Below are 106,136 nucleotides of genomic sequence, written 5' to 3'. Positions count from 1 at the left end.
GAGACACAGGTTCGATCCCTGGGTTGGGAAGATCCCCTGGAGGAGGGCATGGCAACCCACTCCAGGATTCTGGCCTGGAGAATCCCATGGACAGAGGAGCCTGGCAGGATACAGTCCATAGTCACACAGAGTAGACATGACTGAAGTGACTTAGCACGCATGCACACCGTGTGAGTGGAGTTGAAATACTACACTTGCCTTGACAGGTGGTGAAAGGAGGGATAGAAAGGTTCAGGGAAGTGGACAGACTGCAACTGATTCACCATTTCTGCACAGGAGCAGAGCCATCAAATGATTCTCAGGAAGGCTCGGAGGACAAAAGATTTACTGCAGACATAAGGATGCTCTGTTGAGTCAGCAGCAGCATCATGTAAAGTGTTGGATCTCCCCTGCGGGCCAGGGCTCATGCAGAAGAGGCAGTAAGGAGCTTGGCTTGCAGGTGTAGCAATGGGGGTGGCAGGACCCTACACCAACAGAAGCTGGGGGAAGAACTTAACTGCCAGAAACCAGGGGGTTGCAAGTACTATGACTGTCAGGCTGACACACAGGGAACTGTGGAGATGCTTAATTCAACACAGCATCCTTACAGGCAAAGCAGATGAGTAGGGGATGAGGGTAATACTCAGCTGGTACCAGCAGAAGAAATCAAAGATGCGACCACCATCATGGTGCCTGAGAATGAGTAGTTTGTCCTACTGACTTCCTCCTTCTGGTTGCCCCTAAGGATGAGAAGCCTACTGGGATCCTGGAGGATCGATTTCCCCAAACACATATGGAGAAGTGGCTCTGAACAGGGCAAGGAGGGGGCTGAGGAGACATGCAGAGGCAGTGCCCAGGCGCTTTTCCCAGTGAGAACTTGCTGTCAGTTACAGGGAGTATGGTTAGCATACAACCCCGGGATTTGGCACCTGCAGTATTCCCAGGTGGCACCAGTGGTACAGAACCCACCTGCCAGTGCAGGAGACGTAAGAGACCTGGATCAGGAAGATTCCCCTGGAGGAGGGCATGGCAGCCCACTCCAGTATTCTTGTCTGGGAAATCCCATGGACAGAGGAGCCTGGCGGGCTACACTCCATAGGGTAGCAAAGAGTTGGACACGACTGAAGTGATTTAGCACACAATATTTGACTGAGATGTCTCACCTGTGCCTTTCCTGGGACAGGCAGTGACCAAGTTTGAAGGAAACAATCCCATTATTACCAGTCCTTGTGATTCCTCTAAAGCTTCCCCACACCTTCATAGTCCCCTTAAGAAAACCTCCTTGTGTTATCTTAAGCTGAGACTTGACTCTACTTGTCCAGTGATCAGCAACACGGGAACACCCATGGCATGCGTCTGTGCTCAGTTGTGTCTGACTCTTGGCGAACCCATGGACGGTAGCCCACCAGGCTTCTCTGTCCATGGGATCTCCCAGGCGAAAATACTGGAGTGGGGTGCCATTCTTACTCCAGGGGATCTTCCCGACACAGGGATCAAACCTGCATCTCTTGCATTGACAGACAGATTCTTTACCAGTGCACCACCTGGGAAGCCCATACCCCTGGAGACACCCCTAAATAAACAATTTGGGGGCAGCAGGCACATTGGAAGGTTCTGTCCTATTTACAAGTCAGTGTAAAACCAATAATACTCAGATTACCAACACAAACACAGACACGTAACATGGACCCTGCTTGGAGTTTTCTGGGAGATTCTTGCATGTCTTCATCAGCCCATAGATGGGGCATTTTGTTCTCACTCCGAGCTGCTGACTGCCTGTCTTAGATGTCATCCACTGAATGTGACACCAACTGGCCACCATCAGTCAGCCTGGAGTCACTCTCTTTACAACACTGCAGATTCTGCCAGCCCCCAGAAAGCATTTGTTCTCCGGGGGCTTCCAAAAATATTGACAGTTCTTGGAAGAGATTCAACACTAATTTGGGGACTTTCTCTTTTTCTTTTCCATGGTGACAGCTTTCCTGACAGCATGAGGCCAAGCATGTCTGCTGTTAAAATGGTGATTTAAAAAAAAAGATGATCTCATTGTGGTGGTTCTGTCTGGGTGGGTATGAGTGGCAGAGATGTTGCCCATGCCAGGATGTGTAATGAGCTCTCAAGAGGACGATGAGCTCATCAGATTGCTAGCATGACTGGGGTCTTGGGCTTGGGCTGCCTTCTGTGTCTCCATGGCATCTGGGTTCTTGCATATGGACACCTTTGCTTCTGAAAATGGCACAGCTGGCATTTTATTTTCCAGCTGGCCATTGGAAGCTCCTCCCTGCGGTAAGCTATTTGAATAGATGCCTTCGTCTTAAGCTCCACTAGATCTGTCACCCCTCAAATGTGCCCTTCACTCCACTGTCTCTTAGACTTTTAACTCTTCCCTTCACCTGGAATACCCGTTGCTACATATGCAAATTTTGTGTGTGTGCTCAGTCGTGTCCGACTCTTTGCAGCCCCATGGACTGTAGCCCACCAGGTCCTCTGTCCATGGGATTTCCCAATCAAGAATACTCGAGTCAGTTGCTATTTCCTTCTCCAGGGGATCTTCCCAACATAGAGATCGAAACCAGGTCTCATGGGTCTCCTGCATTGTCAGGTGGATTCTTTACCACTGTGCCACCTGGGAAGCCCTAGGTCTAGCTCTAATTACAATTGTTGTTATCCCCATGAAGTCTTCCACCCATCTTCCATGTTGGTGTTAAGTAGTTCCTTTAAATGACATCCGTAACATTAGGCATCTATAGTAACTAAGTAATAATATTTGTGTAGTGTTTCTAAGCACTTTGCTGCTGCTGCTGCTAAGTCACTTCGTCGTGTCCGACTCTGTGTGACCCCATAGACGGAAGCCCACCAGGCTCCCCCATCCCTAGGATTCTCCAGGCACTTTACACACCCATTATTTAATCCTTACAATTTATGACATTATTTTATTAGTTGTTGCAAGACTTATTCACAGTGGCAGTCACGAGAATTATTCATTCAAAACTCCCACTTCTCCTCTTGGCCAATATCACTGGACTTCCCTGCCCTTGCGGTGTTCAGTGCAACCATGTGACTTGCTTTGGCCAAGAAAGCAAAACTGAGACGTGATTTCTGAGCTAAAGCTTGAAAAACGAGGATTCAGCTTGCCACACTCTCTTTTTCTGTTTACCATAACAAATGGTGATATTTGAAGTTGTAGCTATTCTAACAGCCTAGGACTTATTTATTTATTTGGCCACACTGAGTGGCATGCAGGATGTAATGAACTCTTAACCCCTGCAGAGCACAGAGTCTTAATCACTGGACCACCAGGGAAGTCCCATAAAACCTGGATTTCCTGCTAGGTGTTGATGCTATAAGACTGGTAAGAGTTGGTTCAGCCTTCCTGATACTAACGTGTGTTAAGTCGCTTCAGCCGTGTCCGACTCTTTGCGACCCTGTGGACTGTAGCCCACCAGGCTCCTCTGTCCATGGGATTCTCCAGACAAGAAAACTGGAGTGGGTTGCCATGCTCTCCTCCAGGGGATCTTCCAGACCCAGGGATCAAATCCGCATCTCTTATGTCTCCTGAATTGGTAGGTGGGCTCTTTATCGCTAATGCCACCTGGAAAGCCCTCTGAAAAAACTGCAATACTAACCAGTTCAGTTCAGTTCAGTTGCTCAGTCATGTCCAACTCTTTGTGACCCCATGAATCACAGCACGCCAGGCCTCCCTGTCCATCACCAACTCCTGGAGTTCACTCAAACTCATGTCAATTGAGTCAGTGATGCCATCCAGCCATCTCATCCTCTGGCGTCCTCTTTTCCTCCCGTCCCCAATCCCTCCCAGCATCAGAGTCTTTTCCAGTGAGTCACCTTTTCGCATGAGGTGGCCAAAGTATTGGAGCTTCAGCTTTAGCATAAGTCCTTCCAATGAACACCCAGGATCGATCTCCTTTAGAATGGACTGGTTGGATCTCCTTACAGTACAAGGGACTCTCAAGAGTCTTTTCCAGCACCACAGTTCAAAAGCATCAATTCTTCAGCGATCAGCTTTCTTCACAGTCCAACTCTCACATCCATACATGACCACGGGAAAAACCATAGCCTTGACTAGACGGACCTTGGTTGGCAAAGTAATGTCTCTGCTTTTAAATATGCTATCTAGGTTGGTCATAACTTTCCTTCCAAGGAGTAAGTGTCTTTTAATTTTATGGCAGCAATCAGCATCTGCAGTGATTTTGGAGCCCCCAAAAATAAAGTCTGAAACTGTTTCCCCATCTATTTCCCATGAAGTGATGGGACCAGATGCCATGATCTTAGTTTTCTGAATGTTGAGCTTCAAGCCAACTTTTTCACTCTCCTCTTTCACTTTCATGAAGAGGCTTTTTAGTTCCTCTTCACTTTCTGCCATAAGGGTGGTGTCAGGATTAGTGCAAAATTACCAGTGCTGGTGTTAGTGCATTAGGAGGGCTGGGCTAGGGATTACCATGACAAAAATGAGATCATCTTCATCATGAAAATATTTTAAAACTAATGCAAGTAGGTGGGACTAAGACCCTACATTTGTCTGAAAAGTTCATGGGAAAAGTTATATTTAAACTGATACTGGAAGGATGAATAAATATAATCCAGACTACAACATAGGAGTAGACTGGAGGAGCATGCGAAAGGTTAGGAAGCAGGATAAAAGCTTAAAATGACAAAGAGATAGAGTAAACAAATGGCCTCCCCAGGAGATGAGGGTGAAAGATAGCACTGTGATGTCTTATTATAAGTGCTTATTTTTATTATTGATGGCACAAAGCAAATGCAGACAAATGAGTGTTCCCATGTCTCTCTTCCCATGTGCAACTCTGTGTTATTTTTTGAGGTCAAAGATGAGGAATATTTTTATATTCTCTATATACATGCTGTGGAAGGAGACCTGGCTCTCTTTTCCCCACTGTTTATCTCTTACTTTGGAAAGATGTGGCTTCTATAGTCAGTGTCCTGATTTTCAACTGTCAATGGCCCCCACTGTCTTCAGGAGGAAGTTCAAACTCTGAGGATGAATGCAAGGTGATTTCTGATCTGTTCCCAAGCTACTTTCCCAGGATCAAACGCACTACCTCTATACAGGATCAAACGCACTACCTCTATACAAAACAGCATGTCCTAAACTTTCAAGTGCCTGAGCCTTGTTGATCATTCCCACTACCTTGAAGATACTGTCCCTAAAATCATACCATTTTTCAGGGTTCAACTTAAGTATCATCACCTGCTGCTGCTGCTGCTGCTGCTAAGTCACTTCAGTCATGTCTGACTCTGTGTGACCCCATAGACGGAAACCCACCAGGCTCCCCCATCCTGGATTCTCCAGGCAAGAACACTGGAGTGGGTTGCCATTTCCTTCTCCAATGTGTGAAAGTGAAAAGTGAAAGTAAAGTCGCTCAGTCGTGTCCGACCCTTAGCGACCCCACGGACTGCAGCCTACCAGGCTCCTCCATCCATGGGATTTTCTAGGCAAGAGTACTGGAGTGGCTTGCCATTGCCTTCTCCTAGGTGAAATCAAATTCTTCCCTGACTTGTTGCCCTTCCTATCTGTTGTTTCTTCTACTTTTTTTGAAAGATTTTTTTATGTGGATCATTTTTAAGTCTTTATCAAAATTTTAAAAATATCACTTCTATTTTTATGTTTTGATTTTTTGGCCAACAGGTATGTAGGATCTTAGCTCCCTGAACAGGGAAGTCTTAACAGCTGGGCAGCCACAGAATCCCTCCTCTAGTTGTTTTTAAGAGGGTTTTTTTTTTTTTCTTTGGTTTTTGGTAGTTTTATTGTGATATGCTCAGGTGCAATTTTCCTTTTATTTATCCTGCTTGAGGTTTGAAAGGATTCTTAAATCTCTAGCTTAATGTCTTTCATCAGGCTTCCCAGGTGGTGCTAGGGGTAAAGAATCCACCTGCCAATATAGGAGACACAAGAGATTCCGGTTCAAGCCCTGGGTTGGAAGGATCTTCTGGAGCAGGAAATCATAATCCTCTCCAGTATTCTTGCTTGGAAAATCCAATAGACAGAGGAGCCTGCTGAACTATAGTCCATGGGGCTGCCGAGAGCCTGACACGACTGAGCACTTGAGCACTATGGGATTTACTTCCCCAACCAGGGATCGAACTTGGACCCCTTGCATTGGGAGCATGGAGTCATAGTCATTGGACCACCAGGGAAGACCCCATCCATTGCTTTTTAAAAATCACTTCAATATAGATGAAGACTGTACAGTGTTGCATCCTGCCTTTAAACCCTAACATTTAAGCAGAACCATTTTCCATGACTTTTCAAATTCTTTCTAAAACTAAGTTTGACATCTATCATTTATTATCATTTCTCTGTTGGAAATGAGATGCCTTTAAAAAAAATGACAGTGTTATAAATAGGGCTGTGATGGACATCTTTATGTGCTGTCTGAGACGTCTTTATGTGCTTCTGATTATTTCCTAGGGTGATTAAATGGTCAGAATTAGAACCTTGAGGTCATAGGGCAGAAACACATTTATATTCTTGCCACATCTTGAAAATGTCCCCTTCAAACATGTTTATACGGCTGCTGGCAGCAGGGAAGCGGCGCAGTGATGGGTTTTGAAGGGGAAATCAAAGGCGTGCCGGGCTTTCCCTGTCCGGGGAGAATGACATCATTCCTCCGGGTCTCTGCCAAAAACAAGCCACTGTTGGATGGACTGTGAATCGTGACTGCTTTCTAAGCCAACAAAAAGCTCTCCGAAAGTGGGATTTTACATTTTTTCCAAGTGAGTGGGAGGCCAGCTGGCTCTGGATCTGAGCTTAGATGGAGGAAAGCTTGCGCTGAGATACAAAGGTTTTTTTTCTTTTTTTGAAAAACTAAAAAAAAAGCAAAAAACAAAAACGAGAGAGGCACATGAGGGTTTTCTCTTTACATCTAAAATCTTCAGTCAAACCAGGAATGCATTTATTAATAGCACTAAGGGTGGTTTCTGAACTGGATTCGTATCCTGACTCGTTAGCTGGATGATCCAGAATGTTATTTCACTTCTGTGATTGTTTCCTTCTTTGCGTGTGTGTGTGTGTGTGTGTGTGTGTGTGTGTTAGTCACTCGGTCATGTCCGACTCTTTGCAATCCCATGGACTGTAGCCCACCAGGCTCCTCTGTCTATGGAGTTTTCCAGGCAAGAATACTGGAGGGGGTTGCCATGCTCTCCTCTAGGGATCTTCCCAACCCAGGGATCAAACCCGAATGTCTTGTGTCTCCTGCATTAGCAGGCAAATTTTCACCATTGGGCCACCTGGGAAGCCCCTTCCTTCCTTGTACAGTGAGGTAAATATCACCCACCTCGAGGTGTTGCCAAAGCTTTAGCAACAATATCTTCCACCCAATTCTTCTCCCGTCCCTGAGTTCCAGACTCCATCTGCCTATGCCACACCCCCACCTTGGGTATCCAATAGGCTTTTGCAGCTTAACATGTTCAAGGCTGACTCCCGGGTCCTCCACCGCCCCCAGATGAGGACGACTTCCTCCCAGTCTGCCAGGCCTCTGTACAAGTCCACTCGTCCTTGCAATTTCTCAGACACTTCAGAACCACCCTTGACTCCTCTCTCTTTCAAAAAGCACACACTCTTTCTGCAAGCCCTGATATGTCCCTCCTCAACATAAAGGCTGAACCCAGTTTACTTCTCCCAACCTTCACCACCAGCCCCTAATCCCAGCCAGTACTGTCTCTCTCTGCCTTGTCACCACCACTTCTAGCAGGTCCCTGGCTTTACCTGTTGCCCCTACAAGCAGCCAGAGTAGAGCTCTGGAAAATCTAACACATAGCACCCACCGTTCCGGGTTCTTGCCCACCCACCCCGGTCTCACTGGGGATGAAAACAGAGTGGACAGAACCCTGGAGCTGCTGTGTCACCCGGTTCCACTGACCCCTGCCTGCACGTCCATCACTCTCTCCAGACACGTGACCTACAGGTCACCCTTCCAAGGAGCTCAGCTCATTCCCACCGTGGAGCCTCCACGTTTTTTGCTAACTTGACTTGGTACCCTCTTCCACTAAGAAGTCCATTTTGAGAACTCAGTGAGCTATTTGCTTAAATGACCTCACCATTTAACATCACAGTCTGTGTGGTACTCTGTCTCTCTCTGGTTTGTTTTTCTCCATACCTCTTACACCATATTTTTGGCCTCCTCATTTATTTGTCTGTTAACTTTTTTCTATCTCCCTTCAGTGGAATGTAAACTCTATAAGGATGGAGATTTCTGTCCCTTTTGTTTATTACTGTATCCTCGACCTGGAACATAGCAAGTGCTCAACTATTTGCTGCAATAAAACGAAAGGCACACAGATGCTTCAGTAAGGGTATTTATTATTATTCTCATCTTACAGTATCAGATTGGCCCCACTTAGCCAAATATGTCTTGAAAAGGTATGCTGGTGAGCTTAATTTTCTGGTTTATTGTGAATTAAGTCATTTTTGATGAAACAGTACATTTCACATTGCATTTTTAAGAATAAGAAGGATTGGTTAAAATGGCTCTTACTTGCTTACTTAACACTCAAAACTTTACTCATCCATAGAAAAGAATGAAATAATGCTATCTGCAGCAACATGGATGGGCCTAGAGATTAGGTCCATCCTAATCTGTCTGACTAAATAAAGTTCAGTTCAGTTCAGTTCAGTCGCTCAGTTGTGTCTGACTCTTTGCGACCCCATGAATCACAGCACGCCAGGCCTCCCTGTCGTAGACAAAGACAAATATATTCTATCACTTATATGTGGAATCTAAAAAAAGTGATACAGATGAACTTATTTACAAAACAGAAACAGACTCACAGACATAGACAACACATTTATCATTACCGAAGGGGAAAAATTGGGGGGGAGGGAAGGGATAAATTAGGAGGCTGGGGATTGACATATACATACTACTACGTATAAAATAGGTAACCAACCAAAACCTATTGTCCAGCACAGGGAACTCTACTCCATATTCTGTAATGACCTACATGGGAAAATAATTTGAAAAAGAATAAACACATGTATATGTATAACTGAATCACTGCCATATGCCTGAAACTACCACAACATTGTTAATCAACCATATTATAATACAAAATAAAAATATTATGGATACATGTTTATGTAAGGTTGAGTCTCTTTGCTGTTCACCTGAAACTATCACAACACTTGTTTGTTAATCAGCTATACCCCAATACAAAATATAAAAGTTTTTAAAAAATAAAAAAACACTCATAGCTAATGGATGGCCTTCATCAGTTCTGATGAACAAACAGTGGCAACCCTTGTCTGCAAGCATAACTCTGTCTCCTCTCTGGAGTTCCAGCAAAATCTTATGGAGGGACATAATAATGAGGAAGACAAGTTGAGAGAACACTGCTCACTGACCTTCTGAAAAGTCTCATTTCTCCCTTTCGATACAGGCAGGAGCTGGCAGTGTTCCTGTTTGTGCTGTGATGGTTGACCTCCTCTCTAACTGCGTTCATGAGGCAGCCTGTGTACTGAGGGGGTATCCAGGCCCCAGTCTGAATCCCGGTTCTTCTGCTATGGGATCCAAGTTACATAACGTGACTCTCTGCCCAGGCTGTTTATCTGTAGAATAAGGACCTCATAGAATCGATCCACAGGTTAAAGGTGAGGTTTGAATTCTCCTTGCCAATGCTTAGTGGGTAGCTGGCCCTTGGGAGATTGTTAGCCACAAGCTTTTGGGGGGCTTCCCAAGTGGCTCAGTGGTAAAGAACTCACCTGTGAAGCAGGAGATGTGGCTTCTCTCCCTGATCTGGGAAGATCCCCTGGAGAAGCAAATAGCAACCCACTCCTGTATTCTGGCCTGGGAAATTCCATGGACAGAGGAGCCTGGTGGCTTACAGTCCATGGGGGTCACAAAGAGTCGGACATGACTTAGGAATTAAACAACAACTCAAACAGGCTTTTGGACCACCAGAGTCCCTCATTTTTCCCCTGTGCTACAAGGGGTGGATGGCACCATATAGGAGATAAGAATCGGCTCCATCTCTCTCTGCAAATTTCTCGTCTCTCAAAGCAGGACCATCTCGAAAAGGACTGTGCTGGGAATCTAGACTCTGAGACTGGGATATTGGCGGTGTCTGGAGGGATGTGAATGGTCCTGAAGGACAGATTAAGAAACCCTTCACCCATCTGGAGGCAAGGACTCAGATCACAGGCCTGATGCACAGACCTGGCCACAGATGGGACAGACAGAAAGGTTTTCCTGTCCAGACTCATCCAAAACTTTGCTCAGGCCAGTTCCCCTCTGTGACAATAGAAAAGCAGGTTTCTGCTGCATGGATTGAGAGAAATAAGAGAGGAAGAACTAGCTGGTTCACTATTAAAATGTGTCTCAGCCTGATTGATTAATCAGTCAGGAAGTTCCAAGCAAGGTGACATGGTTTTAGAAGACTTTTTATATTACTTTTCACATTTTGATATAAAAATAACCTTAGGTGTTGAGTTTTGTGTGAAGTGGGAGTCAGTTTCACTTTTTCCCATACAGATGTGTGCTTGATCCAGCGTCATTTATTGAAGAAAACATCCTCTTTCTATTGCTCTCTTAGTCTCTCCTTTTGTTGTAGATCAAGTGTCCATACTGGCTGGCCCTGTCCCTGGACTCTATTCAGTTCCAGTACTGCACTGCTTTAATTATTAAATGTTTCACATGCATTGCTCTCCTCTACCATCAGAATAATCACCACCTCCATTATCCCACCACCAACATCACCATCATCATTAACACCATCAGCACAATTACCGTCGCCATCATCATCATTTTCATCTTCTTGATCAGTTACTGGAGTGCTTACTATGCGCCGTAGCTTCACATGCCTTTAATCCTCACACCAGAGCTATGTGATCTGCATGATTATAAACCTTATTTTACAGATGAAGAAATGGAGGTTTGAAGGGGGTGGGGACCATTCCCAACATCTCATGTTTAGTAAGTGGCTGTGATTCATGGGGTCGCAAAGAGTCGGACACGACTGAGCGACTGAACTGAACTGAACTGAACTGAGCAGTAATTGGTCCCATCTTCATGAGAACCCTGGTCTACCAGGGCTCTCTATTTCCCCAGAGTGCTTCCCTCAGCTATTGATACAATCTTTCTATCAATTATAAGCTTCCTCCGTATCCTAGAGATGGCTGTTTCAGGTCGTGGGACAGATAGAACTGACCTGAGTTTGCTCCAATTGATTAACAGCTGAATAAGTCAATTTCATCTCAAATGGGATTTTAAACTCTTATAGGATTTTTGTTGTTCAGTCACTAAGTCATGTCTGACTCTTAGCAGCCCCATGGACTGCAGAATGCCAGACTCCTCTGTCCTCCATTATCCCCTGGAGCTGGCTCAAATTCATGTCCATTGAGTTGGTGACACTATCCATCCATCTCATCCTCTGTCGTCCCCTTCTCCTTTTGCCTTCCATCTTTCCCAGAATCAGGGTATTTTCCAATGAGTCGGCTCTTTGCATTAGATGGCCGAAGTATTGGAGCTTCAACGTCAGGTCTTCCAATGAATATTGAGGGTTTATTTCCTTTAGGATGGACTGGTTGGATCTCCTTGCAGTCCTGGGAATTCTTAAGAGTCTTCTCCAACACCACAATTCAAAAGCATCTGTTTTTCCGTGCTCAGCCTTCTTTATGGTCCACCTCTCACGACTGCACATGACTACTGGAAAAACCATAACTCTGACTCTTCAGACCTTTGTCGGCCAAGTGATGTCTTTGATTTTTAATACACTGTCTATGTTTGTCATAGCTTTCCAAAGACAGATTGGCCTGGGGAAGGAGTTCACAATCCAGGTGAGGATAACCAATGACTGAGCTGTTTGAAGACCTATATAGAAGCTCCATATAGAGATTCTCACTGAGCTTCCCTGTGTTCTGCCCCACCCCCAGTTCCTCTCCCATCCAGCATGGGTGGTGGGGTGGGTTCCTGGCAGGTTAGACCCAGCATTTTACACAGGGCAGTGTTTCCATGGTGCCAGGGAGTTGCCTCGATCCTATCCCATTAGCAGAACTCACAGTTGATCTATTCAGTTCCTGGAGATGCTACATGCTCTGTGTAAGGGGTGACCTGGAGGCAGAGCAATTCCAGTTAGGAACAACTGGCTCCGGAAGCCTGGAGCCCTGAGAGCTGAGAGGCAGTAGGGCCCGACGGATGGTACAGCTGAGGGGAGCAGAGCGATGGAAGGGCACTGGGGACCAGGAGGACTTCACCTTCCCTGACCCCAGGATTCTGCTGATGCCTAATGCAGCCCTGCTGATATTCCTGCTGAGTTCCCATTCTTGTCTGAAGTCAGGAGCCGAGGGGTGCTAACTGCATTCAGGTAACACTTCTGAAGGTAATTTCACGCCCAGCCTGGGCACTGAGGAGGCACTATTAGTTTGGGGGCACTTTCACACCACTTTATTGTGCCAGCTTAGCAACCTGGCTAATTAACAGGGGAAAAAGCATAAGGGGCTGATTTAAAGAGACATGGTAATGAAACAGCGCTCACTGCAAATGTTTTGATACAAGGAGAGGGTTTGGGATTGTTTTTATGACAATGGAGGTAAAGCTATGAGCTTGTCACTACACACACACAGAATTTTGTCTATTTTCATTATAAATCAGTACGGCATAGTATAAAAGGAACATGTACACTGGCAAGTACGTGGATTTGAAATAAGTTAGATCTGAGTTTCAAACTGGACTTAGAGGCAGTGACCATTTTCAAAACACAGGTGGGGACACAAGTTTGGACAAATGATTTGACTGGAAGAGAGTATTTGAAACCTCACGGAATCTGAACGAATGAAAACCTATGAGCACATTCAATCCTTTGAGGAACGAGGAGAGGAACAGAATGCAGTGATTCAAACCTGAGCTATGCTGCTTACTGTCATGTTCTTGAATGCATTCCTTAACCAACCCAGACTCAATTTCCTTCTCTGTAAAATGGGGCCACGAAGTACGTAGAAGTGTGTAGGAACTCCTAAAAACCTACAAGGCTTCTTAAAGACAGCTAACCTGGCAGAGGAAAATTCCACACGTGATGTGCCCCCTGGGCCTGGGCATACCACATCTATACAGCAAGCCTGCCCAAGAATGTGGCTGAACAAAGATGACCCTTTGTGGCTATTAACTCATTTTACCCTCAGGACATCTGAATGAAAAAGATGGAGCTATCTGCATTTTTTAAAGAAGGAAACCAGTGTTCAGAGTCCCTAATAACTGACTGAGTTCAAGCTGTTGGACTACAGCCGTGGAGAAAGTTAGCCAGTTGTGGTTCAGCTTGGTTCCCTAGGGATTGGTATCATCTGCCAGATTTGGTGGAGACTTCTAGTCTTTATTTTATAGAAGGGCTCTGATTTTAGCTGGCAGATTGTCACACAGAACAAAGACTCCATTTCCGGTTTGCCTTGGATCTCAGAGTCACCATTAACTAAATCTTGGCCAGTGAGAAGTAGGTGCAGGTAGGAACTCCAAGAATGTTTCTTAAAAACAGCTAATTATGAAAAAGTATTTTTTTCCTTTGTCCAGCTAGACCATGGATGTGATAGTTGGAGCTCCAGAATCCTTATCAGGTACTGTGTGTGTGCACTTATTTGCTCAGTCTTGTCTGACTCTGCAACGCCATGGACTGTAGCCCACCAGGATCCTCTGTCCGTGGGATTTTTCAGGCAAGAATACTGGAGTGGATTGCTATTTCCTTCTCCAGGGGATCTTCTTGACCCAGAGGCTAAACCCACGTCTACTGTGTCTCTGGCACTGTATGAAGATTCTTGACTCACTGAGCCACTGGGGAAACCCTGTCTGGGCTTGGAGTCAAGCCTAAATCCAGTGGCTGACCAAGCTCACATTAGCTGTGTGGCTTTGTGCAAGCATCCCACCCTCTCTGAGCCTTAGTTCATTCATCTGTAGAATAGAGATTGTACATTATTTCTACCTCATTAAATGCCATTATGAGGAATAAGCAGATGCTCAGTATAAAAAGACTTAGTTTAATTTCACAGGGGCTCAGTCAATATTAGTTGAATTCACCATTGCTGAATTTGAGAGAATTTTATTGTACATATGTAATTTTATTATATTTATATAAAATTAAACAGTATAAGGGCATATGAAGTATAATACAATATAAATATGTAAATGGAGACTTAGATCGTGGGAAAGCACATTATAAAGCAGATGTTGGTGTGTATTTAGGTTTCTATTTAGATGAATGCACTGCAGCTGCATTCGTCTCTGTGGTCCCAACATATCTGGTCATGTTTAGGAAAGTGGTTAGTGGTTAAAAAAGGTCTTATCATGGGGTGGGGAAGAAAGTAGGATAGAGCAGTATGGTGACCATCCCTGTAAGCCACCAAGTTTGGCAACTTGCTTGTGGCTCATACGATAAAGAAATTGCCTGCAATGCAGGGGACCCGGGTTTGATCCCTGAGTTGGGGAAGATCCCCTGGAGACGGGCCTGGCAACCCTCTTCAGTATTCTTGCCTGGAGAATCGCATGGACAGAGGAGCCTGGGAGCTACAGTTCATGGGGTTGCAAAGAGTTGGACAACTGGGCGACTAACACACTTTGGAAGTCTCACAAGACTTGGCATATGGTCACAGTCACGGGTGTGATTTATTACAGCCGAAGGATACAAAGCAAAGTCAGCAAAGGGAAGAGGCACAGGGGCAGAGCCTGGAGGAGACCAGCTGCAGCTTCCAGAACCTCTCTCAGTGGAACCACACAGGATACACTTAATTCCTCCAGCAGCAAGTTGTGACAGGTTGTGCGATGTTGTCCACCAGGGATGCTCATTAGAGACTTAGGACTCAAGGTTTTCTCATCTGCCTCTGCCTGGCATGTACCAAAATTCCAGACTCCCTGAAGGAAAGCAGTGTTCAGTACCCACCACATTGTCTGCATGAACCATTTAACCTCCGGGAGCTCTCTTATCAGTTAGGGGATGGTGGGAACCCTCTCAAAATCCAAGGACCCAGATTCCAGGCAACAGCCAATCTTATAATCTAAGGATAGCAGACTCAGGTCTGCTGTGCTCTTTTCTCACAAGAAGCCTCTTGGGAGGGAACTTGTCCTGATAGTAGGAGGGATTTGCTTGGTGGGCTGTCCCAGAAATAGACTAACCTTTCGAGGAGGGAGGGTGGTTTCAGAGTATAGCATGGCTACTATTGCCAATTCTGTCTTTAGCAGAGCCTAGGGAAACCAGATTAGTTCTAAGGAGAGAAAGGGCTTTGCACAATGCAGCCTACTTAAATAAAAAGCCTAGGAATTCAGGGGAGAAGGAAATGGCAACCCACTCCAGTATTCTTACCTGGAGAATCCCAGGGACAGAGGAGCCTGATGGGCTGCCGTCTATGGGGTCGCACAGAGTTGGACACGACTGAAGCAACTAAGCAGCAGCAGCGGGAATTCAGAAGAGGTTTGGGCAGAGCGTTGCCTGATGAAGGACGGCAGCTCTGTTGGTTACCAGAGGTGAGATTATGGGAACAGTCTTATGAATGAAAAATGTTGCTGCCATATCCGTAAACAAGGATGCTACGGCGGTCAAGTCACTACAGCCGCCCCTGAGACTGCTAAAACCCTCATCACTGCAGCCATGCCAACAGTGCCCCCTGAGGGGACTCAGGATGGAAGAGTAGGGCACTGGCCCCAAATAGCTAAGACACACATCAAAGGGATGATTTCAATGAGCCCAGACTCTTACATATCCCCATTAACTTGAGATTGCTACTTTTCTTTAATGGTAATCTTTTGAAGTTCCGACTACCTGGTTTTTGTGGCAAAAACAGCTTATCTATACCGGCTCCACCCCTACCTTGTCCAAGCAGTCCCTCAGAGCTAAATGAGAAGCTGTCTTCCAGGCTTGAAGTCCTCAGAAAGTCAGCTAAATAAAACAAAACATGATTCTCAACATTTAGGTTGTGCATATTCTTTTCAGTCAACAATCTTTAAACAAAAGAAGACCAGGGTTGTTTACAAGAAATGAGGCCAGAGTTATGTTACTAGAAAGAGTATGATCATCACAAGGAGTCCAAATGAGGGTTTGGGGGAAGACTTATGGTGGATTTCATTTTGCATGTCTGAGTGGAAGTGGAAGTGGAAGACCACCCCCTGCCTTGGCCTGAGAGGTGGAGCTTCCTCTTAGGGATCGCCAATCAAGCCTCACAGAAACATTTTACGGTGATATGGAGCTTACCCTTTCCTCCAAGATTTCCTGGTCAGTGGAGGTGACGCAATTAAGATAGAAGAGGTTTGGAATTTGATCATTTCAATAGAGAGGTCTGGTACTTCCAGGGAAATGGGCAGTTGGCGCCACGCTGGATAAAACGGATCTAGCCAACACTGACACCGTGTGGAGAGGTTTGTTCCCACATGACCAAGCAGTTCTCCGGCACCATGGTATATGTACATGGTATAAGGTGAGTGCAGAGAAAAGAGAGCGAGCCAGGCAGTCAGACAAGAAAAAGGAAATTTATTAGAGGGAAAAGAGAGGGTGACTGGCTCTTAAGGAGAACCAGAGTCCTCCCCTTCTGACAGAGTCCTTCTTATACCCCACCAATGAAAAATTCTCTGAAGGGATGGTCATGTAGCTGGAGGTCTGGAATCTGGTGGTCTCCAGCTTTGAGAAGATAGGCACCAGTGAGATAACAGGATGCCATTTTGGCAATTTGGTCAGTCTCACAGATCACTGTGATTTATTCTTTGTTTGCAAGGTTGACATAACAAGCCATCTTATCAGTGAGACCCCATGTGGGCCCTATCACATGGGATTTCCTGGGCAAGGATACTGGAGTGGGTTATCGTGCCCTCCTCCAGGGGATCTTCCCAACCCAGGGATCGAAACTGAGTCTCTTGTATCTCTTGCACTGGCAGGTGGGTTCTTTACCACTAGCGTCACCTGGGAAGCCCTTTGCCTGAGCAGTGAGTCTCAACATAAAACATTCATTGAACCAAGTTGTAAACAGATGTGCTGCCTTCCAGCTGTGTTGTTCCATTTATAGAGCACAAGCAGAGTAGATTTAGCATAACTCTGAAGGACCCTAGGGTTTCAGAGTGGTAAGTGAGCATTTGCTGCAACTTAAAGTCACCAGCTGCATTAGCCCGTAACAAGAAAGTCAGCTTGTCCTTTGAAGCTTTGAAGTCAGGCATTGACTTCTCCTCTCTAGCTATGGAAGTGCTAGATGACAGTTCCTTCCAATAGAAGGCCCTTTTGTCTACACTGAAAACTCTGTTGTTTGGCATAACCACATTCATTATTTACCTTATACCAGATTTCCTGGATAATTTTCTACAGCTTCTGTGAAAGCACTTGCTGCTTCACCTTGCACTTTTATCTTACGGAAATGGCTTCTTTCCTTCAACCTCGGGAATGAGTCTCTTCTGATTTCAAACGTCTCTTCAGTCCCTTCCTCACCTCTCTCGAGAACTGAAGAGAGTGAAGGGTTTAGACTTTGGCTTAAGGGAATGTTGTGGCTGCTTTGGTGTTCTATCGAGACACTCAAATCTTCTTATCAGCAATAAAGGCTTCCAAGGTGGCGCTAGAGGTCAAGAACCTGCCCATCAATTAAGGAGACTTAGGTTGTATATTGTCACCCTCCTTATTTAACTTATATGCAGAGTACATCATGAGGAACGCTGGGCTGGAAGAAGCACAAGCTGGAATCAAGATTGCCGCAAGAAATATCAATGACATCAGATATGCAGATGACACCACCCTTATGGCAGAAAGTGAAGAGGCTTTCTTGAGTAAGAGCCTCTTGATGAAAGTGAAAGAGGAGAGTGAAAAGTTTGGCTTGAAGCTCAACATTCAGAAAATGAAGATCATGGCATCTGGTCCCATCACTTCATGGGAAATAGATGGGGAAACAGTGGAAACAGTGTCAGACTTTATTTTTGGGGGCTTCAAAATCACTGCAGATGCTGATTGCAGCCATGAAATTAAAAGATGCTTACTCCTTGGAAGGAAAGTTATGACCAACCTAGATAGCATAGTAAAAAGCAGAGACGTTACTTTGCCAGCCAAGGTCCATCTAGTCAAGGCTATGGTTTTTCCCGTGGTCATGTATGGATGTGAGAGTTGGACTGTGAAGAAAGCTGATCGCCAAAGAATTGATGCTTTTGAACTGTGGTGTTGGAGAAGATTCTTGAGAGTCCCTTGGACTGCAAGGAGATCCAACCAGTCCATTCTAAAGGAGATCAATCCTGGGTGTTCATTGGAAGGACTGATGCTGAAACTGAAGCTCCAATACTTTGGCCACCTCATGCGAAAAGGTGACTCACTGGAAAAGACTCTGATGCTGGGAGGGATTGGGGCGGGAGGAGATGGGGACGACAGAGAATGAGATGGCTGGATGGCATCACCAACTTGATGGACATGAGTTTGAGTGAACTCCGGGAGCTGGTGATGGACAGGGAGGCCTGGCGTGCTGTGATTCATGGGGTCGCAAAGAGTCGTCACGACTGAGCGACTGAACTGAACTGAACTGAAGAGACTTGGGTTCAATCCCTGGGTGGGGAAGATCCCCTGGAAGGAGGCATGGCAACCCACTCCAGTATTCTTGCCTGGAGAATCCCCATGGACAGAGGAACCTGGCGGGCTACAGCCCATAAGGTCGCACAGAGTTGGACATGACTGCAGTGACTTAGCACACACAGACCAGCAATAAGGTGGTTTTGCTTTCTTGTCATTCCTGTGTTCACTGGAGCAGCTCTTTGAATGACCTTCATGAACTGTACCTTTGCATTCACAGCTTGGTTGACTGGCTCAAGACACCCGGGCTTCAACCCACTCTGACTTTCAACATGCCTTCCTCACTAAACTTAATCACTTTTAGCTTTTGATTTAAAGAAAGAGATGTAATATGCTCACTTTCACTTAAATACTTAGAGGCCGTTGTAGGGTTATTAACTGGCCTAATTTCAATATTGTTGTGTCTTAAGGAATGGGAAGCCTGAAGAGAGGGAGAGGGCGCAATCGGAACATGCACTATTTACCAATTAAGTTTTTTTACATGGGCGCAGTCCATGGTGCCCCACGACAATTACAACAGCACCATCAAAGATCACTGATCACAGATCACCCTAACAAACGTAAGAGTAATGAAAATGCTTGAAATAGCGCGAGAATCACTACAATGAGACAGGGGGACACTAACTGAGCAAATGCGGTTGGAAAAATGATGCAGAGTTGTCACCAACTGAATTTGTTAAAAAAAACAAAGAAAGAAAGAAAGGCAATATCTGCAAAGTACAATAAAATAAAGTACAATGAGACAGAAAGTGCCTCGAGTTTATTATCTAAAGTCCTGGGGTTCAGCCAAAGCCAGCGCTTTGTGACAACCTGGGGGGGAGATGGGAGGGAGTTTTAGGAAGGAGGGGATCTGTGCATACCTATGGTTGATTCATGTTGATGTAAGGCAGAGACTAACACAACACTGTAAAGTAATTATCCTGCAATGAAAAATAAAATAAAAGACTACAGTCCTGGAGTCCAGTAGGAACAGCTCTGGGTCCCCTTCTAAGTAAAGGGTCACATGCAGCTATTGGGGCTGCTGGTGGAATCAGGGCCCTGGGGCGTGGGTGGTGACTCCAGGAAAGCAGCAGAGATGGGAGCTCAGCAGAGAGGAGGTCCCTAGAAGGTTCTATCTCACTGGGAAAAGGAACCCTGGCACCGTGAATGATTCCCGGAAATGCCTGGAACAAAAGCTGCAGCTCCGTCCTCAGTAGGTGGGAGCGAGAGCCAGCGGTTTCAGCCTGTGAACCCACCTACTGAGACCCAGGGAAATCTGGGCAACATGAGATAGAATGCAGAGATAATACCAGAAAAAACATTAACTCGTGGATAGGCAAACACAGTGTCAGTGCTGGTCTCAAAGAAATATGGCCAAAGGAAATTAAAAAAAAATTCTCTTCTATTTTTATTTGCATAACCTAAGGAACATTAAGTGGAATTCAATTCATAACTCTGAACAGGCCTCTTAGATCACCTCCAGCGATCTTTATTACGCCTTGTATCGATTTGTAAATATTTTTATTTATAGAAACCTCCAAGAAAAGGAGAGGAGGCAAGGCAGGCAGCGGTATATGCTATAAAAATGATCCTGAGGTAAGGTTAAGTACGCCTCCCCACCCCGTGCACCATCGCCCACATTTTTCATTCACACACCGACAGGAGAAGAACCACCTCCTCATCCCTTCATGGGCAGGAAATGTTGCCTAAAAGAACTTGAGTTTCACCGAGGAGGAAGGGCAGGTGGTAGACTGTATTTTCCCAAGGTCTCCTAACAATATCTGTCATTTCACACACTCTTGTAGAAGCCAGCCACTCTTCCAGTGAGATGGAGAGTCCAAATCCTCTCTTCTTGGACTTGGACCAGCCTCTGGGATGGCCCTGATGAGTAGCAGTGGCAGAAGAGAGCTGAGTCACTTCTGAAACTAGGCCACAGAAATACCAGGCACTTTGTCACCCTTCTCCCTGGAGGCTCAGTCTTGGACCCTCACAGTCGCGGTCTAAGGAAGCCCAGACCTCATAGACTAACATGCGGGTGTCCCGGCTTTCAGCCAGCTCAGGTCCTGGCCAAGAGCCAGCCTCAGCTGCCAAAGGTGTGAGTGAAGTCATCTCCGGGGTCATCCAGCCTCTGGATCTCAAGTTGCCCACGGCTTTGGGTCTTAAGTTGAGGCTCCAGACACAAAGGAGAAAAGACACATTGTCTGCAGTGTGATGGTGTGTTTCTGACCTACAGAAATTGTGAGCACGCTAAAATGGCTGTCTTATGGCACCAAGCATGATTGGTTATGTTGTGCAGGGTAACTAGAGCAGGCATTCTTTTCTCCTTTGATGGTGGAAGTCAGCAGACTCAGTAACAGTGTTCTGCCGCCCAGAGTGCTGAGGCGGAGCCTGTGGGTCACCGTGGTCAGCGGTCCCTGCAGGACCATGGACTGATCCACTTTCCCAGCACAGATGATGCAAAATGGTGGCCCTTCATGTTGGATTTAACCTCCCTCTGAAGAGTCTCTGTGCGCTTATACTGATCCCAGCAATTGATGGTCTTAGCCAGGGACAGGGGCCTTGGGCACTTGGTTCTGCTTTCCCCGTCACCAGGAGGGCCTCCACTCTGTCTCTGGGCCTTGGTAACACCACCCTGTTCCCATCCAACTCTGAGAGGGCTCACCTGGACCCAGGGACCCAGCACATCACCCACCTCAGGTCAGTGATGGCACAGACAGAGGGTCAGTGTGCATATAAGCTCCAAGTGACTCTCAGGAGGCTTCCCAGGTGGCGCTAGTGATAGAGAACCTGCCTGCCAATGCAGGAGACCCTGGAGACACAGGTTCGATCCCTGGGTTGGAAAGATCCCTTGGAGGAGGTCATGGCAACCCTTTCCAGTATTCTTGCCTGGAGAATCCCATGGACAGAAGAGCCTGGTGGGCTACAGTTCTGGGGTTGCAAAGAGTTAGACATGACTGAAGGGAATTAGCATGCATGTAACTCTCAGGAATGGTGACCACTTCAGTGTGGAGGGCGGATTGGATGCCTGGGGGGACGTGGTGGGAGATGTGGCCTCATAGCAGGTGGGGGCCTGCATCTGAAGGGCTCAGACGTGTTCTCCAGGCAACAGTCATGGGCTGTGCGGGGGCGGTCACACCAACACAGCAGCTGACGAGAGATGGCATACAGATGCTGACAGTGGTTTTGGAGAAGACTAGAGGAGCTCTTTTTGCAGGAGAATTGATGAGATTGAGTTACCAACTGAAGGCTGAACATCAGTTCACTTCAGTCACTCAGTTGGGTCTGACTCTTTGTGACCACACGGACTGCAGCACTCCAGGCTTCCCTGTCCATCACCAACTCCCAGAGCTTGCTCAAACTCATGTCCATCGAGTTGGTGATGCCATCCAACTGCCTCATCCTCTGTCATCCCCTTCTCCTGCTGCCTTCAATCTTTCCCAGCATCAGGGTCTTTTCCGATGAGTCAGTTCTCCACATCAGGTGGCCAAAGTATTGCAGTATCAGCTTCAGCATCAGTCCTTCCAGCGAAGAATCAGGCCTGATTTCCTTGAGGATGGACTGGTTTGATTTCTTTTCAGTCCAGTGGACTCTCAAGAAGGTTGAACATAGGAAGCAGTGATGGTATTTTCTCAACTGGATGATTGGAAAGTAAATCCATGAAACAAAAGCCAGAATACAAGAAGCAGAATAAGTTAAGTGGAAGGAAAGACGAGAGAAGACATGCGAGAGAAGACTCCGGATAGCCCAGACGAGTCGGTTGAATTTGAGGAATGTACCTGAGGCCTGAGATGGGGATTCCAGGGGCAGAGCAATGGTAGCACAAGCCACAAGGATGTGCCCATGTGTCCCAGAGAGGCAGGGTGTGCTCATGGAGATGACATGCCATAGGGGTCCCGCAGGTACCGGCCTGACGTGATGAGGAGGAGGAGCCATAGGTCACTAGCAGGAGGGGAGTGAGAACCGGGAGACAAGTTTCTCAGGGGAGAACCTTTTCTGGTGCCTGATGTGTTCCTTGCATTTAGTAGGTGCTCAGGAAATGGGCATACATTGAGGAGACCCATGAACATATCCAACTGAGGCTCAAAGAAGTCACCAAAGCCAAGGGAAGGGACAACAGGAAACAGGCGTGTCGCTGAAACGAGGTCTGCTGTGAGAGCGCAGACGCATCAGCCTGACATGCATCAACTGGAGACGGGGTGACACTTTTCCTCCGATGTGTCAGGCAAGCTGCAACAGACCGTGAAAGGTGGCTGGTGCGCGCTGTGCGTGGAGCCCCAGCTGCCAGGCAGAGGGCAGCCTCCTGGGAAGAGGCGAGCACCAGGGCACCACACCTGGGGCTCGCATGGCTCACACACCTCCCATCAGAGTCACGCTTGCTGGCCTCCTCTTGACGTTGGCAGGCTATTCACATGCAGGGGCTCCTGCCACAGCGCTTGTCACGGTAGCTGGGTGCAGGATGCAGAGACATGACCACTTTGCTGGTGCCAGTGGGATGTCACGGCCAGTGATACAGAAGGACCAGTTTGTGCTGCTCAAGAGGAAAAAAAAATGCAGGGACTAGCGTGTTTGGGTCCTGGGGACTGAGGATGACATCACACGCTGTGCAGTGTCCTTTCTCCTGGGGAATGAAGAGGAAAAACGGCCTCCACTGTCCCCGGGGGAGCTGATGCAAGGCTGAAGCAGTGAGCCTTCTCTAAGAGAGAGATGAGCACAGGCAGAGGGCGAGGAGGGTGATGAAAAGAGAATTTGGAAAAACAGCCAGGGCAGTGATTCTGGCATCATGGGTTACTGTTAGTATACACTTTTTTTTTTCTTTTACTGTACGGGGTCTTGGTTGTGGCACTCAGGTTTAGCTACCCTGGGACATGTGGGATCTTAGTTCCCCTGCATTGGAAGGCAGACTCTTGACCACTGGACCACCAGGGAAGTTCCCCGATTAGTGTACACTTAGCTCTGAGTGCTCACCTTGAAGCTGTGACCAACACATGGTTTCCCCTTTCTTCAACGTGGGTGGTCTTTCCCTGCCCCGAAGAAAATTTAAGCAGATCCAGTGGTGACCCTTCAGCCATTTGAATCCTCTCCGCAGTCGCCATTCAGTAATGAGATTGTCCCCATCAAGGTTCAAACCCTGGTATGACATCAACTCCTCCCCCTCCCCTCCCGCCTTCTCAGCCTGATCAGAATGGAAACCAGCAACTGGCAGAACTCCCACCCCCACCCCACCCCCAGACACCAGGCTCTCTAGCCCCATCCCGGATGGGTTGGAGGGACAGGGTGAGGGAAGACAGGCAGAGGGGAGTGTGGCCCCACCACTGCACTGGGTGTCCTGGAGCTTGACCCTGGGGGCCGCACCAGCGGGCTCCCCGGGCCCCAGCCTTCAGTTGAGCTTGGCTGTTGGGGCGATGCAGCCAGGGAGTAAGGAAGGTCCAGAGGTTTCTTCCCTGCTCCCTCCCTGGGAAGGGAGGTGGGGCTCCTGTCACTTGTCTGCTACTCTCTCTGGTCCTGGTGATCATTCCCTCCTCTTCCCACTCGAGCCCCAAACTCTGAGTGGCCAGGACTTGACGGCTGCAGATAAAAGTCCTTACAGCTCGGTCGGGCCTCCTGCTCTGTCGGCCAGCTGGAGGGCTGAAACTGACTTTTCTTCCCCTGGAGGCCTTCGTCCATCCCCTGCATGCCTCAGCCCTGGCCTCGGGGTCCTCCTCCTCAAACCCTTGCATGCAACAGCACGCTCTGAGCCTCTGCCGTGGGGCTTCTCAACCCCTAGGGAGCCCTGATAGACAGCAGTCCGAGCTGCCACCATCTCCCACCTCGAGTCCTTAGGAAAGGCTTGTACAGCACTGCCCCCAGCCTCAGGTTTCTCAGGCATGAGTCAGGTACCAACTGTGTGCCCCCAACTTCGGGAAACCCTCCTTGAAGCTCTCCAGTGAGGTTCCCTGGAGAACTTCTCACTAAGCCTGGACTACAAGGAAAGACCCTAAAGCGGATGTAAAAGGTGACGGCGCTCCCCAAAGACATGGGTTCATCTACCCTCACCTTCAAAGTCCCTTGAAAGCCCCTCATCCAGTAGGACTGAAGTCAGAACACAACACCATCCCAAGAATCTTCCAGCTTTATCCCCAAAGATATAACCCTCCACAAAACTCCTCTTCTCTGAGATCCCTTTTTCACATTCCCAAAGGGAGGGAGCAATTTTAAGACCGGAGAAAGTAGGTTTGTGACTATTTCCTTGGAAAATATTGTTATGTGAATTGTTTCATTCACTCTGGTAGGAAAAAAAAACTCATATTGGAAATTTGGTCAAAAATTATTTTAAAAGAATCCTACTTTAACAACTTGCTACACTATTTTAGGGCCAGTCCCTTGACCTTTGGGAGTCTCAGTTGTTAAAACTGCAGAATGGGGACTTCCCTGGTGGCGCAGTGGATGAGAATCTGCCTGCCAATGCAGGGGACACAGGTTCGATCCCTGGTCTGGGAAGATTCCACATGCTGGGAAGCAACTAAGCTCATGCACCGTAACTACTAAGTCCGAGCTCTATGAGCCGTGACTACTGAAGTCCATGTGCCCAAGAGCCCGTGCTCCACAACAACAGACGCCCCCATGAGAAGTCACCCCCTGGAAGCCCACTCACCACAACTAGGAGCAGCTCCCACCCTCTGCAATTAGAGGACGCCTGCACACAGCAACAAAATCCAGTGCAACCAAAATAAAATAAAACCCTGTGAAACATGCGAGTGAGGGCCAAGGTGTTCATTCGGTCTCCTAGTGCACAGATGTCCCTCGCTTTTACGCCAGTTTGCTTTTATGAAAGACCTGTGGTAGTATGTTTTCTCTAAATGAAAGAAGTCAGGATGATTTTGGCTTTCACGAGAAAAGGCGAAGAGCAACCGCTGTGTTCAGCGTTTCTTTTCCAGTGATCTGCCATATACAGTGGCAGTGAGAGAAGCCCTGCCGCCAAGCTTCTTCCCCAGGAACCACACTCAGCATCTCTGCATCCAGCTGCCAGGGCTGTGAACCATGTCTGTGAGCATCTGTGCTTTATCTCGACATCAGGCCATTGCTTCTTCGCCTTACACCACTTTGGTTTATACCAGGATTCGTTATTTTTGCACGAAGCCCATTTAGTTCCTTCCTATTTCCTCTAAATTCTGCTTGAAAATGGACTTTGTGTGTCTTTAGATTTTGCAGCAAAAAGGCACAAGTTGATGATACTTTTGGCATTCGACTTGGAAATCTCTTTCACTAACCCCAATAAGTCATCAGAGACATTTTTCCATGTTACCCCCAGGCAACAGTTTTGCTAAACTTTCTCTACAGAAGGAAGGTCTCCTTTGTTCGAGCACTAACAAGCATTTTCCTCTTTCCTCTGACAGCCACCTGGAGGTGAGTTTCTGTCATCGGCCACAGAGGGGAGCTGCTCAGCTCCTCCTGGAGGGAACCAGCCACGTGGAGAGCAAAGAGCCCGCAGCCGCCAGCTGCAGCACCTTCAAGACCTCCTCCAGCTCTCCAGCTCTGGCCATCTCCTTCTCCCTGGCTTCCCGGCAACCACTAAACGTGGCAGGGGCTGCGGGGCATAGCATTTCTGTCCAATATGCCTGTCTTCTTTCCATGGGCTGTCTTGCCCTGGAGCTGCCAGCTGGGTTGGCTGAGACCTTCTCAGCACTTCACTGTGGTCTGAGGCTCCGTTTAGCCAATCCTCCTCCATCCTCATCCTTCCTTGTTTTACGGATGTCAAGCCTGTATCTAAAACCTAAAGTCTGAAGCCCTTCCTACTCCAGCTCCCTCTCTTCAGCATTCTAAGCCATTACCCGCAATAAATCTCTCACACTTTTAACTCTCTCTTGGTGTCTGTTTCCTGGAGGGAGCCAACTGTCACAAACCTCCTCAAGGTCCTTCTAGCTTCTGACCGCCCCAAGCAATGACTGTACGTCTTTGGTTTTAGTTATGGTAACGCACTACTTCCAGGTGCCAAATCCGGTTCTGGTAGCTACTGCTGCAGGACAAACTCTCCCTATGTCTACAGGATGACAACCACCATTTTATTTTGCTCATGTTGCTGTGGGTCAGAGTTTAGGAAGGCGTATCCGGGCCGTTCTTACTTTGGCTTGTCTCACGCAGTTGCAGCCAGATGGGGGCCAGGACTGGACGTCAAAGATGGCGCACTCACAGGTCTGGTAGGTGACGCCATCAGCTGAGTGTGCTTTGGGGGCTGTGGGCAGGAAGGCCTACTGTGGCATCTCCAGCATGGCAACTCCAGGGAAGCTGGACTTTTTACATGGCATCTGGATTCCCCCAGAGGGAATGTACCAAGACACTCAAATGACAGTGATATCGCCTTTTCTGATTTAGCCCTGACAACCACGTTTTTATTATTTAGCCTGTAAGTCATGTCCAACTCTTTGTGACCCCATGGACTGTAGCCCATCAGAATCCTCTGTCCACGGGATTTCCCAGGCAAGAACACTGGAGTGGGTTGCCCTCTCCTTCTCCAGGGGATCTTGCCAACCCAGGGATCAAATCTATGTCTCCTGCACTGCAGGTGGATTCTTTACCACTGAGACATCTAGGAAACCCTTGACAACCATGTAACATTATTTTATCATTATGCTACAGGTCGCAAGCAAGTCACTAAGGTTGGCCCATATTCAAGATGAGAGATCAGAGAATCCACCTCTTGATGGGAACGTTGTATAATTTGCAGACATCCGCAGTGACCGATTCGACAGTAGCAGAAACCAACAGCGAACTCTGTATATGGCACTATACCCCAGAGGACCGTCCATCACCTGCTGGCTGGCAGGTTGATTACACTGGAACATTTCCATCCATCGTGGAAGAAGTGGTACCTTGTTCTCACTGGAATATACACTTACTCTGAATAGGAATCTGCCTTCCTTCCCTATAGTGCTCCTGCCAAAACCACCATCTGTGGGTTTACGTGATGGCAGCCATATTCACTGCCGCAGCACTTCATGGAGCACCACCTCTGACCAGGGGACTCGTTACAACAAATGAAGCATGCCCACAGAGCTGTATCTATGGAATTGACTGGTCTCACCGTGTTCACCATCACTCTGGAGCAGCTGGCCTGCGACAACACTGAAGTGGCCTTTTGCGGACTCACCTACAGTGCCAACTGGGTGAAAATACTTTGTGTGGGTGAGATAATGTTCCCAAGGATGAAGTATAGACTCTGAATTCCTATCCAACATGTGGTGCTGTTTCTCCCAGGGCCAAGGAGCATGGATCTGGGATCAAGGGATCAAAATGCGAGAGGCTCCTCTCACTAACACCCCTAATGATTAATGGCCAGTTTTACACCTGTTTCTGCAACTCTGGGCTCTGTGGGTTTAGAAGCATTGGTTCTGGAGGCAAGAGCACTTCCACTGGAGAACAAACAGAACTGCCTTCTGACTGCGGGCTCTGTCACCACCTGACGTGGTACATGTGTGCATATTTCACTGCCTTGTTACCACCAACTCCGTGAGGAATAGAGCAGGTCCCAGGACTCAGTAGCTGCTTATGTTTTTGTTGATCTGTGTGTGTGTATGTGTAGGGGAAGGGGGGAGAGGGGTTGGGGGAAGAGTCTGGTTTAAATGCTAGTAAGTCATGATCAGAGAAATGACAGTTTTCCTGTATTGTATCTGGAATACTGAGTTAATAATGTTCTAGATAAAGCAGAGGTACCAGTTTAATGATCAGTGCTTTCTTTAACCCATGACTTCATCTATCTGCCTAGGTCCATGGTTCTGGGACTTAAAATCAGCATGTTTCTGTAATCGTTCTACGATTTACTAAACATTTTAACTAACCAATGCTCTATTACAAAAACATTATACAGCATTTTGAAGGTACATTTTTTAATTGTAAACTGGTTTGAGAATATTAATGCACTAAGTAGAAGCTAACGCATTGGAGTAGTAATACTGAAAATAATTGTGTCTACCCTGTAAATAACACAAACACACTCTCAGTCTGGAGAAAACCTGGGTCTGGCAGGTCACAGGCAGTGTGGCCTGAGATTTCAAATCAAAGGAGGCACTTCAGGATTATCTTCAAAGTCGAGATCTTCCTCACTTGGCATAATTTTGGGTTCAGTGCGAATTCTTCTGGTCATGTGTTTTTTCTCCTGAACTATGTTGGCCACATCAGGGAAGGAACGCTTGCTGGGGTCTACTTCTAGTCTCTCCATTTGCTGGCTTCTAGAACAACAAAAAGGGCAAAGGAAACAGAGATATCATTTTGAAATAAATTTCAAGTAGATTGCAAGCATTCATTCATTTGGCAAACATCGGCAAGTACTCTCCCTGGAGTATAGGAGACTGTTCCTGGATTCAAGTGGCTTAAAGCCTTGTAGAAGCAGGAGTCAACTCTTTCGCTGCAGGGCCATGCTAACACATAGGCAGGTGGAGGACAAGACAGTTGGCAGACTCTGCTTACCTAAGACTTTTGAAAACTGAAATGATACAGCAGGCGAAGTCCCACAGCCAGGAGCAATAATAGAATCACACCCAGCAGGTTTCACTCCTGAATGGAGCTAATCAGGCTCCTAAGACCCTGCTGCTTCAGACAATCCAGCCTGCTGCGGTTGGTGTGCTCAGTCGCTCAGCACTGTGTTTGACTCTTTGCAACACTTTGGACGGTAGCCCACCAAGCTCCTCTGTCCATGGGATTTTCCAGGCAAGAATTCTGGAGGAGATTGCCATTTCCTCCTCCAGGGGATCTTCCTGACCCAGGGATTGAACCCGCGTCTCCCTCATCTCCTATATTTCAGGCGGTTCTTTTTTTAAATTTATTTTAATTGAGGGCTAATTACAATATTGTAGTGGTTTTGTTATACATTGACATGAATCAGCCATGAGTGTACACGTGTCCCCCATCCTGAACCCCCCTCCCACCTCCCTCCCCATCCCATCCCTCAGGGTTGTCCCAGTGCGCTGGCTTTGAGTGTCAGGCGGGTTCTTTACTGCTGAGCCGTCGGGGAAGCCCACGGTTTGGCAGGGACATTCATACTACAAGTTCAGGTGCATGCCAAGCTTAGCCCACAGTTCTTTCCCTCCTGTGGGAACCTGCACCCAGTCCTCACGGCGATAGCTGAAGTAAAAGGGAACCAGGAAGCCCCTCTGCTGGCCAAGGAATCCCGTGATCACTGTCATATAGAAAACTAAATGATACAGTCCCAGGGCTGTTTTTCTGGTCATTTCCATTCCATAGGCTTGGAGTTGGACCCAGTAAGCTACAGCTATGTCAAGTTCCCCCCACGATGTGGATGATTTTGAGATAATTTTGGAATCACGGTACCAATCATTCATTTACCCAGTTACTTGACAGATATACATTAAGAGCCTACTGCACTCAAGTAGCTGTGCTGGACATTAGCAATACCATGGTCTGTGCAGACAGACAAGGGTCCTGGGAACATCTTGGGGCGCAGAGTAGTGCTCAATAGAAAAGTTATCTCGCCGTCATGTAACTGTCTCGCTGTCCATCTGTTCCCCCTGTCAGACTGGCATCTTTGAAGCAAAGATTTTGTCTCTTTCACCTTATATCTTTGGCATACAGCTTCACTGAATAAATAGCTGTTGAATAAGTAGAAAAAATTCACTACTGTGGAATACTGAAGTGAAATAGGCAATTAGATCTGACCTATGTGGTTCAGACCGTAAAGAATCTGCTTGCAGTGTAGGAGACTGCAGGTTCGATCCCTGGGTCAGGAAGGTCCCCGACCAGGGGAGTCAGGGAGGAGGGAATAGCTACCCACTCCAGTATTCTTGCCTGGAAAATTCCATGGACAGAGAAGCCTGGCAGATATAGTCCATGAGGTTGCAAAGAGTCAGACGTGACTGAGCAACTAACCCTTTTGGTTAAGGAAAGTCACGGTCTACTCCAGGAGTTCCAAACGCACATCCTCTGGCCAAATTTCCACAGCAGACACAGTCTGGTGGGGAAGGGAGGTTCGATTTTCTTTGGAAAGTGTAAATTCTTTTGCTCTTGCAACCCTTCCCCCTCATGACTGTAGTCTGTTCAGCCCTTGAAAGGATCTGACTTTTTGATTCCTTTGTATTTTGACTGGGCTTCCTTGGTAGCTCAGATGGTAAAGAATCTGCCTGCAATGCGGGAGAACCAGATTCAATCCCTGGGTCGGAAGTATTTTGACTAATATACTTGGACCTAATGAATAAAAACACAAGTTGGATTTAAAAACGGCATTTTCTGAAGTCCCAGATTATATACTATAAACTATGCAGGGAGTTTCAGTTTTCAAAGACTTACATTACAGTCGTTATTAACTATAGCTCTACTTCTTAATTATTCTGTTCTTACTTAACAGGCTGTGATATCTATGGCTTAATTAAGTAAATATCTAAATTCATCTATGATAATTATGTTGTCCTTGACTTTGAAGAAAAGCAGCCCATCTCTATTCTGGGCATATCTCTTGGGCTACAGTTTCTGGATCTCAGTAATAAACAGTGAACTCAGTATTCGGTCATCTGCAGCACCCCAACTTCAGATGTTCTGAGGAACGGTGTGTGTGCAGGGTTTTAATTACTCATGAATCCCTTGGGGGTACTAAGCAGTGAACAGCAAGGCCTGGGGCACTGAAGGACCACATTCATCCCCAAAATAAAGAGGAGAGGGAATTTTTCCCCCCTGCTGCTTTCTGCCTCACATCTGAGGCCTGAAAAGACAGATGCCCGCTGCAGGTTTTACCCGTCACCTGGCTGTCAGACCAGAACCTCTGGCACCTAGTAAGAACAGGTGGAAGACAGCATGAATAAATTTATTATTATGGAAGAATGCAAGAAAAAAAAGAAAATGCCTAAAATCAGTAGGCGTAAACTACATCAAAGATCGCTTCCTCTATTAAAGAGCACAAAGGCTTTTCAGGACAGTGAAACTACTCTGCATGACACTATAGTAGTGGATGCATGTCATCATTTACTCTTGTTGTTTAGTTGCTCAGTCATGTCTGACTCTTTGTGTCCCTCTAGACTGTAGCCCGCCAGGCTCCTCTGTCCATGGGATTTCCCAGGCAGGAAAATTGGGGTGTGTTGCTACTTCCTCCTCCAGGGGATCTTCTCAACCCACGGGATGAACCACGTCTCCTGCGTCTCTTGCATTGGCAGGTGGATTCTTTACTGCTGAGCCACCTGGGAATCTGTTACATATTTGTTGAGATCCAAAGAACACACAGCACCAAGACTGAGCTCTTATGCAAATTCTGGATGTGGGTGATAATGATGCAGAAAGGCAGCGTCATCAGTTGTAACAAACCTTCTCCTCTGGTAGAGGGTGTGGATAACGAAGGAGGCTATGCACCTGTAGGGGAAGCGGGTATTTGGGAAATCTCTGTGCCTTTTACTCAATTTTGCTGTGAAACTCTAAGACTAGGCTAAAAGTCCATTAAAAAATAAAAAAAGACACCATGAGGAGAGTAAGAAGGCAAGCCCAAGAAGGGGCCACATTTTATAATCCTGGATCCACGACTCACTTACCAATTTTGCGACCTTGGGCAAATGACCCCATCTCTATGAACCTGGCTATGCTAGGAACAGGAGGAGGATTTATTTGCAGTTATTTTGAAGATGAAAGATAACACACAGCATCATATAGCACAGTGCAGGCGCTTAGTACTCAATAAACCCATCTTTAAGGAAGTCGTCACAGGACCACAAGGGTTCATTGGGTCTGTGACCTTCTCTCCAGACATGATCCCATCTGGTCCAATGAACAAAACCGTCTTCCCCTCGATCTACTCCCTCCACTAACTCTGTCTCCATTGCATGAGGAAGGGACCACCCAGGCTGAGAGGGTGTTGAGGGGCCTGTTCTGACCCCCAGCCTCCAGTGTCCTGCCCTGTGTACGCCTTTCCCCCAAACCAGCAAGCTGTCTGACCTGATGCCCATGTGCAGCCTTTATAGGTGGCTGTTTGGGTCATGGCTTGCCCAATCAGAGGCTGATATACTGGGAATAATGAATTCTGTCAATGATTCAAGAGCACCACAAACAACTTTCCCATAGATGTATCCTGAGCAGACATGAGGTGATCCTTTCTCAGTAACAAAAGTGAAAAAGAAAGGCTTTGTGAAAATGCTGCAGGAGTTCCTTCTATAAACAATTGTGCTAAGACGTCTCTAATCATCAAGTATAATCATGGCAATGACAGTTAGCCTGGAGTTTTGAAAACCAGCTCCAAACCGTTGACAATGACTTGGTTTCCAATCTCTGTGATTCCTCACAAATTAGATTCAGATTTTTCACAAGTATGGATGCTGCTGGGGCTTAATTATGACCATGAAGATTCACAGGAGTCCTAACACCCTTGAATCTCTTCAAGTGATGAGATGGTTAGAGAGCATCACTGATTCGAAATGAATTTGAGCACACTCCGGGAAATGGCGGACGACAGTGGAACCTGGACTGTTGCAGTCCATGGGGTCACAAAGAGTCAGACACGACTTAGCAACTGAACAACAATGATCTGAAATGGAAATTAATAAGCTGGGAAACATGAGAGTGGCTTCCCAAGGTTAAAAACAGCAACCCACTTTTCAGAAGGAATTCAGCTCCATACCTGTTGTTTAAACAAACCGCATGTTTGAAAACCTCTACAAAACTTTGACAGTTGTCTTTGAATATAAGAATGCCTGACTGCTTGTATTATGCAAGACATAAATACAGCTCCTGCTCAGGTATTTTTATAGTGATAATTCTGGCATATACATTTGTATCACAAAGATAGTTTGCCTGGGTCCAAAATAGACTTTGCCATCTGGATGGTACGAGTCTGGAAATCTTGAAAAGGAGAAGGAAAGTTGAAAAAGCTGAGATGTTCATTCCAAGGCTGAATTGAGAAGGAATGAGAACTTTGTCTGAAATGCTCTAAGGATTGACACCGCTTGTGGGGGGTGGGTGTTGTTCTGAGGGTCTCTAGGGGCAGAACTAGAACCTTCAGTTGGGAATCTTTAGGCTTCCTGACATCGGGGAACACTGTTGTTGTTCAGTCACTCAATCGTGTCTGACTCTTCATGACTCCATGGACTGCAGCACGCCAGGCTTCCCTGTTCTTCACCATCTCTTGGAGCTTGCTCAAACTCATGTCCATTGAGCTAACAGTGCCATCCAACCATTTCATCCTTGTCGCCCCCCTCTCCTCCTGTTTTTAATCTTTTCCAGCACCAGGGTCTTTTCCAATGAGTTGGCTCTTCTCATCAGGTGGCCCAAGTCTTGGAGTTTCAGCTTCAGTATCAGTCCTTCCAATGAATATTCAGGGTTGATTTCCTTTAGGATTGCCTGGTTTGATCTCCTGGCTCTCCAAGGGACTCTCAAGAGTCTTCTCCAGCACCACAGTTTGAAAGCATCAGTTTTTGGGCACTCAGCCTTCTTTACGGTCCAACTCTCACATGACTACTAGAAATTCTCCTGAGAGGGTGAGGGTCCTGTAGGGAAGAAAGCTTAAGCCAAGGCAGGAAGATGACCTATGATTGACAGGAGGGCACACACGGGGTCTCTCAGTCTTGGCAGCCCTGAGAGTTCTTGACGCTGTGACAGGATAGGGGAGTCCTAAAAGAGAGGCAACATGAGCAGAGCGCTCAGCAGCGCTCAGCAGAGTCCTCGCAACGAATCACAGCTGCATGGCCTCCGGACAATCCAAATGCCTCCCTCCCTCATATTCCTTGTCTGCAAACTAAGGATAAAACTTGTGAGGATTAAATGTGTTGCTATGGGTAAAGCACAGAGAGTGGCCTGATAGGAAGCAAGTGCCTGGTCAGTGTAGCTGTCAGTGGTGTAGATGTTGCCACTTCTATTAGTATCATGGGAAATGGGGACCTAGACATGCACAGATCTGTGTCTGAGCCTTACAAATCAAGAGCTGAAGTTTGGGGAATAAACATTCAGGGTATGAATCCTTTCTAAATGTTCAGTCACTGTACCTGGTAGGCAGGTGCATTCTAGCCACCAAACAACAATGGAGAGAACTCTAAACAAAGCTAAAGATGGGCGGTGGGGGTGGGTGGGGATGGTACCTCTTGCTTGTCTGCTCTCTGCTGCTGTCCGGCGTGCTTTTCACGGGCTTTGATGTTCGTTGACAGCCTATGATTACTTCGCCTACCTAAAAATGAAAGCACAGCACAGTCCGGGATACATTCTGTCCGATATATCTTCAAAAGTATACACTGTATATTTCCCAAATGCTAAAACACTTTAACTTTCACTATATATTCCATGAAAGACTCTGACTTTAAGCCCCTACATGCGGATGAGAAAGGTACAGTAGTTCCCCCTACCCCTTGGGGTACATTACAAGACTCCCAGGGCATGCCCGAGACCACAGATAGTAAGATCCCCTGCAGGAGGAAACAGCAACGCACTTTAGCACACTCTAGTATTCTTGCCTGGAGAATTCCACGGACGGAGGAGCCTGGTGGGCTACAGTCCACAAAAAGTCAGACACAACTGAGCATGCACGCACACACACAGACACACCAGACCCTACAGAGAGTATGGTTGTTTTTTCCTGTATGGATATACCTGTGGTGAAGTTTAATTTATAAATTAGGCACAGTGAGATACTAAAAACAATAACTAGTAATAAAACTGAACAATTATAACATGTATGTTACACAATTGTAGAAATTTAACACCTTTTCCATCTTAACTAAGCACCCCTCATGCAAGGTGGCCACAGTTTTTGCAGTTTGAGGCACAACAGCAAAACTAGCACAGAGTTCTTCTTACTTCTTCATAATTTCACGGATAGAAGATTCGTTCTTACCCTGGATCTTAGCAATCTCAGCATATGGTGTTTTCTCCTTTCCTGATTAAGTTGGGAGCTTTTACCTTTCACTTAAAGGAAGCACCTGCAAGCTTCTTTTTGGCAATCTGAGCTGCCAGGATCCCTAGTCTTGCACTCTGAGACCGCTATTATGGGAAATAGCAGGGTGGCCGGAACCCAAGCATAGCTGACCTGATAACCAAGGCAGATACTGACTCAGGAATGAGTGGATTATTTTTGACATCCTGGGTGGGATGGAGCGGAATGGTGCAAGATTTCATCACGCTGCTCAGAATGGCCCACAATTTTAAACTTATGAATTATTTCTGGAATTTTCCATTTAATATTTTTGGACGGTTGACCGCGCATAACTGAAACCAAGGACAGGGAAAACCCTGGATAAGGGGGGAACTCCTTAGACCACAAATTGTAACTGTTCACGTTAGTCCTGCGAAGCTACAGGCTACACTTCATTTGCCCAAGGCCAAGCAGGCGGACAGAGTGAATTCATTCAACAAATATTTTCTGAGAGCCAACCCCATGCATGCCAGACACTTTTGGGGGTGTTGCGGACATGGGGGTGACAGAGACATTGCCTTTGAGGAGCTCCCAGTGAATGTGCTGTGGATGAAAACGGTCTGAGCTGGAAGCTCACTGGACCCCGCCTCCTTCCACTATAAAGTGAGGGAATTAGATATAATCAGTCGCAAGGGCCTCTTCTCCGTCTGAAAAATTCTGTAGTTCCATTATCTTTTAAACTGAATAAGCTGAGGGCTAAGCATGTTAAGGTCTCAATAAATATGACTGAGTGACTTAATTCAACAAACTTCCAGCAGAGAGCATTCAGACCCAGCACCTTCCCTCAGGAAGCTCAGAGACAGAAGAATGTTGTCCGGGAGGGTGGGAAGAAGGGAAAGACACCTGCTGGGCACATGCCCACCTGAGCTGGGTGTGTATGTGCTTTATTTAGCCCCCACCTGCCAATCTTCCTACGAGGCAGGGATTACTGGTAGGCAGAGAGGGAAAAAAGAAACAAGTCAAAACTCTCCTTGGTCCACTGACCAAGGTGGGGGACTTCCTCCCTTCCTTTTCAAGGAGGAGAGAGATCTGGAGTGGGTGTACATTCCTCTCTCCTCCACCCTCACCAGCTCCTTCTCTCGGACGATGGGATGCTTCATTTACTGGCCACATCTCACTGGCGGGCAGGGTCACTCTGAAAGGTGAGCGCCAGCGGCCACACTTTCTCCATCCTGCCTGAGACTTCCTGCCACACAGCAGTGATCAGATCCATGAAACTGATGATGAAGGAAAAACACTAGGCTTGGACTCTTACTGAGACCTTAACATGCTTAGCCCTGAGCTTATTCAGTTTAAAATCCAGATCCGCTCCCATCTGTTGGCCAGGCAGGCATGCTGGACTAATTATCTGTATTTGGGGAGGGAGTTAGGGAACCCGGGTTAGCCTCAACCCTCAACCAGATTCCCCAATCCAATCCTCACTAGACCTTTGCACTGGTGTGCTGAGCACTGAATCGAACTGATAGATAGGGTCGTGTGTTTCCCATCTGACTAGTGATTCTTGGCTTCATGAGCCATTGGTTAGAACCCCAGAAAGCCCAGCCCATTGTTCATCATATGCATGCTTCAATACATGGATGATGAGTGAACAAATGAAGCAATGCATCCTGGTCTTGGGGCTGCAGCATCAAACTCGTGGAGGTGAGTGTTCTTATTGTTCTTGATGGCAATCCATCTCCTTGTGGTGGTATAACGGTTCAGTTCAGTTCAATCTCTCAGTCGTGTCCGACTCTTGGTGACTGCATGGACTGCAGCATGTCAGGCTTCCCTGTCCATCACTAACTCCCAGAGCTTGCTCAAACTCATGTCCGCTGAGTTGGTGATGCCATCCAACCATCTCATCCTCTGCTGTCCCCTTCTCCTCCTGCCTGGCACCAGGGTCTTTTCCAATGAGTTGGCTCTTCGCATCAGGTGGCCACAGTATTGGAGCTTCAGCTTCAGTATCAGTCCTTCCAATGAATATTCAGGACTTATTTCCTTTAGGATTGACTAGTTTGATCTCCTTGCAGTCCAAGGCACTCTCAAGAGTATTCTCCAACACCATAGCTCAAAAGCATCAATTCTTCGGTGCTCAGCTTATGGTCCAGCTCTCACATCCATGCATGACTACTGTATGGATAAAACCATAGCTTTGACTAGACGGACCTTTGCTGGCAAAGTGATGTTTCTGCTTTTTAATATGCTGTCTAGGTTGGTCATAGTTTTTCTTACAAAGAGCAAGTGTCTTTTAATTTCATGGTGGTATATAGACCAGTTTTTTTTTTTTTGATAGTGCGGTTGTATATTTTTCTATCACATTTTATAAAAATTCAAATTGTGTATGTGTGATTTAGTTCAGCCCCCTTCCCATAGACCTCTTGGGAGGGCCTATGTGCAACGCAGAAATAAAAGATCTGCTTAAACTCCACCCTTTCATTATATGTATTGAAAATCCCGCTAGGGAAAATATACCTTCAAGCATCACCGATGGTCTGTGAGATGGGCAGACTTTTGCTGAGACTTCAAAAGGGAGGAAAATAACAACAACAACGAGAGCTGCATGTTCCAAACACAGGAAATTACAAGGCTGGAAGAGTTTGTTCTGAAACGTTTTTTTAAAAAGGTATATTCTGCATAGCAAAAACTTGTAGAAGAAAACCATAGAAGAACCAGCAACAAAAGCCACCAATGCAATATTCACTAAATAATTAGAGAAGGTGACTCATGCAAAGGTTTGCCCAATGCAGCAGGTTTTTATTATCATGAGATTTGTTTTGGAGGAAGCTAATCTTAAAATGGTATATTTGTTATGTTTTAAAGTCTATTTCATGCCAATTTCATTGATTTCCATTCATTTCTTACTGGCCTATGATATATTTTCAGACGTTCATGTGGCAGAGTAGACATGTTTACACTATTTTTATGTGAAAAGTTTTCTTTTCTTTTCTCTAATTGAATTAGTGTAATTGATACAAACATTTCCCCTGTGTTCCTGGCCAATCCTTAAAGAAATGGAAATACTTTTCAGTTTCTATTGATGCCAATTCTGGTTTATTAAGGGGCTTCCCAGGTGGCCCAGTGGTAAGGAATCCACCTGCCAATGCAGGAGACTTGCAGTTCAACTCCTGGGTCAGGAAGATCCCCCGGAAAAGGAAATGGCAACCCACTCCAGTATTCTCGCCTGGGAAAATCCCATGGACAGAGGAGCCTGGCGGGCTATAGTCCACGGGGTCATAAAGGGTCGGACATGACTGAAGCAACTGAGCATACACACACTGGTTTATTAAGCCACATTAATATCAAATAAGAGGGCAAAGAAAGAGTTGCGGAGACTAAACAGAGATGCTTCCCAGTTGAGGGGAACAGAAGAGGTTGTAGGTGTTGGGGTAATGAGAACTGGCACCTTCTTCCTGGGATGGGGGGCAGCGGACCCTCCCTCTGAGAGGCAGGGTGGCAGTGTGTGGAGGGGCAGTGCTACCCAGGAGAACGTCCTGTAATGATGGGGATGTTCCAGGCTGACCCTGGAGTGCTTGAGTACTTGAGATATGATTAGTGTAACCGAGACATTAAAGTGTTCACTTTATTTCATCTTTAGAGTAATGTTAATTTCTACTGACCAATCCAGAGTGAGCCCCAAACCCAACTGTGGGCTGCTCGACTCTTCCATAGGAGTGAAGGTCATCTAACCATACCAGTTACCCCTCATTTCTCTGTGGGCCTTGACCACATGGCCTTTTCAGTTCTGGAACTCTCTACTCCTTGCTTGACATGCCTGGGGCCTGGCACTGAGTGTGAGAACCCAGAGCCTGTGTTTCAGTCTCTCTGGACAACATGGGATATAAGGTTGCTCCCTTAGCCTGACTCGGGACGACTCCAAAGGACCACGTGAGCCCCAGACCTCACTGTGGCATCAGCTGGGGCCTCTGGCAGGCCAGCATCACCCCTCAGTTTCTCCCTCTTCCCAATCCTGGATCCTCCCCTCCCATAGGAGTGGATCCCTAGGCTGCTCCCTAACAAACATTTTGCATGAGAATCTCTCAGAGTCTGCTTCCTGCGGAGCAGTGGCATCTGAGCACTTAAAAAAACTTTTTCTTTTTTCAATTACATCAAATGAAACCAGTGTTAGTTAAAATTCATGAAAATGTCAACTTCAAGAATAAAAGCTTTGGAGCCAAAAGCACAGGTTTTGTATAGCTTTGTACTATAAACGCACTAATCGAATGGGAGCATACGCATAATTAGAGTCTTAAAGTACCCCCATTTCTAACACTGTTATTTGTCCCATAATAATAAGCTCAGACAGAGAGATTCTCTGTGTTTATGGAAATGCAAATAGCATCACAAAGTTGGAACTTTTCTTCATGGGAGTTTGCTGTGTACAGGAATCTCAATGTGTTGCTTATTTTTAAAAGATATTTTCAGCTCATTTAGTTTCACAGGTTCTTTTAAGTTTAAAAGTTAGGGGGAATTAAGAAATCAGCAGTGAGAAAAATATCAACACCAACACTTGTATTAATACCAACATTCATCTTAACATCAATACTCATATGAATAGCAGGAAAAACTCTTCTGATAAGAGATCTAGTTTTTCCAAGCAGAGGACCGTAGGTTCAGAGGTCCAAGGTACTGAAATAGTACCGTGTGGTTTCTCTGCAGCCCTAGTGCTGCTTCTTCTCCAGAAAATGATGCTCATTAACTTCAAGCTTCTTACTCATTTGTACAAAGTGTGTTTAGGGATGACTAATGGAAAAGCTGTAAGAACCAAAATATGTCTAATAAATTACATAATGTGGGCCAACTGGCTTCCTGAATCCACAGAGGGAAATGTAATCAACAGCTTGAAAATCCAATTGTGGGACATGCACAAAGGTACAGATTAACATTTTAATAGTGTTACATATTTTTTTAAAAAAACGATTTTTGATATGGACCATTTTTTAAAGTCTTTATGAATTTGTTACAGTACTTCTTCTGTTTTACGTCTTGGTTTTTTGACTGCCAGGCATGTGGGATCGTAGCTTCCCGACCAAGGATCAAACTTTCACCCCCTGCATTGGAAGCAAAGTCTTAACCACTGGGCCAACAGGAAAGTCCCAATAGTGTTATACTATTTTAACTCACGTGTGCGTGCTAAGTCATTTCAGTCATGTCCGACTCTTTGTGACCCCATGGACTATAGCCCGCCAGGGTCCTCTGTCCATGGGATTTCCCAGGCAAGAATACTGGAGTGGATTTCCATTTTCTTCTCCAGGGGATCTTCCCCACCCAGGGATCAAAACTGCGTCTCCTGCATTGCAGGTGAATTCTTTACCACTGAGCCACCAGGGAGAATTTGTATTTTATATAATGCACAGTCTAATAAATATAGTTAAATCTTTATTTTATACTATTTTTGTTACCACAGAATAATCTTTGTTCCATTAAATGCTTTTGTGCTTAAAATTTTATCATATCCAATATTAATTTTATTATAATTACTCTAATTTTGCTAGCATTCAGCTAATATAGCTCTATTCATTCTTTTCTTTATATATGTCCTGTCTTTTAGAATCTTATGAACAAGATAGAAGAACCAATTTTATAACCATTAACTTCCCTACAGATTTTCTGCATTTAATGATTCCTTCCTCATGCTTTCTGATTCCATGTAACTGTATTGACTTTTGTTGCACTTAATTTCTGCAGTGCTTTGTAATTTACATATTTTTAATTCTACTCAACTTCCCTAAAAACATTTTCTATTAAATATCAACATGAATAAACTAATATATATATTTGGGGGTTGTGAAATAAAAAGTATATATTAGTAGGCTCTCCCCATTCATACTTTTCCTCTTTTCATGTTTTAATCTAATCTTTATAAATCAAATAATTGTCCTTTTTGTATCACCTACACCACTTCTTTCAAGGCAATAATGACTTTTTGAATCCTTCTGAAACATTACTCAAAATAAAAGCTGTTTCTATCAGATTTTGGACTTTGAGAATAACACTTTGGAGAGATGACTGTGTCTCAGGACTGACCCGTGGGTGAGGGAAGGTGATGGGTACAGAGGAATGGGTCCCACTGTGCCGTCATTATGTCCTCAGCTCAGCGTGACACAGCAGGAAGATACCACAGCCTCGGTCCTCACTCTGCCAGATATCCCTGAGGTACCTAACTCAGTACACGTCTCCCTTCTTCTTTGCATTTCCAAGACTCTACCCTAGGTGCCTAGCGCACAGTGCATGCATGCTCAGTCGTGTCTGACTCTTTGAGACTCCATGGGCTGTAGCCCGCCAGGCTCCTCTGTCCATGGGATTCTCCAGGCAAGAGTACTGGAGTGGGTTGCCATCTCCTCCTCCAAGGGATCCTCCCAACCCAGGAGTCAAACTTGCGTGCCCTGCAGGTTAGAACTAAGAGCAAAGACCCCTGGAGCTGCTTCTTCCTGCCTATTCCGTCTACAAATGAGGAAGAGGCAGGGGTGTCACGGGCTGCAGCTTCTTGCATGCTGGCCCTGTTGCACTGGGTCCAACAGTGAAGGAGAGATTTAGGGAAGCACAGAAGACCCCCATAGTTATGACTATGACAGCCGTCTCTGAGTTAGTAACATCATTTCAAGTTTAAGCAGAAGAGTGAGAAGCTAAGTTACTTAACAAGTGTCTGAGCGTGTTTGCAACTGGGACTTAGAAACTGAGGCAAAGGGCTGGTCTGGGTCAGTGGCTTCAACAAGGAGGAGACTGGAAGAAGGACCTCTCATTTACTTTTCACTCCACAGCAATTTGCACTGTACTTTATTCATCTTGCTGTTGTTTAGTCACTAAGTTATGTCCGACTCGATCCCTGGGTTGGGAAGATTCCTTGGAGAAGGAAATGGCAACCCACTGCAGTATCCTTGCCTGGGAAATCCTATGGACAGAGGAGCCTGGTGGCCTGGCTTCATACTAAGTGCTTAATAAATCTTTTATAAATTGAATAAATATTTTAATTGATTCATTAAAAATTCATTGTCTAAAGTTTTTCAGAATTTTGCAGAATGTTTTCCATTTCTGAGTTCTAGCACCTTATTTCCACATTGTGGCAAGCCAAACATGCTAAATAATTCCCTCATCTGATATTAATAACTTCCATATAATTTATTTATGGGTGCAGTATGTTTTTCCTCTGCTTCATTTTGCTTCAGTACACACATTTAACATCTTCACCCATGCCTTATAAGTAGTTTCTAAAAATGTCTCTACTTTTTTTCTTTATAAAACTTCCAAACTGTCTAAGCCCATTAGATACCAACCTACCTTGACATAAGCCAACTGTTTGATTTGGGGGGTTGAGCCAGTTACTGGGTGAGGTCCCTCACAACTGAAACAGATTATTATCTAGCAAAACATATCTCAACTTTAGAAGAAATGGACACTTGTATATTGTTCACTTTCTTATATATTTCTGGCATTCATGTTAATCAATTATCCATAATATTGGCATTGAACATTTAAATATGCAAAATTCAAATTCCTTGCAAGGAATATTCTTAATATAAAACTTCAGGATCAATAAGACTTTTTTATTTTCCTCTGGCATTAGAGGAAGTTAATATAGGTACCCAGATTTATTGTTGACATTTTAACAACTTCATGATTTGTTAACTCTGTTCTGATTGACTTCACTAAGAAAGGCACATAATTCACTGAGCCTGTTAAAAAAAAGATTCCTTTAAAGAATACAAGCTACTTTTTTTCTCTTTAAAAAGGTCATTAATCCTAATTAGAAAACATATAAATTACCATTGGTATGTTATTTAAAAATCTTTGAACAGATAAAAATACCTGTATAAGGCAAATATTTTGAAGTACCTTCTATCTCAAATAAAGACAACTGGCAGCAAAGAAAATTTAGATTTTTGAAAAACTGATCAGAAAAATAGGAAGGATAAGAATATTTTGATTCCAAAGATACCCAAGCTGTCTTAGGAAAAAATTTTAGGGTATAATTACTGATATTTATATGTACAATCAATACTGACAGTTGCACACAGTTTCATGGCTTTTAAATAAAAGGAGAACAAATCTAAATATCAAACAGTTCCTTCAAAACTCTTTCATACTTGAAAAGTGCAATCTTATCTGACAGTTCCCCATGGAGGATCATCCACAAACACAACCTAAAATTGAAAATGATATTTTATTAGGTTAGGACAAACATCAAGAATGATAACGAAGTTTTAAAATAAAAGAAAATATCCTTTTGTAATGTTACTAGACATCGTCTCAGTGGGAAATGTCCTACATTTACTTGGACAAGTTCACGATTATTCTTGTTTGTTCTGGGCCAGTGACAGTTCAGAAGTGCTGGCAAGTTTACATCACCTCCCACAATAGGGAACAGCCATCAGCCAAATATTCTCAGGGGCTGGTTACTGCTGTCCCAGTTCCATCACCCCTTAGGTAGAGCTATTCTGAAGTGTTTTCGGTCTTCCCAGGGGGCTCAGTGGTGAAAGAATCCACCTGCCAACACAGGAGATTCGCGTTTGATCCCTGGGTGGGGAAGATCCCCTGGAGGAGGAAATGGCAACTCACTCCAGCTTTCTTGCCTGGGAAATCCCACGGACAGAGGAGCCTGGTGGGTTACAGTCCATGGCGTCGCATAGAGTCAGACATGACTGAGCAACTAACTCTTACACTTTCACAGAGCAAATGGGCTTCCTTGGTGGCTCAGTGGTAAAGAATGCCCTTGCCAATGCAGGAGATGCAGAAGACAAAGGTTAGATCCCTGGGTTGGGAAGATCTTCTGGAAAAGGAAATGGCAACCCATTCCAGAATTCTTGCCTGGGAAATCCCATGGACAGAGGAGCCTGGTTGGCTACAGTCCACAGGGCTGCAGAGTTGGACACGGCTCAAGAGACTCAACAAGAACGCCGTGTTCTGCACAGTCCCCAGAGCATCCCCACTGGGGTTGCTGGCACTTCTCTGGGTTGCCTCCCTCCCCTACTTCCTGATCAGCACCCTCTTACTTCTCAAATAAACCACACACTGATATCTTTCAGGGAGGCCACAAAGTTTAAAACGTGTTTTACAGGTCAAACGTGAGTCTGGGTCTCACAATTTAAAAGACAGCAATGAGATCCAACCAGTCCATCCTAAAGGAAATCAACCCTGAATATGCACTGGATGAACTAATGCTGAAGCTGAAGCTCCAATACTTTGGCCACCCATTGCGAACAGCTGTCTCATTAGAAAAGACCCTGATGCTGGGGAAGATTGAAGGCAGGAAGAGAAGGGGATAACAGAGGATGAGATGGTAGGAGGGTATCACCGACTCGATGGACAAGAGTTTGAGCAAATTCCGGGAGATGGTGAAGGACAGGGAAGCCTGGGATGCTGTACTCCATAGGGTTGCAAAGAGTTCAACATAACTTAGCAACTGAACAGCAACAACAACAATAACTTTGGGACTCTCAGGTTTCCCTTAAGGAGGAAGAGTAGGAAACTGGTGTAGTCAGATTCCAAAACACCGACTAACTTACTACAGGGATCCCACTCAAGTCTCTGTGAACACCTCATTTAATTTTCAGTGTGGGCTGAATACTTACTTGAAAAAAAAAAAAAACTATCTACCTACTACCTATGTACCTATAATTTGAGTCTACAGATGATATTAATGTCTAGACGCCTGGGTTTTGCCAGGCATGTGTGGATGGTACTCACTACTGTCACTCAAGTTCACGGCCATTTGGGGGCCATTTCAATAGCTGCTTAGACAGGCTGAGACTTTCTCAGGCCTGGCTGGCTTCTTACTCACCTTCCTCTGGGTCACGGTCCTTTGGAGTCACATCTCAAAGTGGGCGTGGCTTCCCTGCTAGGCTCTGGAGTTGGGCTTTTTTCTTCTCACCCCTGTGTGGTCACTGAAAGCATGGTTTATTCTCTCAGTCTTTCCTTGCATCAGTGGGCAGTAACTGCTCATTATCTCATCACTGTCAAGATGTTTTTAAAAAAGTAGTCTATATTCCTAAATTTTCTTTAGTGTGACTGTCGCTCCTGATGACCTACTTGGCAACTAGCAGACAGTGGAGCTCTAGAGATGTTACTGGCAGTCATGAGACTATGCAGAGAGTGAGTGTAGAGAAGAGAAGTGAGGTTCCAGGATTGAATGATGGATATGCCAACTTTCAGAGGCCTGGGCAGGAGAAAGAACCAGCAAAGCAGCATCCAGTGGCAGACACCATCCAGTGAGCAGGACCTAAGCAGAGAACCGAATCAAAGTGGTGTGTCTAATGCCAACGGAACACCTGTTTAAAAATGGAGGGACTGATTAATGGCGTAAAAACCTCTTGAAAGGTCAGAGAAGAAGAGGAAGGGGGCTGACTGCTGGATCTAGTCACGTAGAGAGGACTGGAGACCTCAAAAAGAGATGTTTCATGGATAGGGGCGGGGACCCTGGAGAAGAGATGAATACCTCTCTTATTAGTTAGTTTTAGAAATTGTGAGAAAAGAATTGGAACAGAAAATACAGATGTCTTCTTTCAGAGTTTTGCTGTGAAGCAGGTCAGAGCAGTTAAGTAGAGGGGAATGTTTTTATTTTGTACTGTTTTATTTTGGAGCAGGGAGACGTTTTAGCATGCTTTCTAATATAAGTTGTGTGTGGAGAAAATTCAGTGAAGATGCAGAAGAGAGAACTGTCAGAGGGGAAAAATAGCGTTTCATAGGCAAGTGGAGACAGGAGCTAACACATATCTGGAGAGTTCAGATAGAGCACAGACAGTTCATTCATAGGATAATGATGGCCAAGGAGGCCAAGCAGGGAAATATATGATGTTTGGGGTATGTGGAAATCATCCTTTGATGCTTCTACTTTTTCAGCACTGCAAGTTTTTAGGAATGAGCTAAGGAAGAGAGAGAATGTTCCACAAGAGCAGAAGTATGAATGAAACAGAAAAACCCAGCAAGATGACCAGGTGGCCCTCACTCTAGACCACCTTGAAATTAACATTCGGAGAGTAAAACTGAGTTTGTGTTGGGCATAGACACTTGAGAATCCCTTGGACTTCAAGGAGATCCAACCAGTCCATTCTAAAGGAGATCAATCCTGGGTGTTCATTGGAAGGTGTGATGCTAAAGCTGAAACTCCAATACTTTGGCCACCTCATGCGATGAGTTGACTCACTGGAAAAGACTCTTATGCTGTGAAGGATTGGGGGCGGGAGGAGAAGGGGATGACAGAGAATGAGATGGCTGGATGGCATCACCGACTCAATGGACATGAGTTTGAGTGAACTCCGGGAGTTGGTGATGGACAGGGAGGCCTGGCATGCTGTGATTCATGGGGTCGCAGAGAGTCGGACACGACTGAGCGACTGAACTGAACTGAACTGAAAGTACTGAGAAAAGTGTTCAAATAATAAGGGAAAGGGCATCTGAGACTGTTTTCTAGAATCATGGTCTGTAATATTGACCTTTAATATGTGACCTTCATCTCCAGTGCTCAATAAAACAGAATCAAGCAGGATGTTCATCGAGTGAAGCTGTAAACATATTTTGCTGTTCAGTTCAGATGGCACCTTCTTTAATCTCAGTTAATTATTCTGAAAGAACACCCAAAGGAAATCAGGAAGCATATTCTTGGAGTGCTCCTGGAACTTGTCAGTTGAGAATCTAGATGGGAGTTTAATTGAATGACGATGCAAGTTTCCCTGTGAATGCAAAGTCTCACTTAAATCTTGTTAAGTTGGACTGTGATGAGATCATGTGCCAGATACTCCCAGGCTGATGATGATAAGACTGTTCATGGATATACCAGTGAGTCTGACCACACATTTAAGAAAATATATTGAAGGACAAGCATAAACTCTCAGAAAATCTGACAGGGAATAATTCTACTCAGAATAGGAACTAAAATCATACACACGGTGAAAGTGAAAGTTGCTTAGTCATGTTCGACTCTTTGCCACCCCATGGACTATACAGTCCGTGGGATTCTCCAGGCTGGAATACTGGAGTACGTTCCCTTCTCCAGGAGATCTTCCCAACCCAGGGATTAAACCCAGGTCTCCCACACTGCAGGCAGATTCTTTACCAGGTGAACCACTAGGGAAGCCCAAGAGTACTGGAGTGGGTAACCTATCCCTTCTCCAGCACATCTTCCCGATCCAGGAATCGAATGGCATCTCTTGCATTGCAGCAGATTCTTTACCAGCTGAGCTATCAGGGTAATGGATAATATTAATTAACGGTAACATGAGCGCAGGGGGTATTATGCCCCAAGTGGTCACCTAGCTGCTTTACATATTCATTTATATAATCCTCAATACAACCTTTTGAGGTGTGACTGATCATTAATATCATTGTATGGACAAGGAATCTAAGGCACAGAGGGATAAATAATTTGCTCAAGGTCATGCAGCTGTTGAGTAGAAGAGTCAAGATTTAACCCAGGTTCTCTGGCTCCAGAGACCCATCTCTTCACTGTCTCTAAATGGTAACAACAATAAAAATTCAAATGGCATTCCTGGAGGCAGACTTGGATGAAATCATTTGCAAGTTAACCTGGAATAACACGCATGGAAAAATAATGAGAAAATGATTGAGGAGGGAGAAGAGTAATTAGGGGAGATTCTTGTTGTAAATATTAAAAGGTATTTTAAAGTTGCATTTAATGTATTTACTTGCTCAACAAAAATCTATTGACCACCTACTCTTTGTCTGGCTCAGTTCTAGGCACCAGTGACACAGTTGTAATAAGAGCAGACAAAAGTCCCTACTCTCATGAAGCTTAAATTTTTGTTGATGGAGACAAAGAAAAACAATTAAACACATGACTGTCCAGTGGTGACACATTCTTATGAAGAAAAATACAGCAGAAGCAGGGGATAGAGAACACTGAGGCAGGGAAGGGGAAGCTTGCTAAATATTGGGATCAGGAAAGAACTCATGGTGAAATAACACTTGAAAAAAAAAAAACACCCAAAAGAAGGGAGAGAGCAGACCATGAGGATACCTGGGAGATTGGCATTCTAGCAGAGGGAACAGCAAGTACTAAGGACCAGGGTAGGAGGATGCTTGTCATATTTGTGAAATGGCAAGGAGGCCAAGGTGGCTGGAATGATGAGAGGGCAAAGCAACAGAAGATAATGTTAGAGGGATCGTGGCAGGAGAAGATTCTTGGGGGGATCTTGCTTTTAACTCTGACTAGAAAACATGACTTGGTCTGATTTATACATACTGTAAAATGATCATTTGGCTGCTGTGTTGAGAAAAGGATTAACGACTCTTCCCCAAAGAAGAATAGCGAATTTCTGGTAGACGGTGACACCGAGGGTCCACGTTTCTTGAATGGATATACCTAACGGAATAAATGGCGACAGGCACTGGAGATCGAGACTCTCTACACAGATCCCCAAAGCTAAGACTAAGGAATAAAACAGTGCTGGAAACAAGCGGGAAATGCCACTGACCCGCGGAGCAGGACTGAGAAAAACCTCATGAGACGCAGAATGCTTCCTCCTCCTCTATTACCTGGGCAGTTGACCTCCTATTCCCTAATGTCACTTTCTTTCTTTCTTTTTAAATTTTATTTATCTTTGGCTGTGCTGGGTCTTCACTGCCGCTTGGGCTTTCTCTAGTTGCAGCGAGCGGGGTCTACTCTTCGTTGCAGTATGTGGGCCTCTCATCGCGGTGGCTTCTTCTGTTTTGGAGCACGGGCTCTAGGTACTCAGGCTTCAGCAGTTGTAGCTCTCGGGCTCGAGAGTACAGACTCAGCTGTGGCCCACGAGTTTAGCTGCCCCGCAGCATATGGAATCTTCCTAGACCAGGGATCGGACCCATGTCCCCTGTACTGGCAGGCAGATTCCTAACCACTGGACCACCAGGGAAGTCCCCTAATGCCACTTTCTGAGAAAGCCAGAGTACTTTTCCATCCACAACCCCAGCCAACTCTTCCAGCTAAGGTATCAACCCTTGAAATCATAGTGGAGGAGATGGCCTTCTGGGAGACACGGGACCCACAAGTTAAGTTATAATGATGGCCAATGGAGATGGGAATTCTGCAGGGAATGGTAGGGATTGTGATGTTTGGGTATTATACCAACCCACAGATACAGACTCGGTACCAGATGTTGGGAAGTATCTGGTATCGTGGTACTAGCATGAGATAAGAGCCTTTGGGTGTGGAGCTGAGTTGGGAGAATCCACCAGAGGTCAACAAGGGAATATTCAGCCATGACCCCTGTGACAAAGAACAGACATGAAACTTGCCTGCTTATCAGCACCTAGTCTGTACAGACCCAGCCTCATTCAGGGGCAGGAAAGGGAAAAAGATCCATTTGACATCTCTGACAAAATGCTGAGTGAAGTGGCTAATAAGAAATAGTTGAGCAGTTTGTGAGTTCCATTACAAATTTTGCGTCCTTGAAAAAATGCATGCAAAGTTCATTGCTGAATTTCCACAAACACAGTTGTAGTCGTCCCATCACAGACATCATCAAATAGATTAGCTCTTCACAAATAATCTTTACAAATACTATCACAAAGAAGGAATAACTAAACAGCAAATTTGATCTTTTCATTAATTTACAGTATCCAAGTATTATAAACTACCAAGGACAGTTTTAGAAATTTCCTGAAGTACTGAGTTATCACTTAACATATTTACAACACTGCTTCCTATGAATGAATCAAAAGTATACCTAAGTGTCTACTTGATTTTTATGCTTTAAAACTCTAAGAATATGCCTCAGTCATTGTAATGAGGATCAGACCGACAAATCCTATACACACAAGATGGTTCAGTGAGTCAAACTTCAGTACTTCAATTGTTTAAATCAACAGCAACTATGAAGATGCTAATTTTTAGTAATACTTATTTTCAATAGTAACCATAAGTGAAGCTAGAATTTTTATTTTTAACTTTTGATGATTTTTTGAGAAAAAAGCTTTTATTCTTTGAGTTTTATAGTCTTTGCAAATACCTAACTCATAAATGAAAAACAACTAATTCTGGGCAAGTAAGTATTCTCCAAAGGTTGATTTTATCAACTTTTAGGAGGAATAATGACAGAGGTATATAGAAGAAATTATAAAAGGTAATAATTATTAGTTAATAATTTAACAACAATTTCAAAGGACTAATGAAAGGGATAGCTTGACATCTATGTTACTTTAACAGAGTATTCTAAATCTTTTTTTAAAAGTCTTTATTGAATTTGTTACAATACTGCTTCTGATTTTTGTTTATTTTTTCTTTTTTTGTTCTGGATTTTTGGCCAAGAGGTGTGTGAGATCTCAGCTCCCCAACCAGAGATCATATCCACACTCCTTGCATTGGAAGGCCAAATTTCAACAACTAGACGTCTCACTGGGGAAGTCCCTAAAATCTTAAAAAGTATATATCTCAAAGGAAAAAATGCTGCTCAGTTTATTACTGGGAAAAAAGAAGCCTTCTGATTCTTTCTGTGTAAATTATCCATCTTCAATTAAGCACTTCTAGAATGCTTTTTCTCTAATAAGCCACTTTTTATGCTTTGCATATATACTTAACATGAAAATTTTAAACCAATATAAAAACAGAAAGGATAATGGAAATAGAATGCTGCATTTATTTAAAAGATTCAGGGGAAAAGAGAGCAGAGGTCTGATAAATGGCCTGGCACCCTGTAAAAGGTACACAGATTGCACATCTTGATTTTCTTTTAGGAAACCAGCGATTACCTTTTAATCTGTGGCTTCTCACAATGGAAATTTCCAAAAAAATAAACAAAAAAGAAAGAACAGTGCTGATCACAGTGTCATTCAAATGTCTCTGTCGAAACACCAAAGTAATTGAGTTATCTCTTAGATTTCCCTATGGGATATTCTAATCAGCACAGAAGCACGTCCTTCATTTGTTGTTGTCAACGAGGACAATGAGACTCTTATAGCGTGTTGTTCTCTTATTGCTTGACAACAAATTGTATTTGCTGTTTTATGGCCTCAGAGTAAAAATACATAATTGATTACTCAGAATCAATCTGTTACAAAACTGGCTTTGGGATAATGAAGGATTAGTAAATCATTATAGAAACCTCATTGGTTAATCAAGTTTATAATCTCTGTGCCTCCCAGGTCCCTTTTCTTCTTCAAAAGAACCTCCTCTTCCACCTTTGAAACCTGAGTGACTGGGGCAAAGCTGAACCCACCCTCATCTCAAGGCATGAGACTGTTGTTTAGTAGCTAAGTTGTGTCCAACTCTTTTGTGACCCCATGGACTGTAGACTGCCAGGCTCCTCTGTCCATGGGGTTTCCCAAGCAAGAATACTGGAGTGGGTTGCCATTTTCTTTTCCAGGGGATCTTCCCGATCCAGGGATCGAACCCATGTCTCCTAAGTTGCCAGGCGGATTATTTACCACTGAGCCACCAGAAAAGCCCAAGGCATGAAATAATAGTACCCAAACATAAAATAATAGGAATTAAGAAAAGATGACTGTCTCTTTGACCAGAGATGTTCCATTGTCCACAGTCAAGCTCATCAAGATTTGCTGGACTCTTCAGCTAAATTGACCAAATCAGTGAAGTGGAATTTTTATTCCATGGTGATAGGAGAGGGCCTTTCTCTGTATCTTTCTCTGATTCTCTATCTTCATGCAAGGTAAGAACAAGAAATCAAGTCACCTTAGTTACTAATAGTGCTCAGGTCAGGAAGGAAGCTGGCTTAAGGACAAAGCTACCTCAGAAAGGGTCTTAACCTTCCCTTGCCTGAATCCTCTCTACCTTCCATATATAGGAATGCTTCTTTATGGCGAAAGCCAGTTTTGTGTGGGGTTTCCTGCAGCTTGCAGCATGAAACATCCTAACTCATTCAGAGTCTGTATTGAGGAATCCCAAGTTTCTGTACAGACAAATGATTTTTTTTTTTAAGTTTAATTTCCTTAAGTTCTTTCAGGGTTGTCATTTGTCCCTGTTAAGCATGCTCTGGCTTCTAAAGAGCTTCTGTCTCAGACATTCAGCTCTGAGATCGAGGTTAAGGAGTCTGAAAGCCAGGTAAGGGGAAGCTGTCAGTCTTCCGAAGTCAGCCACATCTAAAGGACACGCACTTCTGTCCTATATGTCTGTGAGTCTCTTCCTGTTTTGTATATAGATTCCTTTACAGTTTTTTCAAGATTCTATATGTTAGTGATATTGTATAGTATTTGTTTTTCCTCTACTGACATTTAGCAGAAGAGGGAGGAGGAAGGACAAATTAGGAGGATATCATTAAGAGATACAAACTACTATCCATAAAATAGACAAGCAACAGGGATTTACCATAAAGCACAGAGCTATATTCAGCATTTTGTAAAACCTATAATGGAAAGTAATTTGCAAAAAAAAAAAACACCTGAATCAATGCTGTACACCTGAAACTAGTGCAATATTATAAATCAACCAGACTTCAATTAAAAAAACTGGGAAAAAATACATATACAACACTTCTCCTCTCAAATAAAAGACAAAAAAGAGTTTCAGTTAAATTACTATCTAGTCTGTTTCATAAAAATAACACAAACAATAATAATGATGACATCAACATCCACCGGGTGCTCACAGTGCAATGCATTTCATGTGTCTTGTCTGTCTTTGCTGCGGTTATTCAGTCACGTCTGGCTCTCTGGGATACTATGGACTGTACCCCGCCAGGCTCCTCCATCCCCCACTGTCTCCCAGAGTTTGCTCAAACTCATGTCCGTTGAGTCGGTGATGCTATCTAACCACCTCATCTTCTGCTGGCCCCTTCTCCTTTTGCCTTCAATCTTTCCTAGCGTCATTATCTTTCTTAAGAGCAATGTTAGGAAATTGAGGACCAGAGTTATGTTAATAAGTGGCCCAAAGTCACAAAACCAGTAAGTTCAACATTTGGAATTCAATCACATTTTTTTTTTTAATTTTTAGGGACCCAAGGCCTATGTTAGGTAGGCCAATACATATCCTCTCAAAGTTATTTGTAAGGAAAGTACTGATCACCATGTGACAGACATGCTCAGTGGTTCCTGTGATTTACACATCGCAGCTCTATCCCCATTCTAGTCTGAGAGGCAGAAGAAGGCTGCAGAGACAAGAACTGCTGGCAGGAGGAGTCAGCTGACCTTTGTTCTCCTACCTGACCTGGAATGAGAAGATTTTCTGGCTCTCTCAGCCAAAAGGACCTTGATCAGGAGTCATTAGGAGCCCTAGTAGGTCAGGTTCCCTTAGGAACAAACATACCCAGACTTGAGATGGATCAAAATGATGCTGCCTACCTTGGGCATGCAGACGACCAGGTGCCCTGTGGTCTGAGATCTTTTAGCAGAACTGCTGTCAGGTTTGACTTCTGCAGGGAGGACGAGCTGGAATGGCTGGGAGTAAACGGGAAGTGCGGACAGTGAGTGCATATCACACGAGGGAGCTCCTTCAAGAGGTACTTCTGTTACACGTTTAAAATTCACCAATGGTTAAAAAAACTGATTAGACTTATTAGGAAAAAAATAATATATGTGGCTATACTCCATAGGCACAAACTATTTTACCAATTTTAATGAGTGGTCTAAAGAACAATTATCAGTCATAAATCATGATTGGTCCAATTATGATAACATGGCTGATAAATCACTTATAGATAAAATGTCTTTTCATAAAATATCAACATATTTCCATTTTTAAAGTCTTTACGCTATCTCACACAAATACTTAGAGTCGGCAAAACATACTATTTCAAAAATTATAAAATTACAGTAGGAAAGGCTACCCACTTCAGTATTCTGGCCTGGAGAATTCCATGGACTGTGTAGTCCATGAGGTCACAAAGAGTTGGGCATGACTGAGTGACTTTCACTTTCATGAATGAAATCATTAACAATTTTAAATGTGTATAATATTGAAATAAAATTTCAAGCACAGGCTACCCATATAGACCATCTTATCAGGTCTGGGAAAACTCTAATAGATACACGTTAAAAATACTAATTTTATCAAGGTACACCATGGTCAGCTACCGTTTCTGCTAAATACCCCTCTTTTAAAATCATGTGTCTAAAAAAAAAATAGCACTGAATTTCTCTTTTTCTATTTTAAAATGGCTTAAAATTTTTCTTGAGGCAAGTTAGTTTGGTGTGAGGCTGAGTTCTGCAATAGTAACAGCCTACAGGGTCACACTTACCTTTCCCTTGACCATCACTCTCACGTAAGTTGGCTGTACATCAACATCGATTAAAGAGGTGTCCAAATACCTTCAAAATTCAACAATCGAGTCTTGTAATTTTTCAAAGACATTAAGTTTAAAGAAGAACAAATACAAAGTCGCACTTATGGGGCCATTTTAACTGAAGAAAGTTCACAGTTTCCATGATACACAGGTCTTAGAATATCCATCTTAAATTAATCCCCAGATTTCACAGGAAATCCAATAAATCAGCAATTTCATTTTTAGACCCACAAGTACACTTGGCATTGATTGCCCCTCACCCCAAAATATCTACGGCCTGAAATACCAGAGGTTCGCAGAAAATGGCTTGCCATGCTCTTTCATGAATATTTTATTTTAAGCCCCTAAGACCGATGTGAATAGCCAGGAATGCTGAATCCACTAAGCTCCTGCTTCCTTGGGGCTCTGTTCTGTTCTATTTCCACAGTAGTCGTGCAGCTGTCCTTATACGACCATCCAGGAAGGCTGGTTCAGCTTCTCCCCCACTAGGCGTGTCCTGCCCAGAAAGCCCAGCACCCCCCCTCCCGCCAACCACGACAGTGACCCCAGGACCGAGGGCCACCGCTTGCAACTCCACAAGAGGGGAAAGGTTTAGATTGCATGCTGCTCATTCAAATGAGAAGTCTGGCCAAATGATTATTTTTATACATGTCAAAATACTGATTGTGAATGTTTGGAAACGTGGCAATGACTCAAAGATCACAAACATTAAGTAAGGCAGGTAGGACAAATACAGGGTGACAGGCTCAGACTCTGACCACACAGACTTGTGAGGACTGATTCCCCTTCACCCGCCCGCTTGATGACCTTGGAGCACATGCCTTAACCTTTCTCAGCCTCTGTAGTCTCACCTGTAAGATGAGGATGCAAATAGCAACTGTTTCCTAAGACTGCTGTGTGGATTTTATCACAGTTAAACGTGGGCCTGGGCCTAAAGGGTCACATTCTGACTTCTGCAATTACTGTGTCTACATTCACAAGACTCACCCCCAACCCACCTTGGGTAATTCCAGGATAACAATCCCTCCCAGGTCACTGGGTTACTGAGAGGTTAAAGAAGACAGAGCATGGAGCAAAATCCCTCAGAAAGAGAAGCGCCTTTATTGCAGTGTAAACGCCCACGGACCACAACATCAGAGATCATTCATTCCTTCAGTCCTGTTGCTGTTGAGCGCCTAACAGGGGTCAGGCGCTGTTTTAGGTGCTGAAGATACAAACAGGGAGGAACAAACAGAAGTTTCTGCCTCAACTACACAGTTTTCAAAACACAAGGAAATTTAGAATTCGTCAGGTGGAAATCAAGAAGCAGGGCGAGGTGGAAGGAAGTGCTGGAGCAGGGCAGGTACTGGTCTAGACTGGATGGTTGGGGTATGCAGAGAGGCCTCACTGATAAAGCAACATCTGAATGGAGGCCTGAAGGTCATGAGGACACCTAAGGTGACAGTGACACAAGCAGTGGAAGAGAGGCACCTGAACAAACGTCTTGGGGCATCAGACTGAGGGTGAGAGTGACACAGGCAGAGGGAGGTGCCTGATAAAGGTCCTGGGGAATCAGACCTAGGGTGGGAGTGACACAGGCAGAGGGAGGTGCCTGATAAAGGTCCTGGGGAATCAGACCTAGGGTGGGAGTGATACAGGCAGAGGAAGGCGCCCAGACAGAGGTCCTGGGGAGTCAGACCTAGGGTGGGAGTGACACAGGCAGAGGGAGGTGCCTGATAAAGGTCCTGGGGAGTCAGACCTAGGGTGGGAGTGACACAGGCAGAGGGAGGTGCCTGGACAGAGGTTCTGGGACGTCAGACCTAGGGTGGGAGTGACAAAGTCAGAGGGAGGCGCCTGGACAGAGGTCCTGGGGCATCAGACCTAGGGTGGGAGTGACACAGGCAGAGGGAGGCGCCTGGACAGAGGTCCTGGGACATCAGACCTAGGGTGGGAGTGACACAGGCAGAGGGAGGCGCCTGGACAGAGGTCCTGGGACATCAGACCTAGGGTGGGAGTGACAAAGGCAGAGGGAGGCGCCTGGACAGAGGTCCTGGGACATCAGACCTAGGGTGGGAGTGACACAGGCAGAGGGAGGCGCCTGGACAGAGGTCCTGGGACATCAGACCTAGGGTGGGAGTGACACAGGCAGAGGGAGGCGCCTGGACAGAGGTCCTGGGGAGTCAGACCTAGGGTGGGAGTGACAGAGGCAGAGGGAGGCGCCTGATAAAGGTCCTGGGGAATCAGACCTAGGGTGGGAGTGACACAGGCAGAGGGAGGCGCCTGGACAGAGGTCCTGGGGAGTCAGACCTACAGTGAGAGTGACACAGGCAGAGGGAGGTGCCTGGACCAAGGTCCTGGGCCATCAGTGTGTCTGAAAGGGCTGGAGAAGCAGAATCACCATGTATGTGGATCCCGAAATAAGCAGCTGGATAGAGGGAGTGAGCCAGAACCTGGTATCTTCGAGGATTGAGGCAGATGGCCGGGTGTCATTAAGTGACTTTAGCAAGGAAGGGTAGAAGGTGGCCTGGGCTGGTGGAGCGAGTGTCACAGCCAGGGAGAGCTGGGGTGGGGTGGGCGGGAGGGGAGCAGGTGTCAGGATGCAGGGCCGAGGGGCAGGAAGGGAGTTGGGTGGGTGAGATCAGCCAGGACTCAGGATGCGATAAAGAGGCTGCTGTTCACGTTTCCGAACTCAAGAGACTGTGACTGAGAAGGAAAACAGAAACAAATGGCACCCTATAAATACATGATAAAATGTCTTTACCTATACACGGCCAAGTCCAGGACGATCCGGTTACGTTTTTCATCATCTTTCAAAGTGAAGTCAAGTCTAAGGAACAATGCATTTAGGGGGGAAAAAAAAGGCTGTCTTTAGCAATACTTGATAGATAACCCCATCCCAATATTAAAAGGAAATTTACTCGTAACGACATCCTCCTTTTCAACGGCACACTTATTTTGGAGGCTGGTCAATAAAACGTCTGACAGTTTAACAATTTCAACAGAAGCCTACACCATATTTATAAATTATTTCTGTTTACATGGTTTCCATATGAGAATCTTAAACTAGATACAAAATACCAGCATCAGTGCAGAGACAGAGACATCTGGTGGTTAAAGTTTTCTTTTCCCCTCGTCATTCCGGTTTGCTACAAGCAAACTGAAACGGGGAATTGTTGCCGGAGGACCACATGTTGCATTTGCTTGCCCTTATCCAGCACACGATTCCTCCATTTTTAAACAGTCTTGTCTTCTTTTTTCTTCTTTCCTCGGTGACCTTTCCACTTCCCCAGAAACGCTGCCTGTGACCCATCACCTCCATTTTATAGAGGAAGAAACAGAGGCTCAGAGAGGGCTGACATAGCCGGGAAAGAGGCCGCCTGAATCTGGGAGGCGGGACCTCAAAGCCCCAGGCCATTTAGCTGGACTGTGAGGCTGAGTCCTAGGTACCAAGGTATGAGTCCTTCCATACCGCCGATGCACCGCTCAGAACTACCCGGTCAGTTTCACTCTGAGTGTCTCAGTTACCGGCGTATTCTGTAAAGTGCATGACCCAACGATGGTAAGGAGCGTAGGCTGAATTGTTTGGGAAGATGTACCACTAGCCCTAGATTTGCTGCCGGCTGGGGGTCTGCTCGTGGCGGTCACTCTCGCTACTTCCACCAGCCCCGATGCGGGGGACTCCTTCAGGTTCACAGATGACCCATGCGTCTTTGATCTCATCTCTGGGACTTTTATTATAGGTGTTTTCCCGTCTGCCTTGATTGCTTATTGCCCCATTTTCCAGCCACCAACTTAAACTCTCCCTTCACAAATCTCTCAGAAGGTAATTTCAGAGAGGTTTTCCATATAGCCCATAGGGTCAATCACAAAGAGTCAGACACGGCTGAGTGACTTTCACTTTTTCTATGGCAGACACTGATACTCACTCCCCACTGTCTGCTCTTGCTTTACCCGTGGTAACAGGACCCCTGATTTGAGTGACGAATACGGCTCTGCAGGGTGAAGACCACATTCTCCAGCTTCCCTGGCTGCTGGATGAGATCATGTGCTTCAGTTCTGAAGGAAAACGTTCATCTTTCTAGGAGCTTTCCTTAAGAGGGGAACTGAGTACCCCTTCCCCCTTTCCCCCTCCCTCTTCTGCTAAGTAGAAGAGGTGGCAGGCGGCTGAGAAATGACCACAGAGAGCACTCACCACCCCACTGCAACTGTCCAGGGAAGGGGAGGCTGACCTCCTAAGCAGGTGGTGAGGGGGTGAATGAGAAGGGGTGGGATTCTGGCACTTCTGGAGGAAGAGCTTGTGGGCTCACTGGTAACACGAGGGAGAGAAGGATGGAGGATGAATCTGCGGTATTGCTCTTGACACCCAGTGGATGCTCACTCCCAAGCCAGAGGACACTGATGGGCACGCAGGCTCTGATGGGAAGTGGTCTTGGGCATGGAAGCGAGGACCTCTGCTTTAGTCAAGATGAGCCCACCACACCTAGCTTACGTCCACACAGGCTCTCAAACAGCTAACTGAATACACAAGTCCTGAGCTCAGGGAAGAGATCAGGTCTGCTTGTGAGGAATGAAAACGTCTTTCAAGCCATGGGATTTGGTGAGATCTTGAGAGAGTGGATGTGGAAAGAGAGGACAGCTGAGGAGTTGGTCCCAGAGCATTTAGGAGGCAAGACAGAAAGAAGCCGGCAAAGCAGAGGATGATAAGGTAGGAGGGTCAAAGAATCAGGAGCAAGGGGAAGACAGTGCTTCGAGAAGGAAAGTAATGATCAGTTTGGTTAAATTTGTTACATTGAGCACATGGCTGAGATTTGAAAAGATGTGACCGAAAATAGAAATGTTGTGAATGCAGAATATAAAAATGATGGGACTGAAGAAGCTTCAGAGGGGTCTTACTAGGAGTCCTGAGAGTTTCCTTCAAGCCCTGCTGTAGGCTGAAGAGGGACTGTCTCCCCACTAGATTTTTAAGTTCCTTGAAGGCAGAAATCTGTCATATTCACTTCTGCATCCCCAGGGCTTAGCATCATGCATTCATGCCTGCTGGATAAAGATGTGTATGTGTGTGTGTGTGTGTGTGTGTGTGTGTGTGCTGGATAAAGATGTGTGTGTGTGTGTGTGTGTGTGTGTGTGTGTGTGTGGTGGGGTTGGGGTGAGATTACAGACTTGATCATGGACACCACTAGAATTAGGCAAGCACAGGCAAGTCAGCCACACCACCAATGAGCTATGTGACCTTGTGTGAGTCATCCACCTCTCAGTTCAGGTGTTGGACCTGTGAAGAAGAAGTACCGCCTGTCACACACGACTGCTGTGAAGATGAGTCAGCGACACCCAAGAGTGATCAGGACTGTACCATCTGTATCGTGGTAAAGGCAGAACAAATGAGATGGTCAAAGGAGACATTCTGAGTAATGAAATGAAGCCAACATGATCGAGTTCACAGGCTTGTTGATCTGTATTTTGACTACAAAAGGCCTTCTCTGCCTGCTTTCTAGTTTTAATTTTAAAATAGCTAGATACTACTATGGGCTTCTCCAATATTTTGGCCACCTGATGTGAAGAGCCCACTCATTAGGAAAGACCCTAATTGTGGGAAAGATTGAAGGCAAAATTGAAGGGGGCAGCAGAGGATGAGATGGTCAGACAGCATCACCAGCTCAATGGACATGAATTTCAGCAAACTCTGGGAGACAGTGGAGGACAGAGGAGCCTGGCGGGCTATAGTCTACAGGGTCACAAGGAACTGGACTTGACTTAGTGACTGAACAACAAAAGATACTATTATACATGAGGATTTCTAGTTGGAATATTGTTTCCTCTCATCAACTCCATTGAGGAATTTATATCAATTTCTTGTCTTAGCTCTCGAAAGTCCTGCAGATGCATTCCAGAGTATAAAGTAGGTGGACAGGTGATCAATATTCTCAGCTAGCTTGTTCATAGCAGAGTTTTAAAAATTAAAAACACAACAATGGGGCACTTGAAATTTTGGGGGAAAAAGCTGTGCATGGTCCAAAGTTTCAGGGGATACAGAAATAACTAAGATTTCTTTATGTCTAGATCACTTTTTGTATGCTGAGAGAATGAAACATAACATTATGTACTTGACACTATGGCACTCTGCTTTTAAATATGTACAAAATGACATTCTTGTAGGTTCTTCTGGTTTAGTAAGAGTGGTCAGATATCCGAGCAAACGTGTCCTTGAAGCCTTGGTATGACCAACACCACACGTTTCGCGTGTCAAGTTTCCACTTGATCCCACTTACTTGGGTTCATTCACATTCAGGGCCCTCCCGTCCTCGGTGACCAACATCCTGGGTGGCTTCACTTTCTTCTTCTTTTCACTTAGTATTGGGGGTTGTGGGAACAAGGGGCAGGGGAGAGAAAAAAATACACAAAGATAATATGAAAGCAGTTAATGTGTGAGACAGTTTCAGAAAAATTAATGGCGTATTTGTGAATACATCAATTCACTGTGATGAGGTCCCTGGCTGGGAACTGACAATTGAGCCAGATTTCTGTGTGATTATACCCATATCTGTAAAGCCAAAATGTGACCAAAACAATTTGCCAGATCATTCAAATGGGGGAGAAAACTCCTTTTCACGAAATAGCCATGAATGTTTAAATGAGTCTATTTTATGCATGATTTACTCAGCTAACTGTCAATTCTCCATTTGTGTATACAGCTTCTACTTTAGCTAAAATTATAGTTTTTAAAATCCCAAACAGAACCTATTTTATAGAAATAAAAATACCAATACATAAGGATCTATGTGAAAGGATGCCTATCACAGCATCATCTGCAAAGGCAAGACGCTGGAACCATCATAAATGTCCATCAGTGGAGGAATAATTGGACGGACTGGTACATTCGTGAGATATTGTGCATCTATTAAAAAAAGTGTTCACTCTTTACTAAAAAGTTGTAGAAAAGTGTTGATGATTTAGTGAGAACAAACATATAAAATATAAGTCCATTTTTTGTTCTTAAAAAAGATCCCCAATCCCACATTTGCAGAAATCATTCATATGATTGTAGAGGTGGACTGGGTCCAAGCCTGCTAACTAACTCTCATTACCATGAAGGGTAGAGACAGGAGGAAGAAGAATGGAGTAAAGAGGAAAAATTCATGGAATAACATGAAAGAAAATGTAGGATGCAAATTATATTTATTTAAAACACTTTAAAAAAATACATAAAAACTTTAAAAAGGCATATATGGACAAGTTCTAGAAGATCAGATGGACAGATGTGTTAAAATGACAGAACTACAGGCGATTCTTTGTCTTAGACTTCTATTGTTCTTTTAATTGAGATTTTGTGTCAGTTAACTTTATTTTGTAATAGAAATTTATTCACATTTTTCTGCATTGTAACTGGGTTGCCAGGTCCAATTAAGTTCACGTTTCCATGAACTACATTGTTCTCCATAGTGAAGTGAAAGTCACTCAGTCGTGTCTGACTCCTTGTGACCCCATGGACAAGAATTCTCCATGGAATTCTCCAGGCCAGAATACTGGAGTGGGTAGCCTTTCCCTTCTCCAGGAGATCTTCCAAACCCAGGGATCGAATCCAGGTCTCCTGCATTGCAGGCAGATTCTTTACCAGCTGAGCCACCAGGGAAGCCCTTGTTCTCCATGACCCCGGACAATTAAGGGCAAACATCGCAGAAACTCATGAGATGGGGTAGACACAGCACCTGAACAGAATGACTTGGAGGACTGGTATCTCTAAACCAGGCCATACTATTTGACATGTTTAAAGTTGTTAAAAAGCTCAGGACATACAAACAAAACTATACCTAAAACGCCATGATTCACAACAACCTAAAGAAGGTAGTCTGATATTAACAAATGCTAGCAGATACACGTCAACAAAAAGCTGAAATTAGGAAAAGCAAAGTCTCTATGTGATAGCTAGCACAGATTTGACACAGATGATGGATAAAACAATGTGCAATCATGAAAATATATCCTCTCACTCTTGATGATAGGAAAAAGTGGAATACCTTAATCTTTCTTGGTCTCTCCGTTGTTTTTCCATATGTCTAAGTGTTTCCAATCTAGATTCAGGAGTGTACAAAGAGGGCTTATTCCAGAATTCCAGGTCACCTTCTCTGTCATCTGATTCCTTTTCCTTACAGTGCCCTTCTTGTACTTCTGGTGCCTGGATGTAGTCTTTGCTCTCTTCAGAAGATGGGCTAGAACAAACACAGAACACATCAAGACCAATAATGGACATCCGAGTTTTATCCTGAACACTTCCCCTGAAATACCTTATATGTTTTATATATATATATATATATATTATATTCTTAGCTTTGAATAACAAAATGTGTCTGAAAGAAAGCCTATCTGAGCCAAGTTGGAGAAATTAGTGCCACAGTACTGGGACAGGCCCACCTTACCCACCACCAGGAATGCCGCATAATCAGATTCAAGGGTTCATAGATTGGGCTGATATGAGACATCTGGGGAGCTTTATACACAGTCTGGATCTCTAGGCTCCCATCAGAGTCTATCCAGTCAGTTTGGAGGGGTGCCTAGGACTCTTGCTTTACAATATGTCACGGGAGGTTCTGATGGTGAGACAAACTCAGGGACCACTGGGCCTTGGTGATCAATCTTTCAGTCTTGCACCCTTCAGTTTCATCTTTCACACTGCTCCCAGAGGAATCTTTCTAAAAAATTTGATCACATCTTCCAGGTTCTTTAGGGGCTTCCCTGGTGGCTCAGACAGTAAAGAATCTGCCTGCAGTGTGGGTCCCTGGGTTGGGAAGATCTCCTGGAGGAGGGCATGGCAACCCACTCCAGTATTCTTGCCTGCAGAATCCCATAGACGAAGAAGCCTGGTTCAAAGAGTCAGACACGACTCAGCAACTAAGCACATTCCAGGTTCTTTAATGATTCTCTGTCTCTAAAATTCTTCAGTGGGCTATATGACATTGCCCATGGTATGGCCTCTATCTACTTCATTTTTCATGGATGACTTTGGGTTTTGTAACTTCACATGGTATGGGCTTCCTTGGGGTCTCAGTGGTAGAGAATCCGCCTGCCAATGCAGGAGACACAAGTTTGATTCCTGGGTCAGGAGGACCCCCTGGAGAAAGAAATGGAAACCCACTCCAGTATTCTTGCCTGGGAAATCGCATGGACAGAGAAGCCTGGTGGGCTACAGCCCATGGGGTCACATAGAGTCAGATGCAACTGAGAGACTATGGGAATGCTCTCTTTTTCATTCATGTCTGTGGACTATCAGAGAACTAAACGATGTCTCCATAAGGCATCAGATAATTATTCTATGGCAGTCAACATTTATTCAGCAAGGATTCAGCTAACATTTATTGAATGTCTTTCTGTGTGTCAGGCGCCAGAGAGACAGAGGACTGTTCTAGCAGAGAGAAAAGGACATCATTCGAGCAGTACACAACAGGTATAGGCTCTCCCCCCTCACCTCTCCCTAGAATTTGCACTGTCACAAAATGATATTAAATGAAAACAAATACAAGAAGCCTTTAGTACCAGGACGGCAAATGGTAAGGACTCATTAAATGTTAGATTTTGTTATTATTCTTGTTATTGAAATGAGATAACACAAAATGTTCAGTTGACCTTTAAATAAAATGCTTTTTAAAAGGACAGACCAAAATATTAAATTTAAAGAGTACAAACAGAATATACAATAAAATTCTCCTTAAACACCTTATATATTATAAAATGCAACTAGACAGTTTAATAAACAATATAGTGCAAATTACTGAAAATAAATGCTTTGTCATATAGCCATGGTTCTTTATGGTACTGAAAAAAAAGGGGGGGATCTAAAATATTCTATAAGATTTTAGTTAACCATCACTGAAATCACTAGTTTCATTCTCATTAAAAAATTTTGTTTGGCAAACAGATTCACAGACACAGAAAACAAACTTATGGTAACCAGAGGGGAAAGGTGGCGTGGGGGATAAATTAGGAGTTCATGATTAGCATCATATGCATACTATTATACATAAAATAGATAAACAAGGACCTACTGTGTATCACAGGGAACTCTGTTCAATATCTTGTAATAACCTATAATAATCTGAAAAAGAATATACACACATACACACACACACACATATATATATATTACTGAATCACTCTGCTGTATGCCTAAAACTACACAAGGTTGTCAATCAGCTATACTTCAATAAAAGACTGAAAATAAAATATGGACAAGGTGAGTTTATTCTAGAAATTCAAGGATGGTTTAATTTTGAAAAATTTATCAATGTTAATTCAACACATCAACAGAAAAACATGCTTATCTCAATAGATACAGAAAAAGCATTTAACAAAAATCTAATATCGATATGATAAAAGCTTTCCATTAACTTGGAATAAAAGGAAACTAACTCAACTCTTCAAAAGCCGCACAGGAATCACTATACTTAATGATAATGAATTGGAAACATTCTTTTAAAAGTTGGGAACAAGATACAGATACTCATTCTTACTGTTGCTATTCCACCGCATACTGGAGGCTTAGCATAAAAAAATAAAAAGCAGAGGTAGCAGGATTGGAAAATTTTTCAAGTTACTATTTACTTTTTAAAAATGTGTTTTTTCTACATAGAAAATACAGGATAATCTACAGACCAGACTAACTACTGCATCTTTTTAAAAAGTTCAGCAAGATTACATGCATGCTAAGTTGCTTCAGTTGTGTCCAACTCTGTGCGACCCTGAGGACTGTAGCCCTTCAGACTCCTCTGTCCCTGGGATTCTCCAGGCAAGAATACTGGAGCGGGTAGCCGTTCCCTTCTCCAGGGGATCTTTTGACCCAGGGATTGAACTTGTGCCTCTTATGCCTCCTGCATTGGCAGACAGATTCTTTACCACTAGCGCCACCAAGATTTCTTAATACTATTTGCCTCTATATACATCAGAAAGACCCAATAACAAATCAGTCTTTAAAATCCCACTCTACAAGATACTCGGGGCTGGTGCACGGGGATGACCCAGAGGGAAGATAAGGTGGGAGGGGGATTCAAGAAGGGGAACACATGTACACCCAGGGCGGATTCATGTCATTGTATGGCAAAACCAACCAATATAATATTATAAAGTAATTAGCCTCCAATAAAAAAAAGATACTTAGAAATAAGTCTAATAAGAAATAGTGTAAAATCTTTATAGAGAAAATTATAAAAACTTACTGAAGGACTCTGAAGGTCTAAATAAATAGAGCTATCTCAAAGTTCAGCAGGGAAAGAATCCATGTCCTGAAGGTAGCAACTTTCCCCTTATGAACATATAAACTCAATGCAATCTCAATCAAAATTCCACTAGGGATTTGGGGGGAGTTTGAATGCCCGACTCTAAAATTCTCACAAAAGAGTAAAAAAGAGATGAGAAGTATCAAGATGATTTTGAAACAGGAGAATATCTCCTAGCAAAAATCAAGATTTATAGAAATGAAAACCATGTGGCAGTACTCCCACGGAATAATCTAGGGAGCCCAGAAATGGGCCCATGAATCACAAGAGTAGGGAATATAATATGGGAGAAGAATGGCACTTTAATAAATGGGGCTGAAACAGACAATCCTATGGGGGAAATGACTAGCACCCTACCCCACACTGTTGTCAAAAGTTAACCCCAGAAAGATAGATATGACACTGGGGTATTGAAAAATTTCATAAATAAGATCAAAATGTATAAAATAAGTTTAGCTACATTAATATGTCTAAATTCTAGAAAACAAAAGCACTTATTGAAATTAAAGACAAGTCACAGACAGACTGCAAGAATGTATTTGCAAACCTCATAACCACTAAAGAATTTGCATCTAGAATATAAAAGAGCCATAAATTAGTAAGAAAAACCCTTACAACTTATTTAAGATAGGTGGAAGTCCTAAACAGAAAAAATCTAAATAGCTAATAAACATAAAAAAAGACATTTAAGATACTGAAATTCACTTTTAATTCTAGAAATGCAAATTAAAATATGAAATGCTATTTAACAACCAATGTGATTGGCCAATGTTTTAAAAACCACATTATCTACTATTGACAAAAGATTAGGAACTCTCCAACACTGCTGATATGAGTTTAAATTAGTACGCTTTAAAGCATAAGTTATGACAAACCTAGATAATATATTAAAAAGCAGAGACATTACTTTGCCAACCAAGGTCCGTCTAGTCAAGGCTATGGTTTTTCCAGTGGTCATGTATGGATGTGAGAGTTGGACTATAAAGAGAGCTAAGCGCTGAGCAATTGATGCTTTTGAACTGTCGTGTTGGAGAAGACTCTTGAGAGTCCCTTGGACTGCAAGGAGATCCAACCAGTCCATTCTAAAGGAGATCAATCCTGGGTGTTCATTGGAAGGACTGATGCTAAAGCTGAAGCTCCAATACTTTAGCCACCTCATGCAACGAGTTGACTCACTGGAAAAGACTCTGATGCTGGGAGGGATTGGGCTCAGGAGGAGAAGGGGACGACAGAGAATGAGATGGCTGGATGGCATCACCGACTCGATGGACGTGAGTCTGAGTGAACTCCGGGAGTTGGTGATAGACAGGGAGGCCTGGAGTGCTGTGATTCATGGGGTCGCGGAGAGTCGGACACGACTGAGCGACTGAACTGAACTGAACTGAAAAAACAATTGGGCAATGCATATAAAGCTGAAAAGATGTTTACAATTAATATGCAGCAACGTCACTGCTGAATACATACTACAGGAAGTTCCGTACTTGCACGAGGAGGCGTGGGCACCATTGTGCGACAAAAATGAGAAGCGGAAAACCACTCACACAGCCACCCAAAGAGGCACGGCTGCACCAGGGCTGATCTTCAGCTGACCCTCCTCCCACCCCACTCCTTTCCTCCGCTTCCTCCCTCCTTCCTTCCTATGTTCTCAAACTCGGGTCACACAGATTGCTGGAGCTGGTGCTTATTCTCATCTGTCCAGGCCAAAGAGTTACTCACTGTCAAATATTGTGAATGCCCACTCTGGGATAAATGGTGATTCATTCAGTCGATGGAATTTTATTCCACAGCTAGAATGAAAGAACTCGTCTTACGTGTCTTCATATGTGTAAAGAGCAAAAACGTAATACTGAATGAAAAACAAAGCTGTAGAAAGATATCACTCATGCTAAATTAAAAACGCAACATAAAACCACTCCTGGTTAAGCAGTATTAAGTACCACATAATTATGTGGTAAATATACGACAATGCAGTGGGATCAACATTATACCAAACACCACTAAAGTACTGACTTTAGAATGGTGGACGCCACGCGATGAAAGGAGGAGAGGGATGGGGGATAAATACTGAAGGAGCTTCTCCATCGATATTCTATTTATTAAAAAAAAAAATGGCAAACATGCCAACTATTAACATTCAATAAGTATGGCTGGTGGCGCACACAATAGCTATAGCTGCCTATTTATTTTTTTAACATTTATGTTTATCTGAAATACATTATAATTATTATTTTCCCAAGTTTAAGAGATTCTGTTATCAAAATATTGAAAGATTTCATTGTATGGAATCAAATCAACTGACTACAGTTGCAATTTCCTTAAAATAAGAAAGCATGAAAAATTCATGTTTGTAAAAACGACCAATTAGGGGCATATTAATCACATTAAAAATGCATTCATTATATAATTCACAAAACAGAACATCTTATGCAATCAAAATTGCTCAATTTATAATAACATGATTTGCATTTAACTTTTCTAAAATATTCCTACTTTATAAATCAAAGTACACCTGCTAATTCAGCTTTCCTGTGCATCTTTCAGAGAGATTTTTCTGAGGATAATTTTAGATGAGAATTAAAGCCGCTAGTTTATAAAGGCTCTGCCCGCAACCTCCTCAAGGGAAGAAAACCTCACGGAATGGTCACAAACAATGGGATGATCATACATGGTCTTCCCCAAAATTCACATCATAATTTATTCTTCAAATCAATCATCTGGACTCTAAGTGGCACTGTAAACACCTTGAGAACTTTTCAACAAAAGTTTTGCTTTTAACATAAGTTAACCAGAAAGCACACTCCATTTACCCACAGGGTAGCGCTGATGTCCATGTGCCAGTGTCCAGCAGAGCCTGTGTGACTTCTCTGCATCTTGCCTTTGTCTTCCTCCTCCTTCAGTTTCCGCTGAGCCTCTTCCTTGTCCTTGGCTCGCTTAAGACAGTAAGCTGTCTCCTGCTCTCTGATTTGTTGTTCAACTAATGGGAAGTTCTGTAATGCCTGAATCCTTTCTGAACGCTCGATTTCTTTACCATCCAACCACTGGAACAACAACAAAAAAAGTCAGCCAACACAGTGCATTTATCCCGAAGTTGCAATCTGAATGAGCCCAAGAGAACCTTACCTGCAAGACTAGAAATAATAAATAATACACACGGATACGGAGTTGAAAGCAAAGTAATGAATGGGAAATGTCAGGAACTTTGATCTAAATCAGTGTTTTACTTCACACAATTAATACAGTTTACAAAGCATCTTTACTGGTAATAACAATAAGTAGGTCTTCTGTGGAAACTGATTATTAATGACAAGCTCTCAAAATATATCAATTTTATAACTGCTCATTGTGTTAAGAATTTCAAAATCTCAGGTGAAGTCCCAAATGCTCTCTATGAGAAAGGGCCTTGTATATTACACAAAACTGAGCTCTAATGCAAATGGGCCCAGGAACCAACCCACGCCTTGATCTACAACTTGTAGCCTTCAGAACAACGAGATAAATTCCTGATGTTCAAGCTACCCTGTTTGCAGAATTTTGTTATCATAGCCCTAGGAAATAAGACATCTGTTAGGATAACTCTTGTCAAAGTAGATAACAAGCTTTCAATGAAATGGTATGTACTGATGAATCTATTTGCAGCAAAGGAAGGGAGACACAGATGTACAGAATGTACTTGTGGACACGCTGGGGGAAGGGAGGGTGGGATGGACTGGGAGAGCAGCATTGACATATACGCTGCTGCTGCTGCTGCTGCTAAGTCGCTTCAGTCGTGTCCGACTCTGTGCGACCCCATAGATGGCAGCCAACCAGTCTCTGCCGTCCCTGGGATTCTCCAGGCAAGAACACTGGAGTGGGTTGCCATTTCCTTCGCTACCATGTGTAAAACAGACAGCCAGTGGGAAGCTGCTGCACAGCACAGGGAGCTCAGGTCAGCGCTCTGTGATGACCTAGAGGGGTGGGGAGGGATGGGCTGGGGAGGCCCACGAGGGTGGGGATATGACTGATTATGACTGACTCATGGTGTTGTATGGAACACATCATTGTAAAGCAATTTTCCCTCGATTAAAACAAAAAAGATTCTGAAGCTCATCAGCCAATTTATAAATACTAGTAAACACATTTATCGGAGAAGGCAATGGCAAGCCACTCCAGTACTCTTGCCTAGAAAATCCCATGGATGGAGGAGCCTGGTAGGCTGCAGTCCATGGGGTCGCTAAGGGTCGGACACGACTGAGCGACTTCACTTTCACTTTTCACTTTCACACATTGGAGAAGGAAATGGCAACCCACTCCAGTGTTCTTGCCTGGAGAATCCCAGGGACGGGGGAGCCTGGTGGGCTTCCGTCTATGGGGTCACACAGAGTCGGACACGACTGAAGTGACTTAGCAGCAAACACATTTATGAGTACCATTTTTTGAAGAGAGGCTGTTGCCTGTTGTAGCAGCTGAATCACAACAGTCTTTCTGAAAGGAAAGACTTGACCTGAGACCTGTACATTAACCCAGAGAGAAGCAGGGAGTGTGGTTACTGTGAGAACGGTAGGCTTGGAGGTTCAGATCCCACTGGGGCCACTTGTCAGGTGTGTCACCTTAAACAAGGAGCCCCAGCTTTCCAAGGCCAGGCTCCCTCATCTCAGGATGCTTCTAATCACCTCCCTGCAAGGGTCCAGGAGCATCAGAGATGCTGTGTCCCGAGCCCCTGGAACAGCCCTGACCCAGGATTCAGTCTCCTGTCTGATGGCTCACACACCCCTAGCCCAACACTGTGGGGCTGACCAGGCCCAGCTGGGATGATGGCCCCACACCCTTCCTGGGAGAGGGCGCGTAGCATCCCTGTCTCTAAAATTCTGCTTCTCATCAGTTCATTTTTTCAGTAAGTGCTTGTAAATGATGACTGACCTGGACGATGTCTGAGCTACTATATCACTCATTCTAAATATATGTTCTAGATTCAATTATCTGAGTCGCTTATTCTTTTAATCAAAGACATTTTACATTAGGAAAAAAAATGTGTTCTATTAATTCAGCAATTTTGCCTACACAGAAGACAGCAGTCTAAACACAAATGTCCTCTGAGAATGAAGGACAAGGCCTGGGAGAAAGCCAGGGCCTCCACACATCTCTCTGTGCAGGGGCAAAATGCTGCTCCCGCTGCTGGGGGCGCAGGTCACCGAGAGAATGCAACTACTGGCCTGCGAGCTGGACCTGGGCGATCACAGGCTCCTCACCCCTCCCCTGTCCTGCAAGGTATGTTCTGCTCATCGTTCCCACACTAGGAGCTGTTCTAGGGGTTCAGCCTTGAGAGCGGAAGCTTCTGTTGAGACCCTCTGGACTGAACCCAGTTAAGGCCTCTCTACAAACCTGTGAGTTCTAGCTGGCGGGTACAGACCCCTACTCGTCTTGTTGCCCAGAACAAGCTTGGTAAGGAAGCTTCCTTGCTTATTAGACCCGCCACCTGCCAGTCTGTCTCCAGAGAGGCTGCCCCTTTCTCTGGTCTCTCCTTGCCCTCTGTGTATGGAGGCCTGTTCCACACTTCACTGGAGAAGTCTCGAGGTTTCAGACCAGCACATGCAGGTCAGGAGCTCTTGGAGTTATAACACATAAACATTAATAGTACTACTTAAATGTTCTCGGGTGTAGGATTTCTCTAGAAACCGTGTGTTGTTTCCTGGTTTGCAAAATTATCAGATATGGGGAGATGCGGCAGCAGAGATTAACACATAGAGTAGCAGTTCTCAAATGAGGTCCCTGGACCAGCGGCATCAGAGTCACCTGAGAGCCCGTTCTGAATGCAGACTCTTGGGTGCCCATCAGACCTACCGAATGGGGTACTTGGGCAGGGGGACGGTGGGGGTGGGAAGCAGTGAACATGAACCCTAAGTATTCCAAACCATATGAGAGCGCGAGAATTAACATAATGAGTGAGTTAATAAAAAGCAATAGTTAAAAAGAAAAAGACACAGGAGTTTTAGAGTATGAACTCACTCAGAAGTGTCCAATTCTATGTGACCACATGGACTGTAGCCCACCCAGGCTCCTCTGTCCATGGGATTCTCCAGGCAAGAATACTGGAGTGGGTTGCCATTTCCTCCTCCAGGGGATCTTCCTGACCCAGGGATGGAGCCCACGTAGCCACCTCAAAAGCCCTGAGATTTTTGGTGAGCTCTTAGTAATAATGCACGCCCTCTGTAACAATGACTTGAACTCATCAAGAAAGTTCAGTTCAACTCTGTGTATTCTGAATGAGAAAGGAGAAAAATATGCCTGTTTATTTTTCCAAACTTTATTAGAGTTATTAAAAATTTTTTTAAAGTTCAGTGAGCCAAAGAATTCATTTTGATTTTTCTGGAATATTCCGTTCTCTAAAACAACACATTCTCTGAAAACACTGGGAATAAATCAGGAATCACCGTGTAGTTGCTTGTTTTCATTTTTTTCTGAGAATTTCGTATCATGGAGATAAAGTGTACCTTAAGCTGCTGAAGAGTTGCCACCACGAACTGTCTGTAGCCGTCAAAGTCAGCACAGGGGTTTCCCATGAGGAAGAGCTCCTTCAGGTGGATGTTGCCTTGAAGCGTTTTAACACTGCTCAGCTCTCCGATGAAATTCACCGTCAAGTCAAGTTTTGTCAGCCCTTCACAGCCTGGTGGGAGAAAGGAAAAGAAAGCAAAGCCCAAAAAATCACCCAGGTACTAAAACGTGTACAGCAGCACATCACAGAAGAAACAGCGGCAGGTATTTGAAGTCTGTTCACTAACTGCACTGCTGACCAAGGATGGGGTGGGGAGGGAGTGGGGGTCAGGAGGGAGGGGTATATGCATGACTGTGGCTGATTCATGTCGATGTATGGCAAAAACTACCACAACGTTGTAAAGTACTTATCCTCCAGTTAAAATAAATAAAAATTTTAATGTTAAAAAAAAGGCTCAGTCCTGATTCACTTTTCTGTGTCTCCCTTTACTTTCAATCCCTGAGTCCCTCAGGTTGCAGGAAATCCTCTTCCTGCCCATATCTGCAGACATTTGGATTCAGTTACTAACTGGGGTGAAGAAAGTCAGGTCCAAGCTGCTGCTGGGGTGGGCGCTGCATCAGAACAAAGGTCTCTTTAGAAGGCACTGGAATCTGTGGGCCTGAGAATTTTACCAGGTACAGTGGTTAGGACTCATCTCAGCGCAAAGGGTGATGGCGGGAATTCCCCCAAAGAGAAGGCATTCCACAAAATCAAGCCTCAGAATTCATCTTTATAAAGTCACCAAAGAGACACAACAGCTCCAAGACCACCGAGCACTGAACCGAAGGCGCTAATAACTAATGAATACGAGTGTGGTCCTCAGAGGGATGACAGAAAAAGAAGGAGTCACTGAGCAGACTCTGGAGTAAATGTGACCCACCCGACCGTATCACAGAGATAGCCAGATGATATAGAAACCTGAATCAATTTCAAGTCTGAATTGACTCATCTGAATTCCACGAGCACTGGGTAGCTGGGAGTGGAGACCTTGGAATTCGACAGACCTGAGTTCAAGTCCTAGCTCTGACACGTCCTTGCTGTGTGATTTTGCAAAAGTCACAAGCCTCAGTCTTCTCAGCTGCAGTTATAATAGTACTGGTACCCGATTCAGAGATGCTTGTGAAGACAATAAAAGACGATTCATGTGAAGTACTTAGCACAGTGCCTGCCACTTAGGAAGCGTTGATAACCATGAGCTCGGATGAGAACCAGCCCAATTATCACCTGCCTGGTTCACGTGTGGCTTCTTAGCACATGTGCCTACAGTTTCCATGAGCAGTGAGTTTACCGTTTCTCACTACCAGCCAGAGAAGACCTGACCTTGTTTCTACGGCGGCCCTGCGGGAGAGATGCACAGAAGGCTGTCTCCCCGTGTGACTGGCTCACGGGTGCTGGATTAATATGGCAGACTTGGTAGGCGTCAATATCTAGAGAACCATCGCCAGTCGACAACCCAGTTCTACCTTGCTCCATGCTCATTTCTTCAAACTTACATACTCCACTTTTCCTACAGGCTTCCTGATGATACACTGCTTTTCTGTCATTGTTCTGTGGCTATAAAACTTAGGGTAAACTTTGGTTCCTGATACCTTGTATTAACTTCACCAATATGAACCAGATTGGTTCTGAATTCAACCTGATTCAGATTGGTTCATAGCTCTGCAATCGTGTCGCCGATGGCAAGGTGCCTCTCGTTTCTAGAGGCTGTATGATGGAGCCAATCCCACTGAATGATAGTGTTCTCACCCGCTTATTGATCCTAGCACCTGTCTCCACCTTGTCTAGAATCCCACCTGTCCCTCCTCTCTAGTCATACCCAAAGCCAGTCTCTTCCAAGTAAGTTAGTTCTAACTTAGCGCTTCCAGATATAGATTCTTACCCTCTATTCATCCATCCATCTATTCAGCAGTTACTGGGTACCTATGTATAAGTTGCTGACCCAGGTCTTCAGGATAAAGTGATAAAAAAGTACCCATGGTTTTTCACTTTAAACTTATGTGCAGTGTGAAGAAAAAGAAGAGAATGGCAGAAAAAGAAATTTTAATGTGCAAAGGCACCAAGAAGCGCATCTCAAGAGGTCGGCAGGACTCAGAGGTAGGCAGGCAACGCCCACTGAGACATCACAAGCCACCTGGACTCTACAGTCACTGGTTCTTCCATCTCAATCCCCGTGGGCTCTGCCCACAGTAGCTGGCTTCCACCCCAACATTCTACCATTCCAGTAGACTTGCTCCTCTAAAGGTGACCAAAGACAGTCCCACTGACAGATCTAATAGACCCTCTTCAATACACTATGTCACTCGAAGAGTCTGTTTGCATATGGCAGGACCGACCATGGACTGTCCCTTGAATCCCCCAACTGTCTTGAAACAGGGATACCACTCTCTCCGTGTTCTCCTTTATAATGTCATCTATTCCTCTTGATCTTTTACAGGCTTTTCCACCCCATCAGTGGTGATATAACCCAGATTTCTATCAATGACCCAATACTCCCCTCTCCTTATGGTCCTGATGACAACAGTCATGTTCACTGGTTTTACTAACCCCAGATTCTGATGACTCCCAAACAAGAAACCCATATCTACCATCCAACTGAACACACTCCTGTTTCTACATGTCTGCAAGACATTCCACATTCCACATGTCCAGACTGAATTCTCCACATTTTCTTTCACTTTCTACTCCTCAAAACAGCTTTTCTGCCTTCTTGATGTCTAGACTTTATTGATGTCAACACCATTCAGTTTGTATCTGACTGTATCACTTTGACTTTTGAAACTGCGTGTGTATTACTAAGGTAAAATATGAATTATTAAAAAGATGAATATCTAAAATACACAAGAACAACTCAACACTTTCATATATTCACGATTCAGCTACATATGTGAAGGAAACTCAATAACTTCTTATCTTCAAAACTGAATTTTTAATATATTTGCAAGGTTATCATATAAAAATTTTTTTTTAGCATTCAACTTATCAATACATAAAATAGACTCTTAGGTGTTTCTTTTTCCTCTTGATCCAGAATTTCATTGGGGAAGAAAAGGTCCTGGTCAAATACATCACCTGGGAACAGGTAATTTGTAAAAAACTGTTCAGAACAGTTCTATTCACAAGAGCAAACATAGTTAAAGACAATAAACAGTTACTTAAAACACATCGATATACTTGATAATTTAGTCATTAAATCATAATAATGTGAACTCAGTCATTATATGAAGAATGAATATGAAACTAGGCAAATATAATTAAGTTTATATCTCTATGCCTGTAAGTTTGCTTATATTAGCAAAATGTTAGATGGATTTTGTGAAGTGTAAAGGATATATCAGTGGTAGTCTGGCTTCAGATACAGGTTGCCTGGTATTTCTTAAGTTTACTTTGGGACACTTGCGAGATATTTTAACAATATTTTCTTCCATATAAGAAAAGACTGACATTTGGAAGACTCCAACAAACTAAAAAATTCAGATAATTTTTGGATTTTGCTGTAATTTTGTAGATGCAGAACCCTCCAAATGTTCATTATGTTTTTCAAAGTGATGAATCTTAATTTTTCTTCTGCTAGGCTTACACATAAGCAATTAAGCCACATCTGCCATTTGAAAGAACAATTCCTGCTGAACTAGCCAGCCAGAGAAAGCCTCCTCTTTGGAGTTAGGGTACCCCTGCCTTCAACTGAGCCCCACCCTTTATCGTCTGTGCTGAGAAGATCCAGCTCAATGACCCACAGGGGTCTGAATGTCACTGAAACCAACATGGTGATTTCCCAGGGGGGAGAGCTGACACTCACAGAAGCCCCTCCCATCTTCCCAGGTTAGGGTAGGTGAGGAGGAGCGGTGGAAAAAATAGGCACTTGATTCTATCCTGGTGAATTCACAATAAGAAAAAAGAAAGAGGGATACAGTTATGGTTTGCCGTCCAGCAAAATGAACAAACAAAAATCCAGCTTACGTTTAAGATTACACTGAGATTGACTCAAGTAGGTGAGCTGAGTATATACACATTCATCTCTACCTCAAACATTTAAATTAAACAAAAAGTAGACATTTGCCTAAAGATAAGGCACCCATCCCTCCCTACTGCCCAACTCCCCAGGCAACCCTGAGCCCAGTGCATCTGTTTTAGAGCTGGAAAGCAGAGCACCAAATGAGGAAGAGTCCACTGCAGACCAAGCGCCCAAAGCTCAAAGACAACAGTGACAATGCTGCCCTCTAGTGGTCCGTGGCCAACACATACCACAAACCCCAGAACTCTCCACCTCCTTTCGGATTCTTTGCTAAGAAAAAGAACAAGCCCTGGACAAGCCAACTGAGAGTGAGAGTTTACTTCTTTCTCCGACATCGTAGACTGACACTTCACTACTACAGAACATAGATATAAGGCAGATTTTGTTATTTCCTGCGTTCACGTGAGACCATGGTAATCAGGCTGGAGGGCGGTATCTGAGAGGAAGCAAAGGCCCCATTCCTAAGGCAGAAAGATGCCAGTAGTGGGAAGAACCATCTCAGCTCCAGCACTGATGATGGTTTGGGGGCTTTCTTAGTGATGACACTGTAGGTTTTGGGGATGAGCATTAAAAATGTATGACGAATATTTATGTCTTTATTGATACACAACCTCGATGGCCATTGAAATACCAATGTCAACACTGTGAGACAAATAGGCTAAAACCCAACATAACCTAAGCAATGTCCTCCTAACTGTAGCTCTTGGCAGACAGGAGGAGAGTCGGGAGAGCAGCTTGTCTGCTCCATGCCCCTGCCCACTTGCACCAAGTCCACGAGGTACTGCCAGCCAGGCAAGAGGCTGGATGCGTAAACACAACCTCACAACTGCAGAGTAAGCCCACACAGGCACCTAATCAACCAAACCCTTTGCAGTTTTAGCAGACACTGAGCGTTAAGAGACACCAAGGGGAAAAAAAATAACAGCACAAAATAGAAGCCTCCAGAGGAACACAGGAAACCTCCCAGAACATAGAACAATAAGACAGTGCCGTTTAAATAAGGAGTACAGGTGAAGCGACATGGAAGATCAATCTAGCAGGAGGTTCTACTAGATGAAAGGAGGTTCCACTAGGTTAAAGGAGGTTCCGCTAGGTTAAAGGAGGTTCTAGTGGAGATGAGAGAAAATAGGTGGGGGACATGCCTGTTATCTTGACTGTGGTGATGGCATCACGTGTGTGTGCATAGGTTCAAACTCAACAAACTGTATACATTAAGCAGGTGCAGTTTTCTGTACATCAATTAAACCTCAATGAAGTTATTTAAGAAGAAAGAACCACTGGGTTCCAAAGAGCACCAATGAGGAAGTCGACAAGAAAACCCACAAAATGGGAGAATATATCAACAAATCATTTATTTGATTGGACTCTAGCATTCAAAACATAAAAATAAGTCTTAAAATTCAACAGTTGAACAACAAATAACTAGGCTAGAAAATGGGCAAAGATTTTTGAATAAAGAAGATTTCTCCAAGGAAGATACACAAATGGCCAATAAGCACATTTTAAAAAATGCCCAAACTCATTCAGTTCAGTTCAGTCATTCAGTTCAGTTCAGTCGCTTAGTTGTGTCCGACTCTTTGCGACCCCATGAATCACAGCACACCAGGCCTCCCTGTCCATCACCAACTCCTGGAGTTAACTCAAACTCATGTCCATCAAGTCGGTGATGCCATCCAGCCATCTCATTCTCTGTCGTCCCCTTCTCCTTCCGCCCCCCAATCCCTCCCAGCATCAGAGTCTTTGCCAGCGAGTCAACTTGTCTCATGAGGTGGCCAAAGTATTGGAGTTTCAGCTTTAGCATCAGTCCTTCCAAAGAACAAGCAGGATTGATCTCCTTTCAGTTCAGTTCAGTTCAGTCGGCTCAGTCGTGTCCGACTCTTTGCGACCCCATGAATCACAGCACGCCAGGCCTCCCTGTCCATCACCAGCTCCCAGAGTTCACTCAAACTCATGTCCATTGAGTTGGTGATGCCATCCATCCATCTCATTCTCTGTCGTCCCCATCTCCTCCCGCCCCCAATCCCTCCCAGCACCAGAGTCTTTTCCAGTGAGTCAACTCGTCGCATGAGGTGGTCAGAGTATTAGAGCTTCAGTTTCAGCATCAGTCCTTCCAATGAACAATGGATCTCCTTGCTGCTGCTGCTGCTGCTGCTAAGTCACTTCAGTCGTGTCCGACTCTGCGTGACCCCACAGACGGAAGCCCACCAGGCTCCCCCGTCCTTGGGATTCTCCAGGCAAGAACACTGGAGTGGGTTGCCATTTCCTTCTCCAGTGTGTGAAAGTGAAAGTGAAGTTGCTCAGTCGGGTCCAACTCTTAGCGACCCCATGGACTGCAGCCTACCAGGCTCCTCCATCCATGGGATTTTCCAGGCAACAGTACTGGAGTGGCTTGCCACTGCCTTCTCCAATGGATCTCCTTGCTGCTGCTGCTGCTAAGTCGCTTCAGTCGTGTCCAACTCTGTGCGACCCCATAGATGGCAGCCCAACAGGCTCCCCCATCCATGGGATTTTCCAGGCAAGAGTACTGGAGTGGGGTGCCATTGCCTTCTCTGGCATATCTGCATTACTCGGCCCTAAAAAAGAAGGAAATGATGCCACCTGTAGCAACATGGATAAACCCAGAGGTTATTATACTAGGTGAAGTAAGTCAGAAAGAAAGACAAATGCCATATGATATCACTCGTATGTGGAATCTAAAATGACACAAATTAACTTATTTATACAATAGAAATGGACTCAAAGAAATAGAGAATAGAGTTATGCAAGTGTGGAACAGATTGATTGGGAGTTAGGGATTAGGAGAAGCAAACTATTATATATAGAATGGATAAACAACAAGGTCCTATTGTATATCACAGGGAACTGTATTCAGTATCCTGTGATAAACCATAATGGAAAAAATATAGAAAAGAATGTTTATCTATGTGTCTATATATCTATCTATATATTGAATCACTTTGCTGTACAGCAGAAATTAACACCACCTTGTAAGTCATCTATACTTCAATAAATTTTTTAAAAAACTTGAAAAATCCACAAGCTTCCCAGAATCCCATGGTATAGAATGTTTCTGATAACATTTTTTTTTAGTGTTTCAAACCCACTTGGGTACTTTATTTTGCCTCCAAAATACCCAGAATCACTTCTTCACCTATACTTATACATCCTGAATCCCCTATGGTACCTAAAATAGCACTGAATATATAGGTCAAAAAGAATGATATGATTGGATATTCCCAAACACGATATATTTGGATCATGCCACCCTTGGGATTAAACCCTGAAATGAGATATGACATGCTAAATTGCTTCAGTTGTGTCCAACTCTTTGTAACCCTATGGACTGTAGCCAGCCTGGCTCCTCTGTCCATGGCATTCTCCAGGCAAGAATACTGGAGTGGGTTGCCATTTCCTTCTTCAGGGGATCTTCCCGACCCAGGGATTAAACCTGTATCTCTCATGTCTCCTGCACTGGCAGGAGGGTTCTTTACCACTATCACCACCTGGGAAGCCAATTGAGAAGAGATGATAAAGTCCTGGAAATTAATAACCCTGCTCTCAATCAAATTCAAGGTAGTTATTGTGATTTTGTTAGAGTGAAGATGACTTTGTTTTTTTGGGCTCCAAAATCACTGCAGATGCTGATTGCAGCCATGAAATTAAAAGACGCTTGCTCCTTGGAAGGAAAGTTATGACCAACCTTGATAGTATATTAAAAAGCAGAGACATTACTTTGCCAACCAAGGTCCGTCTAGTCAAGGCAATGGTTTTTCCCGTGGTCATGTATGGATGTGAGAGTTGGACTGTGAAGAAAGCTGATCGCCGAAGAATCAATGCTTTTGAACTGTGGTGTTGGAGAAGACTCTTGAGAGTCCCTTATTCTGCAAGGAGATCCAACCAGTCCATTCTAAAGGAGATCAATCCTGGATGTTCATTGGAGGGACTGATGCTAAAGCTGAAACTCCAATACTTTGGCCACCTCATGCGACGAGTTGACTCACTGGAAAAGACTCTGATGCTGGGAAAGGTTGGGGGCGGGAGGAGAAGGGGACGACGGAGAATGAGATGGCTGGATGGCATCACCGACTCTGTGGACATGAGTTTGAGTGAACTCCGGGAGTTGGTGATGGACAGGGAGGCCTGGCGTGCTGTGATTCATGGGGTCGCGGAGAGTTGGACACGACTGAGCGACTGAACTGAACTGAACTGAACTGAAGATGAGATGCTGCTGCTGCTGTTAAGTCACTTTAGTTGCGTCCGACTCTGTGTGACCCCATAGACGGAAGCCCACCAGGCTCCCCCATCCCTGGGATTCTCCAGGCAAGAACACTGGAGTGGGTTGCCATTTCCTTCTCCAATGTGTGCAAGTGAAAAGTGAAAGTGAAGTCGCTCAGTCATGTCTGACCCTTAGCGACCCCACGGACTGCAGCCTACCAGGCTCCTCCATCCATGGGATTTTCTAGGCAAGAGTACTGGAGTGGCTTGCCTTCTCCGGATGAGATGCTATATACCTTCAAATTCCCGTGGAAAGACAAGGATGGAAAAGAAACACCAAAAATTGTCTCCTGGGGAGAAGTTCCTCAAACTAATCACCTTGAGATATTGCCAAGAGAAATACCGCCAAGTGAAGGAGGTATGTATTTGAAGAAAAACATAATTAACTAGTTGCCCTGAAGACACATTGTCAATCTCTTGAGTGGAGTATCAGGGTAATGACACGCTTTTCTTCAGAGGTTCACCAGTGCTAAATGGACACTGTCAGTATTATGGCTACAGAATCAAGGGTAGAGATGCATACAATTTATAAAAGACAAAGGGAGTCCAGCACACATCAGGACTTCAACATTTCATTAGTATGCCCTGGCTTTAAGGCAAAAAGCTACTCAAGAATTACACAAGAGAATAAAATTCGATTGGTAAGTGCCCACATCCACCAACTTGAGAGAATTCATGAAACTTATGAAACTAATCAGAGCCTCAGTGAAGAGCACACAGTTTAGTGTTGAAGAATCAGATGAAAGCTGAGCTTACTTAGAAGCCCCAGCCCAGCAACTGCAGATTTAGTCTTCAAAGATATAACCAGCTCTCCTTAGGTGAATGCAAATCAGAACCACAATGAGATACCACTCCACACCCACTAGAATGATCTCCTTAGGTGAATGCAAATCAGAACCACAATGAGATACCACTCCACACCCACTAGAATGGCTACTACAAAAATTAAATAAAAACAGAAAATGACAAGTGTTCATCAGGATGTAGAGAAACTGGAGGCCTCATAAATTGCTAGTGGGAATGGCAAATGGTGTGATTGCTTTGGAAAACATTTGGCAGTTCCTGAAAATAGAATTAAGCACAGAGTTACCATATGACCCAGCAATTCCATTCCTTGGTATACTAAACTAACAGAAAACATATGTTTATGCAAAAATTTGTACATTAATGTTCACAGAGGCTATACTCATAATAACCAAAAAGTGGACACAACTCAAATATGCATCAGCTAATGAACAGGTAAACAAAATGAGGTGTATCCGTATTGAAATATTACTGAATATCATTATTATTATTCGGAATATTATTATCATTATTAGAATATTATTCGGCCCTTAAAAGGATTAAGTACTGATGCATCCTACAACATGGATGGACCCTGGACACACTAGGCTAAGAAGTCAGAAGACCAAATATTGTCCATAGATTGTTTGATTCCACTTACATGACATGTTCAGGATGGGAAAATCTATGGAGACAGAAAGCAGAGGAGGGGTTGTTAGGGGCTGGGATAGGAGGTGAACGGGGAGTGAATGCTAGTGAATACGGGAATTTCTTTGGGGGTGACAAAAATGTTCCAGAATTAGATAGTGATGATGGGTCCACTACCTTGCAAATACACTAAAAATCACTGAATCGTGTATTTTCAGACAGTGAATTTTATGTTGTTGTTAAGTCGCTAAGTCATGTCTGACTTTGTGACCCCACAGACCATTACATAAACTATATCTCAAATTTCAAAGTACTGAATGGTCCAAATATTTCCATTTAGAAACATTTACATGATGAATCTGAAGTACATTAGAGAGATTACATGCAAAGAATGAAATTATTAAACTTAGAACTTTTATGGACTATATTTGTATTCAGAAATCATAAAGAAGAAAGAAAAAGACTGATAAATTGGAGTATACCCATTTTAAAAATAAGACTTCTGAACAATACCAGCATCTTGATTGAAACAAAAGTAGCAGACTCAAGAGAAAAGATTTATAACATATATAACAAGGTATTAATATCTGGAATATATAAGAGCATATGAAGAAAAATCAGTAGAGAAAATGGCCAAAAGTTATGAAACAGTTATTCACAGAAGAAAAAATATAAATATTCAATAAACATCTGAAAGGTTATAGGGAAGATCAATAATAATAAGTGAGGTACAGATTTTAAAATTTGCTAGAGAACAATGTCTTCTGATCATTAAGAAAAGATTGCTTATAAAAAATATTATGAAGCTGGGGGAAAAATGGGTATTCACACTGACCACCAGTACAAGTGGAAATCTGGAACAATATTTTCCAAAACTATGCATGTTAAAACCAAGGAATTCTATTTCTAAGACTCTACCCTAGAAAAAAATTTACACATGTACACAGAGTGCAATGTAGAAAGATGCTCGTTGCAGCCAAGCTGTTAGAGCAAAACGCTGGAACCACCCAAGGGTCCATCTGCAGATCAGTGGCTGGATACCTCAGTCTACAATCATTCCATTACCCAGGCCTCCCCACCTTTCCTGGATATCAGAAAACCAAGGCAATTTCATGGAAGAAATTCATTCTGAAAACAATATTCATAGTATGATCCTGTTGATACAAAGCAAAATGTAGTAAAACCACCTTCTATACACCACAGGGTTAATACCGCTGACTCAGGGAAGGAAGCTGGGTTAGGAAGGGGCCAAAGGGACTCCCACTTTTGAATTTATGTATCTTACTATCGTCTGACTTTTTCCAACGAGAATGACAAATATAAGACTGAGGTAAAAATGTTAATTTGAAAAGTCTGCCTACTGTTTAAGCAATACTGTTTAAGTCTAATTTTAAATATCAATTTTTATTACTAATACATTATTAGAAGAAAATTCTTACCTTCCAGATTTTCAATTTTTTCAATGTTGTTTAAAGCTAAATTCAAATATTCAAGTTTCTTGAGTTTGCTAACATTTTCTGAAACACACAAATAATGGAATTAGTTAACCTTCAAGATAAAAGACATTTTTGCATATCTGTTATGAAAATGACAAGAATCTAAGAATCATTAAGGTTATCCAAAATCATGTTGCTTTTCTAAACCTGTATCTGTACATCAGACATGGTTGGTTGCCTACTCAGCATCCATTTCTCCCTCTGTTCTTCCTGAGGGAACCCAGTTCTGCTCTTGTCTCTACCCAGCCCTAATTCTGGGGTTAGGCTTAACCAAGCAGGCCAAGTGCATTGTAATCCCATGTTCCTTGGTAGTGACAGCTCGGGAGCCCAGGCTTAAGTCAACCTGCCCAGAGCAGTCTCCTGGCAACTGTGGTACAGAAGAGGGTGTGTGCACCCTGTACTCCTGATCAGAGGAGAAAGAATGGCCTGTATTTCATGCTTGTGAATTTCCTTTATCTCTTTTGTGTGTGTGCTCAGTCGCTCAGTCTTGTCTGACTCTTTGCAACCCTTTGGACTACAGCCTGCCAGGTTCCTCTTTCCATGGAATTTTTCAGGTGAGAATGGAAAAACTATCTTTACTGACTTGCAGTCATCTTGCAAAGCTGAAGGAATCAGCTGTAGGATGAAGCCCACAGTGGCTGGTGCAGCAGAGAGAAGGAACCAACCAACCAACCCTGGAGGCTGGCCTGTCTCTAGAGTTAATAGTTGGGTTAGAGGATAGATTTCCTCACGGCTAAGTCATTTTGAGTTGTGTTTTCCTTTGCTTGAAGTCAAAATCATTCTGATACAGGATTATGGCTTTAAATAAATATGCAAACCCATTTAGACAAAGCAAAAGCATAAATAAGGAATTGCTCGAGGGTGGGGCCCTTTAAAAACAGCTTAAATAATACCATAGCTTACACTGCTGAGCGCTTATTACAAGTCATACAATTTTCTAAGCATTCTGCATATTATCTCATTTAATCTTCCTAATAACCCTATGAAGTAAAAACTACTATTGTCTCCCTTACACAAATGAGAACATCAAGGTGCAGAAAATTAATCCAGTTATTCAAGGTTAAGTGGCAGAGCCAGGAAATCTGACTGCAGAGTCTGGCACTAAATCATTACATTGCACTTTCAAAGGAGAGTCCTTTCTAAGACAACATGAATACAGAAAACCCTGCTAAGAAACATGCATCAGGGCAGGCTCACTTAATACTTCCTCTGCACCATTTCCCAGGGATATCATGACAGTCAGATATGATGATTTATAACCATAACCTTTATCATCATCAATATTCATCTAAAATTTATAAATATCACATATTTGTTCCCATAGACTTGAGAATAAAAATTCACCTCACCGAGCCTCAGTTTACTCATTTTTTTAAATGAGGATTTTTGAACAAAAAGCTTCTCTCAGCAATTATACCATCCTAAGTGATACTGATGCTGACAAGAGTTCCAAACCAATATCCAAGTATTTGATCGTCAGAGATATGTAGAGCTCTAGGTGCCAAAGATTATAATAGAGCATCTAGTCCATACCCCAAACAGAAATAAAGTTATCATTGTTAAAACTGTACAATAAAATACCTTTCCTTCTCCATTTTTGTTATATGTATAACCCTCTAAATGCTAAACTGTATAACCTCTAAATGCTAACCTGTAGAAGAAAAGTTAAGATTTGTTTTGTAAGGGTTTCCTAGATTAAATTAAATCAAGGACAATGGGCCAAACTGATTAGAAAAAAAAAATCTCTATAAGGAAAAATATACAGAGCTTCCTGGGTGCCTGGAACAGGGGGTTAGTGTTCTAGGCCAAACCATCCTGGGATCAGTTCCCACCCAAAGGCTATACAACCAGACTACAAACCCATCCCCAGGAGCTGACTGTGGCTCAGATCATGAGATCCTTATTGCCAAATTCAGGCTTAAATTGAAGAAAGTAGGGACAACCACCACTAGACCATTCACTTATGATCCAAATCAAATCCCTTACAACTATACAGTGGAAGTGACAAACAGATCCAAAGGATTAGATCTGATAGAGTGCCTGAGGAACTATGAACAGAAGTTCATAAGGTAGTACAAGAGGTAGTGATTAAAACCGTCCCCAAGAAGAGGAGATGCAAAAGGCAAAAGGGCTGTCTGAGGAGGTCTTACAAATAGCTGAGAAAAGAAGAGAAGCGAAAGGCAAAGGAGAAAAGGAAAGATACACCTATCTGAATGCAGAGTTCCAGAGAATAGCAAGGAGAGACAAAAAAACCTTCCTCAGTGATCAGTGCAAAGAAATAGAGGAAAACAATAGAATGAGAAAGACTAGTGATCTCTTCAAGAAAATTAGAGATACCAAGGGAACATTTCAGGCAAAGATGGGCTCAATAAAGGACAGAAACGGAATGGACTTAATAGAAGCAGAAGATATTAAGAAGAGGTGGCAAGAATACACAGAAGAACTGTACAAAAAAGATCTCAATGACCCAGATAACCATGATGGTGTGATCACTCACCCAGAGCCAGACATCCTGGAGTCCAAAGTCAAGTGGGTCTTAAGCATCACTACAAACAAAACTAGTAGAGTGATGGAATTCCAGCTGAACCATTTCAAGTCCTAAAAAATGATGCTGTGAAAGTGCTACACTCAACATGCCAGCAGATTCAGAAAACACAGCAGTGGCCACAGGACTACAAAAGGTCAGTTCTCAATCCAGTCCCAAAGAAAGGCAACGCCAAAGAAAGTTCAAACCAACGCACAATTGTACTCATCTCACACGCTAGCAAAGGAATGCTCAAAATTCTCCAAGTGAGGCTCCAACAGTATGTGAACTGAGAACTTCCAGGTGTTCAAGTTGGATTTAGAAAAGTCAGAAGAACTAGAGATCAAACTGCCAACATCTGCTGGATCACTGAAAAAGCAAGAGAATTCTAGAAAAAGATCTACTTCTGTTTCATTGACTATGCTAAAGCCTTTGAGTGTGTGGATTACAACAAACTGTGGAAAATTCTTCAAGAGATGGGAATACCAGACCACCTGACCTACCTCCTGAGAAATCTGTATTCAGGTCAAGAAGCAACAGTTAGAACTGGACATGGAACAACGGACTGGTTCCAAATTGAGAAAGGAGTACGTCAAGGCTGTATACTGTCACCTTGCTTATTTAACTTATGTGCAGAGTTCAGTTCAGTTCAGTTGCTCTGTCATGTCTGACTCTTTGTGACCCCATGGACCGCAGCATACTAGGCCTCCCTGTCCATCACCAACTCCTGGAGTTTATCCAAACTCATGTCCATTGAGTCTGTGATGCCATCCAACCATCTCACCCTCTGTCGTTCCCTTCTCCTACCGCCTTCAATCTTTCCCAGCATCAGGGTCTTTTCCAATGAGTCAGCTCTTTGCATCAGGTGGCCAAAGTATTGGAGTTTCAGCTTCAACATCGGTCCTTCAAATGAACACTCAGGACTGATCTCCTTTAGGATGGACTGGCTGGATCTCCTTGCAGTCCAAGGGACTCTCAAGAGTCTTCTCCAACACCAAAGTTCAAAAGCATCAGTTCTTTGGTGCTCAGCTTTCTTTGTAGTCCAACTCTCACATCCATACACAACTACTAGAAAAACCACAGCCTTGACTAAACAGACCTTTGTTGGCAAAGTAATGCTTATTTAACTTATATGCAGAGTATACCATGCGAAATGCCGCGCTGGATGAAGCACAAGCTGGAATCAACATTACTGACAGAAATATCAATAACCTCAGATATGCAGATGACACCACTCTTATGGCAGAAAGCAAGGAGGAACTAAAGAGCCTCTTGATGAAAGTGAAAGAGGAGAGTGAAAAAGTTGACTTAAAACTCAACATTCAAAAAACTAAGATCATGGCATCTGGTTCCATCACTTCATGGCAAATAGATGGGGAAACAGTAGAAACAGTGGTGGACTTTATTTTCCTGGGCTCCAAAATCACTGCAGATGGTGACTTCAGCCATGAAATTAAAAGAAGCTTGCTCCTTGGAAGTAAAGTTATGACCAACCTAGATAGCATATTAAAAAGCAGAGACATACTTTACCGACAAAGATCCGTATAGTCAAAACTATGTTTTTTCCCAGTAGTCATGTATGGATGTGAGAGCTGGACCATAAATAAAGCAAAGCACTGAAGAACTGATGCTTTTGAACTGTGGTGTTGGAGAAGACTCTCGAGAGTCCCTTGGACTGCAAGGAGATCAAATCAGTCAATTCTAAAAGAAATCAGTCCTAAATATTCATTGGAAGGACTGATGGAGAAACTGAAACTTCAATACTTTGGCCACCAGATGCGAAGAACTGACTCATTGGAAAAGACCCTGACTCTTGGGAAAGTCTGAAGGCAGGAGGAGAAGGGGATGACAGAGGATGAAATGGTAGGATGGCATCACCGACTGGATGGACATGAGTCTGAGCAAATTCCGGGAGTTGGTGATGGACAGGGAAGGCTGGTGTGCTGCAGTCCTTGGGGTCACAAAGAATCAGACATGACTGAGTGACTGAACTGAACAAACCCATCCCCCAGTTCAGTCCGCCCTGAGCCTTTCAACATCTGGCCAGGCCTGAGGCTGGCTCATGGGGAAACTGTGACCAACGGAGATTCTGGGAGTGTATCCTCTCAGGCTCTGAGTCAGTAAGTCTGGGGTGAGGCCCTGGCCCCATTTTAACAGACCCTGGACAGTCTTCAGGTGACCCCTGGAGCCACACCAAGCAGAATCTACCCCTCACCCCACTGCCAGCCCATCTGGAGCTCCCCAGGAAGAACAGAGCTACAGCAAAGGCAAGTGTTTTGCAAACTGCTCCCTCTAGGGCCCAAGAGCACGTCTGAATCCTCCAGAAACAGTTTTGCTTGCTAAATAAGCACCTAAATGCCTATGGGTGGAGTTGTGCTGAAAAATCCCATTATTAGGACTTAAAAGCGTGTTTAATTTAAGAATACTTTGGAAGCAAAAATTCAAGCTTTCTCACAGCTCTGAAAAGGACTGAAATACTATGCTGCTAATTAGTAATTGTGACTGACCCAGCTGTGGAGATGAAGATTTCGAGAACTCTGTTAGAGAGGCACAATTAGGACAACTCTCTAATGCCCTCGTGATAAAAGCGGGTGGTTTTCTGTAACAACCTTTTTAATGGGACAATGTGCCAGAGTTTCTAATTTCTGGTAAAGTACAAGATGCCGAAATAAGTATCTGAAGGAATATAATGAATTTTAATAAACCTTCAAAAAGTATGCAAATTCTAGACTTTTTGTTTCCCTAGAGCCCATTTTTGGTTATCCACTAATCTTCAGGCGACTAACTACATCACCAGAGCTGCTAACCACAGTGATGGTACCACTAGGGGCCAGGCACTTCTTTCTTGTGGGTGGTGAAGGGGGTAGGGCTCAGCGCTAAGCACATTGTTCCGTTCAGCTCTAATACCACACATATCTATGTGTCAGATGCTGTTGGCCCCTTTTACAGACTCAAGACTAAGACACAGAACAACAGTTAACTGACTTCCCTAATGGCACAGTTTTTTTAGTGGCAGAGGCAATGTTCAAACCTGGATCTACATGCTCATACCACTAAGCTTCTCTATGGCTTCTCTGAGGGTTGGCGGTGGGCGGGGTGGGGGGGCTGCTTCTGCTTCCATGTGGCAGGACCCCCCCACTACTGTGACTCCACAGGCTTCTCTTCTCTCTGCTCCCTTAACTCATTCCTCCCAGGGGCGGGGGTGTCAATTGGATGGGCAGGGCTGACTCACCTGATGGGGTGAGCTGGGAGAAGGAACTGGGCGTGCCCGTCCCACTCTCTCCCAGGTCTGGGGTCTCCACCTCCTCCTGCCACAAATTACCGTAGGGAAGCCTGCGGTGATTGAGTTCTGCATGCAGCTGGGTGGTGCGTATGCTTAATTCTGGGGGCACCGCAAGAGTAAGCCATACTCTCCAGAGTTTTTACTAGTTATATTGCTGATTTTTGGTTCTCCATCTACCTGTTTATTTTTACCTCTCATTTCATTCCAAACTGGAGCAGCAAACAGGGCTGTCATTGTGAGCCCCTCTAAATACCCAATCCTGAGCACGATGCCTGGCACACATACTTTCTCGATACATACAGTAAACCTAGCTATCCCAGGCTGGGATCTGACAAGGATTTACTCAGTTCTCACATAGTCCTTTCAGGTCCATGACAAATGCCTGGATTCCTCTCTTTGACACTTTTTAAAAATCAGGTTTTAAAGGAACAGGTCAACTAATGTGTTCCCAGCCATCAACGGGTCCTCCGGACTCCTTGATGGAGATCCCTGGGGCAAAGGAGATGGACCGGGCACAGAAAGGTTCGGGGAACCAGTTCCATCAACAGCCACTGAGAGATGGTTGTGTCTATTCCTCCATGCAATTCTCTTTCTTCCTCTAAGAAATAACACTGCATTTGCCAATATTCTGCCATTCAAAATGTTAAAGAAACCATGGGAACAAAGTCCTGAAGACTTACCAATTTTTCCGATGAGGTTATTTTGAAGATAGAGGATTTTTAAATCCCGGCACCACTTGTCAATATGCTCGAGTCTTTCTATTTCTTGCTGATGCAAGGAGAGTTCCTCCAGGGAAAAAATTACACAGCCATTGTGCTCAGCATTCCGTCTAACGAGATCTTCTGTGACTGAAAGAAAATGTGTTACGCATTACATCTCCATCCCCACTAAAATTAAGCTGTTAATGCACTGGTTTTTCCTCGCAGTGAGACATGAATTCTCCAGGCCCAAGTCATTTTTCCGAAGGAAACAGATCAGAGAAGTGCTGCCTCCTGTTGGGAGTTTTTATGACACTAGCGTAACTCCAAAGAAAGAGGCGATGAGACGTTTTGCCTTATGCTGGAATCTACTTACATTTCGCTGGATGGATGGAGACCAAGTTGATCGGTAATGACCGTGAGGACTGGGATCCTGAGGCGGTACCACATAAAACTGGGTGAGACCCACTAAGTAATCCAAGACAGAGGCATGGTATGGCTGACAGAGGACAGAAATAGGAAAGCATCTCCATCCAATAGCCACAACCATTCCGTAAGGAAAGGTTCACTCACTCACTCATTCATTCACCTGGCATTTATTTAACTAGAGTGGAAGAGACAGAAGAGAAATAACCCCAGACTTTACAGGGCAGTCTTATAAAGCAACCACCACTGGATCTGTTTCCAGGAGGAATGAAAGAAGCTGATCGCCGAGGAAGGGGCTGCAAGAGCCCCACTCTCCCCTGACAGGACTGATGCATAGCACTGGGCCGGCCTGATGTACATGATGATGGTGGTACCGAAGGACTGGAGACAACACTCGGGTCCACACTTGCAGCCAAGAACAGGATGCGAATCCTCTTCACAGTTGGGTTGTGAGAACTTTGGGTTGGCCAAAAAGTTTGTTCCGCTTTTTCTGTAACATGGAAAACCCAAACAAACTTCCTGGCCAACCCAATATGTAATAAAAAACAAGGAGGCAATCACAATGGAGAATACTTGTACTTTCCAGTGCTATTAAAGAAACTATGAATCCATTTGAACCCTCACATTTTAGATGGAATGTGGAAATAATCACATCCATCCCACAAGATAATAAAGATTCTCCTCTTGCCATTTACAGGGTGCCAAGAGTTGTCCTAAATGCTTCGTGTGCATGAACATGTGAATAGGGGCCACTATTATTTACATTTGTTAGATGACAACTTGAGGTTCAGAGAGTTTAAGTAACTTGCCCAGGGTCCAGCTATTATAGTAAGTGCTAGAGCCAAGTGACCATGTGCTCTGAACCACTACGCTCCACTGCCCCAAGTGTGAGCAAAAGAGAGCCTCTCAAAATGTCTCAGGCTTCCTGAACACACAAGCTTCTCTAGTGACAGAGCTCTCCAGCTGCCCCTCTTCTGCGTCACACCCTTACAAGTGAAGTCTGCCTTTGTTACACAATGTGAAAACATGTACGAACGCCATCATTTGCGTGCAGTTAGCTGCACCCCCTGCTACCTCCGGCGGTGGGAGGCGGGGCTATGTGTAATGATGGTTCTTTGGAAGAAAGACCAGGGCGACGCAGAGGCTGAGATTCAAATACCATACCCGGGAGATGTGCCTGCTGCTCTAAGCTTTTTGTCTCAACTAACAGCAGAGATGGGTTTCCCAGGTGGCGCAGTGGTAAAGAACTTGCCTGCCAAGCAGGACACAGATAGCCTGGAGAAGGAAAAGGCAACCCACTCCAGTATTCTTGCTTAGGAAATCCCATGGACAGAGGAGCCTGGTGGGCTATAGTCCACAGGGTCTCAAAGAGTCGGACATGACTGAGCAACCGAGCATGCAACAGCAGAGCTGGCTGCAAGCTAGGTCCTGGGAGGGGGCAGGCCAGAGAGGCGGGTAGGAGGCTATTTGGGCAGCCTCCGCAGCCCTGCTCTCTGGGATCCCTACTGCGGGCTGCATTCTGCCATCTCTGGACACCACTGCTCTCATTAAACAGGCTTAAAAAGATCGCTCTAGTCAAGGAAAAGAAAGACAATACATATTTTGAAAACCAAATTTTTAAGAGAAGGGAGTTAAAACTCCCTTCCTCCCTACCTCCCACTACCAAAGTTGGTTCTAACAGCTTGAATCAACCGGGGACAAATGGGGACAGACAAGTTGAGGACACATCAAAGCTGCTGTGTCAAGTCAACTGTATTACCTGCCTCTGCAGTTGATCTCCAAGAATGCTCTTCACAAGGGTGCAACATGGGTTAAGGGGTTGGAACGACACTACCGATGTTATGTCAGCTAACTTGCTGACACGTGGAAGTGGTGCACTGTGATGATGCAGACAGACCCTCGATGATTAACGGTGTGTATGTGACTTAAATGACACAAATCATGGGGCAGGAAGTGGACTTTTGAGGGCTTGTGGCCATTAGACCTGGAGTCAATGGGCCAGGAGGATGAGCCCTTCCAGAACCCGTGCCCTCCCCTGCAGACTATTGTCCCCAGCAGGAGCAAGGAAACCCTGTTTCCAAGTCCAATACTGGCTGCTTCTGCAGGCCACACAATCGGGCACGCACTCCTTCACCCAGAAGTGTCTGAGGAGTGGCTGCTTTCTGGGGACATGGATGACTTGGAAGTGTTGGCTGGAGTGTCTGTCCTCATATGTCGGCAGGAAGGGCCAGGCTAGAGCCAGGGATGGGAAGAGGAGGGAGGTGTGGGCAAGGGAGCTGGCACAGAAGCCAGTGCACTTGGGAAACTTACACTGAATGCAGCCTTCTGGGTTGTTATGAAGGTATACTCGTCAAGGAAAGAAGATGCATGTTATTTAGCAGTTTGATGTATAATTTGATACGTGTGCCTCCACTTATATTCCTCCTGCAGTTCCCCAGCTGCCCTGGCTGAAAGCTTGGTTGGGTACCCAGCTTGAAGGCACAGCCTAACTCGAACCCTGAAAAAGCTGTCATTAAAGGATACAGTTAAGGTGAATGTGTGCAGGGCATTCCGACTGCACCCAGTGAGGCCTCGCCTGGTCTCTGGCCTGAGGCAGTTACACCAGCATCTGCACAGGCCACGTGGGGCCTCCAGGGGATACGAAAGGTATCACAGGTTCCTCCTGTTCTACAGTTGTGCGGGCTTTTCGGATCTGTCCAACCCTGGAGACTTGCTGGTCCCTCCAACTGCTGCTGACTGAGTTCCCACTGGTGTCAAACGTCCTTGCTGTGTTCTCTTGCTGCCTGTGTCTTAAAATCTAAGAGATCCTTTTTTATTATGCTATTATGTGTGTGAATGGGATCATTTGCATGCAATTATCAAATCCTCCCTTTCAGAGGCATGTAGACATTAGGAAGGAATTATGTTGATCCGTATCTCCCAATCATGAGAATTAAGATGATAAAAATCACTCCTAGTTGAAAGCAGTGTGGAGGGGTGGAGGCGTTGGCGTAAATAACAAATTTACACACACACACACACACACACACAGGAGAGGAGGGGCTGAGGTTCATTCAGCATAACCGGGTGGTTTCACCCAACGGCAACAATTATACTCAACTAGGATAGATTAAGAGAATGGAGAATCACAGAGGAAGGCGGAACTGTGAAGGTCTGGAGTTTCCCAGAGGCCCTTTTCTGAACTGCTCTATATTAAGCAAACCGCTGTGCAGCATACTGTTTCACAGTGCTCAGGAAATTGTTCCACAGTACTGCCTCACCTGTAATGGCAAACATCAGTACAAAAACCAGGGTCCCTGAGAAGCAACTTGTCAGAGTACCTAACTGGTGCATGGAGATTATAGTGCTTCAGACTTTTAAAGGAGAAAACATTTTGCAGTTTTATGTACAGTTTAGACCAAACATTCTTTAACTCCAAGCAGTACTGTGTACCTTTAGAAAGCCCTACTCCAAATAACACAGCCCTGCATTTATGATAAATCACTTGAGGCACTTAAAAAGGCTTTCAAAGCATTAATGTGTCCCCATCAGACCATCTCAAGACAGATGGTAATACAATGCCAATCTCTGGGAGACAGTGAAGGACAGGGAAGCCTGGTGTGCGGCAGTTCATGGGGTCACAAAGAGTCGGATACGACTTAGCACCTGAACAACAATAATCATGGTACAGGAGAACATGCCAAGGCACTTACTATATAAAACATATTCCTTTCACTTCCTTTTTGGGGAAAATTCAAACAGCAAAATACAGGACTCAGATAGACACATAGAAGTATCTCACCTATGGAAGGCCATAACCGATATCTGAGTGAACGGTTGAGGAAGGATACTGACAGTTATAACCACAGATTCATACTCATCTCCCTAAAAGAAAAAGGTTTAATGGAAACTGATGCAGAGGCTTCTTTTCAATCCCTTAATATGACTGGGTTCTCGATACCTCGAGAGAGCATCCATGAAAAGACCCTACAAGGTGGGGGCGGGGCAGAGCGCGGGAGGAGAGGTTTTCGGGAGTATCAGAGGTTGTCACGCTGTGTTTGCTATGACAGAGCTTTTCAGTGTATTGAACAAGGTTCTAGAAGCTCACAAAGCCAACAATGCAGTGTTTGTCCTTCAGGCTTTGTATGATGTTTTGTAAACAACTCACCCTTTCTTGCCAGGGTAGAGTAAAATCAGTAATGTATGCTTAAGGCAGATTCTGCAGAATTTTTAAATGTCTTGAAAAACCAGAGGATACATACATGAAACTGAGATTTAACATAAATAACATAGAAAGGGGTTGTCGCTGTTATTTAGTCTCTCAGTCGTGTCCGTCTCTTTGCAACTCCATGGACGTAGCCTAAAGGCTCCTCTGTCCATGGGATTTCCCAGGCAAGCATACTGGAGTGCTTCTCCATTTCCTTCTCCAGGGGATCTTCCTGACCCAGGGACCGAACCCAGGTCTCCTGCATTAGCAGGCGAATTCTTTATCACTGAGCCACCAGGGAAACCCAGATGAATGGGTTACAAATAGGTAAAGACTTCACCTTGTAGCACCTAAACTTTTTTTCTTTTCTTGTCTTCCATGGAAGTTCTTATAAACAGGATTTCTTGATCACTTGCCCTGCCTCTTCTCACTGCCTCAGGGCTACCTGACTGGTGGTGGTCACGGGATCCCACCACACCGTTAGCGGCAGTGGCACAGAGTGTGCGGTCATACACATGGACAGAGTGTGCAGGGCAAGGACAGCGGATCCAGAAAGTTCCTGAGTTCAAAGGAGGGAGCGACCCACGCCACTGTGCGACCGAAGAAGGCCAAATAGCGCATGATGGAGAAGAAGCCTGGGCTGAATCCTGAAACACCAGTAGACATTTGCCTGATGTACAAGTAAGGAAAGCACACCACAGGCCATGACAGATGCTATGAGGCCCCTGGCTCCCCAGTTCCGGCCTGAAGATGACTTCCTACTGCTGGGAGATGCCCTCAGCTGCCCACCTTCTTTGAAGTCACCCCAGCTGCAGAGACATCTCAACCAAAATCATGCCCCTCTTCCCAGGAAAGCCTGATTGATGTGGGGCTATAAAGGCCCAGCTCTCTCACCCCAACTTGGGCAAAACCAGAGGTCCATCCAAGTTCAGAGCTCCTTTCACAAGTTCCAGGCTGGTTAGCTAAGGCCTTTGTTAAGATGCATCCCAACCCAATTTCCCTCTCTGCCCGATCTGGCTTTCTTGTCCAATGACACTTCCTCATACGCTTCCTGCACACTAGCCTCCACTGAGAAGTCTGACTCCAGGGGAACCCAACCTGGAAGAGTGGACACCGCAGGTCGCGCACAGGGGCAGCCGCTGCCTTACACAGAGCACTCAATGCCTGTTCCCCACTGACGGTAACCTCACATGGCGGAAGGGGTGAGCTAGTCCCTGGGTCCTCCTTCCTAAGGACCATCAGCCCAATAGGAGGGTTCTGTGCTCATGACCTAATCACCTCCCGAAGGCCTCACCTCCTAACAACATCACCGTGAGGGTCAAGGTTTCAACTTATGAATTTTGGTGGGAAACAAACATTCGGTCTACTGCAAATGGATACTAGTGGAAGGGAACATACTGATAAGAGTGATGCAATCAGGCATTAGAGAAATACAGGGGAAATTGTAACTTAAAGGAAGACTGTATTGGGGTGGCTACCACTGAAAACACAATTGACAACGTAAGGCTGAGAATGACAACCGAACATTAAAAGTTAACTGTGAACACCACACTACTATATTGATAGCAAATAAAGAGGTTTTCTCCCTGAAAGTGAAGGACAGAGAGAGCTGAGAACCAGAACAGGGACTGAATCCTTAGAGAAGCAGAGCCTTCAGGTTCCAGACACGCTGGGGTCACAGGCACAGGATTTAGCTTTCAGCCTATGATAACTAAAAACCAAGACAAAAATATAGGAAAATAATGTTGTTTTTTTAAACTTGTCATTGAGAATTCAAAAGGAAAAAAGTATTTTGAACAGAATATAATGTGAAAAAAATAACCAGTATATCAAAATCTGTGGGGTACAGCTGAAACATAACTTAGAAGAGATTTATAGCACTAAATGCCTATAGCAAGAAAGAAAAGAGGTCTCAAATACCCGCTTCCGCTTTGAGAAACAGATCCCAAGATGACAGGGATGCTGGAATGAGCACACGAGGACCTTCAAGCAGCTGTGCTGGTTTCCTACAGCTGCAGGAACAAACTACCACCAACTTAGCTGGCGACAGTTCCGCAGGTCACAAGTCAGATATGGGTCTCGCCTACCTGATATCGGGGTGTCAGGGGGATTACATTCCTTTCTGGAGGTTCCGGGGGGGGTACCTGTTTTCTTGCTTATTTGAGTTGTTGGCGGAATTTGGTTCCTTACAGTAACAGGACTGAGTTCCTCATTTTACTGCTGATTCTCAGCTGAAAGCTCCCCAGATTACAGCAACTTCAGCAGCTCAGAAGTTTCTGCCTCCCCAGCTCAAGCAGTTCGCTTGAATTCGATCTCCCTTTACCGCAGCAGGAAAGTGCCTCTGGACAGAACACTGGGGTAACAGTGTGGTGCAACTTCTGCATTCCCTCCTTGCAAGGAGCACAATTATGCCCCACCTACCGTTCCTGAAGACAGCTACCTTACTCATGTTGCCCAGTTTCACAGTTGTTTACAGAGGAAGGTTAACTCCAATACCACTTACTCTGCCAGCGTTGCAGAAAGAAGCCCTAAAATGCCTCATTTTTATGACTAAGCACTTTAACCAAGTTTTTCCAATGGCCCGGGTCAAGAGAGCTTCTGCGGTACTTATTTCAGACTGTTACAGGGAGGATTAAGTGTCCCATGCATGTAAAGCATTCAGCAGGGTTATGGAACACTCTCCAAGGAGGACTGAATAAAGACGAATTATGCACAAGTTTAAATCTGCAATGTTCAAGTGCGCTGTCTGAGCAGTTTCACTGTGACCACTCATATAAACTTAAATGAATATAACAGTCAAAGTATTTTAATTTTCTTAAGGCAGAGAACATGTGCCAAACCACTCCTCTTTCAGTTATATTAATGAGTAATTACAGAAAGGAAACAGCTGTTCCAGCTGTAAAGCAATATATTGTCAAATAAATTAAGTTAAAAACAAAGTTAAGCAAATCAGTAGTCTTTAGTACACAATTCAGTCTGAAAATTAAATTACGTCTTCCATAAAAAATAAGGGCTTCCCTGATAGCTCAATCGGTAAAGAACCCACCTGCAATGCAGGAGACCCCAGTTTGATTCCTGGGTCGGGAAGATCTTTTGGAGAAAGGATAGGCTACCCACTCCAGTATTCTTGGGCTTCCCTTGTGGCTTAGCTGGTAAAGAATCTGCCTGCAATGTGGGAGACCTGAGTTTGATCCCTGGGTTGGTAAGATCTCCTGGAGAAGGGAAAGGCTACCCATTCCAGAATTCTGGCCTGGAGAATTCCATGGACTGTATAGTCCATTGGGTCACAAAGAGTCGGACATGACTAAGGGATTTTCACTCACTCCATAAAAAATAAAACAAACCAAAAATCCTCTATTTATCCATAATTGTTTTTTCTTATTTCTGAAACTTTGTTTATGTGCTTAGAATGTAAAGCCGAAGAATTGATGCTTTTGAACTGTGCTGTTGGAGAAGACTCTTGAGAGTCCCTTGGACTGCAAGGAGATCCAACCAGTCCATTCTAAAGGAGATCAGTCCTGGGTGTTGATTGAAAGGACTGATGTTGAAGCTGAAATTCCAATACTTTGGCCACCTGATGCAAAGAACTGACCCATTTGAAAAGATCCTGATGCTGGGAAAGATTGAAGATGAGAGGAGAAGGGGACGACAGAGGATGAGATGGTTGGATGGCGTCACAGACTCAGTGGACATGAGTTTAAGTAAACTCCGGGAGTTGGTGATGGACAAGGGAGGCCTGGCACGCTGCAGTCCGTGGGGTTACAAAGAGTCGGACACAACTGAGCGACTGAACTGAACTGACTGATGTAAATCTATGCAATTTCTTTAAAGGATGCTTTTCTTGGAAGTCCATCTTTCATCAGAAAGCTTTTTCTGGTGAAGCTAAAATGTTATAAAAAGCATTTCTCAATTATTCACAGGTGTATGATGAACTAGCCATATGATATCAACAATGTATCTCAGCTTGAAATTGGAACTTCCCTGGTAGTCCAGTGCTTAAGACTGAGTTTCCAATGCAGGCGGCTTGGGTTCAATCCCTGTTTGGGAAACTAAGATTCTACATGCTGCTGCTGCTGCTAAATCACTTCACTCGTGTCTGACTCCGTGTGACCCCATAGATGGCTCCCCCGTCCCTGGGATTTTCCAGGCAAGGGTACTAGAGTGGGGTGTCATTGCCTTCTCCACCTACATGCTGCTAGGTGTGGTTAAAAAAAAAAAAAAATAGAGCTTGAAATTAATGGTAAACAACTCTGTCCACCAAATGAATTAGGACTTAAAAGTAGGAAACATGATTTAAAGGATTTGTTATAAGCAGCTGATGAAGTCTATAATATAACAGGCAATGCATTAGGAGGATGATTCTAATTGGAGTTTCCTATTTAAGGTGAATTGAGAGGAGTTAATATAAAACTGATTTTTGCTCTACGTGCCTTTAAGAAAATGCAGACACTATGAAAGGCCACTGAGCTGGACCTCAAATTGAATGCTAACTTATCACATGACAAGTATAAAGTTTGAGACCAGATGCTTAAACCTTCTGCATATCAGAGTCCATCTATATAGTTTTAAAGATGGTGTGAACTAGAGACCGCTGAGCAACCTTCCAGCAGTAACATGCTATGACTTTGAGGATACTTAACTTCCCCTGGTAAATGCATACACAGATCACACCTTAGAGACCAGCCACCCAAATTTGATAGTCACAGTAATATCAATACAAAATGAATTCAATATTAATTTTAAGAAAGCAGTTCTTTTTTCTCTAAGTTATAACCTGTACTGGATTAAAAGTGCAGAGAGGCACTAATTCTTTCATTTTCCCCCACCCACTGCTCCCAGGCTTGACCTTGCTCTCTCTGGGCAGACATCCAACACTAAAAGTAGTTTCTTTGACTTTCAACATGAGAGCTCACACCACCTCTCTTTTTCTCACCAGACCTTCCCTGACTCTCAGGAGTCAGTGCAGCCACAGATTAAAGAAAGCCAGCTCTGTTTAGGTTCACATCCCAGATACATTGCTGACTGTGTGACAATCGGCAGGTTGCTTAAACTCTCTGTTCTTCAGATTCCTCAACTGCAAAATGGAGGTAGTGTCTGTCTCACAAGATTTTTGTGAGAACTCAAGGAGTTAACACAGAGATACCACTCAGAACATTGCCTAGAAGGCAGCAAGAACATGACAATCGTAAGCGCTTATTACCATCTTCTCTCGGAAGTTCAAGATTTTTCTTCTGATGTAGAGAGTTCAGAACTGCGGAAAGAGCAGTAAAAGCCAAGGATCCTGTATTTTAGTTTTTTACTCCATCGTGGCTGATATTTTAAAATAAGTGTGGGCTTTCTTCCTCAAAGAGAGAAGCCCCAAGAGGGCTGGCCCACCTCTGTTTGTTCACCACTGCACCCTCAACATCTGACACAGGGTGTGTCAGTGTTAGCTATCAGGCATGTCCAACTCTTTGTGACCCCATGAACTGTAGCCCGCCAGGCTCCTGTGTCCATGGAATTCTCCTGGCAAGAATACTGGAGTGGGTTGCTATTTCCTTACTCCAGGGGATCTTCCTGATCCAGGGATCAAACCCAGGTCTCCCACATTGCAGGCAGATTTTTTTTTACCGTCTGAGCCACAGGGTAGGAACTCCAATATGAGTCTGATATGTTAATGATTTAACAAATGAAAGTGGACAGGATTCAAAGGCAGAGGGCAAAGGATAATCCATGGAAAAGTAAAAAATATTGATAAGCATAAAACAAAACCATGGGATGGGGATAAGGGAAGGGAGAGGAAATAACACTCTCAAGATTTGGGGCAGTGTAAACATTTAAAATCACCATCCCCTTTCCACCACCAGACTGTCAGCTCTTCCAGGGAAAAGACCCCACCATGTACCACAGTCTCTTGATTTAGAAGTATTCACTATGACACTTCTACAGTAAGTGACAAATTCAGGGTAACTGTATAAAAGTGCAGTTTGGAAAGGTCAAAGATAGTGTCGGTATTGGAATCGTTCAATCTGGAATAATTGGTACAATCTATATAAGTAACTAATTCTGCCACTTCAGTCTCTTGGTATATTCATAACCATATTTGCAACACTGACTGTAAACAGATACTGTTATTGCCTTCATTTTGGACGTGAGGAAGTCTCACAGCTGGTGGCAGGAAGGTGGAGGAGGTAAGACTCTGGGGTCGGGTCCCTCACCACGAGGCTACACTTTGCTCCCACTGTGGCTCAGAGACAGCGACTAGCCCACACTGCAGGCAAGGGGACGCGCGGGCTCGAACCCGGCGTGTCTGAAGCCAAGACGCTTAGACTTTCCACGAACCCTTCCATGAAGTGCCATGCCTTTCTCCCCCTGCCCCACGCCTGCCCCACTTTACAGACCGGCAACCTGGGTCTCGCCGGGGCCAAGCAGCCCAGCCGGTCGGCGCAGGGCCTGCCCCAGCCGGGTCTGCAGAGGGCCAAGGGCCGGAGAGGCTGGGGTCCGCGGGCAGAAGGGGCGTCGAGGGTTCCGAGAGGCCCGGGACGATGCCCAGAATGGGGACGATCGAGGGCGGAAGATGGGAGGGGGCGCTTACTCCGTCCCATGTAGCCCCTCGAGGGTCTCGGGCCTGGGAAGCTCCACCAGCACCCGCCAGGACTTTCCGGCCGCCTCGCAGTCTCTCCTCCGCGCGTCCGCACCTGGGAGCCATGGCAACGGGGACTCTACGGAGGCTGCGCGGGGCCTGGCGGGGCCGCGTTTCCCGACTCTGGAGGGGCTGGGAGGAGGGTCTACCCCAGAGAAGACCGGGGTGCCCCGTAACCCAGACCTAGTCCTCCTCCACGGTCCCACCCTCCACCTCGGTAGACTGCTTCCCTGACCCCAGATCAGCTGGCCAAACTAAACACAGACCACAGGACGCTCTGTTTCCTGAGGGGAGCTGCCTCCTGAGTCCCCTTAGCCTGTCCTTTAATATTTTCTCTTTGTATTTGATTTAAGGCCTTCCACAGTGGAATCGGCCCACACTCCCGTTTCCCAGAGGTGTGACCTTAAATTTCCTTAACCTTAATTTCCACTTGTTAGATGAGTACTGATAATAATCTCCAAGGATAATTGTGAAGCTTTAATGAAATAATTTAAGTGAATGAAAGACACTTAAAACAAACCAGCCGACTCAGTATTTAGGAGATCAAACAGGCTACCCAGGAAAGATGCCCCATTCTCTGAAATAACTTCTTCATCTTGAGATGTTTTTACGGAAATCTAGGGTAAGAAATAAGCAGGGTGACAATATACAGCCTTGACGTACTCCTTTTCCTATTTGGAACCAGTCTGTTGTTCCATGTCAAGTTCTAACTGTTGCTTCCTGACCTGCATACAGATTTCTCAAGAGGCAGGTCGGGTGGTATTCCCATCTCTTTCAGAATTTTCCACAGTTTATTGTGATCCACATAGTCAAAGGCTTTGGCACAGTCAATAAAGCAGAAATAGATGTTTTTGCTGGGAGAAATATCAATAACCTCAGATATGCAGATGACACCAACCTTATGGCAGAAAGTGAAGAGGAACTAAAAAGCCTCTTGATGAAAGTGAAAGAGGAGAGTTAAAAAGTTGACTTAAAGCTCAACATTTAGAAAACTAAGATCATGGCATCTGGTCCCATCACTTCATGAGAAATAGATGGGGAAACAGTGGAAACAGTGTCAGACTTTATTTTTTGGGCTCCAAAATCACTGCGGATGCTGATTGCAGCCATGAAATTAAAAGACACTTACTCCTTGGAAGGAAAGTTATGACCAACCTAGATAGCATATTCAAAAGCAGAGACATTACTTTGCCAACAAAGGTCAGTCTAGTCAAGGCTATGGTTTTTCCCGTGGTCATGTATGGATGTGAGAGTTGGACTGTGAAGAAAGCTGATCGCCGAAGAATGGATGCTTTTGAACTGTGGTGCTGGAGAAGACTCTTGAGAGTCCCTTGGACTGCAAGGAGATCCAACCAGTCCCTTCTAAGTCCTGGGTGTTCACTGGAAGGACTGATGCTAAAGCTGAAACTCCGATACTTTGGCCATCTCATGCGAAGAGTTGACTCAGTGGAAAAGACTCTGATGCTGGGAAGGATTGGGGGCGTGAGGAGAAGGGGACGACAGAGAATGAGGTGGCTGGATGGCATCACTGACTCGATGGACATGAGTTTGAGTGAACTCTGGGAGTTGGTGATAGACAGAGAGGCCTGGCGTGCTGTGATTCATGGGGTTGCAAAGAGTCGGACACGACTGAGTGACTGAAATGAACTGAACTGAACTCTGAGGGTAAGAAATCCTTCTTATAAGAGGAAGGTCTTAGACTGTTTGACATTCTGGTGGAATAGAGAAGAGATGTGGGTGATATAACAGGGAAACCGGGAATATTTACTTCATAATTTGTTATGGGCCAGGCTGGGGTCGTTATGCTGTGTGCTTTCTCCACCCAGTGTCACAAGACACTGTGTTTCTAGAATCAGAGGACTGTGGGTCACACAGGCAGGTGTGCAGTGTGCTCTGACTGTTACAGTCCACTGATGGGAAGGGAAGTTGGGAAATAAATCACAGTGTGACAGCTCCAAGTGAAGGCAAGTTCATTTCATTCCAACTGAACGTGGCAGTTTAAAAAGCCTTCCTGTGTGTCTGCTTATGCAAACCATTATTCAAAATAGACTTGTTTCTTTGGCTCTTGGAAATGTAACAAGATGAACGGGACTTCCTGAGAAAACTGCTGCAACATATTCTATATTTAAGTAGAAATAAATTTTAAAGAGGGTTTTAAAAAAGTCCAGTAACAGCAAAACAGGCCTCCTACTTCTTTTGTGCTGGCTAAATTCCAAGGACATCGACCTAGAAAGTTATTGGGCTCTTATTATATAGTTCAGTATTTTTATGATGTGTAACTAATACTTTGGTTACAACTCCAATGCATTAATTAACTTTGCATTAATTTTCCTTCTGAAGAATTTCCTCATTGCAGCTTTATAACAAATAAACCAATCTTCCATGCTTACCAGCACTTACAGTTTCATGTTCTTCCTTTCTTCCTTCTTTAATCCAGAATTTCCCAGTAGTGGATGGAAAGATTTAAACATGCATGGATAGAAACTGGGCTTTCCCAATGGCTCAGCAGGTAAAGCTGAGCCTGCAATGCAGGAGACAAAGGAGATACAAGTTCTTTCTCTGAGTCAGGAAGATCCCCTGGAGGAGGAAATGGCAACCCACTCCAGTATTCTCACCTGAAAATTCCCCTGGACAGAGGAGCCTGGCAGGCCACAGTCCGTGGGGTCACAAAGAGTTGGCGATGACTCAGTGATAAAGCATACATGGGTGGGTAGAAATTAGTCTACATTCCTCCCAATGAAAGGCAGTGTCAATGCCTCTCACCTTGAATCTGGGCATGCTTCTGCCCACTTGAACCAACAGGGTACAGAGAAAGAGGTACTATGTAATTTGCAGAGTTAGTTCATAAAAATCCATGAAGCTTCCACTTTGCCAAACACTGACTTATGGAGTTCCGAGGTGTCCCGTAAGAAGTCTGCCTATCCCAAGGCCACCATGCTTGAGAAACCAAGAATAGGTAACCCCACCAGCCGAGCCCCAGCCTTCCAGCTCTCCCTGTCCACATGGCAGATATCGAGTGATGCTGTCTTGGACCTTGTAAGTCAGCCCATCCATCTCTAGCTGTAACTGAGTGACTGATCTCTATCAATGCCACACGGTACAGGAGAATCACCCAGCTGACCCCTGTGTGAACTCCTCACCCACAAAATCATGAGACAACTTTGGGAGTAATTTTCATACAATAGGAGACAACTGAAATGGTCATGACTGCTGTGGGATATGGCCAAGTCTCTTCCCTTGTACTCTTATCGGTCAAAGTGGAGGAAAATACACCTTGATTCAAAGGGTGGAGAGGCCCCTTCCACTGCATGTTTTTGGAATGGTTTCAGTTCAGTCGCTCAGTCGTGTCCGACTCTTTGCAACCCCATGAATCACAGCACGCCAGGCCTCCCTGTCCATCACCAATTCCCGGAGTTCAATGATGTCCGAATAAATGCAGTTCGTTAGTTTCATTTACTTGATTGGAATATGTTTGATTGATCTGTGCAGAATTCTGTAGAAGATGCCTCATTTAGGCAGGAATCTGGACTCAGTGGGTTCTAAGCATCATTTGCGCAACTTCAGTCCTCTGAGGCTTTTTTCTCGTTAAAGCAGGTGTCAGTGTCCTTGAGCACTAATCTGATACAAACTGAGACAATGCAATAGGCTGTCTGTGTTGCTCATGTGCTCAGTCATGTTTGACTCTTTGCAACCCAATGGACTCTAGTCGGCCAGGCTCCTCTGTCCATGGGATTTCCCAAGCGAGAATACTGAAGTGGGTGCCATTTTCTTTTCCAGGAGATCTTCCTGACCCAGGGACTGAACCTGTGTCTCTTGCATCTCCTGCATTGCAGGCGAATTCTTTACCACTAAGCCATTGGGGAAGTCTGGGCAAAAAAACGGCATTTGATTCCGTTTGCTCTTAGAGGTCCAGCCCGTGGGAAACTCCCAGAAGTAGGGTTTGAAACACCACAGAGTTTGTCTCCCCCTGACTCCTCCAAGACTATGTGCTGTCCATCCTCTTTATGCGCAGATCAGCCCACCATCCTCAGTCCCGTTAGGTGGTCTCCAGAGTCTAAAATTCCACACCTATGAGTTCTCTTCCTGCTTAACTAGACCAATAATTAATTCTCACCTGAAAAGGAAAGCAGTATAAAACATTGATGTGTGCTTTAAAGCCCATTAATTAAACATCACTGCCAGAGCAGATGAGTATACAGCTGCTTGGGTAATCCTTCTATTACATCCTACAGCACCCCTGGGAAAGGGTTCAGACTCAGCTAGTCATTGCTGTGAAGAGCATGGTCTTACTAGTGGCAGGTCACAATTGAGTTCAGAGTCTGAAAAATAGAATAAAATATTTTCTTCATTTCCCATGAGGCCGGCCCTTCTTGGATGGTCATGGCATGCCCTCTCCCTTTCTGATCTCCTGAAATGTTTCCTTACTTGCCCCTCAGCCCAAGCTTTCCCCACTGCCTCCCAGCTCCATCCTGCCGTGCCCCATGGACATTAGTTGTTTCTGAACCCTCTCCAGTCCCAGTGGGAGGAGACTAAGTCTTCCAGATTCTTCTGAGTAAAGCATCTCTAGCACAGAGTAGAATCGTGTTCACGTTAACGGTCACTCCTAACCTTATGTTTGAAGCAGACATTTGTTTTGTCTCCATATTTATACCTCTGGATCTTGTTGGAGGGCAATTCCAGGTGCCAGCTTCCTGATATAGAAGCCAGAGTTACCTACACTACCCTTTTGTTCTGTTGCGAGGGTCAGTTTTCATTACTGTCAACAAAGAACCCTAACTGATACAACTTTGATGATTATGATGCTAATAGATACCCTCCCCCTAATTGGGATAATGAACAGAAACCAAAAGGTAAAGAAGATAGAGGGTTCAATCCTTGCTCTGTTACCATCCAAAGAGTGCAAACCATCAATACATATGTCCGTAGAAGGAAGACACATTGATCTCAGA

At 44.5% G+C, this 106,136-nt stretch overlaps 1 protein-coding gene across 2 annotated transcripts; it reads right to left on the bottom strand.

The window, feature by feature from the left end:
- Nucleotides 1–28,341: 28,341 nt before the first annotated feature.
- DNAAF11 (dynein axonemal assembly factor 11) lies at nt 28,342–101,234 on the bottom strand. Of its 2 annotated transcripts, XM_055432370.2 has the most exons (12): nt 101,140–101,234; nt 89,936–90,103; nt 83,392–83,469; nt 72,194–72,366; nt 68,538–68,764; nt 62,478–62,669; nt 60,732–60,809; nt 57,227–57,292; nt 54,442–54,511; nt 53,546–53,641; nt 34,521–34,606; nt 28,342–28,691 (listed from the first exon to the last, which is right to left on the bottom strand). In XM_055432370.2, exons 1-12 carry the CDS (start codon nt 101,147–101,149, stop codon nt 28,514–28,516), a joined length of 1,422 nt encoding a protein of 473 aa, XP_055288345.1. In that variant the 5' UTR covers nt 101,150–101,234; the 3' UTR covers nt 28,342–28,513. The 2 variants fall into 2 exon arrangements, with proteins under 2 accessions (XP_055288345.1, XP_055288346.1); XM_055432371.2 differs by lacking the exon at nt 34,521–34,606.
- Nucleotides 101,235–106,136: the final 4,902 nt, after the last annotated feature.

The sequence above is a fragment of the Moschus berezovskii genome, chromosome 16 (genome assembly GCF_049115385.1).
Source record: "Moschus berezovskii isolate FMDL1 chromosome 16, NW_MosBer_1.0, whole genome shotgun sequence".
Classification (NCBI taxonomy): Eukaryota; Metazoa; Chordata; class Mammalia; order Artiodactyla; family Moschidae; genus Moschus; species Moschus berezovskii.
This window is presented reverse-complemented; position numbering and strand designations above follow the sequence as displayed.

Excerpts from the sequence above, each read along its gene's own strand:
- DNAAF11 (XM_055432370.2), bottom strand. Across the intron at positions 68,765-72,193 it reads CAACTCTTCAGCAGCTTAAG|TGGTTGGATGGTAAAGAAAT; the intron begins GTACACTTTATC and ends TTGTTGTTCCAG. Across the intron at positions 28,692-34,520 it reads AGAGAGCAGACAAGCAAGAG|AAGCCAGCAAATGGAGAGAC; the intron begins GTACCATCCCCA and ends TTGTTGTTCTAG.